Genomic DNA, 125,962 nt, shown 5'->3' on the forward strand with positions numbered 1-125,962 from the left:
CTGTCTGTTGAGTAGTTTTGAGTAGTTGCTGTCACTGTAGAGCAAGACATGAATGTTTTTTCAAGGTAGGTCGTTAGAACCACGACATTTGAATTAGAGTATACATTAAGATTTGAGAGATTACGCAGAAACACAACGAACGATTAGGCCTATATACGCACTAAAATTCGTCTTTAAAAAACCATCATTAGCCTATAAAGTGCGACCATCTCGACACTTGCTGCATTCAAACAGCCTAAATGTAAAATGTCGATTTGACTCACCAGTGATTTTAGTAGGTATTTAATATTTAAACATTCTGCTATTTATTATTGAACTCATATTTAAAGCGACTACCCTGCGCATTAAAAAATAGACTCGCTCTGCTGCTGCAGTCTCAGCGTGATGCTGAGACGCACAGCCTTGCAAACCCCCATAACTGCTTATTTCGCTCATTCATTTCACATTTACAATTTCAAACAGAATTTAGATGTTATTGGTAGAATGAAGACTAATTCACTAATCAGTGAGAACACATTATAAAGTTTAAATCAAGCAAAACCAGTGAGGAATAAAACACACCTGGTCAACGTCAAACATTGACAAACAGAAAATAAGCACTCTGATCATCTGCAATACCCTTGCAATACCCATTTTATCAGCATACTCAAGTTTGTCCTGCAATTCATTGAATGTGTATAATGATATCAAGTGAACTTCAGTTTAATAAACCATGATTTCACAGTGATAGCCTATAGGTTACACTTGGCTGTTTGAGTTCAGTTTTTACTCTCTGGAATATATGCGGTCTATTTATTCAATTTATTCAGCTTGCACAGATGGGGTACCCACGCTATATACTAAAGATGACTCCAACAGATTTTATTTATTTATTTTTTTTGACAAGACCAGCACAAGCCAACTAGTACATCGAAGGTTAATTGATGCGCTAGGAGACTGTGACGCGTGCCTGCCTCTGATGGAACATTCAAAAGATCTTCAACGCACAATTAATAATTGCTCTTATAAATAGCAAAGACATAATACAAGAATGTTAGACTTTCAGTTTCACCAATGAGTTTGACTGTTATACCACAGACAACACACCAAAAAAGGCAAAAGCTGTGGACATGTATGCGTGTCACCCTATTCCCTACTTGCCTCAGCCCCCAACAAAGAAAAAAAGAAGAAGAAGAAAAACAATTCTCTTTGTGTCACCCCTCGAGGCTTTATTGCCATTTTCGGTCATATGGCTCAGACACAGACGCCAATATTTTGGAAAGACACGCCATAAACGCAGCAACGTGATAGGGTAGTAATATAGCAAACAGGTGACTAAAGAGTTTGGCAGTCTTGACTCGAGGGGGTTGGGATTCAAATTAGTGGCGCGCTTTGGTGTGATTGGAGGAACAGACATCCATCTGTTACATAGTAACGGCGCGTGTCAGGCGCGTGAGATCACCACTGATTTGAAAAAAGAAGTTAGGCCTTTAATATACATCCCTGAACAGCTAAAATGTATGGACACTGGAAAATACAACCAGAAAAAAAGCAGTAAGAAATGTTTAGAAAAAAGAAGAAAAAAAGCATACTGTTCTATAATACGAATAAAACCTTATTCATAAACAAATAGGCCTATACTTTAAACAATATATATATTTTTCCTTTTTATATTTTAGTGATTTTTTAAACTATGTTGTATTGCAAACCTCCCTACTATTGAATTAGCTCAATATTAACTTAAATATAGTCTATGTACTTGTCCACTATTTGCTGACATTAGGCCTAGTATATCCAACATGGTCCGAACATAAGCAGATGTTAACTATAGCGTGGCTTGGTTGATTATTGCGTGCATGCCCTGTATTATTTATCAGTATATATGACGGTTTTATTTGTAAAACAAATATCTATAGCACAAATTTTAATAGAGCAATGACAAGTTAAAATGAGGGACAGTACAAATAAACTTTAAAAGTCTATTGTAGCGACTTGTTTATTTTGCAATGAACATTAAACCAGAACGCGAAACAGAAAACGAACTTGTATTTTCTAAATTATGTTTCAATTTCCACGGTTTATTGTGAATTACATAAGAATTTTATATATATATATATATAAAATATAATTTAAATATAGTTTATGAGCACATGCAAACCGATGCAGAGGCCTATGAAACATTGACAAAATTGTTATCAATCACACCATGATTTGGATGAAGCTAACATCATTCAGCAGATGGTAACTTTTGGGACAGTCAGATCAGATCTCCCTATGGCATCCCCCTCTGCGTCAAACCGAAGGCACAATAGAAAATAAGCCCTCCCTCCACGCCAAAGAGCCCTATAAAAGACCCCTCTCGCCCACCCAGACCACAAAACTCTCCACTCTTCTCTCAAGAGCACATTTAGAGACACCAACCGATCAAATCATGACTCCAAACATTATTACCGAAGCTCATTCCCACTCAATCGGTTCTCGAATGACTGTAGCTCAGAGAAAAGAGGCACATGAATTGAGAAAGGTGAGGACGATTTTGGAATCCTTTAATGAACACCCCTGAACCATTTTAACGACTGACCTTGTAGTATCCAAAAAGTCACACTCACATTAACCGATTTCTTTCTTTTTTTCAGACTCTCAAGCCATTGATGGAAAAGAGAAGGCGGGCTCGCATTAACGAGAGCCTCAATCACTTAAAAACACTGATACTCCCTCTGGTCGGCAAAGACGTAAGTATCTTAACTTTGGTACTTGCATGGCCGTACCATTTTACTTACTATACATCCAAGTGTGTGTCAGTGTCAGAACAATATCCTAATGTGTCAAATCACTTTCAATTTGTAGGCTTCACGTTATTCAAAGCTCGAGAAAGCTGACATTCTCGAAATGACTGTCCGGTTCCTCAAAGATCTGCCTTCCTTATCAGCTAAAGGTGAGTGATGTAGGCCTAATTTACTTTTCTTTACACCATCAGCGTTTAATTGGAATCTGCATTAATTCAAATGGGGCAAATATATTTATTTTATTTTTTTTTTTTTTTTCCCTCCAAAGGTCAAACAGACAGCTATAAAGAGGGCTATAAAGCCTGTTTGCAGCGCATCTCTGTGATGCTGCCGCAGTCTAACCTTGGAACAGAAACCCGTCAGCGCGTTAACGAGTTCATCCAGCACTCCATGGTGTCTGCGACATCGTCCTGCGAGAACTGCTGTGCTCAGAACTCCAGAATGATTTCACAAATGCACCAGAGACTTGTGAGCTTGAGGAACAACAGCTCTACAATGGAGAACCACTCCATCAGTACTGCGTCAGCTCCCAGCCAACCTCAGCCTGCGCCACAGGCAGCTGTGGACATGTGGAGACCGTGGTGACCAAACACGCAACAGGAGGCTTCAGGGAAATTATTTATAATTAACTTTGTATATTATTTATTCGTCATAGTAAGTTTGAGCTGAAATGCAAAGCCTGTGATTGAGATTACGTGTAATGTTTTTAAGTATTTATTACCTAAAATGTGGCTACTTTGTAAATGAAAGAGAGCCAGCGAGCACAGATCATGGAAGTAGTTGTATTCTATGAGCATAACGTTATGCAATCCTCGTTGGGGTTTAAATATTATGGGTTGTAAACAACACAATTGTAAACCCCATGGGTTAAAATGTATTTCTGAGGTTTGCACAATTGACTTTATTTCATTTGGTCTGTGCAAAGAAATCGTAAACACTGTGTGTTAATTACTATTGGCAAAATGAATGTCCCTGAAGGAAACATAATCACAAAAATGTTACTGTGATGCAACAAAAAAATAAAATCATTTTGCTTGGAAATTCTTGAAATCTTGTTTGTTTTTTATTCATTGGAAATCGTTTTTAAAATGTCCTACTGGAGGAATAAAAAACTGGACGTTGTAGACGAAAGAAAAAAATATATAAATCAGGACACAAAATGACAAAACATCGAACACATGAATAGCAAAACTGGTTTCTTATTAAATAGGCACACTTAAGCCTATATACACTGATATGGGTAAGAAAATTGGGAAACAACATCAGCAATCTTCGATTTAGCATCTGTTATAACGAGATTCACTGGGGGACTCTAAGTGTTTTTTGTACTTTCAATTATCTTTCAGATGTATTTAAATATAAAATCATTTCTAATCTAAAAAAACATTAAACATAGAGGTTAATTCAACAGAATCTCTGCTTGGAGATAATTACATGTTTAACTTTGGCCAAATTAAAGATACATTGTAATCTGCATATGTGGTACATGCAGAGTTTAACAGGCCACACAAACCTTTTTAATACGTTTGTCCTCCGGTTAATGTTTTGAATGGCTATCTTTCAGTTTAGTGCTTTGGAAATCAACAGTTATTAAACACATGTAATGTAAAGATGAATCCAGTTGTAATGGAAGCTAATGTGCATTCTAAAAATCATTCGGATATAAGGTATCTCGAATATATAACATTGAAATGTGATGTTTTTCATTTTGTAACTTTTTTTTCAATCATTTTATAACGTTTTGTTTTGAGGATGTTATAGACATTGTGTGTGTGTGTGTGTGTGTCCCCCCCCCCCCCCCCCACCTTACCTAAATAACATGTAGGCCTATTTCTATTCTAATATATGAACTTTCTGAAATAATTTCAACTCTTAAACAACAATTCTAATACATTTTTTGAACAATTGTATAAATATTGTTGAGTTGATCTCCCCCTCCTTCTCACAACCCTCTTCAGATGAGGGTAACTTATGATGCTGTTTTCACTCAATAATTTCGGCCAAGCTTTAGCTGTCGCACAGATGGCCTCACATTTGACTCTAGTATACAGAGGAGTTCATGGTCGACTCAATGACTGCAAGGTGCCCAGGTACTGTGGCTGCAATACAAGCCCAAATCATCACCCCTTCACCACTGTGCTTGACAGTTGGTATGAGGTGTTTGTGCTGATATGGTGTGTTTAATTTTTGCCAAACGTGGCACTGTGCATTATGGCCAAACATCTTCACTTTGATCTCATCTGTCCAAAGGACATTGCTCCAGATTTCTTGAGGTTTGTTCAGATGCAACTTTGCAAACCTAAGCTGTGCTGCCATGTTCTTTTTAGAGAGAAGAAGCTTTCTTCTGGCAACCTTTCTAAACATGCCATACTTGTCTTGTCTTTTTCTAATTATACTGCCATGAACTTTAACATCTAACATGCTAACTGAGGCCTGTAGAGTCTGAAGTGATGTGCTTGGGTGTTTCACAATTTTTCTGAGCAGTGCACAGTCTGACCTTGGGGTGAATTTGCTGGGACGTCCACTCATGGGAAGATTGTTAACTGTCTTGAATGTTTTCCACTTGTGAATAATCTTCCTTATAGAATAATGGACTTCAAATTGTTTGGAAATAGCCATATAACCCTTCTCAGATTGATGGCAGCAACAATTGCTTCTCTAAGACCATTGCTGATGTCTTTCCTCCTTGGCATTGTGTTAACACACACCTGAATGCTCCAGACCAGCAAACTGCCAAAGCTTCTGCTTTTATAGAGCTGCTTACACTTGCTGATGATCAATTAATCAAAGACATTTGATTAGCAGTGCCTGACTGCTACTTACCCTCTTAATTCCTATGGAAGCAGTAAGGGTGTACTATAGTTTGTCACCCATATCTTTTCCATTTTGGCCTAGATTTTGTTAAATAAATAATGACATGGTCTAATATGACATGTTGTTGTTCATCTGAGGTTGTATTTACCAGTGACAGTGGAGGCCACTAAAACAAAAACTTTGTGCCTGAAATATAAACAACGCAATTCTACAAAATACAACTCCGATTATAAAATGAACAAAACGTAAAAAATGAAGTGAACTAAACTCAGTCAACTCTTTGCCTGCACTTAAATTTTCCTCCTGGTCTGCATCCACTTAAAGGGATAGTTCACCCCAAAATGAAAATTTTGTCATTAATTACTCACCCTCATGTCTTTCCAAACCCATAAGACTTTCGTTCATCTTCAGAACACAAATGAAGATCTTTTTGATGAAATCTGAGAGATGTCTGTCCCTCCATAGACTGCCTTTGCAAAGCTTCAAAAAGTTCATAAAGAGATTGGAAAATGAATCTATATGAATCGAGCGGTTCAGTCCAAATTTTCTCAAGAGACTCGATCACTTTTTATAATGAACAGATTTAATTTAGGCTTTTACTCACATATAAACCTTGATCAGCAGACATAAACAGTTGCTCAACAGAACATGAATGACGCACGAGAACAAACCTCATCCAGAAGCTCAAACGTGCTGCTTAACACACAAGAATGAACCTTATTGGTTATACATCACGTTTGAGCTTACGGAAGAGGTTTGTTCTCGTGTGTCATTCAAGTTCGGTTGGATGCTCGCCTCTGTATAATCAAATGCCTGACTCATGCAGAGGCAATTGTCATTAGATTTTTCGTATGTGCATATACAATGTGCGATCAGTGCTTCGAAAGCACACATAAAACGTTTGTTTGCACATCAATATAACAGACTTTGCAGGCTTACTGTACGATTCCTGTACGTCAATGCAATCATCTTTACCTTGATTGTAATCCTCATTCATCAAAACATTACTAGCTAGATGCTGGTTTGCTTTTTCCAGCCAAGAAATGTAGTTTGCGTATCATCTGGCAGCAGTGGGATGATGTTCCGTTCAGTCTGTAATTAACACAGCTTGGTTTTCTTTACATTAGAGCTATTTGGACTGATTGGTTGAATTAATTCACTTACTGGATCATTGGACTCAAAATTTTCCCAGAGTTTACTGGCTTAAAATGATCTGATCCAAATCAGAGAAGCAAAATCGGGTTAAAAGGTTTGAAGAGATTAGAATAGCCATTGTAGATGCTCAGTGTGATAAACTCCCAACTTCTAATATCATCTTCGTGACATATTATATTAATGGCGCAATTACATGTGATTCAGAGATTTAATTTTGAATTAATCACATGTGTTAATGTTTGACAAATCTCAACAGAAATGCTCAACAGATCATGGTTGTCATTGCCTGATTCTCCTTTTCATGAATGATGGGCCACATATTTTCAATAGAGACAGATCTGGACCCCAGGCAGTCCAGTCAAGCACATCCACTCTATGGTGTAGAGTGCCTAAGAAATCACTCTGTTGTAGCATGTGCAGAATGAGGCCTGTCATTGTCTTGCTTCCCAGGAAAGATGTCATCTTGATGGCAGTATATGTCTCTGTACAATCCCAATATATGCCTCTTTGGCAATGGTACCTTAAAACATATGCAAGTCACCCATACCGTTTGCACTGATGCACCTCCATACCATGACAGATGTTTGCTTTTGCACCTGTCGCTAATGAAAGTCTGGATGGTCCCTTTCATCTTTGGAACTGGGAACTTAATTTCTATTTTCCCAAAAACATGCTGACATATGGACCCATCTGACCACAGCACACATTTCTGAGATGAGCTCGGGCCCAGAGAACTCAGTGAAATCTCTGCATAAAAATATGTTTAGATTTCTCTTTGCGTAACAGAGATTTAATTTGCATTTCTTGAAGCAGCAGCAGACTGTGTTGAGTGACAATGGTTTTCCAAAGTACTCCCAAGCCCATATGGCTATATTTAACACAGTAGCATGATGGTTTCTCATGCAATGCCATCTGAAGGCTCAAAGGTCACACATATTCAATGGAGATCTCCTGCCTTGCCCTACATGGACTAAGATTTTTCTGGATTCCCTGAATCTTTTCACAATATTATGTATGGTGGATGCTGAAAGACCTAAATATATTGCAATCTTGCATTGAGAAATGTGATTTTTTAATTGCTTGATAATTCTCTCATGAAATTTGGCACTAAGTGGTGAGCCATGACCCATCTTTGCTTGCCATTTTGCCATCTTTGTGAAGACTGCACCTTTGGTGAATGATCCTTTTATACCCAATCACGATACCCTCACCTATTACCATTTCCCTTTTTGCTAATTGTGGACTGTTTCAAAACAGTTTAACTTGGGTTTTTTGGGTTTGTCCTGACTTTTTTTTTTTTTTTTAAGTGTGTGTCAGCAATCAAAATCGAAATTTGTTTATATTTACAAAATGCAATTTATTTGATACACCAAATAATGCAGCTTGTTAAGGAGAGTTGTGTCATAACTTAGGACAATATTTTTATTGTTTGCATATGGCAAGAAGCTGCTAATCCTCTTGAGAGAGGGGGTTGTCTTACTGAAATGCTTGGGTTTAATGAAAGAGAACAATGAGTTCATAGTTCAGACAATTTTGGTAAGGATGTCTAGTCCCAGTACACAGCATCATGTCACAAGCATGGAGGAGGGTTGAATTTAATTCAAACTACATCACACAACCTCCCAATACTCAAAAACACAGAAAAATGTTTATCTTAAGCATGTAGGACTGGCAAGTACTTATATTGAGAACCTTCTGATACCAACATGTAACAGCTAATTGTTTTAAACACTCTGTAAAAAGAATGAAAGCATAAATTAATAATTTAGACAAATGTTCACCATCCCTTTATACATGAAGAAATAACTGCATTAATATGAGGAACTAAATAAAGAAATATAAATCATCATTACATTATGTATTAATATGAAAAAACACTTTTGAAAATGAATACTCTGTGTCTTCTTAAATTGAAATTGCTCCTGAAATTGGTACCATGGAGATCGCAGTTTTAGGCTTGGAAAAACAGAAACAAATCTTCAACACATGGTCAGTCCTTTCAAAAAAACATATAGGGGCCTACAAGCCATCTGGCATTCAGCGTGAGTGAACATAGAGAACTTTGCCTTTTCATATTTTGGACTTAATTTTGTTCCAATTTTAATATTTTTATGAATTCTGAAGAACTGATGCTTTATTTCTTTCAAAATCTCAAAACTCATTGTTATGAGAAACACATATTCAAAACAATTCACACTGGAGCACAATATGCACGGCAAGAACATTTAAAGAAATGCTGTGTATGCCAACCATTTCATGTTCAGGCTATAACCCACTTCTGATTATCTTTGTGAAGAGGAGGAGAAAGAAGCTAAATCAAAGCAAAAGACACTAAACTCACTGTTGAAATATGGGTGAAATTAACTTCAATTTCGTATTACTGTGGTTCCCGCCTGCCTTGCTGCTAAGTGTTTTGCTATTGTAGGTCTGTGTAACTTTGTTTTTTGTTCTTACTATCACTCTTTATCACTTAAACTTCTAAATATAACTTAATCATTACCATATATCTGATATTATCTAACACGTTAATCTGACACCGCTAGCTTTTAATGTAAATCGTTATTGCTAGCACAACTTGTTTGCATTTCTAGCCTGTTAACTTATCATGAGTGCTTACTGTCTCTTTTCTCTCTTGCGCTCCATATTGTACGAGTCCATCAAACAAGTGGTAAGTCGGAATCAGTCAACAAACACGGTGAGTCATGGCATTATTTTTTTGCTTGCACTGCTTGCCACGTGTTTAAAACAGGCTTCTCTGTCAGCAGCAAGGATTCACATATGATAAATGCAGCGAAATTGGTAGGCTGACAGAGAAGATTTCAGAATTAGAGACATGCATCCAAACTTTAATCGAGGATAGTAAAAATGCAAGGGCTTTAGATTTGATTTTGAATGTGCACTAGTTTAACAAGCCCTGTACATTGTTCTGTTCCAGTGTTGTGCTGAATTTTAATTTAACTAAACTAAATTTAATTTAATTTCAACATGATACTTGACTAACTGGTCAGGAAGCAGACAGACTGGCTAAACTGACCATCTGCTAGATGCTCACATCAGAGAAGTCAGATAACATAATATAAAGAGATTGTATAAATACAAGTAATGTAAACTAGTAAATACAAAATCTCCCAAACTCATTTAAGGGTAATAATTTAATTGGTTTAACAAATAAAAAACAGATATTTAACTGTCACGGTTTAGTCCAGACGATGATGAGGCCGAAAGTTACAAAACAAAGTATTTATTAAAAAGAACAAACTCAAATAATGGAAGAGTAGAAGAGCAGACAAATGAAAATATCACAGTATGTAGAAACGACAATACCGAACAACTGACTGAAGCACAAAGAGGAACTTAAATACACAGTGATGATGACTAAATAACGAACAGGTGTGATGATTGAATGAATGTCCATGACAACTAATGACTGGTGGGAAACAGGTAACTGGAAGATACAAACTAAAAGTCCATGCAAATGAAAATAAACCAACATGAATTGTGACTGTTTGACAGAAACCTGGTTTCAAGTATAATTCTTTTGAAGTTAGTGCTTTATATATGGTAACCTTATTTTAGTAAATGATAAATTCCTTTTGACATTTGTACTTGCTATCTGAGTTAACTGGCTACAGATGAAGTCTTAATTGTTGGTGACTTAGCCAGACAAAATCAATTCCTTGTTACAAATATGGTAGAACTGTCACTTCTACCGGAAAGACTCGGGAGGCAAGATAACGAAACAATGATATTTATTACCAGCATTTTATTTATTACCATTACCTGCAAGCAAAATATCACAAGATAAGATTCTTTGGCATAGGCCCCGTCCGTAGCTCACATCCTGAGGGTTGCGGACTTTGCGCTTCCTGCTTGAAGACGAAGGCAGGGGCGTAGCCGACCCCCGGGAAGTATGGACAGGGACCATCCTGGTGGTGGTGGTGGTGGGGAGGATGGAGGTGAAGGTTTGCGTCAGCATCTGCGAACTCAGACGTGTAAGTACCGATCTTTTATACTCCAAGTGTTAGATAATAATTGGTTAGATCTGAACTAATAGGTGACATAACATTTAAGTTTTCCCGGCAGAACTTGCGCTAGAGCTTCATTTCTACCACTAAAGATTGCTTTGTAAATAATCTTCCTGATTTAGAAAATCCTCAGAATATCCGATAGCTCAGAAAAACTTGATGTTGTAAGAGAAACTATGGACTCTCTCTTTTATACCACTTTAGACACGGTTGGTCCCTAATGTTAAAAGAAGATTAAGAAGAACAGTCCAATACCATGGTATAATGAGCACACTCACACCCTCAAGAGAGCAGCCCGGAAAATGGAGCGCTTTTGGAAGAAAACAAAACTATTTCGCATTGTGTGGAAGGATAGTATTTCTTCCTACAGAAAGGCTTTAAAAACTGCTAGATCTGTTTACTTTTCAAATCTTTTAGGAGAAAACAAACACAACCCTAGGCATTTATTTGATACAGTGGCTAAATTAATGCATCTACAGGTGCAGACATTTCCAAATAGCACAGCAGTAATGACTTTATAAAATTCTTTACTTACAAAATTGATATTATCAGAGAGAAAATTATAACCATGCAACTATTTGCTACAGTATCGTATCAGACAGTGCATTATAGACCCCCTGAGGAACAATTCCATCCATTCATTGCTATAGGAGAGGAAGAACTGTCTAAACTGGTTAAATAATCTAAATCAGGGGTGCCCAAACTCCATCCTAGAGGGCCACTGTTCTGCAGATTTTAGCTCAAACCTGCATGGAAGTTTCTAGTATGCCCAGTTAGACCTTGATTAGCTGTTTCGTGTGTTTAATTGGGGTTTGAGCCAAACTCTGCAGGAGTGCATTTCCCAAAGCGAACTGTGGTCGCACGTTCCGTCGTTACCAATAGATTTCAATGTGACTTACGACCATAGTTGTCTAACGATGCTTTCGGGAAACGCACCCCAGGACAGTAGCCCTCCAGGAGCAGGATTGGACATCTCTGATTTAGATGATTTAACAAGTTGAGACAATTCATCGCCAACTACTGGCCTGGCTTGCATGATAGAAAGTTTTTAGTCGTTTTCGGGGATCTGTGTGAACGGGGATTGTTTTGACAATGTTGTCATCTGTTTTCTCCAGAGCTGCTTTATAGATGAATTGCATAACTGATTAACTCATTACATAATTAATGAACTTTACACAGTTTTTGAAACTGAATCAACACTAAACTGATTTCAACTGAATAATGTCTGTTTACTATTGTCTTTTTGGAACTGCTTTACAGCAGAATTGAATTCTGTTTGCATCATTGAATCATTACTTTCCTGTTTATCACTATAAAGCTGCTTTGAAATGATCTGTATAAAGCGCTATATAAATAAAGGCGACGGCTTATAAATCTTGAAAAAAATAACAGGCTTGAAATTAAATACATAATATCTACAGTATAATTACAGATACTTATATGCTACATGTATATATTATATATAGTATTAAATTTACTATAGTATCTATAAGTATTATATTTATTATAGTATCTATAATTACCAGTGTAAGCAAACCAATCATCCTTTTCTTCTCATGTCTAACAATAAGGTACAATCAAGTTTAATTGTTTTTTACAAAAAGGAATTTGGAGCACACGGTTGCACCGCAGCTTCACAGCCAGAAGGTCCTCGGTTCGAGTCCCAGCTAAGCCAGGAGGCATTTCTGTGTGCTCTGGGTACTCCAGTTTCCCCCACAATGCATAACATATGCAGCATTGACCTGTAGGTGTGAATGTGTATGTTTATGTGTGAGCCCTGTGATAGACTGGCCATCTGTCCAGGTTGTCCCCCGCCTGTGGTCCTAATGCTGGAATAGGTTCCAGCGTCCCTGTGACTCTGCAGAGGATAAAGCGGTTTGGAGAATTGATGGAAAAAGTAAATGGAGGAGCAGAGTGACAACACTGTCCATAAACTGCAAGCTTAAAGGGTTAGTTCACCCAAAAATGAAAATAATGTAATTTATTACTCACCTTCATGCCGTTCCACACCCGTAAGACCTTTGTTAATCTTTGGAACGCAAATTAAGATATTTTTGTTGAAATCCGATGGCTCAGTAAGGCCTGCATAGCCAGCAATGACATTTCCTCTCCGAATCATGATTCGACACGCTGATTCATAACGTTCCGAAGCTTCATGAAGCAGTGTTTTGAAATCGGCCATCACTATGTGTCATTTTGGTTTTTTTTGGCGCACCAAAAATATTCTCGTCGCTTTATAATATTAATATTGAACCACTGTACTCACATGAACTAATTTAAATATGTTTTTAGTACATTAATGGATCTTGAGAGAGGAAATGTCTTTACTGGCTATGCAGGCCTCACTGAGCCATCGGATTTCAACAAAAATATCTTAATTTCGTTCCGAAGATGAACAAAGGTCTTACAGGTGTGGAACGGCATGAGGGTGAGTAATAAATGACATTATTTTCATTTTTGGGTGAACTAACCCTTTAATGTTGAATTTATGGTTGACAAGCTTCTGCCTCAATATCTCCACAGGCCTCTTCCATTGTGATTTTAATTCAGAAAAATCTTTGGACATTTATAGAACTTGCCACTCTAACGCTTTTCCAGAACTACAAATGTATCAACAATTATATTATAGTACAATAGTCAAGTCATGTCACCTTTAGCGCTTTATTATACAATACAGATTCTTCTTCAAAGCAGCTTCACAGTAATAAACAGGAAAATAACAGAATCAATGATGAAACAAATATGAGACAAATTCAAATTCTGCTGTAAAGCAGATCTAAAAGACAACAGTGTCATTATTCAGCTGAAGTCAGTTCAGTGTTTGACCTTTGTAAAGGTCATCTATTATGAAACAGAGCTATAAGAAGCAGCTCTTCAGAAGACAATAGTGTTGATATTTAGCTTGAGTCAGTTCAATGTTGATTCAGTCCAGTTTCAATGTTGTAAAATTTGTCAATTATGAAACGACTTTGATTTAGCTATAAAGTATCTATACAGAATACTGAGTTCTCATCTGATAGTGTCAGTGTAGTCAATTTGGTAACATTACTGAATATTCAGTGTCTTTTAAACCCCAACTAAGCAAGCCAAAGGAGAGAGTGGCAAGGAACCCAAACTCCATCAGGTGACAAAAATGGAGAAAAGAACCATGTGAAAAAAAAAAAACCAGGCTCATTTGGGGGTTAAACATGGTGTGATTTATGATTCCTGGCTGCATCACAAGTCAGATTTGTGGATCAATATTTAAAAACATTTTGCATTCAGCTCCTTCTGCTTGAAGATCAGGATGCGACACTCCGGCATTAGATGGAATGGAAGAATTGTAGTCTGTCCAGCAGGTTGAAACATGAAAGTTGAGGTGTTATGGGAAGTGTTCCTGATTCCAGGTGACCTAATTCATGCAGCCTAACAAACTCTTACTGGGTTTGAATTATATAAATGTGATACTGTGTTATTTGTATGCTAGGTTAACAGATCTTTTAACAGGTCTTTAATCTAGATTTAAACTTACAGAGTGTGTCTGCTTCCTGGACAACACTAGGAATTCTATTTTTAAAGTTTGGGCGCTAAGCAGTAAAACGTCTCCCACCTGCAGTTGATTTTTAATTTTCTAGGTATTATCAACTGGCCAGAATCCTGAGGCTGCAATGAACCTGAAGGACTATAATGGGATAAGAGCTTCCTCAGGTACGGAGGAGCTAAAACATTCATCTTGACAGAACCGGGCTCATGTGGTCATACTTCTTGGTTCTCAGTGATCCTTCCACAAGATACTCATACATATTGAAGTGGGAAACCATAGTATTGGATCTGTTTCCCAGCTTCTCTCAAGAAAATGCCATAATTTATCATATGGTCATTTAGGATGACTCATTTTATTCTAAATTTGTCTGTATCTTCAGTTTCCCTCTTCTATCCTGCTGTCCCTTTCCTCTTTGCCCATGTCTTCTCATAGATTCTCCTCATGCTCTTTCCACAATGCCTTCCATCCTACAATCTCTTCTCCCACAACTCCTATTCTTCCCATGCCCTCTCCTCCTTTTCTCTTTCTCTTTCCTGTTCCACTTGTCCTCTCATCATTCCATGTGCAACAGAGTTTTGTTTGTTGATGTGTTTGGAAAAATGTAACATCAATGTTTGTGATTTGAATAAAACTAATAAAAAGAGCTGCAATTGTTTTCCCTGATGTATTAAAGTCTTGGTTGGCTGTGTGAACTATATTGTGAAAATGTTTAAGAGTTTTGTGCAAAGTGTTTTGAGAAAATTATACATATTTGTAATTTGTATGAAATTAATGAAAACTTACAATATGTTTACCATTACAAAGTGTTCAGATCACTGTGATAATTGTTTTACTAACAGTGACCCATTTGGTTTATTGTGAATTACCTTACCATAGCAAAAAAACTGCAAATAGTTGCATCACATTATATGTCATTTTACTGTAAAATACTGTCAAATTTATAGTTTTTGCAAGTAAAACTATAAATGATATAATTTACAGTGAAAAAAAGGAAAAGGACATTTCCAGAAGTTCCTGTGTGACACATCGCATATGATATTTTATATAATGTTGTTTCTTCTCCTTTATGTAATAGTAATGTACATGTTATGTGTTATTCATTGTGGTATGTTACTCTGAACTCTATGAACTTTGATGTGACTTTCTGTTGTACCACCTGCCTTTTTTGGTGGTTAACAGTATATTTTAAGGTAAAAAGCAGATTTAAGTAGTTTAATTTGTGTATATTTAATAAGTATATTAATTAAATTTAAATATATTAAGTATATTTATTAATAATATATCACTTAATGAAATATATGGTTGTAAATTATACAGGCATTAATATGCCATACCATAATTCAAACATTTTAACCAATGTTTATGGTGAATTTCTGGCAACCACAGCTCCCAGTATTTACAAATTTAACAGCATATTTTAGCAGTGATATATAGACTTCTAATTAAAAGATTTAGCTATTCCAGTAATTGCTGTGAAAACATCTTAATCTTGTAATGCTATACATAAAATGATATTCTAGAGACTTATGCACTCTCTGAAACTTTTTTCAAAAGTTTGAACCAAACTACAACGTCATTCTATGGTATTTCAACAAGTTCTCACTCACAACTCATCACATATGGACGCTTGTTGGGAGTGAGAACGTGTTTATAACATTAAGATTTGTCCACAAAGAAAAACTAGAATACTGAAAACTATTTGTAGGAAGAGGATGTCCACATACATGTATGCCTCAGAATGAGTATATTAGTACAGAATAAAAAGGCTAGAATTGAAATAGAGCACCACCACAGAAAACAACCAAATTCTAATAAGTAACTTACTTTTCAATATAAAAATCAACTTTCAAATGTTATCGGCATAGGTACATTCTTCTGCATAAGGCAACATACTATAAAGTGAGCATGTATCTTTATGGCTGACCAATTGACACAAACAGACCAACTAACAAATAAGAATAGTGTTTTAACATGCTACATACCGTTAACTGTCATTAGTAACCTCCCCCACTAGTATATTCAAAGGGTTTTCGACTAGGGTTTTGTGCAGCTTGTGCAGCTCATCTTACTGGATTTTGATCCTTAAAACTACCTTGTTCCCACGTACTGGAATGAGTTTAGACAAAAGGTCTCTGTGTGAGTGTACGCTATGATGATGCCACAGATGGGGCACCCACGCTAAAATACAAAAAAGGAACAAAAAGAGTTGTAACTGAACGCATCTTAAGTGAAACATTGGCTGACACGCTCCCTAAATAAAGGACCCATGGGGGAACGGGGCGCGTGCAGGGCACGTACTGACATCGCCACTCTGACGCTCCCTTGTGTTCATTTTATTATTGCAAACATAGCTATTGGTACTCGCGTACAGCAAATAAAACAATAACTAAAATAAAACAAAAGTCACACTACTTGCATATAACTAGCTCAAATAAGATACATTTTTAAATCTGTTGACATAGGTACGTTTTGCATTTCCCGTTTCTTTTCCCTTTAAATGTGGTCGTATTTTGAACACGTTCTGTATCAATTTGCATATAATAAAATTGCTATATCTGGTGTAACTTCTGCTAGAAGACGCGTCTCAAACAGAAGGAAATAGCGCGTTTATATTCACCGAACTGGATATTCAATAATGTATGGAAAAACAGCGACATGTCTGCGCGCAAAATAAACGAATAACGCTTCTCTTTTGTTTGATCATTTTGTAATTCAAAACCATTGACGTGGCGCATGCAGATGGGTCAACGACGCCAAAAAAGCTTTTAGAAAACAACGAAAGACTAGGAACTTAAGGAAAGATGAGGGGCACAAGTTACAGCATCATTAAAAGGGGGGTTGGTTGAGGGGAGGCCATCTGGAAACCTCTCCATGACGCGTGCTGGACGCGTGGATCCCATGGGGCTCCAAGGACCCCTAGCTGAAAATATTTGACAAACTATCATGGGTCAAACGTCTTTTTTTGTTTTCATGCAGTTACAAAAGTCTAAGAGAAAATATAACATACAACAGACGTGCGTACGCAAACGTACACTGATTTTTGCATAGTCCACGTCCTATAATGTAAAACAAACAAATTAATGTGGATTCTATGTGTGAAGACGAGCACTATACGTTCAACCAATGTTTGTTGTATGTGGTAATCACATATTGGTTTGCATTGCAACTAGCAGTCTGCTGGGGGACGCGTGCGCTCAACCCCTCCCAATGAACGCCAGAGGTACAGGTGTAAGACCCACGTCATCATAAGAGAGGGGGGAAAACTATTGTTCATCACAATTTATAGACAGATGTTACGTTAAAACGGCGTGGCTTGGGAATCTGTCTGTTTTATTTAAATTATGAATGCTTATTCCGCCCTAAACTGGATCCAAATCCCGTATCCTTACGCGTCGCCAGCATCCCTCTTCTTCTCATTAACATGTTTTCTTCGCAAGCATCTATATGAAAGAACAATAGAAAAAGTATTGTAACATTAAATAATAGATCTAAATAGGTCCAAAACAGATTTCAGGCTTTTATATGTTCAACGGTGAAAAAGTAGAGTTGGAGGCTATAAAAGATGCATTAACATATGTTAAAAGTTTGGTTAAATGAGTCAAATAATAAATATAAATAGTAGTTTAAATACAAGCGGTCAAAGCTGATTGTCAAAAATTCTCAGTCTAAATATGACATTATGGGAGAAAGAGCAAAAATTAAATTACAGTATATTGGATATAAACCAATATATTTTGGTTTATACATATTGATTTTCAAAATGAGATTAAGAGTTGAATATAATTTATACACGCTACAGACGCGTCCTTTTGTTCTACAGTCTAAAGTTATTTGGCCAGAGGAGTTGTCTGAGGCGTGGGGGCGTTCCCATGACGCGCTGGTCAGGAATATAAACCCCGCGCGGATTCTAGATCCAGCACAGACGACCTTCCCACTGAAAACCTCAACATGACTCCTAACGCCACTGCTGTATCTGCTCTGTCTTATGCGCCCCGTACCGTGGCCATGAGAAAGGAGGCAAACGAACTGAGAAAAACCTTGAAACCCTTACTGGAAAAAAAACGACGAGCGCGCATCAACGAGAGCCTCAACCGATTAAAAGCGCTTATTCTCCCGCTCACAGGCAAAGATGTAAGTTTTTTTCATAGGCTAAACACATTATAGATTTAGATAGTCTGTCTTCAACGTGAAGTGCTGACGTGTGTTACGTTTTTTCTTACCGTTGCCTGTTCTCTTTTTCAGAATTGCCGTTATTCTAAACTGGAGAAAGCTGACATTTTGGAGATGACCGTTCGATTCCTGACTGATATTCAATACACTCCGTCTAAAGGTCAGTTTTCTTTAGATATAGTTTCCATTTCAATTCATATTATGGTCGTCTGATGTAAACTAGTTTTCAAAGCAAACTAAACTGTATATTTCTTTGCTTACAGATGGTGCCGTTAGTTTTAAAGAGGGGTACATAACCTGCCTACAGCGCGTTTCAGCTCGCCTACCGCAAACCAACCTCGACACAGAAACCCGCCATCGCATCAACGAGTTCATCCAGCGTTCGATGATGCCCAAGACACCAGGCTGCCAGAACTGCTGTGCACAGAGCTCCAGAATGATGTCACAAATCCAGCAAAAACTTCTGAATTTGAAATCTAGCAGCTCAAGAATCGTAAACCCAGAAAAAAGCAACGCTGCGAGTCTCAGTCAACCTCAGCCTGTGCCACTGATCACCGATGCCAAAGTCTGGAGACCTTGGTAGATCTACCATACAAATGACTATTGTTCTGATCTTATAATGCAAGCCTTTCAGAATTGTAGCCTACATATCTGCAACCTATGTAGGCTCTTTTAAAATTTACTTGATGAATAGCCTACGAGTCATCAAATAACATATAAGTATTGTATACTTGCTTTTTCCAGTCCAGTGTATAGTAATGGAACAGACCCCACATATTTTTTGTTTTCATAAAGATCCTGCGCGTGACCTGTACATAACGTGGTTAGATTTATTACCCATTGCGGGTTAAATCGTCGGTGGCTCTTGAAAACGCCTAGTAAAACCCTAAGGGTTATTAATAGTAAAACATTTGCACCTCACACTTCAGTATCCTGGGTTGGTGCAGATTATTTAATTGTAAACACTCTGTGTTGTTCACTGAAATCTCTTTTTTGTGGGGATGTGCTATGTATTTACTTGTTTATACATGTATGTATTGTGCTACACTTTATAATAAAAATGTTGGGCTACACAGCTGGTTTCCCTTGCATCATTCTTTCTGAAGTAAAATAAAATATGAGTTTAAGAGCACAAACAGAGCTAATCCACAAAGGAGAAGCACGGACTCACTATGAAAAATAACAATGGCATGATTTGGGCGCGCAAATGAAGACAATTTGGTGCAACAGTGGTAATGCGGTAGATATTCAGCCTAATCACAGGGAAGGCCTACTTAATAAAACATTAGGCTTATACGCTAAAAAGATCGTCTGCTAAATAAATAAATGCAAACAATCATGACAGCTGCTTGACAAGCGTCCTCTTTATGAACGCTTGCAGGAAAGCCTGGTCTATGCTGCCACCTTTCGGTGGTTCAGTTAAAGTGTGAAATAAACTAAACAAGTAAGTGTGTAAAAGATTTAGGCTACAGTTGTTACTCATTTCAACAATTGATGAACATGTTGTTAAACCTAAAGTCTAGAATGTATAAACGGTTAATATTTTATATATATATATATATATATATAAACCGCTTCTTTGGTTTATAGAGAACAAGGGACAGTTTGCACGTATCGCCACGTGTGTAACCTACTTCTGTTAATAAACGGAAGTAAACTTTCTAAAACAGTTTATATGAACAGATAAACCATTCACGCCCCGTACTTATGTTAAATGATCAACAGCAGTTTGATTTTCATCACGTCTTATACCACAGTAGTGGTATAAGAAGCCTGGCCAATCGATTTACCCTTCAAACCCGCAGCTCTCGCTCCGCCTGACTCAGTCTATTTCATTACGACACACGGAATAGGGGTTAAAGACGAGCCTCGACTCAAGGCAAGCTCATGATGTCTATTTCAAATGCACAAGCCGCGACACCATCCATCCAGATATGCAGGTAAGACGCTTTTATGTAGCTCTAACCTTCAGTGGCTCAATGGATGGATCTCAATTTACGTCCGATGAAGCGGCCCTTTAATCCGAAGCCTGCTCCACAAATAGAATAAGATCCTTTTCAGAGATCACTAATACGTTTTACAGAGAACGGAATACACGAGGCCATTACTTTTGTTTATTTCATATGACTGAAAACAACGTTCGGATGCTGGTGCATTTTTTTTTCACACAGTTCATGCCGGGTACATCATATGTCGTATGTGATGACCTCAACAATGATGCTGATGTAGAGCCCTGACAGAAACACAAGGTTATCTTAGTCTTCAAGGAAGAAACATTATATTCAAGAGATGTACGGGACTTAAATAGCGTGGTTATGTTAGATTAAGGTATGATGATAGTTCTAGAAGCGGATCGCGAAATAAACTGGTGCATAGAAAGTAGAAATGAAATCAAAATGGCTGTTATGCGTGATATTTTCTTAGCATAAATTTTGGCGCTCATGTGTTTATCCCTTTGTTTCAGTAATCAGGATTAAATGTTTAAAAAGCCTGTCCATGGATAGCCGACTAGCGCAGTGTTACAGAATACTTCTCTTGTCATTCGACGCTCAAGCGTAGCTACTGCCCTCTCGTGCTTGTAAGAGGTACAGCCTGCGTACGCGCCGATGCACAATTGAGTCAGCCACGTGCAAATTTTATGAGATTTTGACGGGGTGTCGGTATTTGTTGTCACGCTCACTTATTTGACTGATGTGTTTGTGTGAATTTGCCAATCTACATGTCAATAGCTAATGGTGCTGAGACAGAACCAACTCTTCCACCATCTGTGGAAACAAAACTGGGGGGGCCAGAAAGCTGAATTCTACATCGAGGTTTGTTCTCCGATAGTTTTTTTTTTGTCTTACTGGAAACATTCTAATGCTAAAACGAATAATCGTCTAATTCTGTTTATTCCAAACCTGATTTACAGATGAAATTCCGCGTTGGTAATCGCTATAACATAAGTCTAATCCAAACGACTGTGATTGGTTAATTCTGATCTACGCTGAGAAAATGAACAGGTATCATGTGACAACAACACCAACTAGTGCTGCACTTCTGGACAGTAACAATGACACTGATACTTTTATAGGCATTGAATTGTTAACGTTTCCACGTCGTCACATCTGACTCAAATAGTTGTCCGGCTTCAGTTTGATTAATCATTTGAACTACCAATGTTTGTCCTTATTTGGTGAAAGAAAGCTTTTAGACTCAAGGATAATTCTGTAGTTTCAGAGTGCATTAGCAAGTTTTGTCCTCCCTCTATAAGTCACTGTAAATAGTTTTTGCTTTGCCAGTGGATGCATTTCACGACGAGAACCTGTTATAGACCTCAATTGCTGGATGTTTCAGTATACTGGTGCATTAAAGTGTTAGGTAGTTCACCCAAAAATGGAAAAAAAAAAAGTAATCAATGACACCCTCGTTTCATCCCAAACCCGTAGGACTTTCGTACATCTGTCCCTCTCTTATATCAAAGTCTGTTCCCCCTATGTTTTCCTTAGGGTTACGGGTAGGTTTAGGATTAGGAAGGAAACATAGGGGGTACAGACTTAGACACAACACAGCAATTGACAGTCCTTAAAACTACCACTTTTTTGCTTCACAAAGAGATCGTAAAACTAATCCATATGAATTGAGCAGTTTAGTCCAAATTTTCTGAAGATAGATACACAATCGCTTTATATGATGAGCAGGTTCAATTTAGGCCTTTATTCACATATAAACATTGATCAGCGTGCAAACATCAACAGAAGCTCAACCGTACTTGCTTGGTGCGTAAGAACAAACCTCACTGGTTCTTATGGAAGCTCAAACGTGCTGCGTAACACATGAGAATGAACCTCATTGGTTCTCACATGTCAAGCAAGCATGCTTGAGCTTCCTTTAATTTTAAGCTTTTTGTTTAACTAATGTGTGCATTGATCAAAGTTTATATGTGAATAAAGGCCTAAATTCAATATGTTTATCATATAAAGTGAAAATTCTCTTCCAAAAATTTGGATTAAGCCACTCAATTCATATTGATTATTTTTAACGATCTCTTTATGAACTTTTTGAAGTGTCAAAGTGGTAGTTGTTTGAACTGTAAATGGAGGGACAGAAACCTCTCAGATTTCATAAAAAATTTCTTCATATGTGTTTTAAAGATAAACAAAACAATTACGGGTTTGGAACGACATGAGGATGAGTAAATGATAACATAATTTTAATTTTTGTGTGAACTAACTCTTTAACCCCCCCCCCCGAATTGTGTTCCTAATATGTATTTTAATTTATATTTCCATATTAATAAGCCTACAGAATAAATAATCATAATTGTGTGTGACATTTATTTTAATGGTTTATAATGAATTGCATTTTCCTTCACATTGCATTTTGCTAGATCACATAGTAACCGCACACATTATATTCACATGAAAATGTTGCGCAGATACCACATTTACTCAGAGGTAACCAAATTTACTTAGCAGCCAGGGTGAATCACTTAGTGTGGTTAGATCCATTTTGTGCTTAACAAATTGGGTCATTTTGTTGCTGCGTAGTTGCAAAAAAGGCAATATGCTACATTTTATTGAGAATAGCATCTTGTTTCTGAGAGAGATCAGATGCTTTCATCATTATCCTCATATTCCCAGGTAGGATCTTTGTTGTTGTGCTTTTTGTTTCGCGAGACGCAATTTAAAGTATCAGTGATGGGGAAAAACACCTTGAACCAAATTACATGTTATATACTATCTCTGTTTAGCTATTTTAGTGAACTAAAGCATTGCAAACTGAATGCAAACAAGTTTTTTACTATAACTAATGTAGTTAAGAGTTTTCATTAAGACGGATCATATATATATATATATATATATATATATATATATATATATACATTATTATTATTTTTTTTCCAAGTAAAATTGAGTGTAATGAATGGGTAAAGGAACCAAAGATCTTGTTTTTCCTGTTAATGATAAACTCATGGATTGATGGAATCAGACGACATAATTCTGAGCTTTCTCATTCTTGTGGTTACTTTGGGAAATCCTGTACCTGTTGTTATGATGGTTGGCATGTACACATTAAATATTGCAGTAAGCAAAAGATTTTGAGCTCAACTGTTCGTTGCTTCACTAGTTGGAAGTGTGCTTTGAATCAAAGTGGGTCTCTTTCTCTAAAATTTCCATGTCTGTTAGTTCAATTGTTAGATTTTTATTTTTTTTTTTGCATTGTGACATTTTCATGACAGTGGAGCACCTTCTTTTTTACTTTAATGCAAACAAAAATAATGACATTTTCTAAATTACAAAATATTATTTCATCGTGGTAGTATTTCTTCATCTGTGTAAATAACTTAAATACTTTATTTCTGTACTTCAGAACTATATTTTGAATTTTTTTGTGTGTCAAGTTCTATTGAAACGGAATACTTTAACATTTAATCATTTTACCCATGGTAAAAACACTGATTTGAGGTATTTATTACTTTTATACATCAGTGGGATTAACAATCTGATACAAGACACAGATGTTTAATAAACAGTTATTAATTATTATGAATAATAATCAGAATAAATAATTCTTGCACCAAGTAATATGTTTTATTATCAGAAATGTAGACTGTCTGCAGTTGCTAAACAATATAGCAGCTTTGCACATAAATATAGAATGTGTCATCACAGGAATGTCTTTATTTTACAACAGTATTGAAATTTAGAATCATAACTAGCAGTTGAACAATTTTAAGTAACAAGTTTTAGAATATTAGTTCTTTTCATTTCAGTTAACATCTAGTGTGTTCTAGAGCTTTAAATATTCAGGACAAAACTGTGAATGTGTCATTGCTAGTGAATTGACTGAAGACCCACAGAATTTGAATGAAGGTGGTGGGTGGAGTCTGAGTCAGTGAAACACATGACACTAGTGGTGAAGAAGAATATGATGTCATGAATGATTTGATGTGATGGAGGAAATGAATGAAAGAATGCTACTGTCACTGAAAGTCACTGTTGTGTTGGGAACTTCTCAAGTCTCTCTCGTCTAACTTTTAAGAAGTCATGGCTTCTCTTTATGAGCTCAGCAGGTAGAGTTAACTAACAGACACACATCATCATACTCTTCTAAACAGACACACACACACACACACACACTAATTTATATTGTTTCAGACATAGACACACCTTCATATTCTTCCAGACGTTAAGGTTTGTGTGTTTGTAATATTGTGTTTGATGTGGATTTTTATGTTCAACAAAATAATTCAGCGAACTTGTCATAACTTGAGTTTGTTGTTTCATGGAAGTTTATAAGTAGTTTAATACGACAAGAAATGTTTTGGCATAATATGACTTGGCAGAATTTCTCCCCAAACTGGTTGTGGATGTAATCACGTCTGTTTTTGTTTCACCGTATGTTGTAATTTGTTCTTGAATGCTTTTTTTCCCTTCTTTCTTTTATGATGCAACCAATACACTCTTGTGTGACAATCGATTTTTAGAGTGGTTATAAATATATAATCACTCCTAAGAATGTATAAAATATATAGAAATGTTGCATCTGTTTGGACAGTTTGGAATGCACAAACACAGAAAAGCAGAGTGATGTAAACAGCAGGTTTAAATACTGCTAGATAATATCAGCACTGTTGGGACAGGAAATACAACCCGAATTCCAGAAATGTTGGGACGTTTTTTTGAATACAATGAAAACTAAAAGACTTTAAAATCACATGAGCCAATATTTTATTCACAAAAGAACATAGATAACATAACAAATGTTTAAACTGAGAAATGTTACAATTTTATGCACAAAATGAGCTAATTTCAAATTTGATGCCTGCTACAGGTCTCAAAATAATTGGGACGGGGGCATGTTTACCATGGTGTAGCATCTCCTCTTCTTTTCAAAACAGTTTGAAGACATCTGGGCATCGAGGTTATGAGTTTCTGGAGTTTTGGTATTGGAATTTGGTCCCGTTCTTGCCTGATATAAGTTTCTAGCTGCTGAAGAGTTCATGGTCATCTTTGACGTATTTTTCATTTAATGATGTGCCAAAAGTTCTCTATAGGTGAAAGATCTGAACTGCAGGCAGGCCAATTCAGCACCCGGACTTTTCTAGGACGAAGCCATGCTGTTGTAATAGCTGCAGTATGTGGTTTTGCATTGTCCTGCTGAAATACACAAGGCCTTCCCTGAAATAGACATCGTCTGGAGGGGAGCATATGTTGCTCTAAAACCTTTATATGCCTTTCAGCATTCATAGTGCCTTCCAAAACATGCAAGCTGCCCATACAGTATGCAATTAACTACAATTAACTTGCAGTTAAGTTACTAGATGTTCTCCCAGCTGAATCTTTTCAAAATTTCTTGCTTTTTCAGCCATTTGTTGCCCCCATCCCAACTTTTTTGAGACCTGTTGCAGGCATCAAATTTGAAATGAGCTCATTTAGTGGATAAAAGTGTAAAATTTCTCAGTTTAAACATTTATGTTATCTATGTTCTATTGTGAATAAAATATTGGCTCATGTGATTTGAAAGTCTTTTAGTTTATTAAAATTTAAAAAATGTCCCAACATTTCTGGAATTTGGGTTGTAATATAAATATAATTATTGACTAGTAATGCTTGTAGTCATATATGAATGAATTATAAGAGTCTTGAAGCCTGGGAATTGAGTCAGTGTGATCTTTGTATATCAAACTTCCTTCCTGTTTACATTTGTGCTGCAGAAGATATAACACAATAATGTAATTTTATAATATTGTCAAATGTATTTACTGAATAAAATTTATGAGCACTTGAATTGTTACAGTAATTTAATATCAGAAAGAAAGCTAAGTCAAAAAAGTGTCTCTGTGGCCAATACTAAATATGGTAATCAATAAATTTTGCATCCCTAAAACCTAGAAATTATGGCCTGGTTTCACAGACAGGGCTTAGATTAAGCCAGTAGTAGGCCTTTGTTCAATTAAGACATTTAAGTAGCTTTTATAAACGTGCCCTAGAAAAAAAACCCCATTATTGTTGTGCATCTTGAAACAAAACAATGGCACTGGTATATTTTAAGATATGTCACTGCAAGTTGCTTTCAGTTTAAATGGCTCAAACATGCATCGTTTTAGTCTGGGACTAGGTTTAAGCCTTGTCTGTGAAACTGGGGGTATAAATGTTTTTTTTTTTTTTTTTTTTTTTTAATCTTTCAGGATCATGCGTCCTGATGATGCCAACATTGTTGGTAATGTTCATGGTGGCACTATCCTGAAGATGATTGAGGAAGCAGGTTGCATCATTGGCACACGCCACTGCAATACTCAAACTGGGGTGAGTTCCTCTTCCTGATACTCTTTAGTCTTACAGTTATATGAACAATGTTCAATGCAAGGCTTTCAACATTGGAACCACCATCTTTTTTATATATAAAGTGTGGTGTATTTTGTGCTTTTCTAGAACAGATGAGCATAGTAAAGATGTAACTGATGAACATTCTGATTGTTTTGATAAGTGATATGAAACGCACAAAGCCTGTCAAGAAATGAGTTGTCATATTTTACTGCCATATCAACTATGGCCATTTTAGGATCATTTAGATTATTAATTCGCCTTTTACCATAGATTCTCATTACATTAACCCTCATGTACTGTTGCGGGTCAAATTGACCCGTTTTGATTTTTGAGTTGTCGGAAACATCAGTTAACCTATGTTTTTTTTTTTTCTTGAAATTTTGCTACTTTTTCTCATGTAAGGTCATGAACATGCATGCAAAGTTTCAACACACTGATGTGTTTTGACATATGCACACAAAATTTTGGTTACGTTGGTGATGTTCTTGGGTCGATTTGACCTGCATATTTTAATGCTCTAAGGCAACTGTACAGACTCAAAACAATAACATTTCTTGGTTATATTTTGTTGTTTTAGTTTTTTACTACCCTATGAAGCTAAAAAAAAGGAGCTTTTCCTCTTATTTTAATACAAAAAAATATTTTGTCTGCCACATATGGTAAAAATGAGCTATCATTTCTTTTTCTTTTTTTTTTCAGTCTATCTGAAATACTGTCTAACCTACATTGTTTTTCTTGAAATTTTGTGACTTTTTCTCATTTAGGGTCATGAACATGCATTAAAAGTTTCAACACGATGATGTGTTGTGAAATGTGCATACAGAAATTTTATACATTCTTACTGTTCGTGGGTCAATTTGACCCATATAGACAGCCATTCAAAAGCGACAGACCCAAAATACAAAACGCTTCTGTTTTGTATGTCAGAGCTCTTCAACTCTAGTCCTGAAGTGCCAGTGTCTTGCTGGGTTTAACAACTTTTTTTTTTTTTTTTTTTTCAAAGTTTGTGAAAATATAAAGTTGTTTTACCTGTTAATTGTCTGTCCCACTTTTTGAGCATAGTTCAAAATACTTCAGAGCAGACTTAAGTTTGGTATCTTTTTAAAGGGAACACTTCACAGATTATTGTAGAAGTAAAAAAAGTTGTAAAAGTAAAGTTTAAAAAAAAGTTATAGAACTTTATGAAAATGTAATATATATATATATTTTATATTTTATATAAAATATATATTTTACAAAACATTTTCAATTCTAAAACTTCAAGAAAATCAAAGTTAAATATCTGAACAAGTTCTGTGCCAAATTTTAGGTTGATATCTCAAAAAAAGAATTTTCAGTAAGGTTTTTTGTGTCCAAACTTTTTCACTAGATGACATCCAGACTCCACCGGTGACCATATAAGGACTCTTTGATTTCCATATATGGTTTGAGTGATCTGAACCATATTTTTCCATACTTTTCAAAATATTTATGAAGTAGACATAATATTCAGAAGAAGTTTGGGCAGAAATGTTAATATTTGATTTGAATTCAATCCATAAAACACATATAAAAAACATACGGAAAGAATCAGAGCGTGTGTTATAGTTTGGCACCACGTCACAAATGAAGAATCTATCGCTATTTATCTATTGCTCTGTCATTTCTTTTGAAAATCACTCACCAAATATAAAAACTAGAGTCTGAAAGCTTTCAAATGATATATAGTTTGTCAAGATTACCTTAGGTTTAGATTAAGATATTATTGTTATAAATGTATAATGGTAAATGTCCCGTGGATGGGGGGAGGGGCAGTCTAAAAAATAGTGGTTAAAAACATATTTATAAATCATAAATTCAGGTATTTATTCTTTTTAATGTGTGAAAACTATTGATATTAAAAGTTAATTATTTGTACACGATTGTGTGTTTTTTTTTTTTTTTTTTTTTTTTTTAGTGTGATATTTTTTTTTTTATTTTTTTTTTTTTGGGGAATTGTATTGAATCCAGTTAGGGTCAATTTGACCCGGACCATAGAAATCGAACCGTGCGTGAGGGTTAATGCAAAACAATATCTTTCTCATTACTGTAATGTGAAAAAATGTATATTATTTACACTGTAAAGTATTTATACATCATTTTAGAATAAATGCTTATATATATACTTAAACCTTTAAAAATCTATAAAATGTGATACATTTTTTTTTTTTTGGCCCTGATTCAAGCCTTCTGCTTGAAAATGGCCATTGTCTGCTGTAGCCAGTAGAGGGCACTAAATATATGTAGCACAATGTACACACAGTTTAAATGTATCTATTGATGCAGACACTGAGTTGTAGAATCCTGGTATACTAGTAAAGTGCAAATGAATAACATTTTCCTTTGGCAAATAGGATCGCTGTGTAGCTGCTTTGGCCCGGGTGGAGCGCACAGACTTCCTGTACCCAATGTTCATCGGTGAAGTAGCCCATGTCAGTGCTGAGATTACCTACACCTCCAAACACTCAGTCGAGGTGCAGATCAATGTTCTCTCAGAGAACATAGTCACAGGTCAGTAAAAGGTCATAAAGGATTGCTTAATGGAAAGGTTCACACAAAGATGAAAGTTCTGTCATTTTACTAAAGCTCTTGTTGTGGAACAAAATGTATGTACAAGTTACATACATTGAAAGTATATAGTGAACACAGGCTGTCAAGCTCTAAAAATAACAAAAAGATCAAAAAAGTCTAATAATAGTATTCTATATAGTATATGCGCTATATTTTAAGTCTTTAGAAATCATGTTATTGATTTATGTGTGGACCACACAAAGTTATTCATTAAAAATACTCCCCTGCGCCACAGCCCTCTTAGCTCACTGAGTTATTGCATAATCAAACAAAAATCGTGGCATATGATTTACATAAAACCTGACGTGATGCATCTTCACATCTATTAATTTAATCATTAAGAAAAGTGTAAATACTGTATCTCTGAGCGTCTTGAAAATATTGTGTTTAAGCAGCCTGTAATGTCAGCCTCTTGATATTTTTACATATTTATGTGTGTATTTATGTATTTTATATATTTATTTATTTTACGTAATAATAAGTATGTAGTCCTCGAAATTACAGTTAATGTAACAAATTACAATAGATTAAACTAAACAAGTACACAAGACTAAAAACCTTAAAACCTTAAAAGATACAGACACAAAATGTAAGGAATTTTGTTTATAATGATAACTGTATGATAACATCTACATTGTACATGGACTAAATTCATCTAAAGATGGCATCAGCTTACATGAATAATTGAGATTCCATTGAAGCTGATTAAAATAGGTGTTCTGTCATCGTGTACATTCATTTTTCTGGGTTAAAGGTTAGGTTTTATTATTCAAGAGTTCTGTGTCAAAGTTCAGTTTGGTTTGAGACACTGCCAAACACCAGTCAGCCCAGCCTATGTCATTATATAAGTAAAATGAGCTGCAAATGCCGTTTCATGTTGACTTCAAAAGTAGCAATTTATAGCTAATTTCAAAAGGGCCAAACACCCTACTGTTAGAAATACTGAGTGCTTTGCCATATTCATATGAGTAACATAGTTTATCAGTATTTATTTAAACAAATATTGCAAAAGCTGATGCTAGATAATTCCTCTTTCTCTGACCTCAACTCAAGAGGGAGCTATAGCTCAATAAATGCTTTAACTAATCTGAATATAATGTGATGCTAACTTTAGACATAGATAAATATAATTCTTTATCATAGAAAACTGACATGATCTCCTTGAAATTTGTTAATTTGATGGATAGTAATGGAAAGACAAACAAAAAAATAAGAGAAGAAAAAACGTACAGCTAAAACAAAGGCGCTATCCCCAAGGCACATGTTGTTACCACAGCAACAGGGTTGTCATGTGGCAAAAAGCGATCCAGCTTGGCGTGGGCGAAGTACCTAGTCAGTAGTAGTGGAGGAAGTGACTGCAGAAGCCGCTACAAATAAAGACACCTCTGGGCTCCCTCCGCTTAGGAGTGGCCACATTTGATCACTTGCAATGATTTGAACAAAACCAGTAAAAGAAAATGTCTGGGTCATATTTCATATTTCTGAAATCAAAAGAAAGAAACAAGAAACTATTGAAGAATTTCAATGAAACCTAATTTTACGAACATTTTACTGTGACAATACTTAGTGATTTATGTGAATTCCCCCAAAAATTCTTATTACCAAAACAACAACAACAACAACAAAAACACCTCTCACTACAAATGCAAATAAATAAATAAATTTCACAACTTTTGCAATGCCTCTTGATGTAAGTGGATGTAACTGTAATACAACAATCAAAAAATCTAATAGGAAAAATAGCATTAAAATTATTTACTATTTACTATTTAAAATAAAACACCATTATGGTAATGAGAATTTGCCCACCTAGTTGAGATTTGCTATATAGTATATATTACTTTATGTCAGTATATAGTATGTATGCAAGTAGAATGTACTATACATCCAACTTTTAATATATAGCTGGGCAATAATATAGTTTACATTTTTCAACGATATTACAATCAAGCAGTTCAGATTTGCCATTTAAAACATACCACTTAACGTGAGCATATCTATAGGTAAGGTTGGATAAAGTAGTAACACTTCACTGAATATTTATAGCACCTTAATTCATTATGCCTTTACACATTGTAATGCATTATATCTGTTCAAAAATAATTTAATTGTAACAACAGTTATAAGTAAGTTATAAGTTATAAGTACTTCTGTAGAAGAACTGATTATTAAGTGCATTATAAGCATTATTAATGCATTATATTACATTAAGACCTATATATAATGCAGTGTGTATCGAGAGAAGTTATGCTGTTAAAGTTACTCTTGAAGGCACAATATGTAAGATATTTAGATTAAAGTATCCAAAAACCACTAGAACTATATTATATATTTTGTTGACTTGCGTGCTTACGTTATCCCAAACATTTCCAACAATGTTTAAAGGGTTAGTTCACTCAAAAATGAAAGTTCTGACATTAATTACTCATCCTCATATCGTTCCACACCCGTAAGACCTTCGTTCATCTTCGGAACACAAATTAAGATATTTTTGATAAAATAGGGTTAGAGGCTCAGTGAGGCCTGCATTGACAGCAAGTTAATTTACACTTTCAAATGCCCAGAAAGGTACTAAAGTTATATTTAAAACAGTTCATGTGACTACAGTGGTTTAACCTTAATGTTATGAAGCTACGAGAATACTTTTTGTGTGCCAAAAACAAAATAACGACTTTATTCAACATTGGCGATTTCAAAACATTGCTTCATGAAGCTTCAAAGCTTTATGAATCTTTTGTTTCGAATCAGTGGTTCGGAGCGTGTATCAAACTGCCAAAGCCATGTGAACCATTGAAATTTCAAAACACTTATGACGTAACGAAGTCTTGTTTACTGAAATCACGTGATTTTGGCGCTCTGAACTACTGATTCGAAACAAAAGATTCGTAAAGCTTTGAAGCTTCATGAAGCAGTGTTTTGAAATCGCCCATCACTAGATATTGTTGAATAAAGTTGTTATTTTGTTTTTTTGGCGCAAAGTATTCTCGTTCGTTCATAACATTAAGGTTGAACCACTGCAGTCACATGAACTGTTTTAAATATATCTTTAGTACCTTTCTGGGCATTTGAATGTGTAAATTAACTTGCTGTGAATGCAGGCCTCACTGAGCCATCGGATTTTATCAAAAATATCTTCATTTGTGTTTCGAAGATGAACGAAGGTCTTACGGGTGTGGAACGACATGAGGGTGAGTAATTAATGACAGAATTTTCATTTTTGGGTGAACTAATCCTTTAAATCCAGAGAAATCAGCAATTTTAACCAGGACACGGACCGTGTCATTTTGTCGCTTGTCAATGACTTCATATCCGCTTTACCTTCGATTTCCAGTTTTACTTTCTTAGAAACCTTGAAAACCATGGTCACAGATGCTTTATTATATTATGTGTTTTATTAGACAGGTGAGCAACTTTTATTGACAGATAACTAATCATTGTTATATAGCTTAACACGTTTAGTCTTATTGTTTGAATCGCTTGTTTTCTTGATTTATCGTGAGTACCATGTTTCACCATGCCTCAGTGAGAACACTATTTTGTCAAGTGGCTAACATAGCATAATCAGAGAGAGCTTTCTCCATCATACAATATATTTTAAAATTAATTGCATGTCATTTAGCAACACAAGTCATCCAGTTTTTATTAATATGATATTCTAATATCGATCTAGATTACTGCAGTGTGTCTCTCATAGTCTCTCATACCAGCCACCAATGCACAACATAACATTACACTCAAATGTAATGAAATATATGATTGTTTTAACCATGTAAAACAGCGCTGTGTTACCCCACATATGCAATGAAAAGAGCAGATGCGGCCGACTGCAGCATAAACATAATAAAAACTCAGCTGGATTTGTTCCACTCCCACGGCTCTCGGTCCGCCATGCTTCATACCACAGTAACGTTAATAAAACTTTAATACATTAGCTCATCCATAAACATGATTTCTGCCTGAGTCCGTCAGATTCCTTTCCATTGGCTGTGGAGGTGAAGACGACAACTCCCATGAACCCACGCTCATTCACGCCATCATCAAGCTACTCCTTTGTTTTGAATAAGCGACCTCTAGTGGCGTAAATGACATTGTGCCTTTAAATGACTGTTTCATTAAATCTTTTTAATTCTCTGACAAACAATACCTTTTATTCCATAATTTATCCAGTCCACACAATCAATGTTTAATTTTCACTCACTATACATGTTAACCAGTCATTGTCCTTAGCGTGTTGTGTTAAGGCGGCTCTGTCGAGTGGTCTCAGACTGTCTCAGCGCTGCCCCTTTAAAGGCTCGTGCTGAGCCGTAGGGAACCGAGTGGAATGGGGGCATACTTTATGTGCTTCTGTCATGTTAAGTTAACGTCACGCGTCACCAACACAGGCGGCAGTTGCAGAGCGATACCTGCATAGGAAAGCAGTCTACTCTGCAAATGCAGTGTCTTCCTCTAGGATTTAAACAGAACGTAGAGCAAAACCTTTGCCCTTTTCCCACCGAAAGCAGTACCTGCATGTATAGACAGATAAAAACATATGTGAGTTGTATTTTTCAATAAATATGCATGCATGCATCCAAGAATGTAAATGAACCGTGGCCTGGAAATCATTGCTCCTTTATGTCCTCATTCATATACTCTTTGCGCTATTATTGGCTGGCTTCATTAACATGGTTAATAATAAACTGCTGCCACCTAAGTGCATAATAGCAACAGTAACTATCATCATAGCTGGTGTCAGCAGTTTAATTCTAGCCCTCAGTGTAACATCTCGCTCTCTTTTTGCAAAATAGACAATGGTTTTTCCATACATGTATCATACATTGACGTGAGCATTACACATTCTTTACATAGCATCAACAATCAGCAAAGAGGCAAGGTTATAGCAAAAAATCTTTCCATAAACCTTTGTTCCCTGGTCTGACACACATTTAAAGGCTGGGTATGCGTTTGTGTCTGTTTACATACATGTGTGATCTCAGGCTAGGCCATCACGTGATTCTTCTCTCGGGTTAAATACACACACACAGAGACAGTCAGGGCCAATCTTGTCAGCCTCGTCTTGCTCACACTCCTTAGGGGTCTCCTTACTCTGAACGCAGGGGCCGTAATGATTGCATCGGCAGGGCAGCCATCTACACTGCCATCTACACACGTGTTCATACAAATGCAAAATCACATTAAAATGAATACATTTGCTCTCAGTCTATCAGTCTCTCTATTAAACAAACACACGTTTACTTAGCTACTTATCTAAATAAGGACATACCATAGACTTTGATTATATACTGGATGTTTTATATTCTCCCACTTTTAATTATAAATGAAGCTAATTATAAATACTTTTAATTCCAACACAAACCATACTCCTAAAAGACCCACCTAATCCATTTATGTTTTTATAATAAAAAAAATAAATGACACATTTATGAATTGGATTTCCAAATGACAATGTCCCTGGATGTGGAAGATTTTGCCTGATTTAGCTTACTTCTGGAGACAAATATGTCCCCTGTGTATATCTATATAAACCTCACACATACACTTTCAAACATACATTTTGGGTTAGCAACATGCTAAACAATAACCATTACTTATTTTGTGTTTCATTAGATGAGTACTATTACAGTAGATACACTTGCAGATATATATCTTTAACTACAAATTTGTCTAATGAACAACCAAATAGTAATTAGACTAATGTAAACTGACATTTTTAACAAAGTAAAACTACATATCCCTTTAAAAAATACAGTATACTTTAGCATACTTTTAAAAAAAAATACTTATCATAGATATAATATATACTTAAGTTAAACAATGTATTTTTTCAGACACTTAATTGCATGGTATGTGCAATTAAATGAAAATGTATTATAGTTTACATTTATATTAAATGAAGAGTGTTTTTTAACCACTTAAGGAGGACTTATTAGGAGTAATTTCATAATTATTCCTATTTTCTTTGAAATATGATATAGCTTTTTATTGTCAGCACTTGTGCCAAAGTACCAATGCAGAAATTTACTTAATAAACCAACCCAAAGTAAATATTCATTAAAGTTAAAAGTGTGATAATATCCCAGTCCTATATATATATATATACGCATTATATACACAGGGGCGTAAGAAAACTGATACAGAACATACCTGTTTATCAACTCATTTAATCAAATGTATAATAGACATAAACCACCTGTCCTCAGATAACACGATATTTCATGTAGATTAAAATCCAAATTAAACTTGAGAAAAGTTCAGTAGGTGGGAGGGTATGCTGCTAAAGGTGGGCGGATACGGGTTGGCAGAATCTCTAAAAGCTACTCCATCTCTAAACAAATTGTACAGCACACCTGCAATCACTCAGGGTTCTGTACACAGTTGTACTGCACAATGTCTTTTCTCTTGTATCTGACCACTGGGTCCATACTGAAACCAGTGATTAAAGTGTTGGCCGGCAGTAATGGAAAATCTAAGATAGTAATCAAGACCAATCTACTCTGGTAGACGTAAGTCACTAAAAAAACATTTAGATTACTCTAAGCAGACTTTTTTGATATCTAAAGTCAGCATAGTCTGTGAATTTATCATACAAAGAAAATGCACATTTAGTAATTAGATGAAATAAAGTTGAAGTAGCAGTGTAAAACAACATATAAACCACCACTCTCCAAATAGTTGTTAGATGGATTAATGTTTGTTGCTAAGAGACTAATTTGTTAGATAAATATAGGATCAGAGTTTGACTAGTTCCATCTACAGTACACTGTAAAAGCTAAAAGCATGCAGTCCTTAAAAAAAGCTATAACTTAAAAATTACTTTCATGGTGTAACCTAATCCATGTTGGGGAAGCTACTTTGAAGTATGTTAAGCTATAAGCTACTTTACAGTAGGTAGCTACACTACTCGCTACAGTCATTACTCTGAAGCCGAGGATTGATATTTTTATATTAATTGTTTTTATATTTCTGAGTTGAGTTGCTGATAGGAAATCTACATTTTACACTTTTACTGTAAGAAAATATTATTCAAAATTGAAAATGATATACTTGTACTATGGTATCTGACTTCATCTGTCCAGTGAGGGAGCTATTTTTTGCCCACGATTCTTTGCTTGTGGAGAACATGTAAATATCCTGCTGTGTAGAACCATTAGACAAGCTGCTGTGGAAACCAATTAGAGAAGCCATTCTCTCGCCATGGTAGCGGCAGAATCCCTGCATGGTTGTCATAGCAACCGGCTTGTCTGGATGACTTCAACAGAGTGTAAAATGCAAATGCTATTCCCAAAAGCAGTCTGTCAGAATTAATCCTCATCTTTCTGCTGAATTGGTACAGTTCAGTCTTAAATTATTTGTTTTGTGTTCATAAAATGTAGAAGAAAAAGCTTTCATTTATCCATCATATTAGTCTCTGTATTGCAACCTTGCAACATTTGTCAAAATCGGATATCAAAATTGACAGTGTCTACGGCCCCATGCCACTAACAGTCTAAGATTAGGAATTGTTTTTATAGCATCCAGGCATTACTGAGAAAACAAAATGATTATGAATCTTAGTATTATTTCGAAATTTACTGTCTAACTTGAGAGGATTCCCTGCCATAGCCTGATTAGGGGTACAAAAATAATAGAAGAAATGTTAAAAGTTTTTTTTTTTTTTTTTTTAAATGCATACATACAATACAATGTGTATTCCTAAAGTGTCATCTTTAGTTTCAGCAAATTAGATATTATCATCAAGATCATTTAGATGCTAAAGAATCAATTGAAACCAGTTTTGTTCAGCTTGGTCCCTAGTCATGACAAACCAGGAAATGTCAAGGAATTGCTAATTTTCAGCCCTGGCATTGTCATTATACAGGTGCTGGTCATATAATTAGAATATCATCAAAAAGTTCATTTTTTTATTATAAATTATTTTTTAAAAATGAAACTTTCATATATTCTAGATTCCCTACATGTAAAGTAAAACATTTCAAAAGTTTTTTTTTTTAAATTTTGATGATTAGAGCGTACAGCTCATGAAAGTCCAAAATCCAGTATTTCAAAATATTAGAATATTTCCTAAGATCAATCAAAAAATGGATTTGCAAAACAGAAAAGTTCAAGTTCTTTAAAGTATGTTCTTTTGTGCACTCAATACTTGATCGGCAGGACATATTACAGCAAATGACTTGCTCCTAGCACAAATTACTGCATCAGTGAAGTGTGGCATGGAAGTGATCAGCCTGTGGCACTGCTGAGGCACTACTGAGCCTTCAGATCATCTGTATATTGTTGGATCGACTGTTTCTCATCTTTCTCTTGAAAATATCCCATAGATTCAGGTCAGGCATATTGGCTGGCCAATAAAGCACAGTAATATCATGGTCAGCAAACCACTTGGAAGTGGTTTTTGCACTGTGGGCAGGTGCTAAAGTCCTGCTGGAAAAGGAAATCAGCATCTCCATAAAGCTTGTCAGCAGATGGAAGCATAAAGTGCTCCAAAATCTCCTTGAAGATGGCTGCATTGACTTTGCACTTGATAAAACACAATGGACCAACACCAGCAGACGTCACGGCCCCCCCAAATCATTATTGACTTCAGAAACTTCACACTAGACTTCAAGCAGCTTGGATTCTGTGCCTCTCCAGTCTTCCTTCAGACTCTGGAACCATGATTTCAACATGAAATGCAAAATTTACTTTTATCTGAAAAGAGGACTTTCGACCACTGTTCACTGTCCAGTTCTTTTTCTCCTTAGCCCAGGTAAGATGCTTCTGACGTTGTCTTTGGTTCAGAAGTGGCTTGGTAGTCCTTTTCCTGATGATGTCTGAGTGTGGTGACTCTTGATGCGCTGACTCCGGCTTCATTCTACTCATTGTGAAGCTCTCCCAAGTGTTTGAATCGGCTTTACTTGACAGTATTCTCAAGCTTGCGGTCATCCCTGTTGCTTGTGCACCTTTGCCTACCCGATTTCTTCCTTCCAGTCAACTTTGCATTTAATATGCTTTGATACATCACTCTGTAAACAGCCACCCCATTCAGTAATGACCTTCTGTGACTTACTCACTTTGTGGAGGGTGTCAATGATTGTCTCCTGGACCATTGCCAAGTCAGCAGTCTTCCCCATTAGTGTGGTTTCAAAGAACAAAAGATACCCGGAATTTATACTGTAGGGATGGTCATTTAATGAAACTCAAATGTAAATATTCTAATATTTTGAGATACTGGATTTTGGACTTTCATGAGCTGTACACTCTAATCAACAAATTTAAAAAAAAAAAACTTTTGAAATGTTTTACTTTACATGTAGGGAATCTAGAATATATGAAAGTTTCATTTTTTAAAATAATTTACAATAAAAAAATGAACTTTTTCACGATATTCTAATTATATGACCAGCACCTGTATATCTTTCTCTGCTCAGTTATATAATATCTCAAAACTTAAAGTTGCTCTTTGTATGTGCTGTCTCTGTAAAATGATTTAAAAAATCCTTATCAATTGTAAACATACGATTGGAAATACATACATACAGAACATATTCTGTTTTCTTACAATAGAAAGTTTTTGTTTCATACATGTGAGGATTACTTTTCCTATACAGCATGCTTTGAAGGAAACAAAACTTTCAAAATCTCAAGATTTTAGAATGCAAATTAAATCCAGAATTTCCTTATTTTTGGTGTGTCATTATCACACTCATTGATAGTTTCATTAATTCATGGTTTGCCATTCTGTGTGACGGCCTTAATTGTGTACTTATCTGCTCAAGCGCATGGTTTTCCTCTTGCAAATCTCTCTCATGTCTAATAAAAACAGCCTACCCAAAATAGCCTCACTTGCTCTTTAGAGAACAAACCAGCTTCACTATGAGATGCTAAAGTCTCCATGACAACACCATAAACTTGGTCTCAACGTATCAGTTTCCTAAGAGTTTGTTGGAAGATATGGTCTTTTTCGATGATTGAAAATATTTTCCAATATATTTTGTGGCTGTATCTTTTTATGACCTTTTAGAAAAAATTCTCAGCAGCTCCTGTGCTTTTTGGAGAACCTCAGATGTAACAAACTTGTTACAATTACTATTGTGGGGACCTCCTGAAAGCCGGGCTCCCCTAGAATCGTCAAGTCAAGTCATCTTCATTTATATAGTGCTTTTCACAATACACATTGTCTCACAGCAGCTTCACAGTGACAATAGGAAAATTATTAAATCACTTCCGTTGTAAAAATTGTTAATTATTACTTTAGGTCACCACCTTTTGTCCCTCTAGCTGACGGCCCTGCTTGCCATTACTATACTTTGTTTTATTTTACATTACTCTTTATGTGATAAATGCACTGAATTTGAAGAGATTTTTGAGTTCATATTCACTTCTGATTATGCTGATATTATTTTTTTGCTTTTTGTAGGTACCAAAAAAGTGACCAACAAGGCAACGCTGTGGTATGTTCCACTCTCCCTTCAAAATGTGGCTAAAATCATCGAAGTTCCTCCTATTGAGGTAAGAGTCTGTACATCAGTGAACACATTGGGTCTCATTGGGTCAATCTGTGTACAAACGTTTTCACGAACAAATGATGATTCACCAAAAACCTTTATACTAAAATGTATTCTAATTTTTTTTTTTTTTTTAAAAAAGGAAAAACTGAAAACACCGAACGCAAAAAGCATTTACTTTGTGCAGCCTTAAAATCATGTTAAAAAGTTATATTTCATATCAACACGACTATAATTATATATTATATTATATTATAAACACTTTATACTTAAAATTCACTGTTTGGATTTAAATAGGCAAATGCTTAAAGGATTAGTTCACTTTAAAATTAAAATTACCCCAAGCTTTACTCACACTCAAGCCATCCTAGGTGTATATGTCTTTCTTCATTCTGATGAACACAATCAGAGTTATATTAATAAATATGCTGGCAGTATAATGGCAGTGAACGGGTCCAACGAGTATAAAGCTCAAGAAAGTGCATCCATCCAAAGCAAAACATACTCCAAACAGCTCTGGGGGTTAATAAAGGCCTTCTGAAGCAAGGAGATGCATTTGTGTAAGAAAAAATATACCTATTTTAACAAGAAGTAAAATATCTAGATATCTAAAATATCTAGCTTCCGCCAGACCCCCCCCAAGCCGTGTGGAATACGTTTTGCTTTGGATGGATGCACTTTCTTGAGCTTTATACTCGTTGGACCCGTTCACTGCCATTATAAAGCTTAGATGCATCAGGGTATTTATTAATATAACTCTGATCGTGTTCATCTGAAAGAAGAAAGTCATATGCACCTAGGATGGCTTGAGGGTGAGTAAAGCTTGGGGTAATTTTCATTTTAAAGTGAACTAATCCTTTAAGTGTCTATGATTGGATCATTATTGCAGTGATTATTATGTTTCTAGCATGTTATATGATTGACAACTGTGCTTCTAACCCTAATTGATGGAGTGTGTATCTTATCATTTCTGTGGGAAGACACATCATGGCCATATTCCAGGATGACAAGATTCATCAGACTCAAATTGTGAAAGAATGGTTTGGAGGAAGCATGAAGAATTATTTTCACACATGAATTGGCACCTCCAGTCCAGACCTTAAATTCATTGAAAGTCTTTGGGATTTGCTGGAGTAGACTTTACAGAGTGCTCGACTCTTGCATCTTGCACAATCTTGACCAAAAACTGATGCACCTCTTGATGGAAATAAATGTTGTGATGTTATTTCCATCAAGAGCTGCATCAATTTTTGGTCAAGATCTTGCCAAACATGTAACATAATCACTGCAATAATGATCAGGTCATAGACTCTTAAGCATTTGCCTATTTAAATCCAAACAGCAATTTTTTTTGGCCAGGCAGTGTATTATAAAATTATTAAATAAATGAATAAATAATAGGCCTACAATTTAATTTCATCCGTCTGCAGAGAGCGACGAAAGGCTGTAAAGGAAAGGTGTTGTGGAAAGTCCTTAAATGGAGATGGTCTGGGAGTGTTTTATGCAAATGACTAACCTTGTGTATGTGGCCACTTATTTAGAATACTCCAAATTCACTAGAATGAGTTTAAGAAAATTCATGTGCATACACGTGTTGTGAATTAGGCAGAGATTTTTCGTGAGAAGTTCTGTGCGTACAAATACAAAATAATCCACACAATTATTAGTAAATGAGACCCATTGTATCTTCTCCAAGGAGTGACATTAGAACATGTATTTTGTACCAATATTCAATATTTATCTATATTTTTTATTATTGTCACTGTTCACATATTTTCAAGTACAAGTACAAATCAAACATTACTCAAATGTGAAAGGTTTTGCCAAATAATTATGCCTAATATTCACTAACATTTCTCAATCTAGTAGATTTTTTTTTTTACATGAGTTACTTGTGACAATCTTTCTTCTTAAATGTTTTTGTCCATTGCAGTACTCCAGCTCAGAGCAGGAGGAAGCAGGAAAAAAGAGATATGAGGCTCAGAAATTAGAGCGATTAGAGACCAAAGAGAGGAATGGTGAGATCCTCATGTCTGTTTCTCTTCCAGGTAACGCTTCCTCCTTCATGTCATTACACATCCTTATCCTCATTGAACTCGTGTGTTTGATGTGTTAGTGATCACATGGATTGACCCCATCCGGGTAAATATATAGCAGATGTGAAACATGTACCTTGCAAAAAGCACTGGCAATAACATGGTACAGTAATACCATAACAGGTGGTAATAAAATGGCATTTTGATACCGTATTATCGAATGATTAGAATACACATTAACTATGGTACTTTAAATGGTACCATAGTACCATGTCTGTATATTCAAAAACATGCTATTACTATATGTCCAACAAACATCATAATTTCTTAACCATGTTTAATATTTTTGCTGGTGATATAATGATTGCTCTGCTTGTTGGACATTTTATATATCACTAAGAGTTGAACAGAGTCTCATCTTGACATCATTTTATGTTATTTTGCTCTGATGCTGCACAGATAGACAGACAAAAGGTATGTATAATTTTTTTCCCAACGAACTATGAAGTTAATTGTCAAATAATACATCCAGGAGTATGTATGTATGTATGTATGTATGTATTGTTTTTTTTCCCATCCCGCTCCCGCAATGGTTCTATTCCGCACGCACCCGCTCCCGCCTAAAATTCACTCTGTGTTCACCCGCTATCCGCATATAGCCTAGTGATTTTCTTCCCGACCCGACGGGTCCCGCTAAAGATCGTTTCCAGAATCTCGCGTTTAAACTTCCCCTAAAGAAAGAGTGATTGGGGATAACAAATATAAAATGTTGCATATACAAGATTTGTATTTGTTATTTGTCTATGATGCTGTCAACAGCCTAAAAAATGTCAGAGAAAAAATGTCACAAAGAATAATAGGCTAAATATCACAGAGAAAAATAGGCTAAATTAAATAGCCTACAACATGTCCCTCAAAACTATAGGCTAAGCCAAAATTATAAACGAAAACTGTTGGCTTACTAGCTATACTGAAAAATGAAATCTTTTTTAACATCCACGCAAGAACAGAATGACGCTGACTGACGACCGTTTCAGAACGTCTCTCCTCCAAAATCTGATCACAAAGGTTGAGTGATCTCTGAAGGTGCACTCGCGCAGACCTCTAATGCAAAGAACATATATTGCCAGGTTTCTCAGGAAAGGGAACTGGTGACTGTGTGAACGCCACCACTGCAGAAAGTTTTGTTCACTTTAAGTTCAAGCACAGATGCGCTGATGTCAAAGCATCTCGGGAGCGACCGGGTTATTGTCAGACCGCCCGCTCCCGCCTAAAGTACACTATAGTTACCGACTATAGCAATCCGCCTTTCATTCAAAATTTAATCCCGCGCAGCAAGAAATCTTATCGGGAATGCAGACCTCTAATTCGTTTTTTCATTTACAAACCCGATTCCAAAAAAGTTGGGACACTGGACAAATTGTGAATAAAAAGGAATGCAACGATGTGGAAGTTTCAAATTTCAATATTTTATTCAGAATACAACATAGATGACATATCAAATGTTTAAACTGAGAAAATGTATCATTTTAAGGGAAAAATAAGTTGATTTTAAATTTCATGGCATCAACACATCTCAAAAAAGTTGGGACAAGGCCATGTTTACCACTGTGTGGCATCCCCTCTTCTTTTTATAACAGTCTGCAAACGTCTGGGGACTGAGGAGACAAGTTGCTCAAGTTTAGGAATAGGAATGTTGTCCCATTCTTGTCTAATACAGGCTTCTAGTTGCTCAACTGTCTTAGGTCTTCTTTGTCGCATCTTCCTCTTTATGATGGGCCAAATGTTTTCTATGGGTGAAAGATCTGGACTGCAGGCTGGCCATTTCAGCACCCGGATCCTTCTTCTACGCAGCCATGATGTTGTAATTGATGCAGTATGTGGTCTGGCATTGTCATGTTGGAAAATGCAAGGTCTTCCCTGAAAGAGACGACGTTTGGATGGAAGCATATGTTGTTGTAGAACTTGGATATACCTTTCAGCATTGATGGTGCCTTTCCAGATGTGTAAGCTGCCCATGCCACACGCACTCATGCAACCCCATACCATCAGAGATGCAGGCTTCTGAACTGAGCGCTGATAACAACTTGGGTTGTCCTTGTCCTCTTTAGTCCGGATGACATGGCGTCCCAGTTTTCCAAAAAGAACTTCAAATTTTGATTCGTCTGACCACAGAACAGTTTTCCACTTTGCCACAGTCCATTTTAAATGAGCCTTGGCCCAGAGAAAACGCCTGCACTTCTGGATCATGTTTAGATATGGCTTCTTTTTTGACCTATAGAGTTTTAGCTGGCAACGGCGAATGGCATGGTGGATTGTGTTCACCGACAATGTTTTCTGGAAGTATTCCTGAGCCCATGTTGTGATTTCCATTACAGTAGCATGGTAGCATGGTACAGTAGCAGGGCCCGAAGATCACGGGCATCCAGTATGGTTTTCCGGCCTTGACCCTTACGCACAGAGATTGTTCCAGATTCTCTGAATCTTTGGATGATGATATGCACTGTAGATGATTATAACTTCAAACTCTTTGCAATTTTTCTCTGAGAAACTCCTTTCTGATATTGCTCCACTATTTTTTGCCGCAGCATTGGGGGAATTGGTGATCCTCTGCCCATCTTGACTTCTGAGAGACACTGCCACTCTGAGAGGCTCTTTTTATACCCAATCATGTTGCCAATTGACCTAATAAGTTGCAAATTGGTCCTCCAGCTGTTCCTTATATGTACATTTAACTTTTCTGGCCTCTTATTGCTACCTGTCCCAACTTTTTTGGAATGTGTAGCTCTGATGAAATCCAAAATGAGCCAATATTTGGCATGACATTTCAAAATGTCTCACTTTTAACATTTGATATGTTATCTATATTCTATTGTGAAAAAAATATAAGTTTATGAGATTTGTAAATTATTGCATTCCTTTTTTATTCACAATTTGTACAGTGTCCCAACTTTTTTGGAATCGGGTTTGTATTTGCAGATCTTTATATTAAATTATATTCATATAATAATGTTTTCTCCATTTTCTCTTCTTCCTTAGAGCCTTACACTGTTGCATTTAGTCAGTCAAGTCTGATCCACCTCATTGGCCCATCTGACTGCACGATGCATGGCTTTGTACATGGAGGTAATAAATTTAATAAATCTTTTATGATTATTACTACACTTTATTAATTCTATTCAAACGATTTTAAATAGTTCTGACAAAACTGTTTAGTGCTGTCTTAAAACCATGCTAACATTAGATTCTGTTATCAACCGTGAATGTTAGTGAAGTCTCTTGTGCGCTGTTTGCTTGCCATGTATGGGTGACCCTTAATGAAGTTGCTTCCCATGACAAGAATTTCAAACCGGTCACTTGTAAGTTCTATTTTAGTTAGAAAGGTGGCATCTTGTTTTTCAATCCAGGATTTGTCTGGTAGTAATTAGAACTAAAACATGGCAACCATGTATGAACGAAAATTTACGAATGCATATGTATCATATTGAACAGAACTGAGAAATTATTGACTAGTTGTAATGCTTGAGAAACTATTGGTCATTCAGTGTTTCTGTAAAAAAGACTAATAATACTAACAAAATTCTATTGCTACTAATGCTACTCTTATTAATATACAACATGCTAAGATCTGTCAGATCTGTTGGGTTTATGAATATTAATCACATTATCTGCATTCATTTGAACTGAATGGCTGAAATCAAAACATGGATGGTGACAGGTGAGCATTGGCCAATGTGATTGCTGCTTGTGCATTAATTATGCCAACTTCTGAAAAACATAGCCAGCATTGGCTTCTGCTTGGTCTTAAAAACTTTGTTTTACGCTGAAGGCTAAAATAATTTTGTCATTTTGCCAAAAAGAAAAAAAAGAAATTTAGCATGTCATTATATGCGTGATTCTCTCTCTTTCTCTCTCTTTGCATTTGAGGGAAAAAAAAAAATCTTTTTTTATGAGCGACCCATCACTAACACTCAATCAGAATTTTCTAGTGTAGGCGGTCATAGGATACAATACACAGTGAAAATATATGTTCTAAACTTGTTCTTATCCTCTAATACAATCACTTGCAAATGAAATCGAACAATTTTTTAAGCCAGTGGCTAATGACAGACATTATTTAGAAGCCCAGAACAAAATTTTGTCGTATTTACTTGCAATGTAGAGGGTTGGCTGTAACCACCACCGCCTCATTTATACATGCATGACAAGAAGTCAACTCACTGACCTGAATGAATTACATAAACACAAGAACATCAGCAGCACAATCCATGTAAAAGCCGTAACAGGGAACATTTGACACACACAGTTGAATCTAAACCTTAATTTTAGATCTTTAAAATGTCTCCTACCAGACATTTGTATTTTTTATTTATTTGATACTAAGCTCAAGCCTGAAAATTGAGGTTTTAAAACTGGTATGCTATATGTACACACACGCACACACATGCACACACACACACTTATATTATTTCACTATATAAGTGAGGATATTTGGCCCTCACAATTATAGCCAAACCTGTACACACACAAACACACACACATTGTAGTTATTACATGTTTGTAAGAAGGAAGAGAGGATAAAAGTAAAAGGAGTGGTGCATCAATAATTTGAGAAAGGGAAAGCCGAACAAGAAATGGTAGGATGTCAGTAAATGAAAGAATCATTTCATATCTTGTCACAATTATTTATATAATAACTTGCATGAATGTTGCATGCATTCAAGTCAAAGCATGTCTAGTGATTAGTCAAATTCTTGTTACATTTCCATTTGATGTTTACACAGTTTCAAAGTTGCATTAAAATATCATCAAGTTTATGATTTTAAAGCATAGGTAACACTTTGCAATAAGGTCCAATTTTTCAACATTAGTTAATGCATTAGCTAACATGAACTAACAATGAGCAATTTATTTTTTACAGCATTTATTAATCCTTGTTAATGTTAGTTAATAAAAACGCAATATGTTAATGTTAACTGATACAATTATTGATTTTGTATTAGTATATGTTGAATATTAACATTAACTAACATTAACAAATGCTGTAGAAGTATTGTTCATCGTTCATTTGTTGTTAACAAATGTTAACAAATGATATAAAACCTTAGTCATACCAAAGCATTTTAACATTTCTAACAACTACAGTAATAGAGCAAAATTAATATTTTTGTAGGCCTATCTTATTTTTTTATTTTTATTTTTTTTTACTACTGAATGTTTTTTGGCTACTATTATTAATAATGATGTTTTTTTTGGACTAGTCAGATCCTCAGTAAATACTGCAGGTGTAATGATGATCACAGAGGTGTCACAGCTTTAATTTAACGTAACTGTGTACTCACTAAAAGCTACATCAATCACAGATCAGTAATTCAAGTTTATTTGATTCAGATGGGGCCGAAAGTGAGTGGGTGAAGTGTTTACTTTGTAATTAGTTCATTTCTGCCAGTTTGACCCATTGAGGTTGATTTGTGGACTGACTGTGAGCATGTAGGCAGGCATTATTGCATTGTCAGGATAATCAGCCAGTTGTAGTGCAACAGAGACTGACTGTTGTCTGTATCTAGCAGTTCCCTCTGAAATTCATGCCTTGCTTAATAAGAGCTCATTGAGAACACAATGATCTCCAGGGAAGCAAAAGAGACATTATCTTCCTCTGATACTTTATTTGCTAGTGTAGCTGTTAGACAGTGATATTTTACGCAAAAGAAAAATCATCACACAGTTGTGGGGGTGGACCATAAGATCACTACCCAAAACACACTAACATCCGCACAGCAATGCACCAACACCCACTCAGAAACACATTAGCAACTGCACTGCAACAACCTAAAAACCATTTACAATTCTAGCATTGCAGCTGCAAGTTTAGCATGAACAAGCTCCTAGGTTTATTTATTTATTTATTTATTTATTATTGATGCATGAAAGTACCTGGAAGTGTTTTGATATTGATGATGTGTGGAATGCAGACAAGTGTTAGAAATCCCAGAATTCTAATAAATATAATAATAAATAAATAATGAATTGATAAAGACCTGGAGAAAGCCTGCAGTACGTTTTATTGGCATATTAAAAAGAATCTTTTTTGACAAAGCATAAAATATGCACATTAAATATACATACTCATTTACACATATATGTGGTAAAAATAAAAAAAATAAAATATGAAAATGTAAATAATTTAGTAGGTTATTACATTTGTTTGTGATGTTATGTGTTATTTATTGTGCATTGGGTGGTGCTGTCACACTACTTATAGGGATAGTTCATACAAAAATGAAAACTCTGTCATCAATTACAAACCTCATTGGTTCTTGCAGAAGCTTAAACATGATGGCGTGGCACACAAAAATGAACTTCATTGGTTCTCGCTCATCAAGCGTGCTTGAACTTCCATTTATCAAATTTGATTGCTCTACGTGCGTTTGCTGATCACTGAATGACAGCCTGAATTAAATCTGTTCATCATATAAAGTTATCGTGTCTCTTAAGAAGAATTTGCAGGGCTCAGCGCTAAGGATCTTTTTTACGGGCCTGGTCGGGCCAGTAATTTAAATATTTGTATAATATAGTTATTGTTTTCTGTGTTTTTGACCGATGTAACCTTAATAAACTAGCCTAACTCATATAAATTTCAAATATTGTTAAAGGGGGAGTCTAATGCTATTTCATGCATTCTGACTTATTTACACTGTTAAAGAGTTGCATTCTCATGCTAAACATGGCCAAAGTTTCAAAACACGAGTTGTTTTTTATTTATAATGATGTCGCAGCTTGCAGACGATCACTACGCAAAAGCTGCGCATGCTCATGACTCTTTAGCTCTGCCCACGGCAGGCACGCCTCCAGAAGCTCGGCTTTTTTTGGAAAGAGTCCGTACAGCGTATCTATCTTTTATAAATATGATAAAACTAAAGACTTTTTGGAGATATGAAGGATGCAGTACTACTCTATAGGTGCTCAAGATTAACATGAGATTGGCGGAAACTGTGTGTTATGTACCCTTTAAAGACAAGTAAATAAAGTAGACAGTCAGTAATAAAAAAAACAAAAACAAATAATCAAATAATGAGCAATAACACAAATAAATACAATAGAACAAACACAAAAATAAAACAGACCTTTTCTAGTTTTTTAGGTTGGTCTAACAGTAGTTTTCAGATACATAAACTGAATAAAGCAGTCAAATGTGAAATAACACTGCATAGTCCACTGTATAAGTTAAAGGTAGATTAATCCTTATTAAAGTTACAAAAGCTATTCAGTCAAGATTCTCCCCCCCGTCTTGTTGTTTTATTAACATTAAAAAACACAGGCAACAACAAGAATATTAGGCTGCTGTCACTTTAAGACTTAATTCATGGATCCAATATACTGTTTTTCCATTCCACCGCACTACTTTTCTGTTGTTTATCAATGAAAAGGCACGCTAGACGGACGTCTTTAACAGTTGTGCTTGCGTCTCACATCTTTTGCAGCACCTCACACATGACACAGCATTCTAAAAATGTGACGCTCAAGTTAAAAGAAGTTCAACTTTTTAAAAAACTTGTGTCTAGACCTTGCGGTTTTATTCACTCAACTGACCTGCAGCTCGTGCTTTTAACAGCAAAAACTACTGTACTGTTGGACACTTCAATGATGTTTAGGTCCAACATCATCTTCACAGATGGCTTCTTGTTGGGCCTTTGGGATGCAATAGGGCCTTAGTCTCACTTTCGATGATTATGTCATGGTACACCACTGTGGTCCGTCCTAACAGTAGGGAGAATACATTTGAATGTTGGCTTATCAACTCCAGGAGTTCTTGCTTTTGGTTTGGGGTCAGTTGGGCTCCCATCTCCACTTCCAAAGGCAATTAAGAAAGGACTTGGGATGACAGGTTAAAGAGCAGACATTGTTCTGGGTCATACCACTTCTTGATTAAATTCACATGATGGGTCTGGTAGATCCGACGCTGGCCGGGCTGCCTTACCTTATAGTTCACTGTATCCACTCTATTAACCACTTCATACGGCCCATGTCACTTGGCGAGAAACTTGCATTCGTGGGTGGGAACAAACACCATGACCTTTTCTCCTGGTTGATACTCTCTTAGTTGGGCCTCTCTGTTGTAGATTCATGCCTGGGCCTCTTGAGCTTGTTCCATGTGCTCTCAAACAATTGGCCACATCTGAGTCATCCATTGGTGCTCTGCTTCACATGTTCCACCACAGAGTGATATGGCTACGAATGGGTTTCCCAGACCTTTTTAGCAATATCCATCACACCTCTGGTCCTCTGTCCATAGAGAAGTTTGAATTTGGAAAATCATGTGGAGCTCTGTGGTACTTCCCTGATGTAGAATAACACAGGGCAGCAACTGATCCCAGTTTTTCCCATCCACCTCAATCAGTTTCTTGAGCATTTGCTTTAAGGTCTGATTAAACCTCTCAATCAACCCATCTGTTTGTGGATGATAAATCGAGGTACAAATCTGGCTCACCTTTAACAGTTTACACATCTCTTTCAGAAATTTGGACATGAAACAGGTACCCTGGTCTGTTGGAATCCCCTCTACAATGCCCACTCGGCTAAAAGCTGGAACATCTCTCTGGCCACCACTTTAGCAGTTGCTTCTTTAGGGGTATTGCCTCTGAATATTGGGTGGCATAATCCAGAATCAGCAAAATGTAATGATGGCCCCTGCTGGATTTGGGCAATGGCCCCAGGACATCCATAACAATTCTTTGGAAGGGAATCTTGATAATGGGTAAAGTAATCAATGGGTTGTGATAGATTGTCTTTAGGCTGGTCTTCTGGCAGGTTGCACACTGTCTGCAGTAATCTTCAACTGCTCGCTTCACCCCTGGCCAGTAAAACCTCCTCAGTATGCGTTCATATGTCTTCTCTGTTCCCAGGTGGGCACCCAGGAGGTTGAAATGAGCCAAGTACAATACTCTGACGATATAGGGTTTAGGTACCAGCAGCTGTTCAACAACCTTGTCTTCAATCTTAATGACTTGCTACAGTATGGTATTTTTAACAACAAAATGTGGATAATTTAATAAACTTACTTCCTCCAATAACTGGTCGTCAATATCCTTGATGCTTCTCCAAGCCTGTTCGAAGTTAAGGTCTTGTAGCTGAGCTGTGCCAAACTGCCCTGGCTGGTCACTTTCCATCATTTCTGCTTGGGAGAACTCAGAAAATTTCACTGGTGAAGGGATTCTCTGCTTCATTTTTAGAGTGGCCATTTACTACTCCTTTTTCTGTGATCACAGACCCATTCCCTGATTCCTGGCCTGAGGGTGCTGCAAAAGACTGGAGAGTCTGGGGTCTCTTGGAGCTTTGCTTAACTTGACTTTTAGGCCTTCAATGGGGTTTTTGGTTGGCTAGAGGCCAATAACACTCATACACTGGGCAGTCTCTACCTACCAGGACTGGTACCGACAGGCTTTCGTTCACCCCCGCTTTAAAAGTACACACTCCTCTCGGGGTGACCATCTTTATCTGCACGGTGAGTTGGCTTTTTTTAGTGGTGGGGGTCAAATTCCCACTGTACTAGGGTAACTATACTTCCTGAGTCTAGTAGGGCTTCTCTATCTCGGTTGGCCAGTCTTACTGGGATACAGGGAGCCGTTGTACCCTGGCGTGACTAATAGGTTGTCCCATAGTGATAAATCTTACTGTCCGCTGAGGGCATGGATTCTTTTTTTCCCAGCCATCTTCAGGAGAGGTGACCTTCCTGTCCACATGAGTAACACATTTGTGGGTTCTTGTTGCTGAGGGGCTGCCAGGGAGGTGGATTCGGAGGCTGGGCCTATGTGACTGACCATGTCAACTGTGAGTCAGCCTAGTACTTTAGTGGCCCCCCTCTTTCTCCTCTGGTACTCTGACGGCCCATTCTGAGAAGATCATGATTTGCTTTCATTACCTTTCATTAACTGTCGGTATGACTGGTTTGCACAGCATAGTACTTTGCCTCAGCTGGCAGGGAATGGATGCAACAGTCTAGCACTACAGTATTCTTTCCACCAATGGGAGCCGTCCCCTATAATGAAGCAGGCCTTTTTCATTCTGGTTAATGTGGCTATCTGAGGTCTTACTGGCTGGATTGGATCAAAAGTCCATGCATGGAAACGTTGGGCATGAGTGTGGATGCTATGTCCATAGTGGGCCAAGATGGCCTTCTTGAACTTCCCATAATCAGCTGCATCTCTAGAGACCAGATCTTGACAGGTCCTCTGGGCTTCCCCTATCAAAAAGGTGTCAAAAGGCACCCCCATCATCTTCAGGCCATTTCTCTCTGGTTGTGATCCTCTCTAATAACTCCAGGTAGTATTCCAAACCATGTTCACTCATTAGTGAGGACCTGCCCTGAGTCTAGGGTGCCTCTGGTTTTGGACATAACCTGACACATGACCTTAACTGACTCCCTAAGGGCACTTTGCTCCTTCCTCTGTTTGTCATGACTGGTCAACAAGGCATTAATTGCATCTTCCATTATGTCCTTGTCTGGGTCTAGGTTTGTGGAAACTCAAGCACTAACTGCAAATGCCCACATTCTCCACCATCTATGTGACACGGGCGCCAAGGCGAGGAGAGGTTTAAGCTGCCACAAAACACAACCACAAGAGAGGCGGGAGCAGGGTTAACAGAAATAAATATTATTTAGCCAAGAACATAGGAATTTTAACTGGAACGTAGGTTCTTTGTGGTGGCGTTGTTCCCAACATCTGTTTCAATGCTATGCCACCTTGAAGGGGGAAGACAGAACAGAAGAAAGGCAAAGTCGTTAAGGAAGATGTTGCGGATGAAGGTTAACTCTGTCTTTTTACTTTTCATCCGGTTTTTCTTTAGGCCACCCTGTGCTTCAGCACCTCATCCTGGGGAAGTCTGTACCCAGGACCATACAACTTGAGTGAAGCAGAGTTCCTAGATTTATGGTGACCTTCATTAGAATTTCATTGGCTAGAGCTGTGGGTGGTTCCATGTTTGGAGGGTGAGCAGGTGGAAGTACTCACAATTGATGACTTTTCCTAGCTGGAACCTGATCTTTTGGTCCTGGGCTCCTCTTTCCAATATTGGATTGTCACAACATACATGTTCTCAGATTTTGTCAGGAGTTTGGCGTAATACTCAGCAATATTATTGACTTGACTGCACTGACACTATTGGATGAGAGCTGAACTGACCTGGATGATGACATTATCTGCATTTTCTGTATCAGCTGCTTTATAGCTGAAATGAACTCAATTCATAATTGAACTGAACTGAATCAACACTGAACTGACTTCAGTTAAACAATGATGTTGTCTTTTTTTATAGCCGCTTTAAAGCAGAATTTATTCTGTTTGCATCATTAATCATTATTTTCCTGTTTATCACTGTAAAGCTGCTTTAAAACAATCTGTATTGTATAAAGCACTATATAAATAAAAGTGACTTGACTTGAGTACATCAATTACACATCTAATTAAAGCTGCAAGCAGCGATGAAAGGGCCCTCGCACCCGTGTCACCGCCACTCGTTGGCTATAGGAAAACAGAGCACGGTGGGGAATATGCATTTAAGTATATAAATATAGGAGGACTACATCAGTCATTTGTATTTGCCACACTTCTTGTTACCAGCTGGTGGCGATATGACTATAACAAAATTTTGGCATGTAGATGTCTTTAGACCAGGGCACTTATCAAATGTGAAGTTTGAGGCAGATGGGACATTGTATGCTTGAGTTACAACAACTTCCTGTTTCATGACGTTAATAGCATGCTTTAGCACTCAGCTAAGTGTTGCTAACATGCTTTAGAATGCTTGTAGCATGTTTAGTACTCAATTGCATATTTTAGTATGTTGCTAGTAGTGTCTCACAGTGTTAAACAAATCACTTCCTATTGTCAGTGGGTGGTGCTTTTACTATAACTGAATATTGTCATGAAGATGTGTTCAGGGCAGGACTCTTATCAAACATGTGAAGTTTGGGGCAGATTGGACATTGTATGCCTGAGTTACAACAACTTCCTGTTTCGTGGCGTTAATCGCATACTTTAGCACTTAGCCAAGTGTTGCATGATTTAACGTGTTTCTAGCATGTTTGGTACAGTGTACAAACATGCTATTTCTTGTAGTCAACAGGTGGCGCTATGACTAACTGAATATTTGCATGTAGATGTCTTCAGGCCAGGACTCTTATCACATATGTGAAGTTTGGGGCAGATTGTATGGGACATTGTATGCCTGAGTTACAATAGCTTCCTGTTTCATGGTGAAACATCGAATTTTTCAGGTCGCCACGGATATGTCCTTCAGAGAAAACTCAAGATCTTATATGATTAAAGCTCTAGGAGGAGCTCTAGGAGGAGTCGTTAAAGTACAACGTCTGGAAACATCAGAATTTGTCGGGCTGCCACGGACACGCCATTCAATGAAAACTCAAGATCTTTGCTATTTAACATCACTAAGGCCTTAAGATTAGACTGACCAAATATGATGTTTTTGTGGTTAAATCTTAATGAGGACTTAATCACAGTGTATGACTGTAACTGAATATTGGCATGTAGATGTCTTCAGGAAATGGCAAAAACAGCTAATATTTTGCAGAGAAAATTCAAAATATCTCACTTCTTGTTGGGTTTTCAGATTTTGCACCCAGGGAATTTTTGTAGGTATTGAGCTGTTACATGTGTCTACTGAATTCTGAAACCCATATCAGAAGTAAATTTTCACCACTTCTGACAAGTGTGCAAAGTTTCATGAGTTTTCGAAGCAAGTTTAGGCCCTCAAAAATGCGATTAATTTCGGAGAAGAAGAAGAATTGACTGAGCAATTACAATAGGGTCCTCACACCATCGGTGCTCGGACCCTAATTATATCAAGGTAATTTAAATGTGGGTGCAATTTAATTATGCATGTACACAATAATTATATTGCATCATATTTTTTCTGCAAGTACATAGTAGTTAAATACACCTAAAGTGGGACTGGTGGAGAGGACAAAAAATTATGGGAAAAAAAATGGGAATGGAATTGGGAAATTACACAAGTAAGACTCAAAAACCCATAACCACAATGTGTATTAACCAGGTAATGACTCCAAAAAAAAAAAAAAAAAAAAAAAATGAAGTCAGCAGATTGGCACATGGTTAGTGGTCAAGTTCACTCTTCATAGCATCTACATGTATCCCAATGGATCTTTTTCACAATTGGTTTGTGATATTATTGCTGTAACCTCTATTACGTTAACATTATCTGGCATTAAATTATCGTTAGGTTTTGGAAAGTTTTTAGAAAGATGGCTTTACCTACAACAGGTACTCAAAAATGGCTAAATAGCTATTTAACAACATCATTCTCTGTCCTTCTAGCTAGGTGACCTAGGTGATGTTAGCTTTAAAGGAAAGCTGTTTCAGAGCAAGCAAGTTGTTGTCAATAATGACATGTTTCTTCATGATTCACCAATGCATTTTCTAAATAATGGGCACTGGTGAATCATACATAATAGTGTGGTAAATAAATAAGAATAAAAAATTGATTTCATAACTTTAAAGGCAAAATATGTAGATTAGAGCACTCATTTGGAGAGAATGCTTAATTTGAAGTCATTAAAGGTCATAATATGAATTAAATAGTCTTTATCCAGCTTTTTCAGAAGACTTATTTGAGCATTTGGTATGGTGAGCTCTAAAACTGTTTTCTAGATAAACACGCAAATAGTTTTCTCCTAGATTAGACATTTACTATGCAGTTGTCCTGAATCCTTTTGTTGTCCTTGAAAACAAGCAATAGAGCAATTACTTTAGGTATAATATCTCATTTACATGTGGAAAGAGTCTTCAGAACTGGTTCTGTTAATGTATGTCTTTTGTGTTTCTCATTGTCACCTCATTGTGGAAACTCAGAGCCCAGAACTGTGTTTTTTTCCCCCTTTTTTTTCTACACGAATGTTATTCTTTTCAAAGTGCTTGGATTTTGCATCAATTTAATGTTTTAAGAAAATATAATTACTTTACTGTAACATCCAATAACAGCTTAAACAGTTTTCTGGTCTCAGCTTGTTTGATTTACAACTTGCATTAAAGTTTATTTCATTTTATATAACCCTAACCCCATGTGTATCCTCAAGTTACACTTAAAACACCAGTCTTCTTCCTATTTTGTACTGGGCTAGTAGCGTCTCAAACTTCCAAACATTTACAAAGTGGCTGTGCAAGTTTGCACACCAGTAAAAACATCAGGGATAATGAATGGCTCAATTACACAACTTATTATTCTGTTAACAAGGAACATCCAGGATAGAAAACATTGAAATGCCTCCTGGCTGAGCTGGATCCATCAACAGCAAATGTTTGTTCTTATCGTCTCCTGCACTCATCTTTTCCCTGCTGTTTCTGGCTAATGATGTTCTTGAGGATGGAATGATGGTGGCTAAAATTGATCTAATTCATTTGCCCTTGCTGAATAGAGATAGGTTTGAGACAAATCGAGCCATACTAAGGTAATTCTGTTAATGGTTAGTTGAAAAGGACAGAAGAGGTGACTCCAGGGGCGGCATTTTAATTTTTATGTAAGATGATAAAGTGAGATAATAAAGTGATTTGAGTCATAAAGTGAGAGTTGAATGAAGGTCAGGGAATAAGCAAGTGAAACCTGTCGCAGGCTGTAAATGTGTTTGAAAGTTTATTGCTTGTTAACAGTGCCATTAAAACGATTATGATTTAGTGTTGGATGGGCTTATGTGATTCAACACACTTGGCTATAACATCTTCTTAAAGGAGGTGTGTGCAGTTTTTTTTCAGTATTAAGATTAATCAGCCCAAAGTATATGAACGCTCAGTGTATGCTTATGGCCACACATACCATTTCAAAGTATGCTCCATTTGATTGCTTGCAGTTGATGCATGCACACTAGAACGTTTTTTCTTTGTCCAGTGTCTGTTGCTGTCCAGTACTAAAACTAGAGTTGCTCCTAACCTCTTCACAAAAGGTCTTGTCAATGTGAGCATCAATTGTTGTTGCTGCCTTCAGTTGTTTGTTGTTGTTCCATCTTTCTTCACTCTATCTATATGGTAGTGTACTCATAAACAATGTTGGGGTAATGCATTACAAGTAACTATGATTTACATAAAACACATTACTTTTAAATTTACAACAAAATATTTGAGTTACTTTTTTCAAATAAGTAACACAAGTTACTTTGTTTTCCCATTTATTGACTGATACTTCTATTGTCCCCATGTTGAGAGAAATTAGGAGTAAGGTGCAGAGGAGTTACGTGCGCAGGATCATTGAAGGATCATTTCACTTTTGGTGTGTAAATGTATTTATACAAGCAAGCCCAGCCCAGGTGAGAAAAAGTAACGCAAAAGTATCATGTAACATTACTTTCAATAAAAAGTAACTAACTCAATTAGTTACTTTTTTTAGGGAGTAATGCAATATTGTAATGCATTTCTTGTAAAAGTAATAAGGGTGCTCCAATTTTAGGTCCGAATACTGATAACTGGAAGCAGTATTGGCCGATATGATCACAGATACCGATCACCGAAATAAATAATACTATTCTTAAGAACAATGTATTTTAAGTATAACAAAATTAAGAGATGAGAAAGTTTCATGAATTGACAAGTCTTTATTTATTGGCAAGCAACATGTGCAACATATTCCATACCCTCTCTTAGAGGTAATTATCAGCTTAGAGCTTAACAAATATAGCATTCCTCTGAAATAAATAATAAAAATAAAAAAAATAAAAAAATAGAAAAGCCTTTATTAACAAAAAGTAATCAAATATAAAACACTGCATAGTCTTCACTGTATAAATTAAATATGGATTAATCCTACTAAATCTACTAAAGACCAATAAGTGATTTTTTTCTTTGCCTATTCTTGTTTGATTAACATTAAGGTATATTAGGCTGCTGTCACTTTAAGACCAGTTGCATGGATCCAATATACTGATTAGGGCTTGCATAGACTAGTCGAGTAGTCGAGAGATTGACTACTTCAATCACTAGTCGGCGCTGTCGGAAACAATCGACTACTCGAGCGTGCATTAAGCATAAATGAATTTAAAAAGAGAGCGATACGTCACAATATTGTAAATCTTTCCGTTTTAAACCAAGAAGGGGAGCCAATGGATATCACACAAGAAGCAACGTGCAAACTTTATGCAAAAGTTATACCGGTGAAAGCTTAACCTCGGTCAGTCAGTAGGCTATTCAAAGTGAAAGTAAAAAGTGACGGAGCTGCCTGACGCTGCATTAACGGACCATATTCTCTCAGAGACGAATTTCAACATAATATGCTGATAACGGTATATAACTGTCTTCATTTATTCCATTATTTTTCTTGTGACCCGTATATAGTGAAACAAATGAGAATAATAGTATTTCGTGTTAGGTTGTATTTTTTAAGTCGGTGCTTGAAGTAGCTCTTAAATTTCATTCATTATTGCAGTCAGTGTTAGGAAATATTATAGACTATTAATAATTTTAATTATAGGCCTATAATTCATTGTATAATAGACCTAAAAAAAAATGTTTAAAACATTTTCAAAGATGAGCTAATAGCCTAATCTTTTATTATCCTCACAGCAAGTCAGTTATGTGGTGATGCGCTATGAAATTTTTGCGGGGCAAATTTATTAATATTGATTTAATAATAGCCTAATCTAATAGTAACAACAATAGACTAGAAGAATGTGACAGGCCTACATTAATTGGAATGCCAAATCCTCTTAATATTGCCGATATTTGATGCTTTTGACAATATCTCTGGCTATCGTCAATACATGATCATCGTCTGTTGATGCAAACCGGGTTATCGTGGGCTTATTTGGCTTTACTCTGTTACATGAAAATTAAAATATGTAATGTCATAATTATGTTTTGAGAGTTTGCTTATAATTGCTGCAGTAGGCTATGAATTAATAAACATTTATTGATAAGAACTATTTCATGTCTTCATGTCTTCATTTACAGTAGCATGAACCATGAGTAGTCGAGTAACTCGAGTATTGTTTTGATAAGAAATCGACTAGAAGAAATCAGTAGTCGTGCATCCCCTAATACTGATACACATGTGACTTATTTCCCAACGGTTTATGTTCATTTAAGACATGTTTAAGCAAATACTCACCGGCATTTTGACACATTTCTGTGTTTTTAGTCATTTAGGCAAGGACACAAAGTTCACTTTGCTTGTCTGTGTTCCACTCCGTTCTAGAAAGCCACTTAGGGAACAGTATCACTTTCGTGTCTTAAAGCAGTTTTAATAAACAGTGGACTGTATTTTACAACAATCACTGATCTAGACGATTTGGACATTGAGTTTGGGCTTTTAGGGAAGAACAAAAATGCACCACGGACAAGTCCTCCTCAATAATTAGAAATGGCCAAATTGGCCCCTCAATATTTGATATTCTTGATGCTAACTCTGCTCAATAATGTCAAAATGATCGAGATGACCAATCAAATAAAAGAATGTGGGCCATAGGCTACTGTTCACAGAAGATGAGTGCACTTTCTAATGCGACGCTTTTAGAAGTGAAAGAGTGTGAGGTAAGATGTAAGTAGCTAAATTATTAAATCAATATTAATAAATTTGCCCCGCAAAAATTTCATAGCGCATCACCACATAACTGACTTGCTGTGAGGATAATAAAAGATTAGGCTATTAGCTCATCTTTGAAAATGTTTTAAACATTTTTTTTTAGGTCTATTATACAATGAATTATAGGCCTATAATTAAAATTATTAATAGTCTATAATATTTCCTAACACTGACTGCAATAATGAATGAAATTTAAGAGCTACTTCAAGCACCGACTTAAAAAATACAACCTAACACGAAATACTATTGTTCTCATTTGTTTCACTATATACGGGTCACAAGAAAAATAATGGAATAAATGAAGACAGTTATATACCGTTATCAGCATATTATGTTGAAATTCGTCTCTGAGAGAATATGATCGAGATGACCAATCAAATAAAAGAATGTGGGCCATAGGCTACTGTTCACAGAAGATGAGTGCACTTTCTAATGCGACGCTTTTAGAAGTGAAAGAGTGTGAGGTAAGATGTAAGTAGCTAAACATTTAATATTTGACAACTGTTTTACGATAGAAATATTCACCAGTGATGCAAACAACTCAACTTTTTCAAATTAAATTTCACATTTTTTAATTGAACATAGGCCTAAGCTATTATTTACATGATTAATGTAATGAGTTTTAGCACTTATCAATGGGTTTTTGAATGGGTTTTTGGTTGAATACCTGAAATATGTACGTCTATGGTTAACACAAGCCGATATTTCATTTTATTCAATGACATCAGTATTACCCCCTGTGATTTTTAAAAAAAAAATTTTTTTTTAAAGCTTTTTACTAAAATGGGACAACATTTGTTAATAAAGCACATTTGAACAATATACATTGATCCAAAATGCTGTACAATATGAAGAGAAGAAAAAAAAAATACACTGCAAAAGCAACATTTACACATTTCCAAAGGCTAAAGAATAAAAATATGATTTATGAGTAGATTTAAAAATGTCCAACGAAGAAGCGGACCTCACATGAAAAGGGAGACTATAATGAAGGAATTTTGTTGAGGGAACCAGGGTGATGCTAATCACTGGCTTGGCCTACAAAAATCATGTGTTCTCTGCAGCGCTCTATTACAAACAAATGTAAAAGTAAAATGCACAACAGTAATTTGATTTGGACAGAAAATGTGCTGAACTGTCATGACAATTGCACTATTCAAAATATCTTAATGGTACAAAAACAGGCTTCATTTTCTTTATGCAAAATATATTTTATGTTTGTTTGTGATTTCAGGACAAAATACTATTGCTTTTATAAAACTGCATCAGCAATAAAAAAACATGTTAAAAAAATAATTAATGGTAAAATAACAATCACAGTAATAATTTTTAATGTAGTTCTTTAGCATAACTTAAGGTGATATTGTTGATGTATAGATCAACAATATCACCTCTTTTAGGTATGTTTTTTTTTTTTTTTTTTTTTTTATAGATTGAAAAGACCGTTCAATCAGTCCTATGAGCAGACCAGTGCAACAGAAAATAAAATAACACATTTCCCCCCAAGCTCTCTCTCACAGCTGTGTCTCCATGCAAGGACGTTTGGCTTATACACATGCGCACACACTTGCTCTCTGCCTTCACCGTCTGTTTCCACGTCTGCTTTTCCCCATTGCGCATGATGAAAGCAAGACCAAAGCTACTGAATATCCTGAATGGATTTCTAAAGGATCAGAGGCAGCCTGTTTGTCAGAGGGAAGGGGGAGGTCCTTAGGTTTATGCCTGACCCTTGGCAACCTCTGTTACACGACACAAAGCAATATGACAGCTGTGATTTCCCTCTTTGAAATGGAACTGTCCTTTCCCCTTCATCTCATTTCCTTCTCATAGTATTTTTTCTCATTCATAACTTTTCTGGCATTCAAATTAATCTTTTTATTTTGTGAAGATGTATTTGATTTCTTTCTCTCTCGCCTTTCCTGTGCTTTTAAATGAACAGTTCGTTCAGAAATGAAAAATCTGTCATCCCATCCTCATGTTGTTCCAAACCCGTATGCTGTTGTTGTTGTTTTGTTTTGTTTTATTCCTGTGGAATACAAAAGGGGAGCTTTTGAAGAACAGGCTGCTTTTTTCCATACCAAAACAGTTCTTAGTAGGCACAGCTGTAATGCTCCAAAATTACAAAAACATCATAACTGGCCAAAAATGTATCCATATGACTTGTGCACTATATTCCAAGTCTTTTGAAGTCATGATAGATTTGTTGGAGGAACAAACTGAAATGACTAATAAAGTTATCCTTTACATCGTAACTCACAAATGTCTTTATAACACTTCCAAATATACAAATCTAAAAATCTAAGAATTAGCTCCCTTCCAATCTATGAAGTCAAATTTGAATTGAATTGACCACAACACACAGAAAGTTGAAATGGAATGTGAAAAAATGGTCAGTGAAATTTACTGAATTATAATTCAAAGAAGTTCAGCAAATATTTGCATGAAGAATCTCTTGAGAAACCATTGTCTATCTTCCAGCAAGGCTATAAAACCTTCAAACTTCAAGACTTTTCATACTTTCAAACAAGGCTGTCAAGTCAAAGACCTTTTTTTTTTTTTTTTTTTTTAATTAAAAATGAATTTCCTTTTTTTTTTTCATTTTAAATTTACTTTCTTCATTGCAATTCTGCTTCCTGTTGCTACCTCAATTAATATTCAACTCATAATTAGGAACTGAATCGGAACACAAAAGGGCATTCTCCATTTGGTTCTGATTGGCGTACAACCCTGGTGAGGAGTGCAAAGTATTCAATAAATATCAACTTATGTATTCCTCACATAAAGCTACAGTGAGACCACTTTTATGATGCTTTGATGGTCATTTTTGAGCATTTACTTTCATCGTATGGAAACAAGCAGCTTGGTCATTCTGCCTAACATTGTATGTGTTCCACAAAAAAATAAATAAATAAATAAAAGAAAATCATTTGTTTGGAACAACGTGAAGTTGAGTAAATGATGACAGATTTTTCATTTCGAAGGACACTTTCTACTTGTCATTTTTAGCTCAAGTACACAATGGGAGTGGATGTTGCTTTAAACAAAACTTTTGAATTAAAAATCAATACGGTGAGATGCACTTGAGTTCTTGAGAGTTAAATATGTGGAGGCTGAGAGTAGACTTTAAAAATTCAGAGCTCATATGACTTAGCTATGTGACAGGTTGCTATGAATAGCTATCCTGTGTAGGCATTATGCGTGGGATCATGTTTTCTCATCTTTAAAGGTTTGGTAGAATCTGAGTCTGTCATCCTACATGGCCACTGTATACAGGTCTCACTAAGACACATCAGAGTCTGCACAAGTTAAAAGTAAAGGGATTCAGATGACAGAAAAGTTTGGAATGATTATATAGTATAGTAGATAATATTTAAAATGTGATTAAAGTAAAATTCAACAATAATATTATTGTCTCAAATGTTCAACTTTCCAAATCACAATCCAAATCCCACTGGATAAAATATATTGGGTGTCTTAATTATCTTAAAAATAATATTACATTGTAAACAGGGTTAATGTTCTTTGTGCAACTTTTTATTTACTTATTTATTTATTTTTATTTTGAGGTGATCTAGGATGTGACACATCACATTGAGCTCTATGCAGTATAAATGTTTCATGTCGTATAAAGCAAGCCAGATCTTCAGATCCATGCAAACGAGTTGAAGTTTTGGTCTAGTGGCTGTTTAGGCCTGTGTTCACATATGAGATCATAGAATAACACAGACTAAAAGAGCTGCAAGCTGAATTGTGGTGGTCTAAGCAATGTGTCTTCTGAGAGAGTGTGTTTGGTGATGAGAGTTTGTGTGTTAATGGACAGAGATGGAGTGTGTGCATTTGAGGAGAGAAGGCATCGATAAAACTAACAGATGGGTGCATGAATGCATTTGGATTTCCTCTAGCCGAGCTCCAGCAGGAATGATTATAGAGTGCAGACAGGTTACATCCATCACAGATCAAGTGTGCGTGTGTTTATATCTGTGTGTGTTACTCAGAAAGAAAGGCTGTGTGCCAATATGGCACTGTTGTATCTGTAGTAAGATAGTGGGAGTTTTGTGTGAGTAAACCCAGTCTTTACCTTATATTAAATGACTAAATATGTTAAAGGAATATTCTGGGTTACAGTAAATACAACTCTGGTCAGCAGCCGTTATCTGAACGGAAAATGTTTGTGTAGTGATGCACTTACAATGAAGGCCTAGCGGGCAAGCATTCAGCACTGCAAATTAATGTTTAAAATATGCATAAGTGTTTGCAAAACCATAAACATTACAAAACCGATGCAAATAAATTACTGAAAAGAATTACATAGGTAGAAGTTCATCCATCCAGTCAACTTTACAACTCAAATAATACACATCTATGTACAATGTACCTATTTGCAAAAATATAAGCTTATTATTGCCCCATGAAAATTCAGACATCATTTGGTTACCATCATACCAATTTTTTCCGTGGAACACAAAAGGAAACATTTTTGAAGAATGTTCTCACAGCTCTTTTCCCACTCATTGTACTAAAGTTACGTGAAAATTCTTCAAGAAGTTCTGCTTTTGTGTTTTATAGAAAATAAATCAGAGCATATGGATTTGAAAAGACATGAGTGAGTAATAGATTTTTGGGTCAACTGTTCACTTTCTATGCCTCATAATGATATATATGTATTTTTTTATTTATTTTTTTACTAGAGTTTGTAGTCTCCTATCTAAAGTAATTTTTTGTAGGTCATGTTTTTGCTAGCTATTACAGGATGTATTCAACATCCACAAGTAAATTCACCATGACTCACAAAGGCATTAAATTAAGTAAAGCTGTTCATGCAAGCTGCCTTGCTAACTCTAGAGCAGCTGGAAGTACTCATACAATGTACGATTATACAGGATTTTTTTTTCTTCCCAGACTTTTGAGGATGTGCGAAAATATCCCAGAACCTGTTTCTATGGTAACACTTCATTACAAAACAGTTTTTTTTTCTTATTATTGTACCATTGTGATTAAAAGAAAGAGAGAGGGGGTGTAGTACTTTGAAATAAAGAGCTTGTGGATTTTGTTTATTTGCTGTTGGTACAGAGTGGAGAGAATTTAGTGGAGAGAAAGAGAAAAAAACAGAACATCAAGAGTGCTAAGTTGAAGAGGAATATTTAATCATCTATCACTGTGGCTCTTGGCTCAGCCTGTAGAGGGGAGAAATTTTGGGTAATCGTCACAAGAAATCTAATAATTAAACCACTTGCTAGAAGCAAACTGGGCTCCTCTGGGATTTGCTTTCTAATTGCTGTTTTTCCATTGAGTGCCCAGTTTTCCTTCTCATTGCTGGAGCCCACGAACCTTACATCATTTTTTGACTGTGCATCTAAAACACCTTTAGGTTTGCTGCCCTGGTTTGCTTGCCACTATGGCCATTTCCAAACAGACCAATCCTGGCTTTAGTGAGTGTAAAAGTGTACCATTGAAAAGTTGCTTTTTTGACAGACTACTAAATGTGCTATAAAACAGTGGTTCTTAACTGGTAGGTCATGAAAAAATTTAAAAAAATTCAAAATGCAAATAACATTTTTTTTTTTTTTATCATATTAGACAACATGCCAACATAATATAGCAAGGCTATATTAATTGAGGTTTAAAAATAACTTACTCTGTTTCTTATGCAGTAAAAAAGTCAATTATCCTATTTAGTCCATATTATGTTGACAATTTAGCAGGTTGTTGAATCTATATAATCATTGATAATATTACTAAATTTAAGTGTTTCTTTTTATTTGATTATATTTTTTATTTATTTAATTTTTATTTATTTTTGTACAATGTGTGTGTTGGGTTGTCACTCAATGTAATATCTGGGTCCAGTGGTTGAGATATTCTGAATTACTCAAATGTACACTTCACCATATTTACTGTGCCACCAGGTTTAGATGCATTTGTCTATGCAAATCAGCCAATAGAAATCATTCTGACTGACAATAACGGAGGCTTATAAATAACTCCAGGAAAAAGAAAAGCAGGTTTCAAATGTCGCTTTCATAATTCAACTGCAATGGCAAAAACTCTCTGCCCATCATGAGAGTGAGTCAGCTTGACTTTCATTTCACCTTACCAAAGGCAGATGGAGACAGATAGAGGGAGCTTTCATGAATTTAAATAAGTGTAATGCACAGTCTCACTGTTTATAGTATTGAGTTATTTTTCTTATGATACTGGGGGGGGAAAATGGTATTTGTGGTAATTCTTTCATAATTTTGGTTTTATTTGGGTTAGGTGTTTTGCCTGATGTACTTGACCATGAAAGCAACAGAATAGAGCAAAGCCATAGATGCATGAAACAAACAGTGAGGTTGTTCTTTGCCCTTCTTATCCTTTTAATTCTCCAGTGTTCATTTGCACGCAACACTTGGACTTCTGTGGAAGTGGTGTAGTAGGGTGTAACATAATATGAAGTGAGGTTCTCAGCTAAATCCAAATCACAAGCTGGAGATGCATTTGGAAACACAGGAGATGCATTTGAAACGTGTGTGGAAACAGCAATGGCTCCTGGCTGACCAATTATAATCAAACCACCGAAAATGCATCTTAATACAGGTGGAAACAGAGCCTAAAGCCTTGTTTCCACCGAAATTACCCAGAACAATTTGTCCCAGGAACTTTTTTCCCCCAGACCTGTTGCTGTCTGCATTTCCATCACAGTCTAAAGTACCGTGAAGATTAGGCAAATAGCCCAGTGACGTAAGACTGCACGCAACTTTCTAGTTCCTGCTGGATTTCGTCCTCCACATATAAGCTTAATAAAGCCTGAACCTCGTCGTCGGTCCATCGGTCATATTTTTAAACTCCATTGTTGATTCTAATAGCAAACAACTCTTACTGCGCACACCGCAACAGACTTTAAAAAATGGTGGTTGAAATAAAATGCTGCATGGAGTCAACCAATCAAAATGCTGTGTGAACTCAACAAATCAGCATGTTCAGCACCCAAGTCCAACCCCCAAAAGTTTCTGAACTTTGAAAAAGTACTACCTCACGAGCAGGGACTTTCTGAGGGGGGAATTTTTACCCAGAACTTCATTTAGACCCTAATCCTTGCAGTTGAAACACAACGAGTACCTCCCTAGTTCCTGGGGAAAGTTCCTGCGGTGGAAATGCTGTGGAATGGATGCTGACATCCCAGAATAAGTGTGCTGGTGGGCTGGTACCCCCAGTGGTCTTTTTAATTACTTTGCTAGTGTGATGGAAAACGTCTCCGGTTACTCATGTAACCATGGTTCCCTGAGAACAGGGAAGGAGACACTGCGTCCTAAATCGCATATGGGGAAACGCCCTTGCGTGACAGGTGTCTGAAGTGAAATTGGAATCACTCCAATCCTATTGGCTGGCGGCAGCCTGTGACGTCATACTAGTGCGACCAGACAGTATATAAAGGGCGCCTAGGAAACATGACATCCGCTATTCGTCTGAAGTGACTGTAGCAGGCAGCCCAGAAGCATGGCAGGGAGATGCAGTGTCTCGTTCCCTGTTCTCAGGGAACCATGGTTACATGAGTAACCTGAGACGTTCCCTTTCGAAAGGGAACTCGCACTGCGTCCTAGAATGCAAATGGGGAACAGAATACCCACACCGCCATGCTGAATAGAGTGCATGCGAAAAAATGGCTGAGAAGAGAGCTAAGCACTCAACCCCTGGTCACAGACTGTCAGTGACATAACTCCCTATGGCCACCGCCCAAGGTAAAAAGCCTCAAAGAGGCCTCCACAGAGTGAAAGCCTACCAAGGCCGCTCAAAGGCTTGGAACCAACAACTTCAAAGAAGGGGTCCCTTTAAGGGAGAATGGCCAGAGTACCGCAAGGACTCTGGCCCGTCACTACTAGGGGGACAAAAGGTCCACCCTGAAGGCCACCAGGGAGGCCGAACCTGCCCAGAGAAGGGCTAGTCGGGCCAACAACCTGTCTGAAAGAACAGAATCTCTACAAACTTCCACAAAGAGGAAGAAACCTTGTGAGAAGAACTGCAAAAAGGCGGTAACAACTCACCGGACCAGAGATGGGCATCCTTGGGAGTAGAGCTTAGTAATAGCCAGGAACCCTGAAAGAGGGGAGCAGTCTACTCAACCTAGGATCTACAGAGTGAAGGAGAAACACTCTGGAGGCCGGGTACTCTAGCTAAGCCAGGGGAGGAACAGAGACTGGAGTATAGTAGAAGACAGAGAGTACTCCTAGCATATAAACTGAACTCAAACAGCAAGAGAGTATCAACAACCTAACAACCGATCCTTCAGGGCGGTCTAAAAAGTCCTTCTACCTTCCGATCGGTCTTCGGGAGCCAATTCTAACGACCCAAGATAAGGGGAGAACTAAGCTCAACCGGAACGAGCAAAACCAAGCCTTGCAATAAAGAGCTGCGAAACAGCACCAGAAATTGGTGAGGATTCCCAGAAAAATCCCTGGGGTATCTGAACAGCTCAGAGATGGAGGTAACAGGAAGAGAAACCTACAACATCTACATAACACACCCAAGGAGGCTCCGAGGAGCCAACTACCTAGACGTGAGAATAGAATTGCAGGCTTGGAACACTCGTTTGCATAGCAAACACGAGCCGTGTGCTCAGCATATGCCTCAAGAAGGGCCTACTACTCCCAGGAAACATGGCCGCGGGCCCGAGTTGCCAATGCTAAAGCTATAGGGGAGCGAATTTCCAGAACCAGTGAGGGAGAAAAACGCATTCGACCCGAGCAGTGTAGGTGTAAAGCATGCATGGGGCATAGAGCTTGAAATAGAAAGAGAGATCCAGAGGATCCTAAGAGACTCAAAGGAGCTAGCTCCATATAAATAGTGGCCTCCACAGGAAAGAACCAAAGGAGGCTATTTAAACAAACACTTAAAACAATCAAGGGGCCACTCACAATGAGACTACCAAGCTCAGAGAGCGGAGGCTTCAGCCAGAGCGCACTCTCGAAAACGAAAGGAAGCCTGCAACGCATACAGCGACCACAGGGAGGCTAAGTAACAAAAGCTCACTGCTTGTTACTGAGCTAATGCTAAACACCAGGGAACCACATACTCAAACATTGCTAAAATGCCGACCTCTGAACATGACTTCGCTTAGGCTCAGTGGAGGCCAAAAACCCAAAGTTAAATACACAAAACTTGGGCGCCTACCAGGAGAAAAAATTCTAATTACAGAAAAACACTAGCACTCAGCGGGGCAGTGGTTTGAACCGAGCGACTCTAACAAAGAGGAGGCTGATAAATATAAAAAACCCCAAGGTGGCCAAAGGGCCAACGCAGGAGGGAGAAACAGCCCAAAGCTCAAGGAGCGGAGGCCCCTAAAAATCACAATAAAGAGGGCCAACACACTCAGGAATGTCAAGGCGGCCTAAGAAAAGGCCGACGCTAAGACAACACCAAGCTGGACTGAGCAAAAAACCACCACCCAACAGGTCATGAGGAACTGGAGCTCAAGGGAGCGGAGGTTCAAATAGAACCGCATCGCTGCAACCTAAAGGAAGGGTTGAAACAGGGGCCAGAAGGCCTACACAAAAAGAACTAAACTGAAAACTCAACCTGTATAGGAGGCTTCAGAAGTAAAAGGCAGCTAGATGATAAAATGGCTTGCCATACTATAAATCCGTTCTAAGAAAACACTCGCTAGAAACTTCAACAAACTCTGAAAGAGAGGAAGCAAATAGCAAGGATGTGAAAAGACAGCCTTCCATAGAGCTCCAGGGCCCTAGCCCCAAAGAAAAGGAAAAAAAAAGTACAAAATAAAAGCCCCGCCAGCCTAGAGCAGCGACCCGCGGGTGAGCTTAGCAGTGACCTGCTAAGCTCACCCAAGACCAACAAGAGTAGAGGCCGAATGTAAAATTGGCCTGCCATACTCCAGTAGCCTAAAAACGGCTGTGCTCGAATCAAGCACTAAGCCGGACCCTCAGAAGGAGTTCCAGAATGAGAACAAACTCATCATCGGGCCCAGGCTTCAGGCCTGATGTCAGAGCGTGTGCAGGGAAGAGGGAAGGGTACAGGGGGACAGGAGAAAAAGGAGGAGAGGGAGATGGGAACCCCTCACGAGAGAGGGAACACTCAGCAGTGCTCAGCGCGCCGGCTTTGTATCACCTCTCTCAGATCCTGCTTTTTGTTCCTGGCATCGCGCCTTCTCTGAGACCTGCTCCTTTGAGGAGGAGGGGCTCGAGCGGTGACACTAGACCTCTGGCCCTGCCTATGATCCTCAGACCATGACGGGCCAGGTCCCCTTGGCTGTCTGGGTGCACATTCGGACCGGCGCGGTATACAGGACTTAAATGCTGCTGAGCGCGCCCTCGCCTCCCTAAACTTCCCGACCACTGCCTCGACGGAAGTCTTGAAAAGTTCAAGCGGCGAGACCGGCGCATCGAGGAGAAAACCCTTCTCTTTCTTCCCGATATCAGCCAGGTTCACCCACAGGTGTCTCTCCGTTGCTACCATCACCGCCATTGATCGACCGATCGCGGCAGCAGTTTGTTTGGTGGCACGGAGAGCCAGGTCTGTGGTGCGGTGCAGCTCAGCCACCGCATCAGGGGAAAGACCCTGGCCCTGGTCCAAATCTTTCAACAGGTCGGCCTGATATGCTTGAAGCACTGCCATAGTGTGCAGTGCAGCACCAGCCTGAGCTGCAGCCGCGTGTGCCCTGCCATCCAACCGCAAAGTTGTTTTTAACGGTCTAGTAGGCAGGGCCGGAGCCTTCAATGATGAAGCTCCACCACCAACGAGATAGTTCGTGAACGTCTCGTCGATAGGGGGCATCGCCACATCCATGCTCTCGTATTCCCTCGACATTGGCATAGTTTGCCTGCCCAGACCGATGAATACGGGCCGAATAAGGGTTCCATTCTGAGATCGAGAAGGCATGGAAGGCTCACGGGAGTTGGAGGAGTATGGTCAGAAAGAAAGCGTTCATCTAGCCTCCCACAAACCACTTCTTACCGAGCGCACGCCCACGGCAGTTTTAATCTGCCATAGGCGCGCTCCATAACATCCAATAACTCAACATACGCGGGGCAGGATGGTTGCGTGGGCTCAGATGCAACACTCTCACTGCCCTCCACAACCAGCATCTGCTCTTCAGTATGGCTTGGAGCCAAAAGAGCACTGTCTGCTGAACCAGAGGATGCCAGAGAAATGGCATCCTCATCGAGCAGATCGCTCTCGTGAGCCACCGAATCGCGCGAGAGAGAAACGCTTTTCTCAAACTTTTCGGTGAGCTCCACCTGCGAGCCCCACGACTTGAGTCTCCTCTCGCCAAGTGCAGATGCCTGTCCCTCTTCCCTCGTGAAGATTGACAGGCAAGAGCGGAGCGTCCGCATAGGCAGACGCTCACAATGAACGCAAACAGATCCCTCGAGAACTGATCGCGCGTGCTCCTCACCCAGGCAGTGAACGCACAAGTCGTGTGTGTCATCAGGTGTCAGATATCTCGGACACGGATCGGCACAACACTTAAAATTCTTATCAGACTTGATAACAAAGGTTCTTACCTTGCAACAATCACAACAGACAGTCACTGAAGACGAAAAGAGGATGTCATGTTTCCTAGGCGCCCTTAATATACTGTCTGGTCGCACTAGTATGATGTCATAGGCTGTCGCCGGCCAATAGGATTGGCGTGATTCCACTTTCACTTCAGACACCTGTCACGTGAGGGCGTTTCCCCATATAACGCATATGGGGAAACGCCCTCACGTGACAGGTGTCTGAAGTGAAAGTGGAATCACGCCAATCCTATTGGACGCAGTGCGAGTTCCATTTCGAAAGGGAATTTTGAATATCTATTGAAAGTATATGTAATTCTATGAATTTTTTGTGTATGTGACTAAACTCTACAAACTTTTGCACTTCTTCATCTGTAGCTGACTCTAACCAGCCATTTTTCCACAACACTGGTCAACCAGGTTCACTAGAAAAACCATCTTGTTCACTAGAAAAACCATCTTGTTGGCTATATGATTTGCAAGTCAGGGTAGACAAGGCCCCTTTTATGGCACTCATGCAAAACTTCAGCAGCCATTTCATGCTTCTCCCATATTATTACACCACTGCATATCTAGAGATGGCGCTTTCTCACTAGCTAAGAGTTGTGAAGTAGCTTTGCCACAAATTGTCAAGAGAGAGTTTTGGGGGGTGGGGTGTGCTTTCAGTGCCATGTGTAAATTGAGGGAATCTCACTCGGAGATGAGAGTCCCCAGGGTCCATTGCTAAAACCAGCTCATATACAGTGATCTCAAGTAGTCAAGTCTCTGCCTGTATAGTGTCAAGGGAGCTTACAAAACACGCATGACTCTGTAATCTCGGCATAGAAATATAGGAGTGTCATTTTTGTTCTATATCTGTGCTATCTGCTGACCCTCTTATTAAACTAATCATCAATTTTGAGGTTTTTTTCTTGCTTAACACTGAGTTTCCAATACTTAACTCTTTCACAGCTTTCTACTGTATGTTTATGATGTTTTGATGAAAATATATTTTACAACCTTATTAGTTATGCTAACTCCCTGGAAAAAGGGTCATTCTAACATTTATTGATCCAATGGTCATTCTAAAGTAACATTCTAAAGTAACAAAAGTGCTGCGTGTTCCCATGATATACTACTGACATACTTAACAAGATACTTAGTCACATTATTTAAAACATTTTACTTGTTTAGCATGCAAAAACAAACAAACATGAATGAAACATGAATTTGCATGTCCCCATTAATCAATATTGTATTGTAATGGGTTATAGAATAATAATAATAAAAAAAAAGACACTACAGTAGATATGAAGTAAAATACCAGAATACTAATTCAGTTATCTAATTTACTCCCCAGATAGCAAAAAACAACTGAAACTGTCAATGTTGATCCATCAATGCTATTTGCATTAAATTAATGTTACAAAGTGATGTTGGTTCAATATCACTTTTGCATCCGCAAATAATGTTAAAAGTAACAATGGTGAGATTTCAACAAAAAAATTATGAAAATGTCATTGAATCGTCACTGAATAGTCATGTTGGTTCTTTTGCACCCACAATTAATGGGGCAATATTGAATTTTTCAGTGTCATTGAATCAACACTACCCTATGATGTAGACATGTGCCGGTATACGGTAATACGATATATCACGATAATAAATATGCACAATATTATTATCGTGGGCACTTCAAAATACCGTGAATACTTATTTATTATGAATTATTAAAATTTTTAGAATGCATTTTAAGATAACTTTACCCATCAACCGTTTAAAATGCACAATACAGCTGTATGCTTCATCAAAGAGGCACGTGCACTGATGTAAACAAGCCCAACATGCATGAGCAGCGCATGGCTGAACTAGTGAAGGAGAATGAAAATGCACTTTCACTCTCTGACAGCAGGTGGCGATGATGGACCAGCAGAAATGCAATGGTTACCCCAGTTACCCCCGTAAACAAAGCAGATGCCTACAGCTACTACAGTATAAATGTTATAAACAGCCATTCAGATTTTTGTATTTGCTATTGTGTTCATCACAGCACCAAAAACTTAAAGACGTAAGGCTATTTATTTTCAAACTTAAACATTTTTATATTTTAATCTGGACTACAACATGCCCTAGATTGTTTTAGTAAGTTCTGATTCTTTATTGTTCAGTGACACTTTACAATAAAGCTCCATTATTTAACATTAGTTAATTCATTAGTTAACATAAACTGACAATGAAAAATTCTTCTAAAGCATTTATTAGTCTTAATTTCAACATTTAATAACACTTTATTAAAATCAAATGTTGTAACTGTATTATTTAATGGATCCGAGCTAACATGTAAAGTTGTATTTTTAAACTAACTTTAAAAAAGAAAATAACTTCTGTAACAAATTTAGCTATTGTTAATGTTAGTTAATGCATTAACTAATGTTAACTAATGAGACCTAATTGATACCTATTGTTCTTTATAATTCTTTTCCACTTTAATCAGTATGAAACATTTGTTGACTTTATAATTTTTTGTGTGTTTCTTATTGTATTTATATGTTCAGAGTTCTTTTTGTTACAAGAAAAAAGTTATTAAACCTGTTATATTACAAACTTTTTGCAACTTATTTCAATATTGTGATAATACCACATACCGTGATAAAAGCTTCGGCAATTATCGCAACATGAAATTTTGATACCGTCACATGCATGATACCGTCACAAGTTATTCATGTTGATTCTACATCACTGTTGTTGAATCAATCGAAATTGACCAAAATAACCATTGGTAGGGATGTACTGATACCACTTTTTCCAGAATGAGTCCGATACGATACTTTCATTTTTAGTATTTGCTGATACCGGGTACTGATACTTTTCATTGCATTTTTAATTTTTAAATATATTGGGAAGAGTAACCAAAAGAATATGAATCAAATTAGTTGTCTTAGCAAATAGATATTTCCTTCTGTTAATTTTTTTCATGCCTAATTTTGCCTGTTAAAATGTATTGTAGGAGCTGTTACTTTCACTGTTCATATTATTGCTCTATCGTATTTTATCTTTCATTTAATAGCACAGTGAATATTTAGAGCTGCTCCAGCAGGGCTTAACGATAAGGATTTTTTTCTACTTGCCTGGTGAGGCCAGTGGTTAAAATTTTTAGATACCAGTGAAACATCACAAGTTACACAAATTGAATATAGTAATTAAATGTAAAATAACACTGCATGGTCTTCATTGTATTATTTTAATATAGATTAATCATTATTAAAGTTACAAAAGTTATTCTGTCAAGAGCAATGAGTGATTTTCTATTTATCTTTTGTTAGATTAACATTGAGGACAAAGACAGCAGTACGTTTATTAGGCTGCTGTCACTTTAGGAGCTGCAAGTATCCAACATACTGTTACACACGTGTTTTCTTTCTCAACTGTTTACGTTCACTTAAGACATAACTAACTATGTTTCACAAAGATACTTGCCTATGCGTGCATTTTGACAATTTAGTGTGAATTTGTCTATTCAAGCACAAGAAGACATGAAAGAGAACTCAATTTAATAGGCTATTTACGTGCTGTCTGAGAGGCAGCTTTCTGGGTGTGCTTCGGAAAACTTCTTGAAAACATCATGTGATTACTTTACCGCCTTCCTGTAAGGTAGGGAACCACAACCACTCGTTATACATAAATCACGTAATGGTAGGGGTGTCCAATCTTTTCAGCGGAGTTTATAGGTGCGTTCACGCCATATCATAATTCCTGTAACTACGGGATTCTGGCTCGTAAAAAGTGTTCATGTCCTCGTAGAGCTCATAATTACAGCTTGTAAGCTGGGAGATTTCTGAAAGTTCCCACATGTATCATGTGACCGCTGTAGATTAATTTAGGCGTTGATAGTGGTGCCATAGAAACGCATAATTCCCAGTCAAAGGACGTGAACAGCTCCGAATATAACGTCACGTGTTGTCATCTCAAGATTCCGGTAAATACAAGGTGGCCTGAACGCAGCATATCTCCAGCCCTAATTAAACACCTGAACCAGCTAATCAAGGTCATTAGGATCACTGTAAACTTCCAGGCAGGTGTATTGGAGCTAAACTTGAAGCTGCAGCTGTGTGAAGTTGGCCACCTCAGATCTGTCGATTACTCACAGTACTTAAGTATGGGATGGGAACATTAGTCTATAAACTATATCTCAGCTCATTTCCCATGAAACTACATAGCATTCAAGTGACTTGGGTTCAAGTAGGGGTGCTCCGATTGATTGGCTACTGATCACTATCGGACGATAATTGCTTTGGGAAGTTTGATCAGCGGTCTCTATAAAGGCTGATCTCATAAACCGATCACATGCTCACATGCAGCAGCAACCTCTCAATTTCTGTCCGGCGTGGGTAAAATAATTATAATGCTGAAGGTAAGGTACAATTCATATTTCTTTATTAAATAACTTACAAAGTAATTTGAAAACTTTCTGTGAGATGTAATTTCACAAACAGTATGAGTGAATCACCGCACACACTCTCTCTTTCCCTCTCAAAATGCACAAATTGCTTCACATCACCACATGGCAGTCTGCACTATAGGCGAGCTGCACAGTTGACACAGGGATTGTCACTTGCATAATCGAGGCAGTGTCGCATCGTCAATAAAGTTTATCATTTGCATTTTTCTTTTTAAGTCTTGCCAGTGTTTAAACCACTCAGCAATTGCACGCTCTCCTAGAGACGGAGCACTCATGCACACTCAAGGCGCACACACGTAAGGCCGCCTCACAAAAGCGAATATGTGAGTACTTGCAAGTACCAAAATGCGCTTAAATGGTCAAACACACTAATGTATGTACAAAATTACCATCTTGACGAGTATGCACGTAAACACAGTCAGTTTTGTCTTAAGTGAACAGTTGAGAAAGTTGTGTAACAGTAGCCTATATTGGATCCATGCAGCTCTTAAAGTGATAGCAGCCTAATAATCCGGCTGCTGTTTCTGATTTTTTTCTTTGTCTTTTGTTGTTTGATTAACATTAATGACACTCACTGCTCTTAAATGACTAACTTCTATAACCTTAATTGTAAGGATTAATCTGTATTTAATTTATTCAGGGAAGACCATCCAGTATTATTTTACATTTGATTCCTAATTCAATTTCTTTAGTATTTCTTACCTTAATACTACTGTTAGACCCACCTGGAAGAAAAAAAAAAAAAAAAAACTTAAAGCACTGCTTATTTTATTTGTATCTTTATTCTATTTTTTTTTTTTATTTGTGCTACTGCTTGTAAATTGTTTATTTGTTCTTATTTTATTACTGACTGTTTACTTGTCTTTTTTGTGAATTCAATTCAGAGTTTAAAATCAGGCTTATGCTGTGTGTAAGCCATTGTGCAACAGTTGCCCCATTGCTAAAACAAAAATGCACTGCATGATCAAACATTTAGGTGAGATAATTATTTATATATATATATATATATATATATATATATATATATATATATTTTTTTTTTTAATGTTTAAACAATGGCCCCCTTTTTGTAATTGCAGAATCAAGGTCAAAGTACTATTTATTGTCTCCCATAGGCAGGGCTGTACGTTGCAAAACGTACAGTTGAAAGTGCCTTTTTCTGTCGTGGTGGCCCCCGGAACACGATTTCTACTGAGGGGGACCAGCTATCATTGATGTAAACCAGGTGTGGCTAACATCGGTCCTGGAGAGCCACTTTAATAACTTTTTTAATTAATGTATCTAATTACAGTCAGTAATTAGATAAAAGATGTATAGGATGCACCTGTTACGGCAATGGATGTTTTTTAACCACTTTACCCGAAGGCCCACCCCTAAACCAAGCCTCCAGTGGATTAGACAAATTGGGTAAAGAGGTTAAAAATGCCCATCATGGCTTGAAAAGTCCCCACTAATTGGGTAACACCCACTAGCATTCCACAGAGATATACTTTCATTATCTTATGGTCTTTAACAACAAATCAATGTTAGTTCAATATCACCGTCACCACCCATGTGTGCTGTCGGCTTTCAACTAAATGTTAATGCTGATCCAACAATGCAATGTCAACCTCAACCAGAATGATGGTTTGGGTGAAAGCTCAACATTGTATCAGTGTCACCTTGCTATCTGAGTCATCTATTGGTTGCGGTTGTGATGTCAAATCCTTCATGTCTACATAGTACACTGAACTCCTTATTTCAAAAGAGCAAGCAAAATCATGTTTTCCATGATGTGACCCCTTTATATCAGGTCCTGGAACAATGGAAATGGCTGTTAAAGACCCTATATTACATGCAGTCTGCTTCCATTCATCTCTGTTCAGTTGAATTACCTCAGGCCAGATTTTTTAAAGCTGGACAGCAGCAGCATCTTCCATATTATATTTCCTGAGTTAGTGGTCGTACTTAGCAATCTTCACACCTAGTGACTTCAGTGACTCACTGTTCATACTCCCCAGCAGTTAGTAAAAGACATATTAGCTCTGTTCCCAAACCTAGAAAACTGCCTACCTAAGCAGTATTTAGGCATCATTGACACACTCCTGACACAAACATATTTTAGGAAAATTAAGCATGTTAATTGATACATTATAAGATTTAGCCAAATTTTAAGACTGCACATTTTCTGTGGCAGGAGAAATGTTTTGATTTGTAAATGTTGATGTTTAATTTAGTAGTGAAACTTATGTAAAATAGTTCAGTCTTATATAAAATGGAGTGCTCCACCCAATATTTGTGTGTGCTGTGTGCTCATTTCTGCTTATTTGAATGTTGGATTATTACCTTATTCCTTGCCAGTTATTACCTTACCAGTTCAGGTTTTGTTATTACACATTGTCTACACTGTGCTTTGTGATTTGAAGCTTGTGACATATAAACATGCAGATCAACCCGATCACTTTATTTAGCATTCATGTAAACACTATGTGATAGCTTTGTGTGAGGAAAAGACGTGAATTTCATCATTCACTGATAATCCTCCTTTGCTACTGCAGCTCTCAAATCTTATCCCCCATTCTGCACATTCAGACTTGTGTGTGATGTTCAGCTATAACACTTGTAAGAACCAGTGGCGTTTGGTCTCAATGGCATCAGTGCCATCAGTGATGTCAAATGGGCCATGGTGTATCGTCATTGAATCTGAATGCAACCCAAACGAGAGTTTTGAGTTCAGGCTAATCTAAATATTGAGAGAATAACAACTTATCAACTTATTTATATGTTCCTCACACAAAGCTGTCGGAATGGTTTTGGACACTGAAATAGTGAATTTTTCAAGTTGGACAGGTATTATGATTCAGTGGGCTGATTCTCCTGAGACTGATGGTGACCTATTCTACCTAGAGAGATGTAAAATTTATAAAGCACTGAACTTTGTCCCAGCTGTGTGCTGTGCAATTTATATGATTATTATTACAGTGATTACTAAGCAGTAGCGTGCTGTATCGTTTGTGCTTTATGAAATAGAATTCTCAAGATTTACATTTCACCACAAAATGAGTATGTTCGGATAAAAGATCTGCCATGCAATGACATATCAGCAAAATAATGGAGGATAATAAAATGGACTCTTGACTATTAGCTTACATTAGCTTTTATGTCCCTGCTGCTATAATATGCAGATATTAAGCTGTTAGTTCTCTTTGTTGTTTAAATGATAGTATTTCACACATTTAAATATCACTGCAACACTGTAATTCCAGTGGATATCAGTCAGGCAGTCCAGCTGTGTAATTTTTATTTATTTATTTATTTTGTAGAGAACTGATTGTAAATCATCCTCATATCTGCCATCCTCAGGTGTGACAATGAAGCTCATGGATGAGGTCGCAGGGATTGTTGCTGCCCGTCATTGCAAGACCAACATTGTGACGGCATCTGTGGATGCCATTAACTTCCATCGTAAGATCAAGAAAGGTAATAAAAAAAAAAAAAACATTTATTGCCTTTTTTCATTGTAACATAGAGAATATTAATGGTATATGGTTCAGATTCTCAAAAAAGTAAGAAAGTCAAATTGCTACATGTAACGGTAAGGTAAAGCAGACTCAGTATCAATCTTGCATGTTTGTATTTTTTAAGCAGTAAAGAACATGTTTCTAGCACTTTATTTGTATGAATGTTTTTGTGTATGCTGACTTCTGATAAACTCAGAAAAAATAATATATGGTAAAAGACAATAGAAGACAAATATAAACTAGCCACATATACTACTATTCTGCTGTATAAGCTATAGAAAACAAGTGAGTTTTCAGACACAACTTGAACATACATACACTTGAACTTAAACCTTTCATTGAAGGGAAAGAATTGAAAATGGGGGGAAAATCACATTATGAAATAAATGTTTTTCTCCAAAACAAGTTGGCCACAATTATTGGCACCCCTAGAATTTTTTATGAGTAAAATATCTCTAAAGTATATTCCCATTCACATTTATATTTTTTTTAGCATACCAGGGTGATCATGAACATGAAATTGTCCAGCCATGACTTCCTGTACCACAGGAGTATAAACATGAGGAGAAACAAAGGCCAAATTCCCTTAATAATTCATCACAATGAGTAAAACCAAAGAATATAGTTCTGATGTGCAGCAAAAGATTGTTGAGCTTCACAAAATAGAAAGTGGCTGGTAAGAAAATAGCTAAAGCACTGAAAATCCCCATTTCCACTATCAGTGAAATAATTGAGAAGTTCCAATCAAGTAAAGATGTTACAAATCTGCCTGGAAGAGGACGTGTGTCTAAATCGTCCTAATGCGTGGTGAGGAGGAAAGTTTGAGTGGCCAAAGACTCTCCAAGGATCACAGCTGGAGAATTGCAGAGATTAACTGAGTCTTGAGTCTCAGAAAGCCTAAAAAAAATTATCAAACAGCACCTACATCCCCACAAGTTGTTCGGGAGGGTTTCAAGAAAAATCTTCTGCTCTCATCCAGAAACAATCTCCAGCATATTCAGTTGTCAGACAAGACTGGAACTTCAAACAGGAACGGCTTCTATGGTCAGATGAAAAAAAAAAAAAAGAGCTTTTTGGCAGCAAACCCACCAGATGGGGTTGGTGCACACATGGATAAAAAGTACCCCATGCCCACGGTTAAATATACTGCTGGATCTTTAATGTTGTGGGCCTAATTTTCTGCTGGAGGTCCTGGACATCTTGTTCAGATACATGGTATCATGGATTCTATCAAATACCAACAGATAAAAAATCAAAACCTGACTGTTAGAAATCCAATAATGGGCTTGTACTTGTACTGTGCTTTATGTAACATAGAATGAAATAAAACAGCCTCATTGATATTCAGTGTATATACAATAAATTACACTCTATCTATGAATAATTTCACCAAAGCAGAGAATTTTCATCCTTGCACTGAAATAAACTGCAAGCTTGACCCAAACTCCTTCAGGACATCTTGAGGTTTGCTATTCTTTGATATTGAATGACTCAGCAAAGATGAATTATTTATTATATTATTAATTATGTTTATTACTTTGTCCATTCATTCATTACTCACCTGTTTCAAATAAACTATTTATGTTCTAATTCTGTTAGATTTGACAAACAAACCCATGCACTATCCATGTATAATGGTCTCTAAATATACCGTCGACACATTCTTTCTTGTGTGTTCAAAACCTTAGCTTGTAATCAGTCTTTTCAGTTTAGAAAAAAATTAAAAGCCACGTGTGTCTTTCTGACATGAACTTGGTAAAGCTTTCAGGATTTTGAATTATTCAGTTTTTTCAGTCTTATTTTAGTGGCAGCTAATTTAGCTGTGTCTTAACTCATCAGCATTCATTTCTATATCTCCAGTGTCTCCAAACTGAATTGCAGCAATAATAAGCATGTCTGCCGTTGGCAGGGCAGACAGATAGTCTAACCCTAAACTCTGCGTAGCTGGTCAGATGTTTAAGCAGACAGCAGACAGACTGATTTGATGCCACATTCTGAAAGATCTGAGTCTGCATATTACTCTGGAAAAGGAAATGGTAGAGTAAGTAATAATTCTCTCAGAAGACAGTGAACAGTGAGTGTAGTCTGGTGGCAGTAACAGCAGTCTTACCTGTTTATGGATTAAAATTCTGCCATTTATTTACTCCTCATGTCTTTCCAAAATGGTATTCTGAACATTTTTTTTTCTGTGGAACACAAAAGGAGAAATTTTGAAGCATATAATTATTATTATTATTTTTTTTTTTTTTTTAGATTTGACCCTTTCTCTTATTGTTTGCTGGCTGGATGAGGAAGGTTTTTTGTGTGACTGGGATAAGCCTTTCTGTTTATGCTTTGTAAGGGAATGCATGTTGACTGTCTTTGGTGATGCACAAGGTTGATTCTTTCCAGATGTCCTCGTTGCTGTATTTTAAACATTAGCATCTCTTCCTGGAATCAGTGAACTCAAGTTAGGTCAAACTTTAATGGTTTAATGGTTTTAATGGCTGTAATGGTTAGGTCAGCTTTGTGGCATGCTTTAAACTTGTTTTATAATGTTCTCGGCACCCTTATATAAACGTCATAAGTAGGACTACTTTGTCTCTCTGTATACTGAGACGACATGCAAGCATTTCAAATTCTCTGCTAAAGACAAAACATATAATAAAAAATCCCAGATTTCCACTGTAGTCTCTGACATTACAAACCTCACTGTTTACAGTATAATTCACTATGGGAGATGCAAACAAGTGTATTACATTAAAGGTTTATAACGTTTTAACTGTGCTAATGTTCACAAAGATGTTCACAGGGATTATAAATATAATTTAATGTTAAATATAAGGATATTCACAAAAGTACTGAAATCATATGAACATTTATTTTGCATAATATTTACACAAAATATTTATATCATATTCAATTTTTAAAACCCCAAATATTTCTATTTTATCCACTGATAAGAACACACTTCTGTTTATCAGCATGTTGCAGTTCCTTTTCGAGTTGAACTCAACGCTGCGTCATTACTCTGACGCTATGGTAACACTTCCACGTGAGCTGGTGTCTGAAGCACGTATGGAAGCACACCAATTCTATTGGCTGACAGCATGGTGAGGTGATGTAGCGTAAGCGCATCACTAAGGTCATAAATAGATGTATGTCACTGAAATGCACGTTACCATATTCTTTGTCTTTAGAAAACTGTCTGTTTGCATTTGTGTGGAAAGTCTTTGTGTTTGTTAGGAGTGTTACTTTTGTCAGCTATTTTTTTCATTTAGTCTTAGTCTTACACCCTGTCCTAACCAGACGTGACGTGATGCTGCAACACGTGATAAAAGTTATCTTTTCCATGTTAATCTGAGTTTTTGTCCTAACCAGCCGTGACGGCGACACGTGACGATTCTATTTTAGAAACTGTTTCTATTACTCCGCGACGTGGCAGCTGGAACAGCAACACAAAGTATGGCAATGATAATATCAGGTATTGTTTATGTGCTTTATTTAATGTTAAAAGCGTTATTTTAATATGAAAACATCAAGTTAAGTCAAAAAGTAATCGCTTCAAGTCAATTTAACATGAAGCAATTAAATTTGAACCAGAAACCTAATACAATGGTGTTGAAACATAATAAGTTGTTTACATAAAGTGAACAGCATCAAAAAATCATTTTTTTTTTTTGAGTGTTCTGTGTTTCCAACTTTTTAGCTGTAATGAAAACAACACTGGCTAATTCACCTCAAATCTTGAAAATAAATAAATGGGCAAAAGAAGGTTCAAACTGTCAATTCAATGCGAACAAACAAGTGTATTCTATGACAAAGATTGGTTCAGTCACTCTGTATGTACTTTAAGTAATGTTTAAATGGTGTAATGTTTATGAATTTTACTATGTACTTGCCCATTTCATTGTGTCTGCTGTGCTCTTGCCGAGAGAGCCTGCCCACACTCTCTTTTGATTGGCTGTGTTTTTTTTATTGATTTTATCGCTTCTCATTCTCGCGTCACGTCTAGTGTAGACATTCAAATTGCTCGTCGCTGGAATCTTATCACATCACGTCTGGTTAGGACATGGTGTTAGTCCTGTTTCAAATGTAACTTTTAGTTTTTATCATTTTTAGTCAACCTTGTCCTGTTTTTGTTTAGTCAAGTTTTAGTCAACTAAATGTCTGAGCATTTTAGTCTTTTAGTCAATGGAAACTTACACATTTTCGTCATATTTTCATCATACTGTATAATGGTTAAAATGATAAAAATTATTTTGCTCAATTTTAATTACAATGATTGTTGTAATTTGGGAAATTTATTTTTACATTTCATCAGAAGTTGCTCTTTTACCAATAAGCACAAATCAACAGAATATCAATTCATATGCATGGTTTATTTTACCTCATCTAATGTACAGATTTATTAAAGGCTATCAATTATAAGATAAATAAACACCAAAGACTCTAGATATACACTCGTCCTATCTACATTATGAAAATTGGTAAAACAAAAACCAAAACAAAAACCTACTGTCAAATATTACAACAGAAATTCCTAATAGTAATTCCAATAATTCCAAGTTGCATTAATGTTTCTCTATTAAAACAACGGCAAAAAAAAAAAAGTACATATTGCCACACAGAGGTTGCGTAAATACAGTCAGCAACCACAACCGCAAACAATACAGTCGAGATCCATGACAGAACACTGACTGAATGACACTTTCATTTAAGCAGAATACCTCAAATGGAGATCGCTGAACTTGTACAGTACAGTTGGTGTTTTCAGATCATGGCGTCTCCGCAGAGAGCGCATGTGAATGGTTGCCAGATTGCATAAAGCAAAAAGCTGGGCATGTATCCATTTAACAGAAAAGCTCTGATTGGGGGATTTGAGCTCTTGATATCTGGCAACCGCAAACATGAACGCTCGCCTAATAGAGTCTTGTACAGCAGTCTGAAATGTTTTGGCTCCTCTTTTTTTCAACAAAAATAAAGTTTTTGGTAAAGTTCTCGTTCTTTTAACTACATTTTAGTCTCGTCTTTTTTCGTCAACAATATTGCATGTTGAAATAGTCACAGTTATCGTTTAATGGCCTTATTATGTCATCGTTTCATCTTAGTCAGGGGAAAAAACTTCGTTGACGAACATTTTTCGTCATAGATTTCGTTAACGAAATTAACACTAGTTAGGAGTTAAAAAAAAAAAAAGTTTGTCTATCATTTTAGTTTGTGCTCAGTTTAAGAAATGGCATCTGGGAAAAATAACAAGCAGTGTGTTCCACCATGCCCCCTCGCTTCCTTATAAGGGATGACAAATATGATTTATGTGTCATCTGCTTGGTAGCATGATCATGCAAGATCGACTAATCAAGGGAGTGGATTGCTCTTATTGTGAGTGCTTTAAAGAAGCTCCATTCACGCCTGGCTCTTTTCCCGAACTATGTGAGTCAAGCATCTGCACCCCATGATTAGGGTCCCACATCTGCCGAGGCGGCGCACCAACTCATGGAGGTCGCAGATGGAGCTGGCTGATGAGCTTGAGATGGGCACTGCCATTTCTCTTGCTCCGTCGCCAGACTCTGAGGACCTCATCCTGGATTCAGAACTCGCCTGGTGATTTCTTCCATTCCAGGCGAGGACCTACTGTTGGCCGCCTCTGGTTCTGAAGAGCTGGGTAGCAGTATGGATGCCCCGGGTACCCCTCATAAATTAATGCAGCAGTCCTGTACCTTTTAAGAGCTGCTTGAGGTGGTTACTCGATTGGTATACAAATTGACTTTAAAAAGGCCAGATGAGAAAAAAGAAAAAAAGGAAGTTAGATGAATGCTTTCTCACAAGCAGAGGGGGCCAGCAACCCTGAAGACATCTGCCATTTTTTCCAGACCTCCACACTTAGGTTTTGAGGTCCTGGGGCACCCTATACTCAGCTTGTATTAACAGCCCCACAATGTCAAATTATTTGACTATCGTGGGGCTTAGAGAGTATGGGTATGCAGCGATGCCACGGTTCGAAGAGACGCTCACCAGCACCATCGGCATTGTCATTAAAAAAAGCCTACATAACACTTGGCCCTGTAGAATTACAACAGGCCTTGTGAGTAAGGCTTATGAGGCAGGAAGTCAGGCTGGTGCATAGATACGATGGGTTATCAGGGCCTTCATTTGAGTCTTTGAAGTCATCCTCAGAGAAGTTTCTGACCCTCAAAATGGCTGTTATTGGGATTTACCTTGCTTAAGAGAGTAGGAGATTTGCAGGCCTTATCAGCTGCCCCCTCCTGTCTAGACTTTGCCCCTGGACTGGTTAAAGTTAAACTGCACCCGAGGCCGCACCCAAAGGTGCCATCTTTGGCTGGCCATCCTGTCGTCCTTTAAGCATTTTCTCCTCCGCCATTTAACTTGCCGGAGCAAGAAAGGCTTAATTTCTTATGTCAAGTCAGGGCCCTTAGGATTTACGTTGACCGCTCAGGCTTATGGTGTAAATCTGATCAGTTATTGGTTTGCATTTTTTGTAGCATAATTCAAACTTGTGTGGTTTACCCATAACAAACATTACAACAATTTTCATTGTTTTTTGTTTATTTTATTTCTCCTTTTGTTTTATCTCTAATTAATTACAAATTATTTATTATCTTTACTCAAAACAAATCTCATCTAAAAATTGTCATTTTTACTGAAAAAAAAAAAAAAAAAAGGCCTCTGTGCTTGCCAGAATAATTTAGTAAAATTACAATAAAAATGTAAACATATTTACAGAAAAAAAGAAAACATTTTTAAGCCGGTAAATCCAACAGCCCTTTTCTGCTTTAGCAAGGCCCCTTTCTGAATTAGCAGGCCATGTTGCTACTTAAATTTATTTAGTACTTTTAGCTTTCTGACATCCACCATAACACTGGTGGCAAAGAGAAAACCAAATGATGAATCAAAGTTCCCTTACAATAATGTCAATAAGAACTAGCTCAACAATGAGAATAATATACTGTTTTACTTACTAGTACATCTTAATGTTTAGATCATTATGAAGTTAAATAATTGTAGCCATGAAATAAATTAAAACTTTAAGATATTTATAAAAAAAAAAAAAAAAAAAAGGAATGTGAGAATTGAAAGCAGAATATAGACATTGAGTACTCGAAACCCAGGGAAAATATTTTCTAATAGATTAAATATGTCTGGAATTCTATAAGCCTGCTGTTCGTTTGTTTTATGAGACTAGATGAATTGAATGAAAAGACAGTGAAGGAACGACAGAACAAAATAATATATCTGCCCTCAGGCTCTGTTTCCATGGAAATAAAGATTAGACATATACATCAAAGAGGGCAGGAAATGGACCTAACAATTTCAAACGTCCTATCTTGCTCAGCTTTGCTCTAAATGACAAATTGCCATGAATGCTTTTAAAATGTGCAAGATCCACTTTTCTACACCGTACCTAGTGATTCAGAGTTCCGAGTTCTTATTAAGCCATTCTGCACCTACCTTAGGGCTCCATTAAATGCGTAAAAGTACATTTAAGCTTATTTTTCCCAGAATCCATTAAGGGTATGTGGTGTATAAGGCATAATGAGGTCTGTCCATTCTTGGGCTATGTTTAACAGAGCCAGGTGTCAAAGCTGCATCACAGACAGGACCAGTGAAATGAAAAAATTAAAGGGAGCAAGTGATGCTCTGAAAAAAAATCTTGACTGAAAAGATCAAGGTCATCAGATAGAAAGCTGGAGGGGGCTGCAAGTGACCCCCAACCACATAACACAAAGAAACAACCTTCTGAAAATTCATACAGCCTCATTAATTCTCTCCTTCTCCATGCCAACTAGAAACATTTTTATATCTGTGTTCTGTGTTAGCTATGAGCTTTACATAAAGTTACAATTAAAGTGTATAAGTTGCACAATGCGTAATGCCAGTGGTTTCCAGAGCTCATTCTGATATGATCAGAACTGATCTGGTTCACACAGCAGGGAAAATTATTCTAAATGTAAATAATAAAATGTAACAAATGTTTTGATGTATATAGGTGCAAATATATCAGGCATTTGGACAGGTTGAATGACATACCCTAAAACCATGTTTAAAATTATACAGGTTAAAGGAAAATATGTCCCAGTCTACATTAATAGAGGTTGACCGATAAATCAGGAGGTATTGGACCTGTGCAGACCATGTAATGTTAATCAAATTACAGGCATTGAAAGGCCTGTATATGGTTGATAGTGAAAAGAGATATTATGCACAATTTCTACTTGTGTAATGTCTATGCCACTAGTAGCACAAAATTGATTTACAAAAATAATGACTATTTTCAAACAGGTTTCCCAAACACTCTTGCCGTCTATTCTGTTTAATCACAATATTAATATGTGATAATGATAATACCTCTTATGCCAAAATTTGTGACAAAGTTAGTTCTACCAGGGTTTATGTAGCTCAACTGATACAGAACACACGGAGTACTGATATCTGTATACTGTATACACTATAAACTTGAGTACTCTCTGAGTCACTTTTCATATATACACCAAATAAATGAAAATGTACATCTACAGGTGATGAAAATGAAAATGTACAGCTATCGCATTTGCCAAAAATCCCAAAAAGATCTCTTAAATCCTTGTGATCACAATTTTTTTTTATTGTGTTGTCTTTTCATAAATGGGAAGCCTTCTGGTATAGGATTTGATGATACCAAAGAGCTTATGCCATTGGTTGATTCCTTAGGTGATGTCAGATAGTGCTACAAGACCTCAACTCACAAATGGCTTATTTTTAGTTGATTCTCTACACTGAACACAATTACACACTGATTTCCAGTGTGGTTAGACCCCACTGTTTATGTACTCCTTAATTTATCATAATAATAAGATTTTTTACATTGAACAATAAACTACATAAATATACAGTTATTATATAGTTATTATATTAGTGTATACATACTTTAGTACAGTAAATATACTTTCCCACATACTGTAACACTTAGTATTCCCCCTGAAAATGTCAACCTCAGCAGACTGTTTAATTCTGTAAACACATATATACCTCTATCTTAGAATGATTATAGTATCATATAATGATGAATAGATTTAATACCTGACATTATGTGATCCCTGCAGGCTGTGTCATTACTGTTTCCGGGCGAATGACCTTCACCAGTAACAAGTCAATGGAGATTGAGGTTTTTGTTGATGCTGAATCACTGGTGGAGGCTGAGAAGGGAAAATATAGGGCTGTCACAGCCTTTTTCACCTATATCTCCCTGGACAAAGACAACAAGCCCCTTCCTGTGCCACCACTGAAGGTGAGTAATGCAGAGCTTATGTACACCCTAGTAAAAGTATTTACATACTAAGATACATACTAAGTATAGTTTAAATCTATTAAAATATTTACTGACATATCACTTGAGACTTAATGATATAATTAAACTTTATTTCGAGTACTGCTTGTGCGCAATGAACATTTCTTAATATTAAGTCTAAATTGTGTTTTAATGTCACTATTGATAATGATTGTCTTTAAATGCAAAAATATTTAAAGTGTACCTAAAGTATACTTGCAATAGTTCCACTTTAGCACAATCAAATATACTTAAGTATATCTTTAGTTGGACCTCAGCACTACAGTACTTCCACACAATTAAAGCGCATTAAGTACAAAATTAGTTGTTCCAATTTAGTAGACCTTAAATATACCAGTTTAGTATACAAAAAGTACATTTGCAAGGTATTTTTATTAATTACATAATATTATGTAATTTATTATGTATTTTTAGTATACTTAGCATGAAATAAATGAATTTCAAATACATTGTAGTATATTTATTTTTCAGTAGAGCAATGATGTAGGAATACTGATAATGTTTATATAAACAACACATTTGGGACAAAACACACACACACACACACACACACACACACACACACACACACACACACACACACACACACACACACACAAAAACAAAAACAAAAAAAAACAACAACAACAAAACAAACCTTGTATAAATTTTTACTCTAAGAAGTCCTGTATGGGATGTATTATATTATGAGTCTTGTGCATGAGATTTGGTAATCTACATTTCAAGATTTGCTTTTATAACTTGAGGCAGCACAAAAGACTTTGGATGATTATTTGAAATTGTCTTCTTGAGAATGATGCTTTAAGTCATTCGTATTCCCCATTCATCATGGCAGAACAGGGCAGATTGAAGGCCACAAAAAAAAAGAAAAGAAAAAGAAAACTCTGTGCTGGTAGTAGGGCACCCAATAAAATCTGGTATCCAGTTTAAATGGAAAATGTTGCCTCTTGTCTGTAGCTCCATTAAAACTTTTGTGACTTCTGGCCTCAAACATTGTCTATGTTCTAAAATGAATCCCTACTATTCACTGCATGTTTTATAGTATAATTGTATATTGCCTACTAAAAATAGTATGTGAAACAGGATGCTATAAACATTTTGATTATGATACTTTGTTGCAAGTGGTGTCAGCTACGATTATTTGACATTATGGTAACACTTTAATTTAATAAATTGCTTATTAGCATGCATATTACTAGGATATTGTCTGTTTATTAGTACTTATAAAGCACATATTAATTAATTATTCTGCATAACCATATTCCACATCCCTTAATCCTACCAAATTCCTAAGCTTAACAACTACTAATTGTTACTAACTATTAATAAGCAGTAATTAGGAGTTTATTGAGACAAAAGCCCTAGTTAATAGTTAGTTAGTTAATAATAAGAATTGGGCCCTAATCTAAAGTGTGACAGACATTATTAATCCAAATTTATATTTAAAATGTTGTTTAAGCAAGAAAAAGTTTGCTGCAGATTTTTCTTATTCATTGCAGTGGAAATTGAAGGTTAAGTTGATTGCAGTGCAGAATGGAATATAGCACATTGTTCTCTACTATAAAGTGCACATTTTTCCAAATATAGTAGTTGAGCCTAGTTTTCCATACATAGAAAATTTTGCATATTATACATGGAAAGAATACATACTATATACTGCAGAAATAGTAATGTAGTATATTCTGAACATCGCCTGAGTCAGTCTATCTGAAAGAAATAAATCATATCCACCATCAGCTACCGAAGCTCAAGCGAAACTGTTCTGTCATTGCCAACTTAGTTCAACAATTTGGTTTTGGGTTTTTCCAACGAACAAACGCAGACAGCATCGCAAACTTGTGTGGTTGTAACTACAGCTCTCGTCTTCTGATTAGAAACAGTTTCTTGTTAGTATGACACGGAGCTACATAGATCATGCTCTTGGGCACAATAAGCAAGCTAACATTCAATACATTCTATATCTTTAATCCCACTTAAATATATGTATATACAGTTCAATTCTATGTATTTTAGAGTGTCAACAATCATCGCTGTCTTTGAAGAGTGCGCATGTGCATAAATGTCTAAGGGAATGCTGTAGAGGGAACCCAAAATGAATGAGTTGATTCTCAGTGAAACTGTCAAACTCTTCACAACTTTTAAACATTCTTTCATCGTGTGAGCCTCCACATGCAAAACAATCCATTCAGTTATTAAAATCTGTCAGACATGCATGTATATTCCATAAATACTTTTGACATTTAATATTTGTTATGTTTGCTGAATTGGCAAATGGCCTGCCATTGTAATAAAATAGGAATCACAATCTTACCAATCAAGCAGTCAATTTTAGAAGCATACAGTATAGGTTATATGGAGTTTCCCCAGCACAATCACTACCATTTTTGAACATGGAGGACTGTCTAAATCCCTAAACAGCAAGAACATATAAACTGACAAAACACAGTTGTTTTTTTTAGATTGTACTTATTTAAAAAAAAAAAAAAAAAAAAAAATACAGCTCGAATTACACTGTTGAGCCTTCTGTTACCCCTAAACCCTTAAACATACCCATACCACCAAACCTGTCCCTAACCTTACCTGCATCCACCTCAATAGCAGCATAAGTGTTTTGCAATTCAATAGGAATACAATAAGTACACTGTACTTATTTTTTGATGCAAGTATATAGTAGATAAGGACACCTAATATAAAGTGTGACCAAATGTCAATTTTCTTTTTGTGTACTACAGTATTGACTTTTCCTAGTAAATATTTTACCTGCTGCTGAAATCTGTATCTAAAAAGCTCAGTATGAGACACTAGAGCATTCAGCTAGACAAAACTGACATTCTTGTATAGTGCAGAAAACAGACAGTGTCAACTAAAAAGTAGAAAAAACATGCAATTTGTATATATCAGATATTTCCATAGTGAAAAAAAAAAAAAAAAACATCTAAACATTTTGATGGGAGCTTTCAGGTCAGCTCTTCTTTACCATCACGCTGTGTATTCTCTCTGATGTTTCTATCTCGGCAGTTAAGCAGCGAATCTGTCTCACTAGATTAAAAGACATTTGCTGGCAGCATTCTAAATAACATTTTAATTACAAGCCTTTTTTGGACAAAATTTAATATATATTTTTTCTAACAACTACATTCCGTATTTGGCTGTGTTAAGGAGTCATAATGAAATCCTGGTCTTTAGAGATAATTGCAAGTTACTTGAACGCATTTATTCCAAGAAATTATGCTAAAGATTTATGCTGATGCTGTCCTGACTTTGCTTGGGTCGTCCAATTTTTGTGAGGTCACTAAATCTCGAACCTCCTTCAGTGCAAGCCTATGGGAGTTTTTGCTCTTATTTTATTATTTGCCAGCTGAAAATTGTAAGTCTGATCACACAGTGCACCCGCACTGTCCAAAAAAAGACTGCTGAAGTTTAAGTTCAAATAAGCAATAAGGTGGAATTTTCCTTGTCAGTCATTATCTAATTAACATTTTGGGTCATGTAATTAACTGCAAATGATATGCAAAATCATGTGCCCCAAGTCCCTCCTGAGCACATGGCTTATACAACAAATAAGGCATTTAAATAAGATTGGCCTCAGACAGATATTCATTCTTGAACAGAAGGCCAATCAATCATCATTTTGGCTGTAAGCAGGCATGCCGAGACGTCTCCGATATGGTAGCGACAGAAGGTAAGCTCCATAGGTGCTGGCATTCTCAGCTCCCTACAGACAACTCGTAATAGCCACACTGTGCACCATCAATACACAACTCTCAACACATGCTCAATTGCTTGTGCACATTGAGCCCAGAACCATCTCTGTGATTCTATAATTTGGTGTCATTTGATGTCTATTACCAAAAATTATCATCAGTTCATCGTTTTGTTTTTTGATTGTATTCTATTAATTTGCTTCAAATGATCATTCAAAATGTTTGAAAATGATTCAAAATGTAGAATTTAAAAAAAAAAAGCTCTTAAAATGTTATTTAGCTTAATGCCTGCATTGTTTGTTTATTCATTTCTAAATAACAAAGACACCAGTTTATTTATTTATTTATTATTTTTCTACACTTTCAGATTGATTAATAAAATATCAACCAAGAAAGAATGAGTAAAATATCAACCATTCCAATTTATCTCAAGATAAATAATAGATTAGCACATAGACATTCAAAGATAGCATATACTGTATTACACAAATACAGTAGAAGTACAGTATAGTAAATTATTATAGGTTGTGTGTTATACACAATTTTAATAAAATAAAATCAGTTTAATAAGAAAAGTTCAAATTTTAGATCAAACTATATTATGTAAATTTTTAAAAATGCCATGGCGGACCATACAATGCCTAATACAGAAATTACATGACAAAAATAAAAATTTCAACAGTGTTACCTGTCAAGTGCAAGCTAAACAGTATTGGTCATAGTCACAGATCACACAAACTTTTAAAAAATCTTACTTCAATTTATAACTTAACTGTAACATTTAAAGTATAACTATACAATAATATACAATAAAGACTGATTCTATATTTAGGGATATATGGAAGCTTGTTTCTGCCACTAAATAAAAAAAAAAAATAAATGTAATTGCAACTTAATCTCACAATTCTGACTTTTTTTCTTCTCACAATTGCAAAATTTAAAATTGCAATTGCGAGTTATAAAGTCAGAATTGTTAGATAAAGTTGCAATTCTAACTTTTTTTCCTCACAATTGTGTTTTTATCTCAGAATTACAAGACATAAACTCACAATTGCAAGTTATAAAGTGAGTATTTCATGATATAAAGTCAGAATTTCGAGTTATGAAGTCAGAATTGTGTAATATAAAGTCAGAATTGTGAGATATAAAAATCACAATTGCGTGTTATAATTTCCGATTGTGAGGGGAAAAAGACTGAATTTTTTTTCTCAGAATTGAGATATAAACTCACAATTGCAAGTTATAAAGTCAGAATTGCATGATATAAACTCGCAATTGTGAGTTTATATCTCGCAATCCTGAGAAAAAAAGTCAGAATTGTGAGATATAGTCAGAATTGCGTGATTAATAACTCTGTTTTAACTGAAAGCAACTTATACTGACATATATTAATATGTCTGTGCCATTGTTTTATCTCAAGATGTACATCAGTAATGTTTTTTTCTAGTGTACGTTCATAAAAGATACTTAAATATCCTAATTGAACTAAGGCCTAATCCTGGCTTAGGCTAAGCCCCGTCTGTGAAACTGGGCCATAAAGTCATAATTGCATGATATAAACTCGCAATTGCGTCTTATTGTAATGGAGTCCCACAGAAGCGAGTTGTAGTGAACCCAAACGCCGTTTTATTTAACAAACTAAATACAAACTAGAACTTGAACAGACTCACCAACCAATGGGTTACAACATCAAAGCTAGACAAGGGACAATGGTAACATGAGGCTTATATATATACACAGAGACTGATGACTAAACAAGACACACCTGTGAATGATCAACAATGAACCAATGAGAACATGACACATAGACAAGGGAACCAATCAGAACAAGACATGATCACATGATTAGAAGATACAAAAGGAGCAAGGGAAGCACATGGCAAACAGGGAACGTGACTAAATTTCAAAATAAAAGACATGAAACATGAACATGAACCATAACACCAAAACAAGACATGACACTTATAAAGTCAGAATTACGTGATATAAACTCGCAATTCTAAGGGGAAAAAAGTCAGTCTTTTTTCCCCTCACAATTGGACATTATAATATGTCGAGTTTATATCTCACAATTCTGACTTTATATCATGCAATTCTGACTTCATAACTCGAAATTCTGACTTTACATCATGGAATTCCCACTTTATAAGTTGCAATTGTGAGTTTATATTTCATAATTCTGAGAAAAAAAGTCAGAATTGTGAGATATAAACTCGCAACTACGAGAAAAAAAGTCAGAATTGTGAAAAAGTCGCAATTACCTTTTTTATTTTATATAAAATAAATCGCAAGCAAGCTTCCATATGGATACATCTGGCATCAACTTTAAAAAATGAAAAAAATGAAAAAAAAAAAAAATGAAATTAACTTTACTAAAACAATTAGTGCTCTTAAGTATGTAATGTATTTGGTTAGCTATGTTACTCCTGTGTTATGGTCAACTGTGTTTAACATTTTGTAATATATAGAATTTCAAATGCTTCAGGAACACTAAGTATACAGTAATAAAGTACTTACAAATTATTTGCAAACTATTAGTTTTTTAGTTAATGCTTATAAATGCTTTATAAATTGTAGTCTCTACATTATTAATATATGAATATACACTCTAAAAATGAATTGTTGGTTTAAGTAAGGAATAATTGACGACGGGGCATTGAATTCTTAGAAAATAATGCACACCCGACGCGAAGCGGAGAAATTAAATGGCCCAGAATCAATTATTCCGCTTATACTACGGTTACCACACCTCAAGACACTGTTCCGATGTTGTATTTCAAGACATTTGTCAGGTTTTTGTCCTTAAAACACTCTTGTGTGTGGGGGACTAATTTCTTATGCATCTCATCCCAAGCCTCCGTTGCTAATTCCAAAACATTTCAGAATCACTTCAGTGCGCGAGAGCTTTCAGGACACAATAAAACATATTTTGTGGCAAAAACCATGACAATAATTTGTCGTTTTCATCCTATTGTTTACTATATTTATTTGCTTGGTCTGTGTTGTTGTGGGTTTTTTTTTTTTTTGCGGTTGTAGGCTGTAAGGACCTATTGAAATAACTGAAAACATTTGGCGAAGTGATATGGAACTGCAATGCGGTCAAGACCTGCTAGAACTACTTTAGCTGTGCGTTTCCCTGAAAATAATTGCACACCTTAGAACGTTGGTCAACCAATCAGATCTAAGCATTCAACAGCCCCATAGTATAACTTAAAGTAAGTTACCTGGTTGCCTTAAAATTTTGAGTTCATTGAAATTAAAAATTTGAGTTAATACAATGAAGGCAATTGGTTTAATCAACAGAAACTTAAAATATTATGTTATCTGAACCACATTATCTAAGTTGACTTGACAAAAGAAAAACTGTTCTGATAACAAATAATGAAAATATTTTTTACAGTGTAAGCTATATACAAATAGTGAGTTCTTCATTCATTGTCACTGTAATTAACAACATTATTATTGTTTAATTAGCTCATATGTAAAGATAATGTTTTTTATGCTTTATTAACATCTTAACAACTTGTTAACCGTAAATAGTTCTCATTTTAGATTAGGTCTCCATTCCATAAATAGAAACGCAAATGAAAACTGCATGAGCATCAATCATATTGTGGCTCCTCGTTCTTGTGTTTCAGAATATAAATAGTATATTAGCAGACTATTTCTGCTATTTCAGACTTCAGGTGTTTTTTCTTCCTTCAGTGAAAGATCTTTCATGTCTATTTTTAGGATTCCAGTTTTAGCTCTTGGTGGAGGGGAGTTATGGGCTGGGGGAGGGGTGAACTGCACTGGGAGTGAAAGCACAGAAAAGTGGGGGATCATGGGATGGATGGGACTACTGAATGCCATGCTGCACACAATGATAGCTGCAAGGATCACCCATTCAGAGTTTTGCCTTTTTAGAGCCACCATTATGACAGGGTCTTCTCAGGAAACATTGCAGAGAAAGACAAGATAAATGAAAACATCATGTTCTTTTAAGAAGTATTTCTTCCATGATATCTGAAATAATCTTAAAATAAAGTGAATTATTTTAAGATTATTGCCACACAAAACAAGTTGAGTTACCCTTGCAACCACTGGGTTTGCAGAACTGTTTATTTTTAGAAACAGCTTGTGATGTCTGTGAAGAGGTAAAAAGCGTGATATCACACATCAGACATGAACACAAACAGAAATACAAGATCACTTAGTAATGAAATTTCCAGTGCTATCTTTTAACAATTCTTAATAATTGGGGTGAAAATGTACTGATAAAATTTATAAGCATATAACGTCTGGGACCGCAAGCCCCCCATAGGACAAAAAAAGTAAACGTATTTCATACATATTGTACATTATATTCCAAGTCTTTAAGTCATAGCCTTGTGTAGTGAACAGACTGAAATTTTCTTTATTTGCTAAAAACCTCCCCCTCCACCAGAGCTCTCATATATTGTAACAATCATGTTTTGTTGAGTTTTGTTTTTCCCGGTCTCTATTGCCTTTGGTCTCGTGCATTTCTTGTTGCTATGGTTGCTAATTTAGTTACACATCTGTTCCATGTTTTGTTGATTACCTTCTCTGTGTGTATATAAACCTTCTGTTCTCTCAGTTCTTTGTTTTGCGTCGTCCATGTTTAATATGTAGTTGTTTGGTGACTCTCCATGTTTACTTAAAGGGTTAGTTCACCCAAAAATGAAAATAATGTCATTAATTACTCACCCTCATGCCGTTCCACACCCGTAAGACCTTAGTTAATCTTCGGAACACAAATTAAGATATTTTTGTTGAAATCCGATGGCTCAGTGAGGCCTGCATAGACAGCAATGACATTTCCTCTATCAAGATCCATTAATGTACTAAAAACATATTTAAATCAGTTCATGTGAGTACAGTGGTTCAATATTAATATTATAAAGCGACGAGAATATTTTTGGTGCGCCAAAAAAACAAAATAATGACTTATATAGTGATGGCCGATTTCAAAACACTGCTTCATGAAGTTTCGGAGCGTTATGAATCAGCGTGTCAAATCAGCGTGTCGAATCAGCGGTTTGGTGCGCCAAAGTCACGTGATTTCAGCAGTTTGGCAGTTTGACACGCGATCCGAATCATGATTCGACACGCTGATTCATAACGCTCCAAACATTATTTTCATTTTTTGGGTGAACTAACCCTTTAAAGTTTATTGTATCCCGTTCATCCTGCGTATGGCTTTTCTTTAAATTTAGCTACACATCCTTGCGTGACATATATACTTTATTTCCATTTATTTAAACTTGATGCATCATGACACTTATTGTGTTCATGTTTTATTGCAAAACACTTTTGCTGCTATTGGGGTAGAATACAGGTAATGTTAGGGACAGGTTTGGTGGTATGGTTAGATTTAAGGATGGGTTAAGGTGTAAAGGAAAGGTCAACAGTGTAATTATGTATTTATACTATAGATTAAGTGCATTCTACCACATTATTAATTTAAAAGTTAGAACATAGTAGTTAAAGACACTTAACATAAAGTAATACCATAGTGAATTTATGTTCTTTTTTTAAGCTTGATAGCCTCAGGTCATCATATTCTGTTGTGCTATGGAAAAGAGCAGCACAAACATTTTGCATAACATTTTTTGAAAGACATGAATGTGAGTCAGTGGCAACAAAATCATTTAATTTTTAGATAAACTAACATATTCCTTGAAATATTCTGGCAGCTGGCAAGGCCAAGATTTCCTGGGTGTTCTGGCATATATCCTGATCCCTACCATTTTAAAGTCAATGAATATTCCAGACATAGTATATTTACAACATGTGATATTTTAAAACTGTCTCACCCCTGAGATAACGTAGATTTCCAAAGAAATATTTCCAAAGAAGATGCCCTTATAGTGTGCATTCTGCACTAACATGGAGATGCATTCTGGGAGTAGCTTCAAAGGTCACAGAACGAAAGGTTAATTGAGACATTGTGGATCATAGAGCTAGTTATAGCAAGCACTTCTCTCTTTTACAGCTGAATTATCAGCACAGTATAGTGAAATGTTACTTGCAAAATAAGAATAGCGGTATGAGATTAGATTAGGCAGCAGTAGAATAGTGTTAAAGTTTAAAGTAAATGTTAGTTCTAGGCTGCATCCACTTTGCCATTTTTTTTTTAACACAACAGATGTCTTGTTTTCTGTTGGTTGTGGATTAAAATTACTGTAAAGTTGGTTATAGGTATAGGAGATTTAGATTTTGAATGGCAATATTTCAGACTTTAATATGGAATATTTAAAATGGATATAAAATATGAAACACTGCAATTTGGCTGAAAGGATTAAATGTAGTCTGGATGTTACTGGATTAATTGCAGAAATTTGTGGAGAAAAGAACAATACAAATATAATTTTTAGGATTGTCAACACATTTTATAGGAATTTGCAAGCACTTTAAAAACGATCTGATTGTCTGTTGACTTTAAGTACAATTACAAAATGCATGTTTCTAATAGAAGTCTTCTCATTCTTGTTCCCAAATACCTTATGGCAATGATATAATGATTTTAAAGGGATTGTGAACTGCATTTTTTTTTTTTTTTTTTAAACATAATGTTCCTAATTTAGAAATAAATGGCCATGAGTTTTTGACCCTCTGGTTTGAACACTACGTTTAAAGGGACATGTCTCCTTTAAGGCTTCAATGTAAATGACCACTTCTATGATTGGGTATCTTTGCTGATTTGCATTTAACATGTGAAGCTGTTAAAAAGCCAAGTGGTTACAGTTGCTGCAATTAACTAATCATGGAAAGTGTTATGTTTACAGTAGTACAATAGCCCGTGTTTTGTTCAGCACAAGTTCACAGACTCATGAGAATTCTCTCATCATAACTAACAAAGTGTAGACAAAATGTAAGTATGAGATTCATTACGCAGTGTAGATGGTTTCAATGACTATAACAAGATTTTTGACAAAAGAGAACTTGCACGGAACTGAGTGATTGACAGCTCCAGTAATAAAGGGTGCATTCTTATATATCTATTGGCGATCCAAACTATTTTCCATTCTTCGCCATTTCCACAGGGGTCTTGCACAAGGCGACGCTTGAAAGCATAATGTGAAACCGTGATAGCATAACTTGTAGTGTAAAAGTTTACTTTCTTTGTCAAGTTACAAAACCATAGAAGTCAAACTCAAAACTATTTACACTTAATCAAACTCCAAAAACACGATTTTTAGCTTTTTCCACGGTCAAAAGACTGTCTAGAGCAAACCCGTTCCTTTTTCCTTATTCTTCTTCAAAAGAATAAAATAAAGTCACGTAATACATTACAAATTACACAAAATATACATGTAACAAAATCCACTTTACAATAAGTTAACGTTAATTAAAAGGATAGTTCACCCAAAAATTAAAATTCTGTCATCATTTACTCCCCCTCAACTTGTTCCAAACCTGTATGAGTTTCTTTCTTCTGCTGATCACAAAAAAAAAAAAAAAATGATATTTTGAGGAATGTTGTTAACTAAACAGTTGGAACAACTTGAGGATGAGTAAATGATTACAGAATTTTCATTTTTGGGTGAACTATCCCTTTAATGCATCAACTAGTATTAACTAATAATGAGCAATGCATTTGTTACAGTATTTACTAATCTTTATGTTAATAAAAATACAATGGTTAATTGTTAGTTCATGTTAGCTCAGGTCCATTAAATTATATTAACAGATAAAACTTGATGATATATGACTAAATGTTGAAATTAACATTAACTAACTTTATTACATAATAAAACCCGTAAGTACAAAACAAGTTGTTTTGCAGCTTGCTTTCAATAAAAGCTGTTTTTGGGCTTTGGAGTTTTGAGTTCTGAAACGTACAGTATGTTTTTATAGCACAATGACCTCTTATATGTAAAAAGTTCAAGGATAATTTTATTTGTCAATTTATGACACTTTTAAGAAAATGATGCCCATTCCCATTAAACAGAATTTCCCATGGTTCCAAAATGTTATGTTGGTGGCGCTAATGGCTGATTAAAAAGCAAACACAGCAGTCTTCAGGTACTTCTTGGCGCCAGCCAAGCAACTGCCATTGAGATGAATGCTAACTGATAGTGTTCTCCTGGTCTATTTGAGCTGCCTGGGTAGTACTTATGTAAATAGACCAACAGTAAATGCACACTGAAAATGTCACAGGTTCAATTCAAGGTATCAGCAACCTGTCAAATGAAGAATTACTGAGAGCACCTGCCACTATTGTGCCCTTAGCCCCAGGTTGCTGTCTTTGCAATTAGTGTACTGTGAGGAGAAATGACCTCTTCATGAAAAGAAGCTAGCTGTAGCTTGCTTGTGGCTAAAAATCCTACACACAAGATCTCACAGCATTCACAAGCCTCAACGGACCATTCACGGACCAGCTGATGTCTCCAGTTGAGTTTTTGTTCCTTCCTATTTCTCTTCCTAGTCTTTGTAAATTGGCTTTGGAACAATATGCATTATGAATTGCATAATACAATTGATATATGTTTCAAATGTAGTTTCTATGGGTATTGGTATTTGGTATTAGATGGGTAGTTAAATGTGTGTTTTATGAATGTCTGAGAAAAAAAAATCTGGTACTGGTACTTGGTACTTTTCTGTAAAGTCCCAATAATGTATGCATTAAAAATGCATGCTATGTATTTTTAAAAAATGTTTAGAATTTTATTTCAGACTTCACTAGTTGAATTAAAGCATAAGTATTAGTGTGACTTCTGATGAATTGGGGGCATTTTTGCATTCCACTGCACTACTTTTCAATTGTTTTTCCAAGTAAACATGCACTATACATATGTCTTTGACCATTATGCTCATGTCTTGCGCATGACACAGTGTTCTAAAAACGCAGCTCTCAAGGTAAAATATGTTAAACTTTTAGAAAACATGTCTTCAAGACCTTGCAATTTTTCCCCATTCTGTGGCTCACATTCTGCTGCTTGCGAAATTCACACATTTTGTGTGAATTGCCCCTTAGGATACCTCAGAGGTTCTATTCACGGATTTAAACTTTAGAAGGAAGATTTTTTTGTAGGGAAACTAAAACAGTAGGCTTCACAAACAGTTCATTTTATTCTGTGATTTCCCAAGATTCTGTATCATAATCTACATTAAATTACTTAGCAAATTACAAATTTAAATAAAACACAAATGATGGAGTCATTCAATCACTTTATCACTTATCTTGATGGCCAATAATGTACTTTTAAATGTCACAGTTGCTTGCTGACAAAATAGCACAAATATGATATGATATCATCTGCATATAAAGCCGGTACATTACCAGGCAGTTAATTGCCTTCTTGATTGTATGAAGATGCCACTTTGCTTCAGTTGTTTTAGCCAATATGCTTTAAATTTGTGTAATTAAGAAGTGAAAAGGGCTCAGGGACTGCTTCAAGAGAGGCCCTGTGCCAGACCACATTCATTTCCCTAATTAAAAGCTAGCCTTCTCAGTCTTCTACAGCTTGTGTGTTTTTGGTAGACATTGTTAAAGGAAAACTCCCCAAAACAAAAATTTCTATTATTAATTAACCCTCATATCTTTCCAAACCCATAATGCTGTTATTTTTCCATGAAATACAAGTGGAGAATTTTTTAATTTTTTTAAAGATCCCTTAAAGGGTTAGTTCACCCCCCCCAAAAAATCTGTCATTAATTACTCACCCTCATGTCCTTCCAAACCCGTAAGACTTTCGTTCATATTCAGAACACAAATAAAGATTTTGATGAAATCTGCGAGCTTTCTGTCCCTCCGTTGGCAACTACTTTGACGCTTCATAAAGTTCATAAAGAGATCGTAAAACTAATCCGTATGAATCGAGTGAAGTGACGTGACATGCAGCCAAGTTACAAGTCCGACTCCTAACTATTAGGCCATGACTGCCCCACAGAATTGAGCACTTTAGTCCAAATTTTCTGAAGAGACCTTTATATGATCGCTTTATATGATGAACAGATTGAATTTAGCCTTTTATTCACAAATAAACATTCATCAACTCACACATCAGATATGGTAAACGGAAGCTCAAACATGTTCGCCTGACATGTGAGAACCAATGACATTCTTGTGTGTTACAAAGAACGTTTGAGCTTCCGCAAGAACCAATGAGGTTTGTTCTCATGCATCAAGCAGGTTCGGTTGAGCTTCTGTTTATGTTCACTAGTTCACTTGTTTGTGAATAAATTCAATCTGTTCATCATATAAAGCGATCGAGTCTCTTCATATAATTTGGACTAAACCATTTAATTCATCTGGACTATCTCTTTATGAACTTTTTGAAGCATCAAAGTGGTAGTTGCGTAGCTGTCAATGGAGGGACAGAAAGCTCTCAAATTTCATCAAAAAGATCTTCATTTGTGTTCTGAAGATGAACAAAAGTCTTAAGGGTTTTGAATGACGTGTGTGAGTAATTAATGACAGAATTTTCATTTTTGGGTGAACTATCCTTTTAAGGGATCTTTTAAAAAATCTCTACTTATGTTTCATGGAAAAATTAGCTCTTTTCCATACAACACACAGTTTTTGAACCTGAATTCAAATACAAATGACATGTCAAAGGTTTAGTGGAGGGGAAGATTTGGCGTTTTTGAGCTATACAAAACGTGATTCATGTGATACAGTAATATCTCAATTAACTGGATTTATTCAAGTCATAGTATTATTTATTATGACTGATTCACCATGATCACATTAAGTTGCATCAACTGAAGAATATTTTGGGTCAGACCAGTAAGAAATAACTGTCAGGTAGTAACATTTTCAATTTCAACAGTTAAGGGCAGGCAATTCTTGCTTGTCTAAAACATTAAGGAATAAGCTCTTATGTGCATCGCTGAAGAAGCTTTGGGTTTTGAAATGAGCTCATTATCTAGTGTAATGTTCATAATGAATTCATTTTAACTTTTAACATTTTGACTGTACTGAGAAATGATTTGCAGTGACAGTTAAGATAGTAGCAGATGTTATCTAGATAATCTACTTATCAAAATGGAAGTCCTGATTACACACATTGTATTTATAATGGAATTGTATTAGAAAGGCAGATCTGATATAATAGTCTGAATTTGTGGGCCACTGCAAATCAAATATTTCCAAAACTTAATTTAAGTCACCTTTATTTCAGTGCTTTATACAATACAGATTGTTTTAAAGCAGCTTTACAGTAATGAATAGGAATTTAATGATCAGTGATGCAAACAAAATTCAATTATGATGTAAAGCAGCTCTAAAAAAGACAGTGTCATTATTCAGCTGAAGTCAGGTCAGTATTGATTCAGTTCAGTTTAATAACTGTAAATTTCACTATGAAATGAGTTAAATTCACCTATAATTTGCTCTACTGAAGATAATAGTGGCATTGTTCACTGAGTCAGTTCAATGTTGATTCAGTTCATTTCAGTAACAGTGTCGATGTTGCAAAAATAGTCAATTATGAAACAAAGTTGAATCAACTATAAATCAGCTCTGCAGAAAACTGGGGTCATTGTCCAGCACAATTCAGTTCAAGTTTTGTCTCCAGTAGTGACAGTGCAGTCAGATCAATAATAGTACTAAATATCAATTGTCCGCAACTAAGCAAGCTAAAGGCGACAGTGGCAAGGAAGTCCTTTGCCTCGTGGAGGCAGACATGTTGAGATCACATCACCAGTCGAATATTACTAACTTTCTAATTCCATTGCAAATGTGGTCCCGTTCTACATATATAATATGTTTTCTTCTGACACTGTGGCAGAAGAAAGCCCAGTTCTTAAGGAGGTCAATAGTGATACCTTCTGTTAGGTAGCTAGCTGTAATCATTTCAAGGGCTTAATTAACATCCTTAGGCGTAAAAAAAACAAAACAAAAAAAAAACACCATGACATTACATGACCTGCGTTGCTGTATTTTCTCTGACACATAGAAGGCAGTGGCATGTGAACTCAAGCTTTTATATCTAGAAGTATCTGCATTCATCTATTTGTGTAGAGGCCTATACTTGATGACAATTCCAGTCTCTTACACATATTGGGCTATTTCCATTTGCAGTTTCCATTTAACTACTACTGTTTTTTTCTTTAACACTAAATTGTAAAATGTTTCACACTCTATTGGTTTCTGCTGAAGCAATCACTCTGGTCTTCTGCCAGTCACTCTCTCTCTCTTTGTGACTTCAGCACTGAGCTTCCCTCCAGCTTAATTTAATTTGTTCAAGACAAGCACTGCTGCCATGGCCCCGTGTCTCTTCCTGGCCTCATCACAAGCCCTGAGCAACAGGACAGTCACTGACCCAGCCAGGACTTCCTTCAAGGTCACATGATGTTGTTTTCAGACAGAAATAACAGGGAGAGCTTTTTTGTTTTGCTTTCGTTGCAAGAGGCAAGTTTCATTAATTATACCATTTGATATAAAATTATACATTTGATATAAAATTTGATATAAAATTATATTTCATTAAATATACACAACTTTATGAAATATTTCATTTTTGTCAGCCAATCAACAGTCAAATACATATATTTCTGTAATGACTGCTAAAACTGAATAATTGACCACTGTCCCAGGCATCTAATCTTTGGAACATCATTTGTCTACATAATGTACAAGTAAGCTAACAAAATCATTTTGTTAAAGTGATAGTTCACCCAAAAATGAAAATTCTGTCATCATTTACTCACCCTCAGGTTGTTCCAAACCTGTATAAATTTCTTTGTTCTGCTGAGCACAAAGGAAGATATTTTGATGAAAGTTTGTAACCAGGCCACTTTTGGGCACCACTGACTTCCATAGTAGGAAAAGAAATACTATGGCAGCCAATGGTGCCCCAGAACTGTTCTGTTACCCACATTCTTCAAAATATCTTCCTTTGTGTTCAACAGAACAAAGAAATTTATACAGGTTTGGAACAACCTGAGGGTGAGTAAACGATGGCAGAATTTTCATTTTTGGGTTAACTATCCCTCTAAGTAGCTTTGCATTGGGGTCCTGATCAACCTGTTGGGGATTATTTTGTGATAAGCATCTTCTGACTCTACATTATCTACATATTATGCATATAGAAACCCTTATTGGTTGAGAAGCAATTTGACAAACAAAACAAATGTAGTCACATTTATTTACCCATTTAACCATTCTCATGATTTCCAATTTTTTTGTTGTTCACACCTTCACTTATGAATTTACGTTTTCTGTTTTTTCTGGTAAAGCTGTTTAAACAAACATCCTCAGTTTACACTAACTATATGACATTGTGGAATAATTGTTTATTCCAATAATTATTAATAATAAATTTAATTATTCTTTTAATATAGGTGTCTTTTATCAAATTGCCGTTAATAATAATTAATCCTTTTTACCCTGTTCTGTGTCCGGCATAACACCCTTTATCCATGGTAAAATCACTGTAAGGCACAGCCTCAAGTGTCTTACTGCTTTAATCGATCAACTGCATGCCACTTAAAAATAAAGCAATAATTTATATGTTCTCCATTAAACTGGGTCACCATAAAATGAACGTTTCTGAGCCCCAACATCAGCACCCCTGCGAAGTACTGTGTATGCGCTTGTGCTTATATAACATTGCTGTGGATATGCATTCTATATCTGTGATCCTCATTTGTGCACATGCCCTCATCAGCCAGACTGCTTCAGTTGTCACTGCACAGTTTGTTCCCTAAGGTTGGCCGCCATCTGCCACTGCCGCGCATGACTAGCTGGTGACCTATAGCCAATGATAAGAATAGCCATGGTGTAGTGTGCAGCTGCAAGATGAAGCCTAACATCAACTGACATCCTGCTCTCTCACACAGTATTGTTGTTTGTCCATGATGAAGCTGTGGTCCAAAAACAAACATCTTTTGTCTCATTTTAGATCTACAAGAAATTTTATACAACCGACGAATTTGCTTGAATGGACACATTTTTCCACAAAATGGTTAAGGTTAAAAAGTATCAACAAAAGAATTAGAATGTGAAAATATACCATTTGTAGTAATATACACTGCAATCCTGAAGATTTTACATCTGTTTTCTTTTAATTCAGTCAAGAGGTCAGTCTGTGGTGCTTAAACCCTCTATTAGTCAAACATCTTTTCGTATGTTAATTCGCAGGTAAGAATTCGCCAACCTTCATAGACAGAAGAATGTGAAAGTTTTGCATTTGCAGTCTCATGAGTTGTATTCACTCTCCTGAGTGAATAATGGAAGTCAGTTAAGCACAAAGGGCCCTATCATACACCCGGCGCAATGCGGTGCCAGGCGCGACGCAGTTCATTTTCATGTCCTGCACCACATTGTTTAATAGCAAATGCATTTGTGCCCATTTGTGCGCGCCGACCATTTTTTTCATCCTTAAACTAGCAAAAGTGGATTCGTAGACCATGCGCTTAGATCGTTAAAATAGGGGCCAAAGTCTAGTGTGACCACAGAGTATTTCAGCACAGTGGTCTTAAAGAGTTACAATATTTTTTAGAGCCACCTATAATGCTAGTGAGTTTTTTTTTTTTTTTTTTTGTGTGCCAAAAACTGTGATAATTTTGTTTCTCCATGACTATTTACACCCTCTAACAGACACCCCAGAAACAGCCTTTTTTGCTTTCAGGAATTCTATGTAAACACCCTCTTCTCTTGTGCAATGAGAAACAGGACCAATACATTGCTGCAGATTGTCAATAATAAAAGCCTCTTTGCACTCTTATCTTAAAAAAAGATAGCACTTTATCAGTAAGGCCTTATTTGTTAACATTAGATAATGTCTCTAGTACTCAAAATAAACTCAAAATAAGCATGTTTTTACTGCATTATTAATATAAATACAATTGTTCATTGTTTATGTTAGTTCACAGTGCATTAATAAAATTTTTTATTTAAAAATGTATTAAATGTTTAAATTAACAGTAAGATTAACAAATTCTGTAGGAAGTATTGCTCATTGCTAGTAGTTCATGTTAACTAATGCACAGTAGAAATTTGATTCATCAAAATATTAATTTTTAAAAGCAGTTGACAGTAATTGCCAACAGTTAGTTAAAATCTGATTACATTTCAATCCACTTTCATCACATTAAAGGTCTTTGCACACTGAGTCCGAAATTTGCGTCAGAAACTTTCGCACGTTAAAAAATAAATACAACCTCATGTTGTGTCAATCATGTTTACACACTGCCTCCGAAACTTTCGTACGTCATAAAAATATTCGGATCAGGTTTGATTTTCTGCGTTTTTCGCATCCGTGGCACGCATTTTGAGAGACGTTTTGACAATTCAGAACCACCGTACAAGCGAATGCCAAAATCCCGAATGCCATCTGACAAGTTGATCCACCGTCGTCTACAGCACAAAGCAGTAGCACTGAATGACAAACAAAGTGTGGAATACAAAGAGACAAAATATAAAGTCAGATGGTGCCAGTATCGCTAGCAAACCATCAAACTGAGCCACTGACATCCTGAAGTAAACTTTGAAACGCTCGGGATAATCACGCAGCTCCATGATGAGGTGGAAATCTCCTTCCTCTCTACGCAATCTCGGGATTGGATGGACCCAATATTTCCTCTTTCTTTTTCTCTTTTTCAGAAGAGAGAGGACAACTAAATCATGCTCACTGCTTGAAGACTCCATTTGTATTGTTTTGGGAATTTTTTCACAACGGATTCATTAATACGCATCGGACTCAGTGTGCAAGGTCTCTGTGCGTGACAAATTTCTAGGATCACGAATACGAAAAAACGCATACGAAAATTTCGGACTCAGTGTGCAGAGGCCTTAAGAACAATTATGCAAGCTATTTGGTAGAGCAAATATAAAAATACTTTTTACATGGAATGCAAGAACAATGCTAATGAAAAAAATTCTAGATAAATATAAAATATAAATATAAAACAAATTTTAAACACTATTAACGTCAAGTAAACAGTCTGTAATAAAATAAGAATGAATAATCAAACTACAAGCAATAGCAAGTATAAACATGAAATATAAATATAAAATATAATATATATATGAAATATAAAATTACAAAAGTTATTCAGTCAAGAGCATTGTGATTTTTTTTTTTTTTTTTTTTTTTTTTTTTTAATTAACATTAAAAACAAAGACAGCAGCAGGAGTATTAGGCTGCTGTCACTTTAAGAGCTAATGCACTGATCCAGTATACTGATACTATTATCAGTATGATGCTATTACACATTGATACTATTACCCATTGTTTACATTCACAAGACATAACTGGCTATGTTTACTAGGATACTCTCCAAGACAGGCTTTTTGACATAAAGCCGGGTGCACACTGTGTGATTTATAATAGTCATTTACGATTGCTGCTTGTCAGACTGTACGAACATGATCCTCATGTCACACTGTGGGATTTCAGCAGTCATTTATGTCAGACTATACGACAGGCAAGATGCATTAAAAACGCATGAAAACTTGTCTGCAGTTTTACATTATCAACCCATACACGTTCGGTGACTGTGAGCTGCATTACACATGGGACTGAAATGGTGGCTAACAAAGAAATCTCTAGCATTAATTTTTAGCAAGTCAATTTGACGGTCGTCGTAGAAGTCACACTGCCATATCTTCTGACACTACCAGAATTTTGTCGCAGGTAATTTTAGCCTAGGATCAGAGGAATCTTTTAGGATTTTCAAAATTTGTCTCAGACGACCAAATTGTGGCCAAAATCGTACAGTGTGCACCCGGCTTAATTTTGTGTGAAATTGTCAATGTTCAAGAAGACGTGAAGGAGAGCTCAATTCAGTATTCACATGCTGTCAGATGCTTAAAAATACATGCAAATGATAAACTTTCATGACGACGCTGCACTGGTCCGATCGGGACAGTGACAGTTCTGTCAACGAGCCTAGCATGTGCTCTCTCTTTCTCTCACGGTGAGTTCGCGTGTGTAAGAAAAAGTGACAGAGGGCGCTCTCAGCCAAGCGACAGTGTGTAAAGCTGAGTAGTTACTAGCCATTGACTAATTAAATACATTTTTTAGTTGCCTCGTGAAATTTGGTCGCATGTGCGAGTGATTTAGAGCCCGCATTGTAGAGGGTTAGCATGTAAAAGAGATTTTATAGTGATGTTTTAACAGTTTCCCTAAACTCAGTCACAATTAGGCAATGCTACATTCCAGCCAGGCTATCAGTGCTGTGACAATCTGTTGACATGTTTCCAGCAGTAAAGTTCTCTTGTGCTTTAATTTGCATAATCCATTGTGTAGCTTATGTACTTTACAATAACTCACATCTACAAACATTTACTGCAGTTGACAGATATTCCATGCTCAAGTGGGGAAGCAGAAAATGAGGAAGTGTCTGTGTGTGTTTGTGTAAAAATATTATGATAATGTTCTCAACATTTTAGTGGTTTTCCACGATTTATGTATGACCGAATTGAAGCGTTTCCAGCAGATCGCAGTATTCGACTTCACAGGGCATGCGTGTAAAATATGTCATTTATTTTCTTGCAGTTGGAAGGTGAAGAGGAGCAGAAGCGGTTTGAAGAAGGGAAAGCGCGCTACCTGCAGAACAAAGCAAAGAGACTCGCAGATAAGGAGCGTCAACAATGATTTTAACAACGCAAACACCATATTGTGTTGTAGAGGAAAATTCTGGAATAATAGAGCATCAACGTACAACCTACTATATCAAGAACCTCTCTTTTATTCTAAATGTAGCTCACCCAATAGAAAGAAAAATATAGGTTTGACTATTGTCTGCATTTACCAAAGCACTTTGTGTGTATATTTATCTCAAGTGAAACAAAAAATTTAAATGTTTTATTGTAACAAGTTATTTGTGAAATCTGCAGAACTGTATTATGCACAAATAAAAGCCTACTAATGTAGCAACTGATTTGCTGTGAAATATCTGTTAATTGTACCATAATGTTAGACAGATTTTTGTGATCAAATTGCTTTTGACAGACTGTTTGACAGGCGGACAGATCAACAGGTAAACAGGCTTATAGTACATAGACTCTTTCATCTGACTCTTTAAAATGCTGATTATAGAAATAGTTTGTTTATTCTTTAATACGACACATATGACTATCATTTTGTTCAAAAGACTACAATCAGCAGTTGGTACTGGCATCTAAAATTTTTGGGTTATTTTTCTTTTCATTTCTCCGGAAGAGCACACGGTCACAAATATGCAGTTAAACCCAGGAGCGGCAGTTGTATTGCAGTTTTGGAAAATTGAACAGGTGAACACAATGAACAATGAATTGAACACAATGATCGGAAATTAAATTGAGTGTAATGGTTTGTTTACTGGAGATCAGTCAGACTCACAAAGACACAGGGAAACAAGGGTGACAAGAAACATGGTCAAACAAAAGGAATGCAATTAAGAGGCCATTTACATGACAACAGTATACTAAAAATTGGAAAAGTTTTCCTTTGTGTTTTTCACATACAGACAAATGTTGTCAAAGCTATCTCATTGACATGGATCTGCGAAAACGACTAAAAACACTGTATTATGCTACCAGGGGTGTATTCCAGAAAGCGGATTTAGTTGGAAACTCAGAGTTTGTTAATCCCAGAAAAGGAAAACTCAGTGTTCCCTTTCAGTCGGTCACGTTCGACGTACGTCAGTAGTGACCGACGAATTGGGATATCGCTAGAGAGCCCTATCAGCTTTGAGTGAACTACAACAGGCCAATGGAGTTGGCGTGCGATATTTGCATGATGCGCACCGCCCCCGCCAGGTGGCATAAATAGGGGAGCAGATGCAATCGCACTCTGTCTTTCGCTTCGGAGCCATCTAGTGTGTTCCAGCTTTCAGACTGAGTGAATTCTTCAAGCAAAGGAAAAAATTACTTCTTGTGTTGGTGTGACGGCACTTCAGCGAGGTCGCGAGCTTCCCGAGGAGCCTGAGCTTAAAGCTCTCAACTGCTGTTTTGACAGCACACATTTTCCAATTCCCAGCATTGTGTCTGTTGCGATTTGGGCCGGTTCCTCCGTTGTGTTCGGGGAGTGGTGTACCCGAACACATCGTGACACTCCCTGTGTGCTTCAGCACAAGAGAGCTGAATTTTTCCCCTCCTAAAAGAGCTTCACAGACGAACCCTGCGTCTTTTTCAAGATGTCATTTCGTCTGTGCGTTACTGGATGCAGTCGTTCTTTGGTCCCCGCTGACGGCCACAATCGCTGCATCACGTGCCTGGGCGTTCAGCACACTGAAGCAGCTTTTGTGGATAGTTCATGTTCTCACTGTGGGAACATGACTATTGCAGTGTTGAGATCGAGACTCTCGTTCCTTGGTTCTCAGGGAGCGGGGGTCCCCTCCCCTATGCCCCGTGCCGCCGTTTTCTCTGGCTTCGGCCGGGATGACGGTGCGCCGGTGTTTAGGCAGGGTGATCTGAGGATCACGGTCAGGGCTTCCCCGCCGAGCGCCGCTCCGCGGGCCCCTGTCCCCTCTACCTCACTGCAACCGGTGGTGTTGCCGACTGAGCGTGCTGGTCCCTCTACGGAGCGACCAGCCGTTTCTTTCGGAGCACCGGCGGATGACTGCATGTCGATCGCGGCATCGGAAGGTGAGCAAGAGTCCTCGGGAGATGAGGACTCGGCTGCGTTACCTTCCTCCGGGACCGTAGCATTGTCCGAGCCCGATCCTGAGTTGACGGCTATGCTTTCCCGGGCTGCCGAGAAGGTCGGGCTCGTCTGGAACCCTCCACCCGTGTCCCGAACCTTCTCGGCTCGATGATTGGTACCTCGGGGCGGCCCGCGCTGGTCCCCAGCGCCCCGCCCCGATGCCATTCTTCCCGGAGGTGCATGATAAGGTGACCAGGTCCTGGCGGACGCCCTATAGCGTTCGTGCGAGACCTGGTCCCTCGTCCGCCTTCACCAACCTGGATGGCGGGGAGGCTAGGGGATATACGCGGATTCCCCCAGTCGAGAGGTCTGTTGCGATGCAACTGTGTCCAACGGCCTCCGGCTGGCGCGGTGAGCCGCGTCTCCCATCCCGGGCCTGTAAATTCTCGTCAGGCTTAACAGAGAAAGCTAACAGAGCCTGCGGACAGGCTGCCTCTGCCTTGCATGCCATGGCCCTTTTGCAAGTTCATCAGGCAAAAGCGTTGATGGAAATGCCCCAGGGAGGTCTTGACCAGCAGCTGCTTGGGGAGCTGCGTGCCGCCACAGACCTCGCCCTCCGGGCGACTAAGGTGACGGCACGTTCTGTTGGTCAGGCGATGGCCACGCTTGTGGTCCAGCAACGCCACCTCTGGCTGACTCTTGCTGATATGAGGGATACCAACAAATATCGGTTCCTGGACTCCCCCATATCACAGGTCGGCCTTTTCGGCGACGCGGTAGAGAGCTTTGCCCAGCAGTTCTCTGCCGCCCAGAAGCAGGCTGAGGCTATTAAACACGTCCTGCCCCGGCGGTCCGCTGCTGCCTCCACCCCGCCGCCAGCCACACAGCCTCAGCCCGCTCGTCGCCGAGGGCGCCCGCCTGCATTGTCCTCCACCCCTGCTAAGTTGGCAAAGCAGCAGCCAACACCAGCCAAACAGCAGGGTGCCGGTCACGGACGCGGCGCCCAGCCCGCTCAGGCCAAGCCAGGTGGCAAGAGGTCGAGGAAGACGCAACCCTGAGGCGGGCGACCTGGAGGGGAAGGTTCCTGCTCTTCGGGAGAGGACTCCATCGTCTCTCCCACCCCCGGAGGAGGGCCGGGGGGAATTTGTGTAATTGTCTGTCCCGCCGCTGGCTCTCCAGAGTCCAGCGGTACCCACTTCATCACAAAAAGAGCAGTTTCCCAATCCTCCAGGTCTCAAGAGACTGCGGCTGTCAGCGCGCGAGGCTCCGCCTTGCCACTCGCAGCCCACTCTCACTTCGCCAGCAGGTCCCAGTGTGATGGTCGAGGCCGCCCCCCAGCCGTCTCCCATTCACACTGTCACCTCGCAGAGTCTGACCCCACTTCGGGCCGCTGCGCCGTCCGAGTCGGGTTCCAGCACTCTGCTTCGCTGCCCCACCCCCGGTGCGTCTGTGGTGCCTTTGGTCCCGCTGGCTCAGTGTCTGGAAGCCTGGATAGTGCTCCCCAGCCCGTCCCGCTGGCTCATTCGCACTATCAGACTCGGCTATGCGATTCAGTTCGCCCGGCGTCCCCCGGTCTTCAGGGGTGTCCACTACACTCAGGTGTCCCTGGACAATGCACCTGTTCTCCGGGCGGAGATTGCTGTCCTCCTGGCGAAGGATGCAATCGAGCCGGTCCCTCCAGACGATATGAAGTCAGGGTTCTACAGCCCCTACTTCATTGTACCAAAGAAGGGTGGTGGGCTACGGCCAATCCTGGATCTGCATGTCCTGAACCGGTCCCTTCACAGGCTGCCGTTCAAGATGCTTACGCAGAAGCGCATTTTCGAATGCGTCCGTCCCCAGGATTGGTTTGCAGCGATCGACCTGAAGGACGCGTACTTTCATGTCTCGATTCTGCCTCGTCACAGACCCTTCCTACGGTTTGCGTTCGAGGGTCGGGCATATCAGTACAAAGTCCTACCCTTCGGGCTGGCCCTGTCGCCCCGCGTCTTCACGAAGGTTGCGGAGGCGGCCATTGTTCCGCTCAAGGAACAGGGCGTTCGCATCCTCAACTACCTCGACGACTGGCTCATCCTGGCCAGCTCGCGGGAGCAGTTGTGCGAACACAGGGACATGGTGTTAGCACACCTCAGTCGGTTGGGTCTTCGGGTCAACTGGGACAAGAGCAAACTCTCCCCCGGGCAGAGGATCTCTTATCTCGGCATGGAACTGGATTCGGTCGCCCGGGCTGCGCGCCTCACCGAGGAGCGCGTCCAGTCAGTGTTGACCTGCCTGAGTACGCTCAAGCGCAGGACAGCGGCCCCACTGAAACTCTTTCAGAGGCTCCTGGGGCATATGGCATCCGCAGCCGCAGTCACGCCGCTCGGATTGCTTCATATGAGGCCGCTTCAACACTGGCTCCGCGGCCAGGTCCCGAGATGGGCGTGGCAGCGCGGTACGTTCCGTGTCCCTGTGACACCGAACTGCCGTCGCACCCTCACCAAGTGGTCGGACCCTTCGTTCCTGCGGGCTGGAGTTCCCCTCGAACAAGTGTCCAGGCATGCTGTGGTCCGCACAGATGCCTCTGCCACGGGGTGGGGGGCCACGTACAACGGGCATGCAGCGTCGGGTCTGTGGACGGGGCCCCAACTGCATTGGCATATCAATTGCCTCGAGTTGCTAGCAGTACGTCTTGCCCTGGGCCGCTTCCAGGAGCTGTTGACAGACAAGCACGTACTGGTCCGCTCGGACAGCACTGCGGCCGTTGCGTACATCAACCATCAGGGTGGTCTACGCTCCCGCCGTATGTCGCAACTCGCCCGCCATCTCTTGCTATGGAGTCAGAAGCATCTGAGGTCGCTTTGTGCCATTCACGTCCCAGGCGTGCTCAACCGTGCAGCCGACGAGCTCTCACAGCAGCCTCCGCTTCCGGGCGAATGGAGACTCCATCCCCAGGTGGTCCAGCTGATCTGGCAGCGCTTCGGCGAGGCACAGTTAGATCTGTTCGCCTCCCCGGAGACTGCCCACTGCCAGTTGTTCTATTCCCTGACCGGCGGCACGCTCGGCACGGATGCCCTGGCAATCAGCTGGCCCCGGGGCCTACGCAAATATGCGTTTCCCCCAGTGAGCCTTCTCGCACAGCTCCTGTGCAAAGTCAGGGAGGACGAGGAGCAGGTCTTGTTAGTGGCTCCATACTGGCCCACTCGGACCTGGTTCTCGGACCTCACGCTCCTCGCGACAGCACCTCCCTGGCCCATTCCTCTGAGGAAGGACCTCCTGACTCAGAGACGGGGCACCCTCTGGCACCCGCGTCCCGACCTGTGGAAACTCCATGTGTGGTCCCTGGACGGGACGCGGAGGTTCTGAGTGATCTCCCGCAAGCGGTCGCAGACACTATCACTTCCGCTAGAGCTCCTTCTACGAGGAACCTCTATGCGCTGAAGTGGAACCTGTTCGTCGAATGGTGTTCCTCTCAACCAGAGCGAGAGGACCCCCCGATCATGTTCGGTCAGAACTGTGCTTTCCTTTCTGCAAGAGGGCCTGGAGCGAAGGCTGTCTCCCTCCACCCTCAAGGTGTATGTTGCCGCTATCGCCGCACATCACTATGCAGTTGATGGTAAATCACTAGGGAAGCACGATCTGATCGTCAGGTTCTTGAGGGGCCCCCCTCTGTACCCTCTTGGGATCTGACCCTGGTTCTTACATCTCTCCGGGGTCGTCCCTTCGAGCCTTTGCAATCAGTCGAGTTAAAAGTACTGTCCCTAAAGACCATCCTCTTGGTTGCATTGGCCTCGCTCAAGAGGGTAGGGGACCTGCACGCATTTTCGGTTGACGAATCGTGCCTGGAATTGGGCCCGGTGACTCTCACGTTATCCTGAGACCCCGGCCTGGATATGTGTCCAAGGTTCCTACCATTCCCTTTCGAGATCAGGTAGTGAACCTGCAAGCGCTGCCTTCGGAGGAGGCAGACCCAGCCCTAGCTTTGCTCTGTCCCGTCCGCGCTCTGCGCCTGTACGTGGACAGAACGCGAAGCTTCAGGACCTCAGATCAGCTCTTTGTCTGTTACGGAGGCCAGCAGAAGGGAAAGGCTGTCTCCAAGCAGAGGATGGCCCACTGGATAGAGGACGCCATCGCCCTGGCGTATGAGTCCCAGGGCGTGCCTTGCCCGCTCAGGTTGAGAGCCCACTCCACCAGAGGAGTGGCCTCTTCCTGGGCGCTGGCGCACGGCGCCTCGCTGACAGATATCTGTAGAGCTGCGGGCTGGGCGACACCTAGAACCGGTATCTTCCCATGTACTCGCTTCCACCAGCCGGTAGACGCGAAGAGCCCGTTCTAGTGTCAGCTTGCAATGCCACTCCCGCCCCCTGGGCCGGATACGTGCATCCTTTTTACTCCAGTCGAGTTCCCCGCTTGGCGAACCCTGTCGAGTTCCTCCGCCTCCCCCTTCGGCTCGGACATTGCGGAGTGTCTGATGCCAGGCCAAACCTCCGTCACCGACGTTGACGTTTGGCTGGGTTCCACATGTCGTGACCCCTCCACGTGAGTGGTCCCATGTGTGTATTTGTCCACGGTCAACTCCCTACGGCGAGCTTGTGTCTTTCCCTAGCAGAGCCAGCTCTGCTGTCACCTGTCAGATGAGTCTCCCCCTACCCAGGTGGAGCCATCCCAGGGACTCCATATGCGTACTGCCCACAGCCAGTCCATATGTGTACTCTCCACGTAAATTCCTCCCCTACGGGTGGGTAGTGGTCTCCGCAGCGTCCCCTACGGGTTCGCTTCCCCAGTGTAGTCTAGTTTACTTAGTGGGTATGTCGGAACAGCAGTAGACTCTCTCGGCGTAAGCTCGCCCCCTTCCCCGTCCCACTGGTGCGCCGGGTGGCTAGAGCTTGCGCTGGGCACTGGAAGGGGTTCATACTGTGGCGCTTTATTTGGGATCCCAATTCGTCGGTCACTACTGACGTACGTCGAACGTGACCGACTGAAAGGGAACGTCTCGGTTACGTATGTAACCCTCGTTCCCTGAAGGAGGGAACGGAGACGTACGTCCCGTCGCCACAGTTGCTGTACCCTCGCTGTAGTGCGGACTAGATTGTCTCCTCAGCGAAAAACAGAGTGCGATTGCATCTGCTCCCCTATTTATACCACCTGGCGGGGGCGGTGCGCATTATGCAAATATCGCACGCCAACTCCATTGGCCTGTTGTAGTTCACTCGAAGCTGATAGGGCTCTCTAGCGATATCCCAATTCGTCGGTCACTACTGACGTACGTCTCCGTTCCCTCCTTCAGGGGATGTTTTCAGTTCCAATAAAAGACAAAATTAAATGTCTGGGTAAGTTACCATAGTAACTTACTCTGTGAACCTAACCTGGTCGGGAGCAGGTTTTGTTCAGTAAACTCAGGGTTTCTTTCGGTCTCCTCCCCCTTTTTAAAGTGTAAGTGATGTTTAAATACTTAATTCATTCACACTGCAAAAAATGCTTTTCTTACTGAGTATTTTTGTCTTATTTCAAGTACAAATATTTAAAAATTCTTAAATCAAGATGTATTTATCTATAACTTCTGAACTGTTTGCCCCAAAATCGTAAAACTGGTATCTTTTGATTTAATGCAGCATGCCGAGTTGAATGATACCCAATTTCCTATTGGCTATTTTGGGCATTGACCATGTTGAATTTTGTCTTAAAATGCTGTATTTTACAAATGCATTAGCTTATTACGAAACTCATTATGTGTTATTGGTACAATGCCCTGAAGGTACTCAAAAAGTTTCAGAACAGCGCCACCTTCTGGTCAAAATGTATAATGAAATTTCAAAAAATGCTAATAGGGTTTGATTAATGTTGCCTATTGTAATGAAACTGGTCTTGATAAATTCCATACCAATGATCCCATATTTGCTTAAACTTGCTGTCCGCCATTTTGATTTTTTTTTTCTTTTTCAAACTCCTCCTAAGACCATTGATCTGATTTTCACCAAAATTGGCTCAGATCATTTTCAGACCATGCCGACAAAAAGTTATTAAACGCTTTTTGATTGACCAAACCGTTCTTGAATAAAGTGTCAACAAATTTGATGGCATGGTGGCTATAACTCAGAAATGCTTTGAATATATATACAGTTGCAAGAAAAAGTATGTGAACCACTTGCAGAATTTGTGAAAATGTGAAAAATTTTAACAAAATAAGAGAGATCATGCAAAATGCATGTTATTTTTCATTTAGTACTGTCCCGAGTAAGATATTTTACATAAAAGATGTTTACATATAATCCATAAGACAAAAAAAAAAGCTGAATTTATTGATTCTTAATACTGTGTGTGGTTACCTGGATCATCTACGACTGTTTTTTTGTTGTGTGATGGTTGTTCATGAGTCCCTTGTTTGTCCTGAGCAGTTAAACTGAGCTCTGTTCTTCAGAAAAATCCTCCAGGTCCTGCAGATTCTTCAATTTTCGAGGATTTTTTGCATATTTGAACCCTTTACAGCAGTGACTGAATGATTTTGAGATCCATCTTTTCACACTGAGGACAATTGAGGGACTCAAACACAACTAATAAAAAAGGCTCAAACATTCACTGATGCTCCAGAAGGAAACACGATGCATTAAGAGTCGGGGAGTGAAAAGATTGAATTTGAAGATCAAGGTAAATTGTACTTAATTTGTCTTCTGGGAAACATGTAAGTATCTTCTGTTGCTTCCGAAGGGCAGTACTAAATGAAAAAAATTTATATTTAAACGAAATAAGAAAAATTTGTACATCTTCATCCTGTTCAAAAGTTTTCACCCACCGGCTCTTAATGCATCGTGTTTCCTTCTGGAGCATCAGTGAATGTTTGAACCTTTTTTAATAGTTGTGTTTGAGTCCCTCAGTTGTCCTCGGTGTGAAAAGATGGATCTCAAAATCATTCAGTCACTGCTGTAAAGGGTTCAAATATGCAAAAAATCCTTGAAAACTGAAGAATCTGCAGGACCTGGAGATTTTTTCTGAAGAACAGAGCTCAGTTTAACTGCTCAGAACAAACAAGGGACTCATGAACAACCATCACAAAACAAAAAAAACAGTCGTAGATCATCCAGGTAACCACACACAGTATTAAGAACCAATGGTTCACAAACTTTTGAATGGGGTACTTTTAATAAATTCAGCTATTTTTTTGTCTTGTTGATTATATGTAAACATCTTTTATGTAAAATATCTTACTCGGGACAGTACTAATTAAAAAATAACATGCATTTTGTATGATCTCTCTTATTTTGTTAAAATTATTCACATTTTCAAAGATTCTGCAAGGGGTTCACATACTTTTTCTCGCAACTGTGTGTGTATATATATATATATATATATATATATATATATAATGGTTAGTTCCTGTCCTTGATTCTGATTGGTCAAAAGCTGTGTTTTATTCACGATAAAACACGACTATGACCGCTTCACCCAACGGTTCTGTGTATCACTTCACAACACCCTTAGCAACCACTCTTAGCAACGTAAACTGTTTGTTCTCAATATTGTTAATTGAAGCTTACTGTATTATGTAGAAGAGTATTGTGAGAAAGAGATCGAGTGAGCAAGTTTATTACCTGCATTCAGATTTAACATTTTCCTTTAGGTCAGTCCTATGTTCATAATAAAAAATCTGTCTAAATGTCCGATGTACTACCTTGTCCTTTTAATAGTTAAGGGGTTTTCCCGTGACTGACAGTGCTAGTCAAAGAATTTGTCAGTTGCGTCTTGTTCTATGTTCACAACAATTCAATCTTTCAATGTAAAAGTCTTTGCTAATGACTGACACACTCAAAAAGACAGTCTTTGCCGCCATCTAATGGTGTAATAATGTAACTTCCGTTGCTGTTCACGGTCAAGGACTATTTTTTTTCAGTGGAAGGAAAGCTTTTAGTGAAAGTTTACTTCATGAAAGTTACATTAATACATATTTTTGGCTTTAATATTTGTATTGTGTGGTAACCATTTTATATATGCAATAAGGTACTCGAGGCTAGTGGTGTATCATGAATAATTCACGGCTGAAGGGGTTGCAGGCACTCCGCTTCGTGTCGTGCCTAACAATGCCCTTTAGCCATGACTTATTCACGATACAGCACAGACACTCGTACCTTATTGCGTACCTTAAAGGGATAGTTCATCCAAAAATGAAAATTCTGTCATCATTTACTCACCCTCAAGTTGTTCCTGTATAAATTTCTTTGGTCTGTTGAACACAAATGAAGATATTTTGAAGAAAGTTTGTAACTAGGCTGCTTTGGGGCACCATTGACTTCCATAGTAGAAAAAAAAATACTATGGAAGTCAAAGGTGCCCCAAAACAGTTCAGTTTCCCACATTCTTCAAAATATCTTTCATTTGTGTTCAGCAGAACAAAGAAATTTGTACAGGTTTGGAACAACCTGAGGGTGAGTCAATGATGACAGAATTTTCATTTTTGGGTGAACTATCCTTTTAAATGTGTATTTAAAACTTCATAAATTCAAATAACGGAAGAGCAACCTTTGACCCAATGCTGTGACGCAGTGATGAACGCGGAGGCGCAGAGGAGAGAGCAAGACAAAACACTGGTCACGAATTAGAAGTCTAAAATGAGAAATTTTAAAGAGAAATGTCAGAGGATTTCGATATAAGAGTAGAGGATCTTGAGTTTGTTGCACAGACCTATTTGTTTAAACCGTGAGAGGCGTCTAAGCTTACGCTACTCCTACATCCTGCGTCATATATCGCGCCAGTGGGTTACTCATTTGGCGCAAGTCGACTTGCGCAGTATTTATTTGAATTTATAAAGCTTTAAATATGGATATTTTTCTTACCAAAAGCATCCCTTTGTTTTAAAAGGCCTTTATTAACCCTCTGGAGCCATATGGATTACTATGATTATGGATGGATGCGTTTTGAAACATGATACACCCCCCCCCACCCCCATTCACAACCATTATAAACCTTGGAGGACTAAGGATATTTTTTAAATATATCTCCAATTGTGTTAGTCTGAAAGAAGATAGTCATATACACCTAGGATGGCTTGAGGGTGAGTAAATCATGGAATAATTTTAATTTTTGGGTGAACTTATCCCTTTATAGATGTTTATTATGCTAAAATTTTGCTTTGCAATAAAAAGGAATGTTCAGTGCTTCCAGGTTCTACATCAGAACACTGACTCAGTATTGGCCAACGCTGTTCACGTGAGCAGCACGACACATGCGTGTGCTGCTGATGCAGGAGCCGGCCAATAATGAGCCAGCGTTCTGATGCAGAACCTGGAAGCGCTGAACGTAAACAGTGTAAGAGGATGAAAGGGGAGACAAGAAATTGTTGAATAAAGTCATTATTTTTGTATTTTCGTCACTTCATTTTCATGCACTAATTTTGTACTTAATGTACTAAAAATTCTTCTTTATAATCTAAGTGTACTCAACTGTGCTATTTTGAGACCATGAATATGAACGTGCTTTTAATATACTTTGTATTTAAAAAAAAAAAAATTTTTACCACTTGTAGTACACTTGAACCCATCTTTTATACACTTTTAAATACACTTATCAGACATAGAAAATACACTTATAAATTATTTTAAATATAAAAATAACATATGATAAACATATACAAAATGTATTTATAATGTATTGCCTACATATTTTATACATTAAACAATTAATTTCAAATGTATTGTAACTGTTATTATTCCCTTTATATGATATACTTAACTACATGTTAATGGTGTCTTTAATTAGTACTGTCACGTGAAATAAGGAGTATTCAATAGCAAATGCGGCAAATATCAGTTTATTATGAAAAATAGCAGCAGGAAAGATAGCAAGGGTCAGATGTTGTGGATGCAGATGGCAAAGTATTTCTTGGTAGTCAGAGACTGCAATGGGCAAACCAGTCCTCCGACAAGAGTCCAACAGTTAATTTAAAACTGTCTCGACGGGGAATGTCCAGAATAGAAACAAGGAACGAGAGACTCGTAAACAGTCAGGACTAACACTTCACAAACACACCAACAATCAGACAACACAGGACAACATGCACAAACATTAAATAGCAGCGTTGATCAGCTCATCAGCAGCAACACACACTCACAAAGAGACAGAAGCTGTGTCTCATTTCGAAGTCGCGTCCTCCGGAGGTCGCATTTGAAGGCTACATACGTCATCGATGCAGTCTCATTTAAGAAAAGTAACCGTTAGATTGCAAAGTAAGAAAGCAGTAAGGAATAGCAGTCTTTTTTTTTTTTTTTTTTTTTACTTTTCTTAAATAAGACATCCTTTAATGATGTATGTAGCCTTCAAATGCAGCCTCCGGAGGACGCAGCCTCTGAAATGAGACACAGCTTGAGTAAACCAGTGAACCCGTGAACTGTGACAAGTACAAGTACACTATTAGTATGTCATTAGTTGCACTTTTTTCCCACATTAAAATATATAAAATATAGCACTTTAAGTACTTTATGCTAAAAGTATACTTACTGTTAAATTGTGAATTTTAGTACACATTTAATTTGCATGTTTTATTTTTCATGAAAATCCATTAAAATAGAACGTAGTAACAGTATATATAAAAATCCACTTAAAAGGCGTTCATAGCACACTTTTAAGTAATGCACTTATAAAACACTGTATATTTTTGTTTACTTTATCTGACTACACTTAAAATCCATTTAAGTGTTAGCGCTAATTAGTGCATTTATATTAAGTATACTTAAGTACCACGGTTGGGAAAATGTACTTATAACTAGTACATTAGTAATATATTTTTAATAAAATCGATTTAATTTAAACTTAGGATTAGTATATAAATGTCTACTAAGATATATCTAATTTTTAAAGCATTCAAAACACACTTTTAAGAAATGTACTAATAAAACATATATTTTTGTGGTAGTGTACTTTATTTCAATGCACTAAAAATCAATTTAAGTATTTAAGTGGTATTATGCTTTTTTTTTAAGTCCACTGAAGTAGAAATATACTTTTAATTAGTGTATTTATAGTGTATAACTTTTACAATTTTATTTAGCACAAAAAAATAAGAGCGTACTACAAATGTACTTGCTTGTATCTAAGTATTTTTTAGTGCATTCAAGTATACTTTTTTTTTTCACCTGGAAATCTTTTAACACACATTACCAAATAGTTACCACTAGTTTCCTTGTGTGTGTTAGTTTGTTCCCTTGGATGCTTATTGCATTCATCTGTTGTTCATTTAGATTCCTCATTACCTCTACTTGTGTATTTGAGCCCTTAGTTCTCCTCAGTGTTTTGTCATGCATTAACGTTGTATGTTAGGTTCATGCTTTATCATTCTTGTTCCTGTATTCTCGTGTGTGTTATTTTGTATTTGCTATTAAAGACTGAATATGTATTTCTCCATCGTGTTTGCTGACCAGCAGATTGTGACAAATATATGTCAAATACTGCATTTCCGTATGGGAGTGATCTGAATTTATGTTTGTTGTCATTATTTTTTATAGTATATCTAGATTCATTTGATTATCAGGGCCTCTGTATTCTGCCATAAGCCAATGATTTACAGTTTTACAAAATGTGGAGGGGGTTTCTTTAGTCATTAATGGAATATACTTCATAGTTTTCCAAGGAACCCAAAGTAAACAGCTAGGACATATTCATATAAAATTTAAGCTTGTTATTATAATTCTTACTAGTCATGCCATATTTAGTCCAAAGTAGGGAAAGTGACTGTATTTATTCTGGGATGAACTCTGTTCTCATGGGAGTATATGGAAAGACATAGGGATGAACAAGGAATTTATTTTAGCTGGGAAAATGCACCATGTGACATTGTAGTGAGTGACATCATTTAAGTTGGTTGGTTCTATAGCAAAACAAATTGTGTTATCTTAGTTTGTGATATAAAATAGCTCTAAATATGATATTATACATGTCTTATTTTAAGACAATAGCATGGGGGTACTACTCATGTATAGTTAAATAGATTTTTAATGTTATTCAATTATTGTTTGATTAGAGAATCCCTCTGTTCTTGTTAGTGTGCAGTTTTATTGTTGTTACAAATGTAAACCTCTTTTATCCACAAAATTAAAATGATTGTAGTTAACTAAAATCAATAATGCTTATATTTTCTGAATAACATGTGAGTGATACTTTCTATTGCAAACATTTCCAGCAATATGCCAGGGTGTTGCTATGTAGTAGCCTACTTTATATCTTGCTAGGTGGTTACTTGGATGAATGAAATGTTATGTCTGAAAAAGACATTTAACACTCTTTGATCACAGACAACATTTTAGTTTAGCAAAAAGAGACCACATCTATTTGTTCTACATCTATTTAGTCTAGGGATCATTTCTATCTGTTCTTCTTGTGATAGTAGCCTGTGCCAACATTAGTGAGGGCAAGGAATCAAGCTTAATTTCTCTGTATGTAGATAAGCAGGTAGGAGCACTGCTGTCTGCTCTGATTTTGAAGTTCTGGAGATGTCCCCAGAGCTCCATGAAGCAGAGCAGAAGAAGAGCGGCTGTGCCTGAGGCCAGGGTGAATGAGTAGACTGGGATGTTTGCTGTCATATTTTACTTCCAGGTCATCTGGCTCCATGCAGAAAAAGGGGAGGCACTGTAATAATTTTCTGTTTATATCTTATATCTCTGCTTCTCTCGTTATTGGTATTCAGTGGAATGTCAGGCTCCTGCCTTTCATTTCCCCAGAATCAAATGAATATTTCATGTGTGGTAAGAAACAAGCTCTTTATATAAAAGCCTTGCAGCATGGGCTAGCTGTGTAGAAAATACTAATGTGCTCAAACAGAAGCCAGTCTAACGCAGCTTAAGTAAACTGCAAAATTCTTGATAGCAAAAACAGGTTAGTTCACTCATTAATGGAATATACTCCATAGACATAATAGTTATACAAGTAACTTAAGTAAACAGCTAGGATGTATCCATATAAAAATGCCTTGAAATGTCCAATAGAGCAATATTAAATTCTAATTTATACAATGTAATATCTATATATGTAAATGTGCATTGCAATTACCTGTAATGTTTATGCAATACAGTGCTGATTTGTCTGCTGATATATGCCCTGCAGAAATATTATAAGGAAAGCAGGTAGAGACTGGCACTGATAGGTACAAGCACTCAGCACTCATACTACAGTGTGTTTATAGAAACGTATCTTCATAAAATTATTTCCTCCATGTGATTCCTGGGGGAGAACATTATTATGTAATAAATGTGCATTCAGGCTTCAAGAGATGTTTGATTCCATAGTATAGCATCCCATTCTTACACACAGGTCAACGGTCAGACAAAGTCATCTAAACCCTCATCCCAATATACCTCTTAATCTTCATTATTGCTGTTATTTAAATAGTATATATTAAATATAATAATATATTAAATTAAATATAATACTAACATTATAACTAAAGATATTTACAATAGGTTTGAAATGAAATCCTTTTTAATCAAATCCTTTATAAAAGCAATCTGATGGATGAAAGAAAGTGTAGTGTCACAGGAATTGCCACAGATGGACAAAGCACCTTAAGGCAAGGTGCACTATCTTAATGTGATTTTTGTGATAGTAAAATCCGCATATCCATAAAGACTGTTGACATTTTTCAGAACATCAGAAACACGTGGAGTATTTTTGACTAGTACTACTGTGATGGACTGGCAATCTGTCCAAGGTGTTTCCCTGCTGGCTCCAGCATCCCGCTGACAATTGGACAAGGATGTTCTTTCTGTTGATTAAAACATAATGTATTTGGATTTATTTTTATAAATTGTGATATAGGAAAAGAAAATATTTATTTATTATTTGTCCCTGGTTGGTTCATTGAATTGGACTTATTTTTTATCACTGTGTGCTAAAGTAGCCTCAAGGGAAGGTCTATTCACACATTAAGCAAATCATGAAGAAGAAAATCTTCCCCAAGCATGTTATGTAATGGTGTGATAATGTCAATGAAATACGAAAAACAACAGGATGGTCACTGTTCGCTGTTCTCACATGAGACATGAATTAGCCTATAGTTCATTATTTTACAGCTCTACTTGTTTTTGTGATTGGCGGCGGGATTCCAGGATGCAGTGTCAGATATTTTTGCATAATAACTGTAACTGCTATAAGCTATAACTGTAAGCTATAATTAATGGTTGTACCAGACAATTATTTTCACATAATAAAATTAATGTCTGTTTATTTGTTTGCTAAGTAGTCATTCAATTGGGTCCCTGGCATGTGTGATTTTGTGGGCATTTAGCTTATTTTTCAGTCACACACACACACACACAAATCAATGGCCAGTGAAAAACACCATTCCACAAAAAATATTTACATTTAACAAATTTATTCACACAGTGAATAAATATAGGATATGATTACATGGGGTGAGGTACCTGAGATGAAGTTGAAGTTTGGGGAGGTGGAGGATGCTGGAACAGCTGAGACTGAAGAGAGCTGCTTATATACTTTGGCTGTTGATTGATTTTATTTATGCTATTTTATTTTAAATGAAATATATAGCCAA

General features: G+C 37.3%; 3 protein-coding genes across 8 annotated transcripts; all 3 read left to right on the plus strand.

Moving 5' to 3' along the window:
* Positions 1-2,446: 2,446 nt before the first annotated feature.
* On the plus strand, positions 2,447-3,302 carry hes2.1 (hes family bHLH transcription factor 2, tandem duplicate 1). The gene is given in 5 exon segments (XM_051903530.1): positions 2,447-2,503; positions 2,616-2,711; positions 2,827-2,914; positions 3,034-3,149; positions 3,151-3,302. Coding segments are annotated over 5 exon segments (402 nt in total). The 5' UTR covers positions 2,447-2,461; the 3' UTR covers positions 3,211-3,302.
* Positions 3,303-18,187: 14,885 nt separating this feature from the next.
* On the plus strand, positions 18,188-19,515 carry hes2.2 (hes family bHLH transcription factor 2, tandem duplicate 2). Its single transcript, XM_051903526.1, has 3 exons — positions 18,188-18,413; positions 18,525-18,612; positions 18,716-19,515. The coding sequence occupies exons 1-3, from the start codon at positions 18,231-18,233 to the stop codon at positions 19,033-19,035; spliced, it is 591 nt and encodes a 196-aa protein (XP_051759486.1). The 5' UTR covers positions 18,188-18,230; the 3' UTR covers positions 19,036-19,515.
* Positions 19,516-20,133: 618 nt separating this feature from the next.
* On the plus strand, positions 20,134-109,768 carry acot7 (acyl-CoA thioesterase 7). 6 transcript variants are annotated; one of them, XM_051903502.1, is made up of 11 exons: positions 21,049-21,265; positions 21,364-21,454; positions 26,626-26,743; positions 29,137-29,293; positions 39,750-39,841; positions 41,771-41,885; positions 42,333-42,347; positions 44,913-44,999; positions 78,744-78,860; positions 87,982-88,166; positions 109,384-109,768. In XM_051903502.1, the coding sequence occupies exons 2-11, from the start codon at positions 21,447-21,449 to the stop codon at positions 109,480-109,482; spliced, it is 993 nt and encodes a 330-aa protein (XP_051759462.1). In that variant the 5' UTR covers positions 21,049-21,265; positions 21,364-21,446; the 3' UTR covers positions 109,483-109,768. The 6 variants fall into 6 exon arrangements, with proteins under 6 accessions (XP_051759457.1, XP_051759463.1, XP_051759458.1 ...); XM_051903497.1 differs by lacking the exons at positions 21,049-21,265; positions 21,364-21,454 and adding an exon at positions 20,134-20,392; XM_051903499.1 differs by lacking the exons at positions 21,049-21,265; positions 21,364-21,454 and adding an exon at positions 24,338-24,507.
* Positions 109,769-125,962: the final 16,194 nt, after the last annotated feature.

The sequence above is a fragment of the Ctenopharyngodon idella genome, chromosome 8, assembly GCF_019924925.1.
Source record: "Ctenopharyngodon idella isolate HZGC_01 chromosome 8, HZGC01, whole genome shotgun sequence".
NCBI lineage: Eukaryota > Metazoa > Chordata > Actinopteri > Cypriniformes > Xenocyprididae > Ctenopharyngodon > Ctenopharyngodon idella.

What these genes read in the sequence shown, in the direction of transcription:
- hes2.2 (XM_051903526.1), top strand. Translation starts at nt 18,231, where the DNA reads ATGACTCCTAACGCCACTGCTGTATCTGCTCTGTCTTATGCGCCCCGT. An exon ending in TCCCGCTCACAGGCAAAGAT is followed by an intron (nt 18,414 to 18,524) that starts GTAAGTTTTTTT and finishes TCTCTTTTTCAG; the next exon opens with AATTGCCGTTATTCTAAACT. An exon ending in TCAATACACTCCGTCTAAAG is followed by an intron (nt 18,613 to 18,715) that starts GTCAGTTTTCTT and finishes CTTTGCTTACAG; the next exon opens with ATGGTGCCGTTAGTTTTAAA.
- acot7 (XM_051903497.1), top strand. Translation starts at nt 20,340, where the DNA reads ATGATGTCTATTTCAAATGCACAAGCCGCGACACCATCCATCCAGATA. An exon ending in CCATCCATCCAGATATGCAG is followed by an intron (nt 20,393 to 26,625) that starts GTAAGACGCTTT and finishes TTAATCTTTCAG; the next exon opens with GATCATGCGTCCTGATGATG. An exon ending in CTCAGAGAACATAGTCACAG is followed by an intron (nt 29,294 to 39,749) that starts GTCAGTAAAAGG and finishes TGCTTTTTGTAG; the next exon opens with GTACCAAAAAAGTGACCAAC.